This window comes from Heterocephalus glaber, unplaced genomic scaffold (assembly GCF_053883595.1).
Source record: "Heterocephalus glaber isolate CG9 unplaced genomic scaffold, H.glaber_assembly_v1.0 deba00001760, whole genome shotgun sequence".
Classification (NCBI taxonomy): Eukaryota; Metazoa; Chordata; class Mammalia; order Rodentia; family Bathyergidae; genus Heterocephalus; species Heterocephalus glaber.
In genome coordinates this window covers 7,415,735-7,550,771 of record NW_028258457.1, presented here as the reverse complement: position 1 = coordinate 7,550,771, position 135,037 = coordinate 7,415,735, and the positions used below count along the sequence as shown (strand labels likewise).

Sequence of the window (135,037 nt, the reverse complement as noted above, 5' to 3'; positions counted from 1 at the left end):
ATTTTTTCTTTCCTTTTTCTTTTTTTTGCCTAATTCCCAGCCTATTCGTCATTTCTATTCCCTCATATTCATGGGCTATTGAAAGAGTTGACAACAGTCTAAACAAGTTGGATACAATGATTGTAACTTTGGATGGCGACATAGCAGATAATTGTTCTTTCCCCATGGGGCAGCGCTAGGGAAAGATCTTTGTATTCTGAATAGGCTGAACAGATGTTGACAGAGACAGACAAATCACTCCAAGTGATTGAGCAGATCACAAGGAGAAATCCACTTCATAAAGACATCTCTACTATAGTGGAAGAGCTTTCTATCTCAGTGAATCTGCAACTTCCAACCCTAAAACCACAATAAATGTGAGAAAACAAGGCAACAAGATGGCTCCAAAATCCATAACTCCTTAGAGGCAGAAATCACAGGTCCTAAAAGTAGATGAATTTCCAGAAAAAAAATTCACCAAATAGTGAAAAATTTTCAAGAGATCAAAGAAGATAGAAATAAGAACTGAATAAATTAATTGCTGAGATGATCAACAAATTTATAGAAAATGTAACTAAGCAGTTGAATGAATCCATTGCTAAGATGATCAATGAGCTTAAAATATAAATAAACAGGTCAATGGATTAATGAAAACAATGCAAGCTCAAAAGACCATTTTAGTACAGAAATAGAGGTTATGGAAAAGAATCAATCAGAAATTGTGGAAATGAAAAATTGAGTTGAAAGTTTTGGCAATAGGCAAGGTCAGTCAGAAGACAGAATATCAGGACTTGAGAACAATGTTGACAAAATGGAATATTTACTAGTAATACTGAAAATAAACAAGAAAAAACAAAAAAGGTCAAAGAGCTCCCAGACTATAAAACAACAAACTTAAATACCATAGGTCTTGAGGAAGGAATAGAGTCAGAGATCATTGGTATAAAAAATTGACTCAGAGACCCTACCGAGGTCCCCAGTCATGTGGAAGACACCAAATCACCCCGCTGCAGACAGGCAGCCACCTGATTCCACACTACAAAGACGCAGAGGACACCAGACCACCAGACCAAGGTACTGAGTCCCACTGTTCCCGGCCCAGAGGGAGGGGCTTCTGAGCTGTTGTCCCACTGTTCCTGGTTCAGAGGAAGGGGCTTCCCGGTCACCATCCCTCCCGCTGCTCCCAGCCCAGAGGAAAGGGCTTTTGGGCCACCTTCTGTCCTGCTGCTCCTGGCCCAGAGGAAGGGGCTTCCGGGCCACAATCCCTCCCACCGCTCCCGGCCCAGAGGGAGGGGCTTCTGAGCCACCATCCCACTGCTCCTGGTCCAGAGGAAGGGGTTTCCTGGCCACCATCCCTCCGGCTGCTCCCAGCCCACAGGAAAGGGCTTTTGGGTCACCATCCCTACTGCTGCTCCCAGCCCCTGTCCCACCTCACCCAGCTCAGAGGAGGTAATCTGTGCAGGCGCTAACAGCCCCCTGCCCCAGTCAAAATGAGAAAACACGTAAATAAGTCTCAAAACCAGACTTCCAGATCACCTACAGCAACCCCAAAGGGAAATGAGATGGAACACTCTGATACTCAACCACCTGGACCCACTGAACTGGCAACAAAAGGGGATCTGGAAAAAATGAAATCAGAAATAATTTCTCAGATAACAGGAGAAATTGTGCCCCTAGTGCAAGACATGATTAATAAATCTAGAGAGGAGCTGAGGAACATGATGGAATCTCAACATAAGAAACAAATGGAATCCATAAAACAGATGCAAATAGATTTCTAGGACATGAAAAACTCCATTGCAAGTCTACACAGCAGAAGGAGCCAATGTGAGGACAGAATTTCAGATATAGAAGATAAGATTGCAATTAGTGACCAGGAAAAGAAAAATTGCTTCAAAATTATAAGGGAACATGAGAAATCAATCCAGCAGCTGCTAGATGATGCAAAAAAGAATAACATAAGACTGATTGGGCTCAATGAAGAAACAGGAGAGAGTGTAGATGACATAAAAAATCTCTTCACAGAAATAATGGCAGAAAACTTCCCAAGCAGAGGAAAAGAGCTTGACATACAGATAAGTGAGGCATATAGGACTCCAAATAGCCTTGATCAAAACAAATCTACATATAGGCATATAATTGTTAAGATTCCAGAATCTCAACAGAAGAACGAAGTTCTCCAAGCAGTCAGAGAAAAGAAACAAATCACATACAAAGGAAAGCCCATCAGAATCACAGCAGACTTCTCAACACAAACCATCAAGGCAAGAAGATCTTGGAGTGACATATTCCAAGCCCTAAAAGAAAACAGCCTCCAACCCAGATTGATGTACCCTGCAAAACTATCTTTCAAAATGGATGGAGAAATAAGATACTTTCATGACAAAGAGCACCTTAGGAACTTCGTGAATACCAAACCAGCACTCCAAAGAATTTTACACAATATCCTAGGAACAGACATTGAGGATCACAACCCCAGGAAGCAGAGCAGAATGAACCCATCTGACATGACAAGAAATTAAATGTAAAGGGGGAGAACCCAACAAAAAGAAAGTCATGGCAATGACAAGTCAATACGTTTCAGTTATAGCCATCAATGTTAATGGTCTCAATTCACCAATCAAAAGAAATAGACTGGCAGAATGGGTCAAGAAGCAAAATCCAACAATATGCTGCATACAAGAAACATACTTAATTCAAAAGGAAACTCATAGACTGAAAGTTAAAGGGTGGAAAACTATATACTCTACATAGAAGACCCCAAGAACTCCACCAAAAGTCTTCTAGACTTAATAACCAAATTCAGTCAAGTAGCTGGTTACAAGGTCAACACACAAAAATCAATAGCTTTCCTCTACACGAATGACAGACTCACTGAGAGAGAAATAGGGCAAATAATTCCTTTCACAATAGCATCCAAAAAACTGAAGTACCTAGGAATCATCCTAATGAAAGAAATCAAAGACCTCTTCTCTGAAAACTATGGCACTCTGAAAAGAGAGATTGAAGATGATATCAGAAAATGGACAGACATCCCCTGCTCCTGGGTAGGAAGGATTAATAGAGTGAAAATGGCCATACTTCCAAAACTGCTATATAGATTTAATGCAATTCCAATTGAGATCCCAGCAGCATACTTCATAGACCTCGAGAAAACAATCCAAAAATTCATTTGGAGCAAGAAGAGACCCAGAATAGCAAAAGCAATTCTAGATAACAGAGACATGGCGGGGGGTATCACAATCCCCAACCTGCAACTCTACTACAAAGCTACTGTGATAAAAACAGCATGGTACTGGCAAAGAAACAGACTTGAGGACCAGTGGAACAGGTTAGAAGATGCAGAAACAACACCAGACACACTCAGCCATCTCATCTTTGACAAAGGAGCCAAACACCCTCACTGGAAGAAAGATAGCCTCTTTAATAAATGGTGTTGGAATAATTGGGCTTCAACTTGCCAAAGATTAAAACTAGACCTATATCTCTCACCATGCACTAAACTAAAATCTAAATGGATTAAAGATTTAAATATTAAAATAGAAACTCTGAACGAGTTGGAACAGAGGTTAGGTAGAACCCTTGAAGACATCGGTGTAGGAAAAGATTTTATGAACAAAACCTCAGTTGCCCGTGAACTAGCACAAACAATCAACAAATGGGATCTCTTCTTATTAAAAAGCTTCTGCACAGCAAGAGAAACCACCAGCAGTGTGAAGAGACAACCCACAATGTGGGAAAAAAATCTTCACCTGCTCTTCCTCAGACAAAGGTCTACTATCTCGAATCTATAAAGAACTTAAAAAGATCAGACCTCCCAAATTTAAAGACTCAATCCAAAAATGGGCATCTGAAATGAACAGACGTTTCTCAGACAAAGAAGTAGAAATAGCAAATAAATACATGAAAAAATGTTCAACATCACTGGTCATTCGAGAGATGCAAATGAAAACAACACTGAGATTCCACTTCACTCCAGAAGGAATGGCTGCTATCATGAAATCAACCAATAACAAATGCTGGCGGGGCTGTGGGGAAAGAGGAACCCTGCTCCACTGCTGGTGGGAGTGTAGACTAGTGCAAGCACTGTGGAAATCAGTATGGAGATACCTCAAAGAACTAGGACTGGAAGTCCCATTTGACCCCACTATTCCACTGCTGGGGATCTTCCCCAAAGAATTAAAAGAATCATACCACAGTGATATATGTGCACCCATGTTCATAGCAGCACAGTTTGTAATAGCTAAAGCTTGGAAACAGCCCAAGTGCCCATCAACTGGAGACTGGAAAAAGAAAATGTGGTTTTTTTAATAAAATGGAGTACTACTCAGCCATCAAAAATGAGAAATTAGAGACATTTATAGCTAAGTGGATGCACATTGAAGCAATACCCTTAAGTGAAATAAATAGGACACACGTGTAAATACCGAATAGTTTCTCTGGTGTGAGAAATTGAAAGTGTAAATAAGGACTAAAAGGTATAATAGATAATGTGAAACAGGAAGAAAAGGGGCAAAGGGGAGGGGGAAGTAGGAGGGGAAGGGGAAAGAAAAGGGAATGGAATTAATATGAGAAAATGAAAAAATGGAAACAAAGTCTTTGTAAATAGGGAGGGATGGAGGGGTTGAAGGGAGGGTAGGGGAAAGGGGGACAAATAAGAACCAAGAGAGTATGTAAAGGTGCATATCTCCAATGATGAATGTCATTGTATTGTACACCTAAAGTGTACCAATAAAAGGATTTTTAAAAAAGTTTTTCTACGTTGTAGCTCTGTTGGTGGTTTCTCTTGCAGTGCAGAAGATTTTTATTTTATTTTTTTTTCACATTCCAATAAATTTATTCGGTAAAAACAATAAATTTTTTTGTTTTTGATTTTTTTTACAATAAACTTTTCAACTACAAACCTTGAATATGTGAAAGATGTTCCGAGGACAAGCATAACAGGATTGATATAACCCAAAGTGACTAAGTGTGTTCTCACAATATAAACTGGCATAAAAATAAATAAAATTCTCTGTTGTCACAAAAGCAACAAAAATGTACACACAGTAATGTTTTGTGGATGAATATTAACTATTCTAATTCTAGTTCCAAAAAGAAAACAGGTCATTGAAAAACTCTATATTTAATGCTCAATTCTTTGTCTGGTTTCCCATAGGGTTGTTGCTGATTTCAGCTTTAAAATGTAAAGTATTTACCTTGAGTGGTTAGCTCAAAATGTACTGGCACTGGGAAAAAATAAATCCTTGCCTTTATTTTGGAGTAACACAAAAAGATTCACTAACTTCACATATAGAAACTCAAATTGTGTACCTAACAACATGAGTTTTGAGAAGTATAAGCTGTCAACTAGCTATTTCTAATACAGTAAAGATATTGTACAGTATGGTTAAACTTCACACGTGGCCTCAAAACCTAAGGATGATTTAAATTTCATCTACAATATACCAACATTATGCATCTAGGAATTAATTCTTGGATTCTGTCAAAAACGAAATCCCATCCTTAAGCATTAAAATGCTTAAGCCACTTAAAATGCTAATTAATATTAAACACAAACTATTAAATACTAAGTGTTTGGTGATGGTGGGGTAAAGGCAGGAAAATGATGAACATAACTGCCTTGATAAAAGGATCCTAGACATGTGAGATAATGCAAAAATTTTGATAATCCTTAGTGGTTAAGGGCAACATCATGCAACCCAGTAACATAAAATTAAATCAATAACCTTAAAAAAGATTAAAATGTCTTTTTTTCCTAACAAAACAGAGAGGAATGTGAGTGTATGTACAAACTGGGGTTCTGCCAGTGACAACAAAGACTATGTGTTGGTTCATATCAAATCCAAGAATATTGGACAACCAAACATTTAAACTTCTTGTGGTTTCTTGAAATATGCAGCATTCATTGTGGTAGCTAGGTCCTTCGCTGGTTTTCTGCAGGTCTGAAGCTGTGTTTCTTGTGTCATTGCCAGGATCTCCACCTTCAGAGCTGCTTTTGTTTTCCTCTTCTCTGCAGTCTTTATCATCTTCATCACCTGGAGATTTCCGGGATTGTTTAGAGGATTTCTTTGAAGTATATGACTTTTTCAGTTTTGAGCTTCCTTTTTCATTCTTTCTTTTGCCTTTTCCATCTTCTTCTACCCTGTCACCTTCTTCCTCACTGCTTGCATCTGTAGTATTTCCACCTTCTCCCTCAGTTTCTGAAGAGCTCTGCTGTTGAATTGCCTGGTAACTAGTAAACTTTACTCCTTGGTTATTTTCTATTTCCCACAATCCTTCATTAAATCTGTTGTGCCAAGCGAGCCGATAAATCACCAAACACTGGGACCAACGACAAAGTTAAACTGGAAGGAGTCTATTCACGCGCGTGGACTCCATTCCCTAAGCGAAGTGAAGCCCTGAGTCCAGGAACAGCACAGTTTATATAGGGTGTTATAGCAGCATAGCTTTTACAGGTGTTATTTTGAGAAGAGAAGTTGAAGTGTAAGTTAATTCACAACTCAGCTATCTTGCTATCTTGTCAGATTAGGGCAATTTACGGTAAAGGGAGGCACCAGGCACTATCTCTTTCCAAGAAGCGATGAAGCAAGTTTACAGAAGCAGAACAAGCCGTTACAAAAACATCTATTTTGTAAGGGGAGGGACATGAGGGGAGTTTATCTACAGGCCAAGATGGCATTTCTTGGGTTTATCCTGGTCTCACAAAATCCTTTCCGTTTGTTTGACTTTACAAACTTGTCTTTGTAGTCCTTATATGGAAAAAGATCTATGGGACCCAGAAATGCAGTTTCATGGGTGCCAAAAAAGAAGATAGGATACTTGTTTGCTGGAGGCGTCACAGCTCCCTCTGGGAGCTCATCCGTCCGCGCCGGCCAGTGTGGGTAGCCCTTCACCTTGACGAAGACCAAGTCGCCCGCCTTGTACTCGCGGGGTCGCGGACGCGCCATCCCGGCCGCTCCCCCGCCGGGTCACCCTCGGTCGTCGCCACGAAGCCCGTGGGTGGCCGTCCCCCACCGCGGGGCCTCGGCGGCTGCTCGGACTAGCGAAGTCTGCAAAAGCTTTTTAATAAGATGAGATCCCAGTTGTTGGTTCTTTGTGCCGGTTCCTGTGCTACTGAAGATTTGTTCATAAAGTCTTTTCTTATGCCAATGTCTTCGAGAGCTCTACCTAACTACATTTGAATTCTTTTCTCATCCTCTTCTCCTCCCTTCCCGTCCCCCTCCCTCTAGCTCTTGATCCCCTTCCCTTTTGGAAAAGATCTGTCTCTCCGTTTCCTATTAGAACAGAAATAATGCCAATATTTACTGGTTCCTTTCCATTTTATGCTTTGCATCTGCATGGATGTTTTAAAATGCCTCTGTATTAGCCACCTTTCCATTGCTAGGACAGAACACCTGACATACCCAACTTAAAGGTGTATTTTAGCTTATGGATTCAGAGGGCTTAGCCCTTGGACTGTTGGCTCCAGACAGTAAAATTATGGCCAAAGGGTACAACAGAGGAAAGCTGTTCACCTGGTGGCATCCAGACAGCAGACAGCAAGGGGAGAATCCAAGAGGAAGGAGCCAGGGACCATATATACCCTTCAAAGGATGCTCCGAGTGACTGACTTCCTCTAACTTGGTCCACCTTCTAGCATCCCATTCAAGAATGAAATCAATGAATCCATTATTGTGATTAGCACCCCCAGATCCTGTCCCCTCTGTAGGCCCCACTTCTCAGTATTGCTGGTTTGGGGATCGTACTTTCAATACATGAGTCTTTGGGAGACAATTTATGTTTAAACCATACAGCAGCTGCCATATTTTTTCCTTTGTTCTTACACGTGTCATACTTTGGCGAAGGTTGGCAAAACTTTGAGTGTTTACATAATCTTGAATGACAAAATATTTTAGTATGAGCAACTAGAAGCAGAAGAGAAAAACTAACCTTGTAGTTGCAGTTTAAGTGATATCTCAAGGCTGTTTACAAGAAATGCTTTAAGCATGGCAACTAGACAAAAATAAAAGATCAAAAACTGTTGTCTTCCTTACAAAGCCTCCAGCGTGTTCACAAAGACATCTGGCCTAAATTAAAGGCCCTGTTCGAGTCCGGACCACCTCCCAAGCCCCATCGCTATCAACCAGGAGACTGGGTCTTTGTCCGGAGACATCGACAGAAGGACCTTGAGCCTCGTTGGAAAGGACCCTATGTTACTGTCCTGACCACGCCCACCGCTCTCAAGGTCGACGGGATTGCCTCATGGGTACACTACACTCACGTCCGCCCGGGAGATCCACACACCGTTCTAGAAGATTACATCCCCTCATGGCAGGTGTCCAAAAACCGCGACAATCCTCTCAAGCTCAGACTGCGTCGTCGACAGTCATAATTATAAAAAGACTTTGTGCTGCCCTCGGTAAAGAGTGTTGTTTTTATATCGATCATTCAGGGGTAATCAAAGAATCCATGGCAAAGGTCAGAGAGGGCCTTGCCAAACGAAAATGAGAGCGAGAACAGACTCAAGGTTGGTTTGAATCCTGGTTTAATTCCTCCCCATGGCTGACTACTCTGATCTCTTCTCTACTGGGCCCCTTGCTTAACCCTTGGAGAACGTGTTAGCTCTGTACAATTAATGGTGCTTAGGTCCCAGTACCAACCAAGTCTCAGAAAAGATTTGACCCCTCGAGACCCATGATTGGGCCTCGATGGTGACATAAGAAGGGAGGGAATGTGAGACCTAAGTGACTCCATTCTAAAATTTGGTGGCATAAATTTCAGTTCTAAGAAAAACCACAAGATGTATTTTGACCACCTGCATGTGATAGTGTTCAGCTGTCCCCTAGCAACAGCTAATCAGCAGTTAGCAACCGTTTGCAGCTTGGGTGCGCAAGGCACAATCAATCAGGTTTAATTGCCAATCTAGAACCTTGCTGTAACCACTATAAAAACCCCTGCTGATTTGGAGTCGAGGCTCTCAATCTTGACCCACTGCGGCGGTGACGGTTGGGAGTCCCTGCTCGAGCTTGAATAAACGACCCTCGTGTGTTTACATCAGAATCGGCTCCTTGGTGGTCTTTGGGGACCTCGAAATCTGGGCACAACAGCTTGATGTGGAGGTTCTGGGTTCAATCCTCAGTACAGGAAAAAAAAAAAAAGTAAAAACCTAGGAGAGGGCCGAGAATTTAGCTCAGTGGCGCCACCTCTGCCTCAAAAGTGCAAGGTCCCGAGTTCGATCCTCGTACCTGGAAAAAAAAAAACCTTGGAGAAGCAAATGTAAATATTCTTGAAAGACACAGGTAGAAGGAACAGATGGAAAGACAGCGGTTGTTCTTTTTTCTTTTTTTTGGTACTGGGGATCGAACTCGGGTCCTTGCGTTTGTGCGGCAGGTGGTGGAACCACTGAGCTAAATCCCCAGCCAGGTTATTCCTGATTGACATTTCAACATCAAATTGTCATTTCTTTCTAAATTTATAAATTTAATGAAATCTCAGTTTAAAAAATACAGCTGATTTTTTAAAATATAAAATTGAACTATGCATATTGAAGTGATACTCTTAAGTGAGATAAATAGGACACATGTGTGTAAATACCGAATAGTTTCTCTAGTGTGAGAAACTGAAAGTGTAAATAAGGATGAAAATGATTAAAATGAATAATTGATAATTTGAAATAAGAAAAGGTCCAAGGGTTTGGGGATGGTGGAAGGGAAAGGGGAAAGGGAAGAAGGAAAAGAAAAAATTATGAGAAAAAAAAATGGAATCAAACTCTGTGCAAATAGGGAAGGGTGGAGGGGGTGAAGGGTGCACAGGTAATGGGAGAAAAAATAAAAACTAAGATACATCATGTTCTGGTACAAACACCCAATGATAAATGTAAATGTACTGTATACCTAAAATGTACCAATAAATATATATATTAAAAAAATAAAATAAAATAAAATTGAACTAATTGCTGGGCATGATGGCACAGGCCTGTGGTCCCAGCACTTGGGAGGATGAGGCAGGAGGATTGCCGTGGGATGGAGGCCAGCCTGGTCTGTGTGGTGAGTCTGAGGCCAGCCTGAACTACATGAGACCCTGCCTCAGAAAACCAAAAATTTAATTTTAGAGTATGAGAAAAGAAATTAAATGACTTTTCTTATACCATTATTACAATGGCATTTAATTTATAGTTAATGGCATTAAAATACAGTCTTGTAGTAACTAAAATTTTTTTTTTCTTTGGTCTTTTGAGACAGAGTCTTGCTATGTGGTTCAGGGTGGCCTCGAGCTCACTGTGTGGCCCAGGCTGGCCTCAGACTCGTGGCAGCCCTCCTGCCTCAGCCTCCTGAGTGCTGGGATTGCATGCGTGGGCCATCACACCCAGCTAAAATTTCTAATTTGTTATTTTAAAAAAACTAATGAAAATTTACTTGGAAAAATAAGCAAAAATATCAAAGCATTAAAAGACCTTTGAGGTGAATCTAAGCTTAGCAGATATCAGAATACACTCAAAAGCCTCTAATTGTAAAAAGAAATTGACATGACTGAACAAAGCAGTAAAATACAGCCATGCGCCTCATAGCAAAGTGAGGCTTTTTGTTTAGATTTGCTTTGGTTCTTTGCTTGTGTAGAGCTGGGAATTGAACCCAGAGCCTCACACATGCTGGGCATCCACTCTACCACTGAGCTACACCCCAGTCCTGTGGCAGTGTTTTAATTGGGTGGACCACATAAACAGACCCAGATTATAATGGTGCTGAAAAATTCATGCTGTCTACTGACAGCTGTAGCCATCAGTGTGGCAGCACAACATATTGCATATCTAGCACTTGACAATAAATAAATGACTGTGATTCTCTTATATGTTTACTTTTTACCTGGGGATGTAGCTCAGTAGTAGAGGGCTTGCCCAGCATATGTGAGGCCCTGAGTTCAATCCCCAGTACAATATGTTTACTTTTTGTCATTGTTTTAGTGTGTACCCTGGCAGCTTACTGTGAAGCAGTATGCTATGTTGCTGCAGAGTCTTGTGTTCACTGTGTCTCTTGATCATATTATATCCTTGTGTTCTTGATTTAGTCTCATGCTGTTTTGCTCATCATGGCCCCTACCATCCACTGCTAATAAGAGGGAATGACCTGGAAATTAAAGCTGATTAAAGACTACAAAGGGGGAAAAAAACCCCACAAGAATTATAATATAACCTAGTATATTTTTCCTATAGAGCTATTACAAGTAAAGAAAGAGGAAGTGGGACAGAGAAAGAAAAAAACCAGGGACTCTTTGTATGCCTTGGAACCTGGCAGGTCAGTAAAAATATTGGCCATCAGTATAGCTGAATATTTCTTGACTTAGAATCAGGTATAGTTATCAGCTTTCTTCATGTACTTTCATCTAGCTTCTCATGGATCTAAGGACTTACAAGAGTCAAACAGAACTGTTTTTGAGCCTATCTCTAGAAGAAAGTAAAGGGAGAATAAGGGGAATGGGAAAAAAATTAGAACCAAGATAGATGACATAAAGGTATAAATTTCCACGGATAAATGTCATCATATCGTATACCGAAAATGTACCAATAAACTTAATGAATAAAAAAATAAGATTTAGGAAGAAGGGAAAAATGTACCAATAAAATTAACTTTAAAAAAATAGAACGACTAAAAAAATGGCTGGTGTATTAGGTGATAAGGCTATTATTATCATTTGACTGTGTAAAGACTCTGGGCTTTATAGATCAAGTTCACCTGCTTTTTGGGAGCTATCATATTACTTTATCCTGTGGAATTTCCTTTGAAGTCTTTGACCTGTCTAAGAAACAGTGCCTTGAAGACAGTACCATTTGCATAATAATGGCAGCCAAATTTAAGCATTTCGTGCATTTGAGTAAAACACTGAATAAATTTGATCAGCAACAATTCCATCTGAAGCTAACAAATGCCAAAAATTGTGACTAGGTACAAACTTTTAACTAGAAACTCTGTTATTGATTCTGCTTCCATGATGCAAATACAAATATTTAATTATCTACAGACTTGAAGAGCAAGCAGTTGGGATAGAAATTTGGGTGATTGTGTGACGTAGTTCCAAAAATCATATCCAGAAGTAAATAACCACTAGAGTTAAATTGATGTCTGTGTGACCACATATACAGGTTTACACAAACACAGATACATACAGGATTGTGTCTATAGAGAGCACCTCACACTTATTTATACTTAAATATTTATGTACACCTTAGACAACTTTTCATTCCTATCATCAGATTATCAGATTTTTTTTTTCCTCTTTGAAAACCCTGTTTCACTAACTAGAAGATCTGGGTTTTAACAGTAGTGCAGTTACAAAGCCCTAAAGAGAAATCTAAAGGAATGTGTAATTTCTATTTTTCTGTGCTCCACCTACAAGTTTAGGTAGGGAACACAAAAAAGAACAGAGACTCAGAATCCAAAAGGAGACTGTGGTCATTCTCTTTCCTTTGTATTCTATGTGCTAATTGTGTTCTTTCTGTGCTAGGATAATTTGGAAACTCAGATTTAGGAGTAAAATTATTATGTCTGCATCGTGGGTTGCCTCTCACATTTCACTGTCTTTTTACTTTCATGGTTATTTAAAAGACATTTGTAGAATTTGACAAAGCATTGATAACTCTCAATAAGAATAATATGCACATTCAAATGAAGCCTGGCTTCCCAATAAGTCTGAATCCAGACTGAGCCCTGCCTGAGTATTTTCTGGATTTGCTGCAGAACACTGCCATCAAGTGTGGAGATGTTAGAGGCAGTTTCCACAGTAGATGTGGTAGCACAAAGTCTCCAGAGATTTGACCCTACATATGTTTGGGGTTTTTTTCTTTTCAATTTTGTGACAAAATTCAGCAGAGACCAAATACCTTTTGGGATTTTTGTAGAGAATTTTCTATCGTTCAAACCTTTCTAAACTGTTTAACGAAAGAAAAAAAATGGCAGGGAAAACTTGTAGACGATGAGTCTATTCTTTTTTCAGGCTTTAAAACAAGGAGTGAATAGGCCTGGATAGCTACCTCCTGCCTTCCATGAGTGCCCCAAATTATTCTGCTGAATTTTGTATTATGAACTAGCAGTTTACTTTGAATTAATATAAAAATTAATGAACAAGCAAAAGAACAAAACCTTTAGTTGTTGCTTTCAAACAAGTACTCTGCCTATGTAAATAAGTCCTTAGTGTCTTCCAAAATGTGCTGAGTATATTGCCTGGCACAGAGTAAACACTTGAAAACTATATATTGACTGAATGTAGAATTGAGTAGTAAAAACCAAGCTGTCATTCAAAAATGCAACAAAGTATTCCTCTAGCACAGTACTTTTCCAACCATACATGTGTTAGTATCCTTATGAAATAAAACTTGGGTTCTAAACAATCAAAAGATAAAGAAAAACTATTGTTTCTTACTGCACTGTTTTTGTCTACAGCCATACCACTTTCAACACGGCCGAGCTCATCCTATTTCACTGATGTTTTAAAACTTCCATTCGTTTCATCTGCTATGTTCTACAGCCTAATTTTATGGGTAAATATGTTCAGAATTCTACTCATTTTCCTACGCCTAACTGAAACTTCTTGTTTTAAACAACTTCCTATTAGTATATATTATTTCTACAGACTAATTGGTTTCACTTTGTCGTATTTAAACATGCCTATAATATACTTTGTGATTCCCCCCATTGACCTCCTTTTCTTTTCCTCAGTCTCCTTTCTCTTTTCCCTAATAGTTTTCCTTCTAATGTCATATAAACCCAAATTTTTCGATACTGAACCTGAATTAATCCTTCTCATCTCTCATTATCCCCACCATTGAGTCTCAATCACATATGAAATCAATACTTATCTTGATAAAGGACAATAACTATATATCCTGGAGTTTAAAATCTACTTGAGACTGGGTTTATATTTCATATTTCAATTGATGAAAACTAAAACCTCTCCCACCGATGATACTGAAGAAATGATAGCTGTCTGTGGTCCTAGACATGTGCAGCCCTATACAATTTTTCCAGTATGCTTGACCTTCGTTTCATTTGTCCAAAATTTTCAGATTCTATCATTTTTTGGCAAGATGTCCCAGATACCCACAGTTCTCATGGTCATATGCAAAGAAGGTGACTAGATTTGGCCTAAGATCTTCTGAACCAGGATGGGTCATTTTATTCATTATGTTATGGTCATGTATTCATTTGTTCCTACATAATACATCATTTTCTAAAAGCCTTTGAGATACCCATAGGTATGGCATACATTAACAATATGCACCGCACTTAGTTAAATGGCATAGGGATCACAGTTTATCAAGAAAAAAACTAGTGGGAAGCAAATAATTGGAAAATGAGAGCAACTAGAGTATGTGTCACATGATATAACAACATTTTAAAATAAAATCATATAATGAGCACAGAGAAGACAATTGGCATGAGGCAAATTGAGGCATTGGTTACTATATCACAAAATCAATCTGAACTACTGATTATATGTATTCTAAAAATTAGAAGTTTATAAAGTTTAATTGAATTTCCATCTGGCATTTCAAGTATTTTATGAAAGGAACAAAAAGTTTTTCCACTCTCTCTAACACATACTGGTATTATATCTGTTTAAATAATAGTAGCATAGACCCATGATAGGCTCTATGGCAAGTGCTTTACATATTACTCCTCACCACTGTATGATTATTTGCATGCAAAAAGTTAATTCCGATAGTTTAAGCCACTTGCCCAAGTATATGTTAGATGACTTAGTAGCTAAGATTTGAACATAGGTGTGTCTCTTTCTACTCTATATGCTTTTCAAATTCTTTGTAACAATATAAACAATCATTAAAGTAATTCAGTATAAGATGAATTGCTTGTTTTAATGTAAGGGTGACAATTACTAAAAACATTACTGATGAATAATTTAAGCACAATATCTGTTAACGGTTTCCCCTTCTCATTTTCTGCCACTGGTGTGAAATGCATAAATAAGTACACACACCACTGTAGAATTCCAAATCTTAAATGTTCTTTGAGCTATGGCTCAAATATTTCTTCCTATAAATTATTTTTATTAATTTCATATTACTTTGTCTCTTATGACAGTTTATATTTCATCAGTGCTTAAACTATTAATTTATATTTTATTTTTCATATGTAATATACAGTATTTCTTAGTTCATAGGTATCAGTCTACTTTTGTTGTAAGTTTCTTGAATAAAGAAACAAAGCATCATTGAAATTTCCATCCAGTGGTCATTTCTAAATAGAGTCCATCACTGGCTCATAGAGTTGCTGTTAGAAGAATTTCCTTTGTTGACCAATATTTCAAGTCAAGATGATTGACAATGTTTCATGGGTGAAAGAAATGATTATAAAGCTTTAAGTTTGCCTGTATCCCAACTATGAAACTACAATTAGGTAAATATTAGCATTCTAATAGATTAAATAGGAGTTTGCCATGTAAGAATTACTATATGAGAAAAATGTGTTTCTATGTGATTTGGGAGAAAAGAAACAATCAAAGGCAGGAGTATCTAACCAATCAATTTTGATCCCAGCTTCATTGATATAACTTAGCAAGCAATATCTTGCAACAGTAACCTAGTGGTTCTACGACCTAAAGGATTTGGAATGTACTTTCTTTTTTTTCTCATAGCCAAGGTGAAATGTGGAATTTATTTCTTAATCATTTGTCTCATTTCTTCAGGTATAGAATAAAAAGATACTATACATGTCTAACCCATTTCATAGATGATGATGAATAAATAGGATATGAATAACTCTTAAAGCCACACTTTTTTTTTTGCTTAAATTCTTTTATTGGTGCATTTTAGGTATACAATACATTTACATTTATCTTTGGGTACCTGTACCTGTACATGATGTATCTTGGTTCTTATTTTTTCCCCATTCCCTGTGCTCCCTTCACCCACTCCACCCTTCTCTATTTACAAAGGCTTTGTTTCCCTTTTCTCCTTTTCTCATAATTTTTCCTTCCCCTTCTTTCCCTTACCCCTCCCCTCCCACTTCCCCTACCTCTTTGGACCTTTTCTTCCTATTTGAAATTATCAATTATTCATTTTAATCATTTAAATCCTTATTTATACTTTCAGTTTCTCACACTAGAGAAACTATTCAGTATTTACTCCTGTGTCCTATTTATTTCACTGAAGAGTATGGCCTCAATATGCACCCATTTAGCTATAAATGTCTCTACTTTCTTGTTCTTTATGGCTGAGTAGTACTCCATTTTGTAAAAACAAAACAAAACAAAACAAAAATCTTCTTTATCCAGTTTCCAGTTGATGGGCACTTGGGCTGTTTCCAAGCTTTAACTAATACAAACTGTGCCGCTATAAACATGGGTGCACATATATCTCTGTGGTATGATTCTTTTAATTCTTTTGGGAAGATCCCCAGCAGGGGAATAGCTGGGTCAAATGGGACCTCTAGCCCTAGTTCTTTGAGGTATCACCATACTGATTTCCACAGGAATTGCACCAGTCTGCACTCCCACCAACAATGGAGAAGGGTTCCTTTCTCTCCACACCCCCACCAGCATTTGTTACTGGTTGATTTCTTCATAGTAACCATGCTTTCTGGGGTGAGGTGGAATCTCAGTGTTGTTTTCATCTGGATCTCTCCAATGACCAGTGATGTTGAACATTTTTTCATATGCTTATTTGCTGCTTTTACTTCATTGTCTGAGAAATGTCTGTTCATTTCAGATGCCCATTTTTGAATTGGGTCTTTAAATTTGGGGGGGGTCTGATTTTTTTCAGTTCTTTATATATTCTAGATAGTAATCCTTCATCTCAGGTACAGCTGCTAAAAATTTTTTCCCACATTGTAGGTTGTCTCCTACCTCTGTTGCTGGTTTCTCTTGCAGTGCAGAAGCTTTTTAATAAGATGAGATCCCAGTTGTTGATTCTTTGTGCTAGTTCCCGTGCTACTGAGGTTCTGTTCATAAAGTCTTTTCCTATGCCAAAGTCTTCAAGAGTTCTACCTAACTTATCTTCCAGCAAGTTTAGTGTTTCTGTCTTAATATTTAGATCTTTAATCCACTTTGATCATAGCTTAGTGCATGGTGATAGGTATGGGTCTAGTTTTAATCTCTGACAGGTTGAAATCCAGTTTTTCCAACACCATTTATTAAATAGGCTCTCTTTCCTCCAATGAGGGTGGTTGGCTCCTTTGTCAAAGATGAGGTGGCTGAGTATGTCTGGAGTTATTTCTGCATCTTCTACTCTATTCCACTGATCCTCAGGTCTGTTTCTTTGCAAGTACCATGCTGTTTTTATCACAGTAGCTTTGTAGTATAGTTTCAAGTTGGGGATTGTGATACCCCCAGCCATATCTGTGTTGCCTAGAATTGCTTTTGCTATTCTAGGTCTCTTCTGGTTCCAAATGGATTTTTGGATTGTTTTCTCTAGTTCTGTGAAGTATATTTTTGGAATTTCAATCAGCATTGCATTAAATCTGTATAGTAATTTTGGAAGTATGGCCATCTTCACTATATTGGTTCTTCCTACCCAGGAACAAGGGATATCTTTCCATTTTCTTATATCCTCTTCAATCTCCTTTTTCAGAGTGCTGTCGTTTTCAGTGTAGAGGTCTTTTGCTTCCTTCGTTAGATCGATTCCTAGATATTTCATTTTTTTAGACGCTATTGTAAAAGGAATTATTTCCCAAATTTCTCTCTCAATGACTCTGCTATTTGCGTATAAGAAGGCTATTGTTTTCTGAATGTTGACCTTGAATCCAGCTACTCTACTATATCGGTCAATTAGGTCTAGAAGACTTTTGACCAAGTTTTTTGGGTCTTCTATGTGAAATATTTTATCATCAGCAAATAATGACAGTTTAACTTCTTCCTTTCCTGTCTTTATTCCTTTTGTTTCTTTCTCTTGTCTAATGGCTGTGGCTAATGTTTCCAGAACAAAATTGAACAGGAGTGGTGATAGAGGGCTTCCTTGTCTTGTTCCTGATTTTAGCGTGAAAGTTTTCAGTTTTTGACCATTTAGTATGATGTTGGCTGTTGGGTTTTTTTTTTTTTTTACATTTTGGCATTTATTAGCAAAAATGGTTCAGAAAAAGGAGTGGGTCAAAATTACAGAATAAGAGCTAAAAGTTATTTTTAGCTGTACTGTTTCTGGGGGACTTTAACCAGTCCTAAAACAGAACTTCTATGTATGTGTGTACACAGATTGAATTAAGGTGGGGGGAGAAATTAAACCAAAAATCTTAAAACTAGGAAATGATGGCCAGTGGGGAGAAAAGCCCCTAAACTGCTCAAGCATCACTGGCTGAAGTAGTCTTCCAGGCCCTCCATGTCCGCTTCCAGGGAGGAGTTTAAAGAGGACAGAGCAGAAGATGCATCCTTGGATTTCTGGACACTTGGTTTGGCTTGAGGAGTTTCTGGTTGGATGGATTCCTTCTTGATGTCTTTTCCACCATTTAGGATCCACTGGCTCTCATCAAAGAACTGACTGGGATGATTCAAGGAAAAGCCACAATCATCTACATTATGGATCATCTCGAAGTACTTCTGACAGGCTACCTGGTAATGTGTCCCCTTTATTAAATCCAGAATCTGGCTTATCCTTTGGGAAGAAATCTTGTATGACTGCAGCTTCTGCTTCAGCAGCTCCGGATCACTGTGATGGAATGGGCACCCGTGATAATCCCCTTGGCCTGGTGGATTGGTTAGAATAATTTTCATGCAACTGTAAGGTGTATAGTCTGTCCTCTTGCCTTCCTTTCTGAAGCTATGGCGGATATTGTAAGAGTAACCTCTATCAAACTTGTCCGGATCCATCTCTCCTCTGACAAATTCTCGCTTCCAGAACTCCAGAGCCTGCTCCAGGGTTAGGCCGATGCCCTTCAGGAAGAGCCCATACTGCATGCGGCCTCCATGTCGGAGGTGGTGGTTTTCCCGCAAGGCCTTGTGCAGCTGGCGCATGCAGGGTGGAAAGGACGTGGTCGAAAGCGAATCAATCTGATCTAAAGAAATCTTCCCTGTGTTTCCCTGTGTACTGTAATCCTAGCCAGCGTAGGAATGACTAAGGTGGCTGAGCAGAGGCTGAAGTCGCTTGTCTGACTGCATAGCAGGCAAAGATCGGGCAGTCAACGCCAAAGCCTTGGACAATTTTGCTCTAAATTCATTCAGAATACTTGCTACAATGTCCTTAAGTGGCACATAAGCAAAACCATCTTCTAAATAGACTCTCCTTCCTCGGAACAAATCCAGAGCATCACCAAACGGGCTCTTATACACTGATTCCAATTCCAACTGAGCCCCAGTTAGACTTACTGATGAGGTAATAATCTCCTGTTCTCGATGATTCTTCTCTTCATCACTTATAGCCTCAAACTGCAAATGGCTATCCTTCAAGAAATTTTGAATTTTATCCTTTGGTAAAATAGTGAATCGAAATTGGAGGAGATCCGTTTCTTGTTGAATGAACCAGCGTCTAAGATCCTCAGACTGACAATAAGCAAGGCGCAAAATAAAATGAGAAATATGATCCTTTCTTCGTGGTTCATATTCATCTTCTAAGTTTTCTCTGAAGGAAAACTTGAGCTTTCGAATTTCAGTCTCCAATTTACTCTGATATTGCTCAGTTCCTTTCACATAGCTCACACCAAGATTTTCGACTGTTTTTAGCAATTTAAGTCTATCAATAGCCAAGTTCTCAAACTCTATTAGAGATATGTTTTCAGAAGGTGGCTCCAGGTAAAACTGAAGACTATGTGGGTAACAAGCATTCTTCTGGTCTCCTGCCAACCTCAGCTTCCTCCGCTTTCCTCCAGAAAACTTGCATCTTGGTCACCTGCGAACACCCCAACGCGCGAAAACACAACTGACAGCTTCTTTTCTCAGGTGGCGGGGGCTGTTGGTTTTTTATAGATAGCCTTAATCAGGTTGAGATAAAGACCTTCTATTCCAATTTTCTGTAGTGTTTTTATCATGAATGGGTTTTGGAGTTTGTCAAATGCCTTTTCTGCATCTATAGATGATCATATGGTTTTTGTCCTTGACTCTGTTAATATAGTGTATTACATTTATTGATTTATGGATGTTGAACCATCCTTGCATCCCTGGGATAAATCCGACTTGGTCAGGGTGTATGATCTTCTTGATGACCATCTGTATTCTGTTTGCCAGTATCTTGTTGAGGATTTTTGCATCTATGTTCATTAGGGAGATTGGTCTGTAGTTCTCTTTTTGGGTTGGGACTTTCCCTGATTTTGGAATCAAAGTAACACTTGCCTCCAGGAATGAATTTGGAAACCTTGTTTCCCTTTCAATTTCCTTGATGAGTTTAAAGAGCAATGGGGATAGTTCTTTAAATGTCTTGTAGAATTCAGCAGTGAAGCCATCAGGACCTGGGCTTTTCTTTGTTGGTAAATTTTTTATTACACTTTCAATTTCACTCATTGTTATTGGGGTGTTTAGAATTTCTATATCTTCATTTAACTTTGGCAATTCATATGTATCTAGGAATCTGTCCATTTCTTCTGTATTTTCCGTTTTATTAGAGTACAGGTTCTCCAAGTAGGTATTGATGATCTTCTGGATTTCTGCTGGGTCTGTTGTGGCTTCACCTTTTTTATTCTTAATTGCATGGATTTGAGTCTTTTCTTTCCTTTTTTTGATAAGGTTGGCTAAAGGTTTATCAATTTTATTTATTCTTTTGAAAAACCAACTCTGATTCATTAATTTTTTGTATCATTCTCTTAGTCTCCATTGCATTGATTTCTGCTCAGATCTTTATAATTTCCTTTCTTGTACGAGCTTTGGGTTTGTTATCCTCTTCTTTTTCTAGGAGCTTAAGGCTCTGCATTAGGTTATTTAACTGAGTTCTCTCTGTTGTCCTACTATAGGCATTCACTGCTATGAATTTCCCGCGTAGAACTGCTTTCATTGTGTCCCATAGATTCCTGTATGTTGTACTGGCATTATCATTTACTTGTAGAAACTGTCTAATTTCTTCTTTAATTTCCTCTGTCACCCATTGGTTGTTCAGGAGGGTGTTATTCAATTTCCATGTGTTTGTGGGAGCTTTGCGGTTTCTTATGTTATTGACTTCCAATTTTATTGCACTATGGTCTGATAATATACAGGGGATAACTTCAGTTCTTTTACATTTACTTAGACATGTCCTATGAGCTAGCATGTGATCTATTTTGGAGAATGACCCATGTGCAGCTGAAAAGAATGTGTATTCTGATTTTGTGGAGTGGAACAGTCTGTAAACATCTATTAAGTCCATTTGTTCATTAGCTTGATTCATTTCTAGAATTTCATTGTTTTTTTTTTCTAGATGATCTGTTTATTTGTGATAGAGGGGTGTTGAGGTCCCCCACTACAATTGTATTAGTGCTTATTTGGTTTTTCATGCCCATTAATATTTCTTTTGTATAGTTGGGGGCATTTGTATTTGGTACATAGATATTTAGGATTGTCATCTCTTCCTCCTGGATTGTTCCCTTCACAAGGATGTAGTGACTATCTTTGTCTCTCTGAATAAGTTTTGGTTTGAAATCTACTTTGTCTGCAAATAAGATTGCTACACCTGCTTTTTTCTGGATTCCTGTGACATGGAGAACTGTTTTCCATCCTTTTACTTTCAGTCTATGAATTTCCTTTTGAGTTAGGTGTGTGTCTTGTATACAGCATATTGCTGGATTTTGCTTCTTAATCCATTCTGTCAGTCTATTTCTTTTGATTGGTGAATTGAGACCATTAACATTGATGTTTATAATTGATAGATATTGACTCATCCTTGTCATGATGTTTTACTGTTGTTGTCTTTTATTTCTTATTTTTCCCCCTTTCCCTTTAGTGTCTTACTTTGCCTGTTGGTTTCCCTCTGTTGGAGCTCATGGAGTTGTGACCTTCATTGTCTTTTTCTAGGATATTGCTTAAAATTGTTTGGAGTGCTGTTTTGGTGTTCATGAAATTTCTCAGGTGTTCTTTGTAGTGGAAGTATCTAATTTCCCCATAGATTTTGAAAGATAATTTTGCAGGCTACAACAGTCTAGGTTGGAAGTTATTTTCTTTTAGGGCTTAAAATACTTCACTCCAGGCTCTCCTTGATTTGAGGGATTGTGTTGAGAAATCTGCTGTGATTCTGATGGGCTTTCCTTTGTAGGTGATTTGTTTCTTTTCTCTGCCTGCCTGTAGAATTTTGTTCTTCTGTTGGGTTTCTGGGATCTTGACTATTGTATGTCTAGGTGTACATTTTTTTTGATCATGGCTAGTTGGAATTCTATATGCCTCACTTATCTGTATGTCCAATTCTCTACCTCTGTCTGGGAAGTTTTCTACTATTACTTATGTGAACAGTTTTTTATGTCAATTGTACTTTCTCCTGTTTTTTTGTGGACTCCTATCAGTCTTATGTTATTCTTCTTTGCATCATCTAGCAGCTGCTGGATTGATTTCTCATGGTCCCTTACTATCTTTAAAAAGTCTCTGTTTTCATGGTCCTTAACTGCAATCCTGTCTTCTATATCTGATATTCTGTCTTCAGATTCCCTTAATCTGCTCTGCATGCTTTCAGTGGAGTTTTTAATCTCCTGAATACCTGTTTGAATCTGTTTCATGGATTCCATTTCTTTCTTATGTTGGGCGATCATGGTTTCCATTTCTTTCTTATGCTGGGAATTCCTGGCTTCCAGCATGTTTCTGAGCTCATCTATTTTTTTATCAGTTTCTGTTCTAGAGCCTCTAATCACGTCTTTCACTCTGCTCACCATCTCTGTAGTTATCTGGGAGATTATTTCTGCTTTGAATTTTTCTAGAGCCTCATTCATCTGTTTTGTTACTTCCTATGCTACCAGTTCAGGGTGTCCAGGTGGTTGACTATCAGACTTTTCCACCTCTTTTCCCTCAGAATTTGCCTTTGGTGGGGGTGGAAGTCTGAGTTTTTGCCTTCCTTAAATGTCTTCTCATTTTTGTTTTTGGTACTGTCCTTGGTTTAATTCCTGGGTTGATATTTCAAAATTGCTTAATGTAGGTATCTTTGTTGCTTGTGTTTAAAACCCTTGTGGAATGATTGCTTTTCAGAGGTGTCTTCCAGATATAGCTGGTGTTTAGGTTTTGAGACTCTAATGACTCTGAGGCTATTTCATTTTCATTATACCAGGAAGGAAAACTGATTAGATCAATCACAACATCTTAGCCCAAATGATACAATCAGCAATACCATAGCACCAAGCACAGCTTAGAAAATGACAATTTGTGGTAGTTATTAATCTATCACATTTAACTGTGTGAATTAAATCAAAACTGAGGACCAACCCAACATATGGTTATAGTGAATAAACTCTTCAGTATAGCAACTTTACCCTTTGGGATGGGGAGTTAGAAGGCTTTTGGGAGGGAGGGACAGGTAGAACGATCAGGAAAGATTAGTGGTGAGGCCAGAAGACACAGGAAGATCACACAAACTCTAAGAAATTGTTAAAAGCAAGAGGAAAAGGCAGAATGAAAGAACACAGATGTGAACAGAACCACCTGACAGCAATAGGGAGGCTAGATACTGTATTTACTTTCCTTTAAAACTAATGATAATCAAGAGAAGGAAAAAGAGAAGAAAAGAAAAATAAAGGAGAAATCCAAATTCAGTCCAGAAAGGAACAAATAGGGAGATGAAGAGCAATGTGGGACAATGAGATGAGAGAGAGAGAGAGAGAGAGAGAGAGAGAGAGAGAGAGAGAGAGGATAAAAGAAAGAAAAAAAGAAATGTGAAAATTTGAAAAGAGTACAAAAAAGTAAAAATTAAGAATTTAAAAAAAAGAATTAAAAATAAGAATCAAGATGCATCATGTAAAGGTAAAAGTTCCCAATGAGAAATGTAAATGTGTTGTATACCTAAAATGTACCAATAAAAGAATTTAAGTAATTAGAAAAAAAAGAATTAAAAATAAGAGAACACATTTTTTTTTCTTTTTTGCAAATAACCAAAAATAAAAATGATGGTCCTCCTTCAGGGTATGTCTCTGCTGTCACAGTAGGCAATGTAGGCAGCTGTGTGCATATACAAGTCAGTGAGTCTCAGCAAGCCAGTAGCAGACCCGTGAGCTTCACGCAGATTTCTAGCTGCTAGTCCCAAGTTGAGCTCCCTGTTCTCCTGCAGGGTTGAACTCTGCAAAGTTCTACTGCAGGTTCCAGTTGCCCTTCCCCTGAAGATAGTGCAGGTTCCAATGGGAGGTGATGATTCCTCCAACTTACCAAGCACGGTGATCTGGTGTGCCTTTATTGCAGAGATTCTCTTCACTTTTCTGCTGAGCTTCAGTTTTCACTGAGGCACATGAGAGGCCCTCTTTCTGTTGCTAACTTCTGCTCTATCTTATGGTGCACAGGACAAGGGCCTTTATAATCCCCTGTGCCTCTATAGTATGGAACCACGTAGCAGAAGAGCCAGGAGGCCGGGGGGGGGGGGGCGGGTGGTGGTGACGCGGACGACGGGGGTGGAGGGGAGCGGGACTGGGCCTTGCAGGCACCTGCAAGGCTAGGCGGAGCACGAGACGGGGCAGGGGCTCCAAGCCGCACCTGGGACCTCACCGTGCCATGGGTGGAGCCCAGAATGGAGCCGGGGGCTTCACGCTGCCTGGCTCCTCAGCTTGCGCTGGTTGGTCGCGCCGAGTGGATAGCGGGACAGGGCAGGGGGTCCAAGCTGCGCCTCAAAGTTTATTGTTTAAATACACACTTTTTTTAAAAAGAGAGAAGAGCTTTTCTGCTTCTGTCCAGCATCGCGTGCGTGCGCTTGCCTCCGAGCCCAACCATGTCTTCTCACAAGACTTTCAGAATCACTCGATTCCTAGCCAAGAAACAAAAGCAGAATCATCCCATTCCTCAATGGATTCGGATGAAGACTGGTAATAAAATCAGGTACAACTCCAAGAGGAGACACTGGAGGAGGACCAACCTGGGACTGTAAAGAATTGAACATGAGATGCAGCATATTTCTCTCCCCGGAGTCACAAAATGATACATTCTTTATCATGGTCGAGATTACATTACCATATCAAGCTTAAATACGGTTGAATGTGCTTAATCAGGAATCTTGTTCTGCGATCACACTGAGTTAACAATAAATGCTTTGAAACCTTTAAAAAAAGAGAGAGAAGTCCAAATAAATAACCTACCAATGTATTTCAAAGTCTTAGAAAAACAAGACCAATCTAAATCCAATTGTAGTAAGACAAAGGAAATTATAAAGATCAGATGGAAATTAATGAAACAGACAAAGAAATAATAGAAAGAATCAGTGAAACAAAGAACTGGTTCCTTAAAAGAACAACAACAAAAAAATAGACAAGCCCTCATTCAAACTTATCAATAGAACGCAACGAATGACCCACATTACTTAGAAATGAAAAAGACAAAGTCTTAACAGTGCCAAAATTTAGAAGAGTGTTAATAACTACTTCAACAATGTCTACCTCAATATTAACTTGGAAAATCTATAGGAAGTATGTAGATTCCTAGATACATATGAATTACCAAACTGAACCAAGAACATTTTTTTTTTTAAAAGTCTGAACAGGTCAATAACAGGCAATGAAATTAAGGCAGTAAGAAAAAAACAAAAACTCCCAACTACTTCCAAAATGATGGAAGCCCAGTGGATTCACTGCTGAATTCCACAAGAACTTCACGGAAGATCTACTATTAATACTCCTCAAATCCTCTAATGAAACTTAGAGGGACAAAGTCCTGTCTATGGCCATACTACCCTGAACTCACCCTATCTTATCTGATCTTGGAAGAAGTCCTGTCAAACTCCATCCTGGAAGCTAGAATTACCTTGATTCTAAACTGAGACAGGGACTTAAATAAAAAGAGCAAAATACAGGCCTATCTCTTCAATGACCATAGAAGCAAGGACAAAAGTTACATGACCATTTCAAAAGATGCAAAAAAATCTTGTGATGAAATTCAATATCCTTCATGATTAAAAACAAAAACCTGAAGAAAATATTTAGAAGGACCTTATCTCAATCTGATGAAAGCAAATTATGACAAATTTACTGCCAATATAATAAAAGATGGGGTAACCTTTCAGTTTTTCCTCTAAAGTCAAGAACAGCACTAGAATATCCATTATCACCACTCATGCTCAATACAGTACTACTCAAAGCTTTCACGAGAGTACTTAGGCAATAGAAAGAAATAAAATTAATACATATAGGAAAGGAAGAAGACTATTTATAATTATCCACAAACGACACACTGCTCTACATAGAAGACCCAAAAAATTCCACCAAAAAACTCCTAAATCTAATAAGCAAATTTAGTAATGTAGTATGCTACAAAATCAACAGACATGGGCCGGGGATTTATCTCAGTGGTTCCGGTGCCTGCCGCGCAAGTGCAAGGTCCTGAGTTAGAGCCCTGGTACCAAAAACAAAAACACAAAATCAACAGACAAAAATCAATTATGTTCCTGTATACCAATAATGAATCCACCAAAAGAAATTAGGAAAACAATACCATTCACAACAGCTTCTAAAAATTAAGTACTTAGGAATTAACCTAGCAAAGGAAGGGAAAGGATACTATAACAAAGTCATAGTACTGTGAAAAAGGAGATTGAAGAGAACATCAGAAATTGCAAAGCTATGCCCTACTCCTGGGTAAGCAGAACCCATATTGTCTAAATGGCCATATTACAAGAACGAATAGTATCAATATTTAATCCAATCCCATCTCTCCATCTCTCAAATGACCAGTGATGCTGAACATTTTTTTCATATATTTATTGCTGTTTCTAATTCTTTATCTGAGAAGGGTCTTTTTATTTCAGATGCCCATTTTTTGCAATGGGTCTTTAAATTTGAATGGTGTGCCAGGGATTTAGCTCAGTGGTTTTTCTGCCTGCTGTGCAAGTGCAAGGACCCAAGTTCGATCCCCGATACAAAAAAAATAAAAACTAAATTTGAAGGGTCTGATTTTTTTTGAGTTCTTTACATATTCTAGATAATATTCCTTTATCTGAATAGCTGGTAAAAAAAATTTTCCCACTCTGTGTGTTGTCTCTTTACTCTGTTGGTTTCTTTCTTTTTTTTTTTTTTTTACTCCGTTGGTTTCTCTTGCTGTTCAAAAGCTTTTTAATAAGATAAGGTCCCAGTTGTTGATTCTTTTTAGTGTTTCCCCTGTGGTCTCAGTTTTGTTCATGAAGTCTTTGCCTATTCCTTTGTCCTCATGCATTCTACCTATTTTCTCTTCCAGCAGATTTAGTGTTTCTGTTTTAATACTTAGATCTTTGATCCATTTTGATTTTAGGTTAGTGCATGGTAAAAGATATGGGTCTAGTTTCAATCTTTGGCATGTGGAAAGCCAGTTTTTCCAGCACCGTTTATTAAAGAGGCTACCTTTCTTCCAGCGAAGGTGTTTGGCTCCTTTGTCAAAGATAAGGTGGCTGAATGTGTTTGGAGTTGTTTCTGCATCTTCTAGTCTGCTTCATTGATCCTCAGGTCTGTTCTTTTGCCAGTACCATGCTGTTTTTATCATAGTAGCTTTGTAGTATAATTTTGAATCAGGGATCGTGATACCCCATGCCTTGCCTTTGTTGCTCCTAATTGTCTTTGCTATTCTAAGTCTCTTCTGGTTCCAAATGAATTTTGTGATTGTTATTTCTAATTCTGTGAAATACTCTGTTGGAATTTTCATTGGAAATGTATTGAATCTCTATAACAATTTTGGAAGCATGACCATTTTCACTATATTGGTTCTTCCTATCCAAGAAGAAGGGATATTTTTCCATTTTCTGATATCCTCTTCAATCTCCTTTTACGGAGTACCATAGTTTTTAATGTAGAGGTCTTTTACTTCCTTTGTTAGATTGAATCCTAGGTATTTCTCTCTGAGTCTGTTATTTGTGTACATGAAGGGAATTTATTTTTGAGTGTTGACTTTATATGCAGCTCTGCCACTGAATTTGGTTTTCAAATCTAAAAGTCTTTTGGTGGAGTTCTTGGGGTCTTCTATGTAGAGTATCATGTCATCGCAAATAATGATAATTTAACTTCTTTCTTTCCTATCCTTATTCCTTTTATTTCTTTCTCTTTCTAATTGATCTGGCTAATATTTCCACAACTATATTGAACAAGAGTGGTGATCATGGACATCCTTGTCTTCCATCTCACTCTAGAAAAAATGGCTGCTATCAAGAAACCAACAAATAACAAATGTTGGAGGGGCTGTGGGGGAAAAGGAACCCTTCTCTCCTGCTTGTGAGAGTATAGATTGGTGCAACCACTGTGGAAATCTGTGTGAAGAGTTCTCAAAAAACTAAAACTAGAGGTTCCATTTGACCCAGCCACACCTCTTCTTGGTATCTTCCCAAAAGACTTAAAAGCATCATACCACAGGAATATATGCACACTCATATTTATAGCAGCACAGTTTGCAATAGCTAAATCATGGAAACAGCCCAAATGCCCATCAAATGATGAGTAGATAAAAAAGATGCATTTTTTATACAACTCTGTCATAAAGAAGGATGAGCTTCAGGTATATATAGCTAAATAGATGGACCTTGAGACCATACTCTTAAATGAAATAAATTGGACACACATGTTTAAATATCACATTGTTTCTCTGGTGTGAGAAACTGAATGTGGAAATAAGGACTGCGATGTACAATGGATGTTGGGAAATGGAAAGAAGGTATTCAATGGGAAGGGGAACAAGGGAGGGGGAAGGGAGAAAGGAGGGAAGGAATAAGAAAAAAGTGAACACAGAAGAAACAATGCAAACAAAGCTTTTATACATAAGGAGGGGAGGGGCTTGAGAGGGGAATGGGATAAAATAAAATAAAATTTATTAAAATAATAATAAACTAGCCGGGGATTTAGCTCAGTGGTTCCGGTGCCTGCCTTGCAAGTGCAAGGTCCCAAGTTCAATCCCAGTACCCCAAAAAATAAAAATAAATAAATAAAATAATAATAAACTAGTTGATGAAATGCAAAAAATATTTAATGTGATCCCAATTAAAATACTAAAAGTATCCCTCACAGAACTAGGAAAAATATTCCTAAAATTTATATAGAACAAAAAGAGACCTAGAATAGCAAAAGCAATCTTGGGCAACAAGAGCAAAGCAGAAAGGATTACAGTCCTGGATTTCAAGTTATATCACAAAGCTAGAGTGAAAAAAACAGCATGATACTGGCAAAAAAATTAGACACATGTGGATCAGAATGGAACATGCAGAAACAATCCCAGGCACATTCAGTCATCTGATCATTGAAAGAGGAAAAAACATATGCTGGAGAAAAGATAGGCTTTTTTGTTTTTGGTTTTTTGGGGGGTTTTTTGGTACCTGGGATCAAACTCGGGTCCTTATGAGATAAGCTTTTTAAACAAATGATGCTGGGAAAACTGGATACCTACATGCAGACAATTGAATCTAGACCCATATCTCTCACCATGTACTAAAATGAAAGTAAAATGGATCGAAGGCATGGATATCAAAACAGAAACAATCTCCTGGAAGATAAAACAGCTAAAACTTTTCAAGACATGGGCATAGGTAAAGATTTTTTGAACTGAACCCCAATTACACAAGAAATAACATCAGAATCAAGAAATGGGATTACTATATATCAAATTGAATCTTCTGCACATTAATGGAAACAATCAATAGATCGAAAAGACAACCTCCAGAATGGGTTAAAATTATTTGCCAGCTGCTCTTCAGACAGAAAACTAATATCTAGAATATACAAAGAACTAAAAAAGAAAAATTAGACCGCCTCAAATAAAAGACCTTTTCAAAAACTTGGTATTTGAAATACATAAACAATTGTCAGAAGTAGTAAATAAATACATGAAGGCCGGGGATTTAGCTCAGTGATTTCGCTGCCTGCTATGCAAGGAAAGACCCGAGTTCAATCCGCGGTACCAAAAAAATAAATAAACACATAAATAAATAAATACATGAAAAGTGTTCACCATCATTGGCCATGAGTGAAATGAAATCAAAACACTGAAATACTATCTTACTCCAGAATGGCTATCATCAAGAAATCAAATAACAAATACTGGCCAGGATGCAATGAGAAAGGAACTCTTACACCTTGTTGGTGGGGATGTAAATTAGTACAGTGTGGAGATTCTTCAGAAAACTAAAGCCAGAAATTCCATCTGGCCTAGCTATTCCCCTTCTAGATATCTTCCTGAAAGTATTAAGGATATCATATGACAGGTATACATGCATACTCATGTTTATAGCAGCATAAATCATAATAGCTAAATTTTGGAAGCTGTCTACATGTTCATCAACAGATGAATGGATAAAGAAAGTGTGGCATATGTAAACAATGGAATACTTACCCAGCCACAAAGGATAAATTCAAGTCATTTGTAGGAAAATGACTGTAACTGAAGACAAGTTTAAAGTGATGTAAATAAGATATACAAATACAAATATCACATGGCTTTTCTTATATGAGAAAACCAAAGTATAAATAATGCAAAGAACAAAATATAAGATAAATAATTTTAAATGGAAAGATAGCTCTGAAATGAGAAGGGAAACTAGAGATGAAGAGAGGAAAGAGGGAAAGGAGGAGAAAAGAAAGTAAAAAGAATTAAGACACATTATGTAAGACAGTCATGGTGGTGCACACCTGTAATCCGAGTTTGGGAGGCTGGGGAGGTGAAAAGTTAGCTGGAGGATAAGATCAGTTTCAGATCTGTTCATTTGAGATTTGAGCCATCAGATGAGAGGAGTCTGGAGCTCCAGAGGCAGCCAGGAGGAGAAGACAAACTGGACGGCGGAGGTAAGGAGGCCACCTGAACCTGAGCAGAAGAGCAGTCCAGGGAAAGGGGTCAGGCAAGGCCACACCGAGGCGAGCTTCGCATACAGGTATTTAAAGCCAAGAAGCTGCACAAGGTGACCAAGGTATGGACCCAGAGGAGCAAAGGCCGAGCCCGGGGAAGGGGCTGAAGTGGAGACACCGGAAATAACACATCTAACTGGGGTGTGGTGGCTCAGGACCCACACTTCCTCCTGCATAATGGGCTTCATTCTGAGGCCTGAATGATGCTGAAAACAACAGAAATACCAGGAAGGTAGTGGTTGTACTATATTGTTCAGCAAATAGTGAGTGACAAGAGCACTTGGGAGGCTGAGGCAGGAGGACCACAAGTTTGAGGCCAACCTGGGCAACTTAACAAGACACTGTTTCCACATTTTTTAAAATTGTTTTTTAAGGGTGTGGATGTGGCTCAAGGTTAGAGCACTTGCTTAGCATGTGGCAAGCTCTCGTTCAGTTCTTAGCAAAACTTAGTTCCCTGAAAACCTGCACCAGTGTCTAAGGGCCATTTATCAGATTATCTGTTTATCCACAGTCTGTCTGACTGTCTGTCTCTGTCTCTCTCTCTCTCTCTCTGTATCTCTCAGTAATGGGAATGGAACCAGGGCCTTTGCACTGAGCTACATTCTCAGCCTTTTCTTTACTTTTTACTTTGAGACAAGGTCTCACTAAGTTGCCCAGACTGGGCAGAAACTTGAGATCTTCCTGCTTCAGCCTCCCAGAGTGCAGGGATTATTGGATGTGCCACCATTCCTGGCATGTTTTAATTTTCCATCCCCACCAGAGCAGTAGGCCTGTTTGCGTCCAACCCAGAAAAGCTAACCGTGACCAGAGCTTCTCCCTGATTTCGGACAGAGACCCTAAAACCAGCAGGTCAGGTTGATTTGTGCCAGAAAGCAAAGATATTCATCTATTCTTGCAATCATTCTGAATTTATTGGCCCAAGAAAGTCTGGAGCAATGCAATAAAACATACATTGAGCATTTCTGGATCACCTACAATATTCCGGGCATTATTCTACATGTACTTTTTTTTTTTCTTTTTCTCAGATTTCATGAAATTTTACCCAATTTCATTTTATTGGTGGTTCAGGGCTGTGGTGAGAGCTTGGCTAGCATGAGTGAGGCCCTGGGTTCCATCCTCAGCACTGAAAATAAAATTCTTCCTGTGAGTCCTAATCAGAAGGGTTTCGCCAACATGTCCCAAAGACCACCTCAACAGCCAGTGATATTTCCGGGCCCAGGAGAAAATTAATTAGTTAATGGCATTGTTTTGGGTGGTGGTTCCATGCAGAAGATGACAGTTAAGGCTAAGTGTGGTGGTGCACGCCTGTGATCCCAGCACTTGGGAGGCTGATGCAGGAGGATCACAGCGAGTTCAAGACCAGCCGAGGCTAATAGTGAGTTCAAGGCCAGCCTGAACTACATAGTGAGACCCTGTCTCACAAATTCAAAAAAGAATAGTAATTTTGTAAAGGGTCAGGGCATGGCTCAGCATGAGCCCAGTCAGAGAGCGGGTAGAGAGGAGGAAGGAGCTGCCCGCTGCGTGGAGGCGCGGCGCAGGGTCGGGTAGGGGCACGCTTTGGGGTGTTCTGCAGAGGCTGCGTGGAGGGAGCGATGGAGGAGCGGGAGAGGCGGCTGGGGTGCATCCGGGCGGAGCCCAGGGCGTCAGGGAGGGTGGAGAGACAGGCAGAGCAGGAGAGGGGCTGGGACGGGGAGGGCGGGGCGTGGGGCGGGGCCTAGCCCTTGTCCCCGGGTGGGGCGGGAGCTGGGGTGGCTCTGGGGGAACCAGCCAGGTGGGGCCACCCACCTGACCCACAGCAAAACTGGGGCATCCCTGTCCACCCAGCTTCTCATCCTGGCTGGGAACAGTGACAATAAAAGTTCGTTCCCAGACTGCTGGGCAGAGGTCCCACCTGCAAGCGTGCGCCTGCATCTGCCTCCGGGGCCTCCTTCAGACTGTCAACTTCACGTCCTGTGCGTCCAGTCCCGGGTCCCATGAGGCTAGGAGTCTGTGTCTCTGCTTCATCTCTGTCAGACTAGGATCCCCTAAGGGCATGGACGGTCCACTAGATGACTAACTACCCTTATCTAGTGCACCCAGCATCAACTCTGAGGCCAGCACTTAGGCAGCGGCTGCTTGATGAACTCCTACCTATACACCAAAACCCAGATCAAGCAGACCTTCATCTAGGAGGGCTTCTTGGACCTCCATTGTCCCTGATCCATTACATCAATAACTAATCCACATCAATAGCTAATAATAAGTAAGCACTTACTACATTCCTGCACTCTGCACATCTCTAGGTGATACATTCTCATTATCCTGTTTTACAGACTCCTCCAAAGCCCTCTGCTCTTATCTTTCCTCCCTTATCATCTCCTCCTCCCTTGGTTCAACACATTTTTGATGCAAACCTACTGTGCGCCAGGCACTGACCTAGGCCCTTTGGACAAAATAGGCAGGAAGTCTTAGAAGGTGAAATTTGAACTGAGAGATAAAAAAGCATCTGCTTTTTTTTTTTTTTTTTTTGAAGGGAAGGGGTTTATTGGCTTACAATTTGTAGGTTTTGGTCCATAATCAGCTGGCTTTAAGGCAGGGATGGCAAACAGGCATTGCGGCATGGCCACACACAAGGTGTGCAAAAGGCAGTGGCGGGGCAACAAAAGAGAGGTTAAGCATCTCTCTGCCCTTTTTATCTCATCCAGGCTACTCAGGGTGGGGCCCATTCACAGCCTTAATCCTATCGCCCTTGAGTCTTGCATTGCACCATGAATCAATCCCAGCATGACACACTCTAGATCAAGCCCATGACCACATGGGGCTTTGGGGGACACCTAGATGCCAACCATAACAAAGTCCCAAAGATGCACCCCAAGTCCCCTGTTGCTACACCTCCCACACTCTGCTGAATTGCAGGTCACACCATGCCACCCTGGGTCGTGGGACAAGGACCCAAGTTATCAACCACTGGCTCCTCCGACTACTTCAGGCTCCTCTTCCTCACAATCTCAAAGAGAAAAGGACAGCACTCAGGTGTCTATAGTGGCGACCAGCATCTTTAGCAATGACCTCTCACAAGCTCCAGATCCACAGATTCAACTAACAACAATACATGTTTGCCAGAAGCTTAAAGAGTTCAGTGTGTTCAGCCAGATGCGGTGGTGCAGGCCTGTGACCTTCACTCTGGAGTCTCCTATGTCCAGACACCAAGATCCTAGAATGCTTCCGTCAGATAGTTTGTAGAGGTTTCAGTCCATAATCTGCTGGCTCCAAGGCAGGGATAGAAACAGGCATCACAGAGGAAAAACATGGCACACACAAAGCAGCAAAGGCAACAAGAAAGCAAGCATCTGCTTTTATGTCTAGAGGAAAAGAAAGGTCCCAAAGTCCCAAACCGTATCCGGAATCTTTCTACTTCCTCTCCTTTGCCCTTTCTCTTCCCTCTGCTGGAGAACTCCTACTCATCCTTCGAAGTTCAGAACTAAACCAGGCTTGGTGGCTCAACATCTGTAATCCCAGCACTTGGGAGGCTGAGGCAGGAGAATTGCCTCAAGTTCAAGGTCAACCTTGGCTATATAATAAATTCAAGGCCTGCCTGGACTACACAGTAAGACCCTGACTCAAAAAAACAAAAAATAAAACAAAACAAAAGTTCAGAACTAACACCCCACTTTCTATGAGAGTTTTGAAGACTCATCCTCAGGGAGAGTTCACAGTACCCACCTCTGAGCTCCCCAGCCTGGGAGGCACCCCTCAATCCCACAGCTTAGCAAAAATGGGTGGGAAGGGTTCTGGTGATGTCAGCCCCATCAAGTTGGTAGCTCTCCTAGCCCAGAGCCCCCAGTTCCAAGATGAGCTGTGGGCTCATTGGAACTGATTTTTAAAATAAAGAATAAAGAAAATGGACTTCACTGATATTCAGGGATATTTGCTCCACTCCAAAATAACAGAATACACATACTTCTCATCAGCATATGGAACTTTCCCCAAATAGACCATGTACTAGCCCATAAAGCAAGCTTAAGCAAATGTAAAAGAATTGAAATTATACCATGTATTTATCAGATACGAAACTAGAAATCAACTGCAAAAGAAAACACAGAAATGAGGCAAATGCATCAAACTAAACCATATTCCCTTAAATAAAAAATGGATTAGAGAAAAAAATCAAGGGAGAATTTAGATAGTTTCCAGAACTGAACAATAATGCCAGTACAACATACCAGAACTTATGGGACACAATGAAACCAGTCCTAAGAGAGGAGTTTATAGCCGTGAATGCCCACATCATGAAAACAGAGCAAGCCCAAATAAATAATCTAACAATGTACCCCAAGGTCCTAGAAAAACAAGAACAATCCAAAAATCAAAGCTGGGACAAGGAAGCAAATTATAAAGATTAGAACAGAAATCAATGAAATTGAGACAAAAAAAAAAAAAGAATGAATGAATCAAGGAGTTTGTTCTTTTCGGGTTTGGGGGTTTTTTTTGTTTGTTTGTTTGTTTGTTTGTTTGTTTTTTGGTACCAGGGATTGAACTCGTGTCCTTCTGCTTGTGAGGCAGACTACAGCACCACTGAGCTAAACCCCCAGCCCAGGAGTTTGTTCTTTGAAAAAATAAATAAAATACACAAACAGCCAATCTAACCCCCCCCCAAGAAAAGGAGAGAAAAAACCAAATCAATGCAATTAGAAACAAAAAAGGTGAAATCACAACGGGCACTGCTGAAATAGAAAAGATTAACAACTACTGCAAAAACTTGTATACTGATAAATTGACAAATCCAAAAGGATAGATTTCTAGATACATATGAATTACCAAAGAGGCTGAGGATTTAGGTCAGTGGTTCTGCTACCTGCCTCACAAGCACAAAGTCCTCAGTTTGATCCCCAGTACCAAAAAAAAAAAAAAAAAAAAAGTGAAGAAATACTTCCAAAGTCATTCCTAGAAGCTGCCATTACCCTGAATTCAAAACCAGACAAGGATCTGACTAAAAGAGAACTATAGACTAATCTCTTTAATGAATACAGATACAAAACAGAAGCAAGGACAAAAATCACAGGATCATCTCAATAGATGCAGAAAAGGCCTTTGACAAAATCCAAAACTGACTCACGGTAGAAACAGTGAAGAAGATAGGTATAGAAGAACCATATCTCAACCTGATAAAAGCCCGACAAACCTACTGCCAAAATCATATTTAATGAGGAAAAATTGAAAGAAAGCTTCCCCTCTAAAATCAGGAGCAAGACATGGATGTCCTCTATTACTACTCCTCTTCAACACAGCACTCGAAACATTAGCCAGAGCAATTAGGGAGGAGAAATAAAAAGGATACATATAGGAAAGGAAGAAGTCAAATTATCGTTCTTTGCAGATGACATGAGCCTCTACATAGAGGACCCAAAAAAATCCACCAAAAGATTTTAGAATTAATAACCAAATTTAGTAATGTAACAGGACACAAAATCCAACACAGAAAAATCAATAGCATTTCTGTACATCAAAAATGAACCCATTGAAAAAAAATCAGGTGAATAAACCATTCACAATAGCACCAAGAAAAATTAAATACTTAGGAATTAATCTAACTAAGAAAGTGAAAGACCTCTACAACAAAAACTACAGTATTCTAAAAAAGGAAATCAAAGAAGACATTATAAAATGGAAAGATGCCCCCTGTTCCTGTATTGGCAGAACCAATATAGTCAAAATGACCATATTTCTAAAATTGATATACCTATTTGACCCAGTCCCAATCAAAATACTAGCAGCATTCTTCACAGAACTGGAGAAAAATCCTAAAATTTGTATGGAACCAGAAGAAACCCAGATGAGCAAAAGCAATCCTGGATAACAAGAGCAAAGTGGAAGGCATCACAATCCTGGACTTGAGGTTACATTACAAGCTACAGCATGGCACTGACACAAAACACAGACATGTGGATCAATGGAACAGAACAGATGGTGCAGAAACAACCCCAAGTGCATTTAACTCTTTGATCTTTGACAAAGGGGCCAAATACATACACTGGAGGAGAGACAGCCCCTTTAATAAATGGTGCTGGGAAAACTGACTAGCCACATGCAGAATCTAGATCCATATCTCTTCCCATGTACTAAACTAAAATTAAAATGGATCAAAGAACTAAATGTTAAAACAGAAACACTTAACCTGCTGGAAGACAAAACAGGTAAAATGAAGTTATAGGTGTAAGGCAAACGCTCTTTGAACTGGACTGTCCCCGGTTACAAGGGAAAGAGTATCATGAATCAACAAATGGGATCATATCAAATTAAAAAGCTTTCTCACAGCAAAAGAAACAACCAACAGAGTGAAAAGAAAACCTACAAAATGGGGAAAAAAAAATTTTTTTCCAGCTATTTCTCAGAGAACTGCTATCTAGATATATAAAGAACTAAAAAAAAAAAATTAGACCCTCCAAAATAAATGATCCCATCAAAAATGGGCAAGTGAAATGAACAGACACTTTACAGAAGTACAAATGGCCAATAAATACGTGAAGAAATAGGTCAGGGATGTAGCTCAGTGGCACCCCTCATGCAAGGTCCTGAGTTCTATCCCTGGGGTGTGTTTGTGGGGGGATCTGCTCAACATCTCTGACCAGTAGAGAAATGCAAATTTTAAAAACACTGAGATTCTATCTTACCCTAAAAAGAATGGGTATCATCAGGAAATCAATAATAACAAATGCTAGAAGACTGGGGCAGGGGGCAGGTTCTACCTCGTTAGTAGGAATGTGAACTAGCACCATCACTGTGGAAATCAGTATGGAGATTCCTCAAAAACTAGATTCCATTTGACCCAGCTATTCCCCTTCAAGACATCACATTACAGGGCCGGGGATTTAGCTCAGTGGTTCCGCCGCCTGCTTCACAAGCGCAAGGTCCCAAGTTTGATCCCTCGTACCAAAAATACAAAACAAAAGCAAACAAACATATCACATTACAGTGACACATACTCATGTTTATAGCAGCACAATTCATACACTAAATCCTGGAAGCAGCCTATGTGTTCATCAACAGACGAATGGATAAAGAAAGTGTAGTATAGGGCCAGGGATTTAGCTCAGTGGTTTCACCGTATGGTGCGCAAGCGGAAGAACCCGAGTTCGATGCCTGGTACCAAAAAAAAAAAAAAAGAAAGAAAGAAAAAAAGAAAGTGTAGTATTTACACACAATGGAGTACTGCTCGGCCATAAGGAAGGATAAACTTGAGTCATTTGACCGAAAATGGATGCACTTGAGAATATAATGTTGAATGAAAAAAATATCAGGCACACAAGTTTAAATATCACATGGTTTCTCTTATGTGAGAAACCCAAAATATAAATAATGAGCAAAATAAAAGACAGGTAATAGGTGGTAGAGAGATCTTTCTCAAATGGGAAGGGGATGGAGAGTGGAGGCAGGAGGAGAGAGGAGAGAGACAGGATGAAAAATGGAATCTGGACGAGTTATGCACAGGCACCAACTCCACACAAGGAATGTAAACACGATGTACTGCAAACACACCCTAATAAAACTTTTCTAAATACAAAATGAAATATATACCATCTGACCCTTAAGAAAAAAGAATAAAGGACAAAAAACTACGGAAGGGACTCCAACTGGCCGGTTTAAAGCTGCCCAGGTCCTCCTGGGCACCTCTGCCTCCCCCGCCTCCTTCTCTTCCTCCTCCCTTGACCCCACCCCTAGACTTGCTCAGGGGCCTAACCTTAGCCGTCCCCCCACCCACCCACGCGCGGGCGGCCTAGTGAGCATGCGCCTTGGGCGCAAGGCGTGCCGGGAATCGTAGTTCTGCCGCCCGACGGAAGCCGAAAAGGACACGCGCCGGCATGTGGCCCCGAATGTTAGTAGGGGAGGTCTGGGAGGCGGCAGGCAAGTGCTCGGTGCTGGGGCCTCGCCTCGCCGCTCGCGTCGCGCCGCAGCGGACACTCAGGAGCGGCCTGACCCTGCGGCGGAGCCTGCACGCGACGGCGGTCCGGGCCCTCCCGCTCATTCCCATCGTGGTAGAGCAGACGGTACTGCGGCCCGGTGGGGATGCGGCCTGAGATCGGGAGGACAGCGGGTCCCTCGACCTCTCACCTCCGTCCCTATGCTCTAGGGTCGCGGCGAACGCGCCTATGACATCTATTCGCGGCTGCTGCGGGAGCGCATCGTGTGCGTCATGGGCCCGGTGAGCGCCGGGGCATGAGGGGGACCCTTCCTCCCCTCCTGATCCGCGACGACCTCCCTGACACCTAGGACCCCTCTCATTCCTAGGCTCCAGTCCTTGTCCCCACCCATTCTGACCTGAAAATATCCTGTGCTCCGAACTCCTTGGGTCCCCACTATGACCCTTAGTGCCCTCGGCCCTGTGTCCTGAATTCTCCCTGAACCCCTATTTTTTTTTTTTTTTTTTTTGGTCTGTGCTGGAGATTGAACCCAGGGCTTTCGCACTGAGTTCCATCCCCAGCCCTTTTTATTTATTTTTCAGACAGGGTCTTGCTAAGTCACTAAATTGTCTGGTCTGGGCACAAACTTTCCATCCTCCCTCCTCAGCCTCCCAGAGTACTAAGTCTGCACCTCTGAACCTGACTTTCCTGACCCTTCTTATTTGGGATCTGGCTTCCCTTCCTGGTTTCCTGATCCATCCCCAGCAACCCCTGAAAACCCCTCTCTTAAATCTCTCTCACCCTCAATCCGGGGACCCTGCCATCTCCCCACCTGCAGATTGATGACACCGTTGCCAGCCTGGTCATCGCACAACTGCTGTTCCTGCAGTCTGAGAGCAACAAGAAACCCATCCACATGTACATCAACAGCCCTGGTGAGCCGGGCTTTCCCTGGGTGGCCCACATTGGGGCCCTGAGACTCAGGACTGACATCCCTGGTTCAGGGTACATCCCCCCCCACCCCGCCAGGAACCCTCTAAGTATCTCAAAACCACCAAAATGAGCCTATAGCTTCCTTTTGTTTTTGTTGCAGGGTTTTGTTTTATTTTGTTTTATGAGACAGGGTCTCGGTGTGTAGTCCAGGCTGGCCTTGAACTCATAGTGATCATCCTGCCTCAGCCTCCTGAATGGTGGGATTATAGGAATGTGCCTAGATTTATTTATTTTTCGTTATGGGGGTTGAACTCAGGACCTTGTGCTTGCAAGGCAGGCTCAGTGCCACTGAGCTAAATCCCCAGCCCCTACTTTTATTTTTTGAGACAGGTTCTCCTTCTATAGCCCAGGCTGGCCTCAAAACTCAAAGTGGTCCTCCTGCCTCAACCTCCTAGTGCTGGGATGACAGACTTGCACTACCACACCTGGCATATAGCTTGCTTTTAAGTGAAACGTCTCAAACCAGCAGCTAAATTTATGCCATGCAATGTGGCCCCTTTGATCCATTTCGCCAGGTTGACCTGGTCAATATTTCAAAATTGGTAGATAGCTGGGCATGGTGGCATATGCCTGTAATCCCAGCACTCAGGAGGCTGAGGCAGGAGGATCATGACTTAGAGGCCAGCCTGGATTACATAGCGAGTTCTAGTCCAGCCTGGGTTGTGTAGTGAGACCCTCTCTCAGTAAGCCAGGCAAGATGGTGCAGGCCTGTAATCAATCCTAGCACTCTGAGAGGCTGAGGCAGGAGGATCACAAGTTTGAGCCCAGCCTGGCCAACTTAGTGAAAAATATGAAAAGGGCTAAGGTTGTAGGTCAGGACGAGGGGCCTGGGTTCCATACTTACTACTGCAAAAATAAATAAGTAAGTGGGTAGATTGTGCCCACCCTGGAAAAAGAGTCTAGATAATTTTGATTGATCCCTTCCTGTGCCAAGTGTTTTCTGAAATGTGCTTGTCCTTGCCGTTCTGTAATTTAAGAGCCTCAGAGAGGCTGAGTCAGTTGCCCAAGCTCACGCTGCTAATGAACTGCCTAGCCAGGCTGCCTGTGGCACCTTCCCTCTTAGCCCCTGCTCTCTTCTGGTCTCTAGTTCCTTTTGGAAAATTGGTAGATCTGGTCCCCCTGGCCCCACATGAATATGTGACAGTGGTCACCTGGCTGTGGCGCAGGGGCTGACCTTGTTGCCCCTAGCTGTCGAGTCACCTGTCATCCCTCTGCCCCTGGAGGTGGAGGCAGTTCTGCCTGTGCCCTGCTGTAAAGGGCCGCCCCCGCCAGTCTCTCCCCAGTGCCAGGGACAGGATGGGGAAAGGGTGGGGAGGGCCGGCCCTGCCCTCACTTCTCTCCTGCCGCAGGTGGTGTGGTGACTGCCGGCCTGGCCATCTATGACACAATGCAGTACATCCTGAACCCCATCTGCACGTGGTGTGTGGGTCAGGCCGCCAGCATGGGGTCCTTGCTTCTCGCCGCCGGCAGCCCTGGCATGCGCCACTCACTCCCCAACTCCCGAATCATGATTCACCAGCCCTCTGGGGGCGCCCGGGTGAGTGCCAGGCCCCCAGGCTGTAGGACAGGGTCTAGACAGTGACAAGGAAAGGTCATGATGGGTGGAAACCAGGGGTGGACATCGATGTTTTCTAACGAGGGCTTCAGCTGGGCAGGTTGAGCGTATTGAGCACTCTGAGAGCAAGACAGCGTCCTGAAACAAGTCCAGGAAAATGATCAGAAAAAGAAGGAAGCCGAAGAAAAAGGTCCCTGGGTTCCACCCAGAGAAGCGCAATTTGTGAGGACCAGCAGAAGACCCAGAATCGCTAGAACTCAGTCCCAGAATTCATGGCACAAGTAGGGATGTCACAGCCAGGGTGTTCCTGGACTTGCGTTCAATCCCTAGTGCCGCTTAAAAATGAAAAAAGCATGCGCTCAAATTGTGAGGATGGTTTTCTTGATTGAACAGATATGTGGTGTCCTCACCCCAGAGAAAGAAATACTTTCAGCAGATTGTGTTGTACCCTTTGTGCCCAAAAGTATAGTTTTAGAGCCAGGTATGGTGGTCTATGCCTGTAACCCCAGCACTCTGGGAGGCTGAGGCACGAGGATTTCGAGTTGAACCCCAGCTTGGAAAGTTTAGCAAGAAAACTGGGTATGGGGGTGCACACCTGTAATCCCAGCATTCAGGAGGCTGAGGCAGGAGGATCACCTGGGCTACATAGCAAGTTCAAGGACAGCCTGAACTGACTAGCAAGACCCTGTCTCAGAAAAAAGGCGGCGGGGGGGGGGGGGCGCTGGGGGCTGGGGTTGTAGCTCAAGTTCAATCCCTGGGTTCAATCCCCAGTACTGCAGAAAATATAAAATAAAAGCTTTGATTTCATAGGTGTGGTTCAGTAGTAAAGTGCTTGCCCAGCATGCATGAGGCCCTGGGTTCAATCACTGGCACTACAAAAGAAAAAGAGACCTTGTTACTCCAGAGGGGGAGCCAGAGGGAGCTGGAGGACCCTGGGTAGGAACCCTTATCATGGTTCCAAGGGAAGGGATGGAGGAGGCCAGGGGCTGGGGGGAGCACATTTGCGATTGGTTGGTTTGAGTTATTTCAGTGGGCCTGGGAGTGCAGGGTTTGTCCACAGCTGGTACCTGGGAAAAGATGGATCTTGGTGGTCCTGTGCGGGAGCCTGGGACTAGGGGGCCTTGCATATGAAAACTACTCACAGGCCAGCTATTGGCCAGCCCTAGACTACTCACAGGCCAGTTATTGGCCAGCCCTAGACTACTCACAGGCCAGTTATTGGCCAGCCCTAGTTTGGGGCTGGGCCCTCCTGGTCAGCCCAGTCCTAGATGCAAAAAAAAAAAAAAATACATTGCCAGGCATGGTGGTGCATACCTATAATCTCAGTACTGGGGAGGCTGAGGCAGGAGGATCACTGTGAGTCTGAGGCCAGCCTGGGGTACATAATGAGACCCTGTCTCAAGAAACAAGAAAGAAAAAAAAAAAAAGAAACAAAGCAAAAAAGTACAGTTAATAATGAAAAAGGATAAGAAGAGTAGGCTGGGGGTGCCACTTAGTGGTAGAGCACTTCCTTAGGGTTCATGAGGCCATGGGTTCCATCCACAACACCAAAACAGAAAACAAAAGATTAGGAGAAAATGGAGACCATACGGTCAGGGAGCTTTCCTGGTAGTGGCTAAGATTAAGCAGGATGTGGGGGGCCCAAAAGCCCCACCACATCCCACCAGGGCTGCCTCCATCCGGGCCTTCACCTCTGTCTCCCCTTGGGCCGCCCTCAGGGCCAAGCCACAGACATCGCCATCCAGGCAGAGGAGATCATGAAGCTGAAAAAGCAGCTGTACAACATCTACGCCAAGCACACCAAGCAGAGCCTGCAGGTGATCGGTGAGTTCCCCCTCCGTCTGCTGTGACACCCCGGGGGCCGCTGTCCTCAGCCAGGGCTTCCTGCCTCGGCCTGCGGACAGTGTCCTCAGTGGTGGGCAGCCCTGGTCCCTGCCAGCTCCACGGCAGGAGTCTCTTCCATTTGTGATACCCAAAAATGTCTCCGAGAGCCGGGGTGCAGCTCAGTGGTGAGTGCCTGCCACGAATGCGCAAGACCCACAGCACAAAACAAAACAAAACAGTCTGTGCTTGGCAAAGTCTAATGTCACCTGGGGGCCAGAATCACTTCCAGTTAGAGCCTTTGTTCTCAGCCCTCTGAAAGCATCAACTTGGGGGGCCGGGGATGTAGCTCAGGGGGAGAGTGTGTGCCATGGGTTGAGTCCCCCACACCAGGAAAACCCCCAACTATCTGGGCTTAGCGCCCACCTGTCATCCCAGCACTCTGGGAGGCTGAGGCAGGAGGACCACAAGCTCGAGTCCCACCTGGGCGATGTAGTGAGACTCTTTATCTCAAAATAAAATATAAAAAGGTCTGGGGATGTGTCTCGGTGCAAAGGCCCTGGGCCTGATCCCCGTATGGCACAGCTGATCTGTGTGTGCTGCAGGGACAGTGGCACCTTGGGGCACAGGGCGGAGGGGTGAGGATTAGTGACAGAAGCAGGCCTGAGGAGGGGACTTGACTTTTTTTTCTTTTTTGGTACTGGGGATCAAACTTGGGACCTCACACTTGGGCAGCAGGCAGCAAAACCACTGAGCTAAATCCCCAGCCCAGGACTTTTTTGTTTGGTTGTTTGGTTTGTTTTTGAGACAAGGTCTTGCTATGTAGTTCAAGTTCTCTTTGAACTCACTGTGTAGCCCAGACTGGCCTCAAACTCACAGAGATCCTCCTGCCTCAGCCTCCTTAGTGCTGGGATTACAGGCATGGCAGTGATGTTCCACTTGCCACTGTGGTTGTTGGTCACATGGTTCTGTTCAGTCTGAAATTCATCACCACGTATTGATGATGGGTACCCTTTCGTGGATCTGTATCATACGTCATAAAAATGTTAAAAATTTTGAGCTAGGCACAGTAGTGCACTCCTGTAATCCCAAAACTGGGAAGCTGAGGCAGGAGAATCACAAATTCAAGGCCAGTCTGGGCAACTTAGCAAGAGTCAATCTCAAAATAAAAAAGGCTGGAGGTGTAACTCATTGGGAAAGTACTAACTTAGTAAGTGAGGCCCTGGGTTCCATCCCCAGCACTGCTTTAAAAACAAAAAGATTTTTTTTGGGGGGGGGGGTTATTGATGGGGAAACTGAGGCACAGAGAAGGTATGACCAGGGTCACACGAGGAAGAATCGGCAGGAGGAGGACCTGTCTCCACTCGGACTGCAGAAACAAAGTATCATGGGCAGGTGGCTTGGACAACAGCTGATCTCTCACACTTCTGGAGACGGGAAGCAGTGCTGGGCCTGGCGGGCGGCTCCTGCTGAGGCATCTGCCTGGCTTGCTGGTGGCCGCCTTTTGCTTCATCACTTAGTCTTGGGCCACAGGGAGTCTTCCCCTTCTGCTAAGGCCACTAAAACCATCATGGCTTAGACTTCATCTGATCCTCATGACCTGAGGCTTCACCTCCAAGTACCACACCACTTGGGACCTGGGACTTGGGGGGCTCCCAAGCCTGGCCCATTCTCTGCTTTTTTTTTTTTTGGACAGGATCTCCCTATATAGTTCGGGCTGGCTGTGAACTCACTATGTAGTCCAGGCTGGCCACAAACTCTCAATGATACTCCTGCCTCAGCCTCCTAAATGCTGGGATCTCAGTTGTGCACCACCACACCTGGCTTCTGGTCTCTGCTCTTACCCACGTGTTCCTCCTCCGCCTCCCCACCAGAGTCAGCCATGGAGAGGGACCGCTACATGAGCCCCATGGAGGCCCAGGAGTTTGGCATCCTGGACAAGGTCCTGGTCCACCCGCCCCAGGATGGCGAGGATGAGCCGGAGCTGGTACAGAAGGAACCCACGGTGGCACCAGCAGACCCTCCTGCCCCGACCAGTACCTGAGAGCCAGACACCTCTCCGGGCACAGGCGCCATGCTGCTGATCCTGCAGGGGCCCTCAAGGAACTGTGGATGTGGGGTGCCCTGACGGGCGGGCAGCCTGGCTGAGACACTGATTTAAATTAAATCTTTGCAGTGTTGTGCACCCGAGGGGCCTTCGCTCACTGCTCCGTGACAGCAAGGACAGGTTCAGGTCCCCAGACCCAGACCACCCCTTCCTTCAGCCAACTCCAGAGCACAGCTGTGTCCTGGGCAGCAACACAGCATGAAAAAACCACACAGCTGTCTTCAAGGTTGCATGTTCCTTTGGGAACGGATAGTGCAAGCATCCGGGAAGGAGGCAGGCAGATGTATATGTTACAGGGTAGATAAGGTGGTCACAGGGGGCCTCGTTGACCAGGTGACTAGGGTAAGGACCTCGGGAGTCAGGGGGGCAGCCACCTTGGTACACGGGGAAAGAGCAGTCCGGTCAAGGAGCACAGCCAGTGCAAAGGGCCTGCGGCAGCCCTGTAGCCAGCATGGGAGGGCTAGTGGCTGGGTGAGGGTAGGAGGGCTGGGATAAAGGGGGAGGTGAGCTATGCAGAGTTTTGAGAAGAGGGACCCTAATCACAGTTTAGGGTGAGATGTGAGAACATGGTCTGTAGAACCAAGCTGGTATGCAGCTATAATCCCAGCACTCTGGGAGGCTGAGGCAGGAGGCTCACAAGTTCGAGTCCCACTTGGGGAACTTAGCAGGGCCCTGTCTTGAAATAAAAAATAAAAAGGGCTGGGGATGGAGCTCAGTGCAAAGTCCCTGGAATCCATCCCCAGTGCTGCAAACATACCAAGCTGTTGCCCCGACACAACTAGAAAGGTGGAGAGCTATTAACTGCAATGCGGAGCTGAAGGGGAACAGGAGCTTGGGGACGGGGTCTGAAGCAATTTGGAAGCATCATGCTTGGTGTATTCCTAGCCACAGTCAAAATGAACATGCCAGCACCGTCAGCCTGGGGATGCATCCGCAGTCAGACATCTGACTGTAGGGTGTTGCACCGAGGCTGCCTCTGGTGGCCTTAAATCACAGCACGTTTCGCCCTGGGCCCCAAAGCCAGGCTGCAGTGGGTCCAGAAGGCATGAGAAGGAAATGAATAGCAGCAACAAAAGCTTTTCAGGGATCCCAGCACTCAGGAGGCTGAGGCAGGAGGACTGCCAAATTCGAGGTTAGCCTGGGGAAGTTATCGAGACCCTGTCTCAACAGTGGAGCAGGGAAAGGCGATGGGGGGGGGGGGGGCACAGCGGTGCAGCGCTTGCCTAGCACGTGCGAGGCCCTGGGCTCAATCCTCATGCTAAAAAATAAGTAAATAAATCTTTACAAAACAATAAAACCCAGTACTGTACTTACTGAGAAGGGGAAATGGACAATGCCTCACGTTGACTTTTCTTTCTCCCCCCCCCCTTCGGTCTTTTGAGATGGGGGTCTCATCATGTAGTTCAGGCTGGCCTCAAACTCAGCGATCGTCCTACCTCAGCCTCCCGAGTGGTGAGATGACAGGCGTGCGCTGCCACCATCTGGCCTGCCTCAGCATTGACCTTGGACTGCAACTCAACTCTTTAAACTTTGCCCCACCCCGTAATCGTGACCTCGATCCGGGTACCTTGACCATTAAGTTCACCCTGACTGTGCGCTTCATCTCTAACCCCGGCCAATTCCATAACCTTGGCGTTAGTCCAAATCCTCCTATGACCTCTGACCTGGGATCCTTTCCTCGCCCCTGGACCGAGTCTTCACACAGCACCTGCTGAACTGGATCTTTTCCCAAACTGCTAGAAGAGTCGGGGCTAGGGTCAGGCTGCGGATGGACTTGCAGCACAGCCAATAATCTGAGCTAGTGTGGTTGCTGGTGCCCAATAGACCGGGAGCGGTGGCGGCCTCAGGGGGAGCCAATAGCTCGAGAGAGTGAGCCGAGCAGCAACCAGTAGCCTTGAGCGATAGGTGGGACTCTAGGTGAAGCCAATCGCTGGAGGGACCTGGCGAGGCTACAGCCAATGGCTGCAGGGTGGGGGCGTGGCCCTAACCCAGGCCTCTTCCACGACCCGGCTCCAGGGCTATGGCCGGGAGTGGGCAGCTGGCTTTGCGGACGCTGTCAGGGTCAGGCTGGGTGCGGGGCTCCAGCTCTGCGTTGCTGAACCGCCTGAAGGATGTGGCCGTGGTGCATCCCGGCTTCCTGAGCAAGGACGAGGAGGAGACGCTGAGCCGCGAGCTGGAACCCCAGCTGCGGCGTCGCCGCTACGAATACGATCACTGGGATGCGGTGAGGCCTTGGGGACAGGGGCGCGTCGGGGGCGAGGCCTGGGGCTGAGGGGCATGCTGGGCGGGGAATGGGGCGGGGCCATGTTAGGGGCGGTACCTAGAAACGATGTGTGGGCGGGGCTGTGATGGGGCAGAGTTTAAAGTTTGTGCAGAGAAGGGATGCGAACAGAGATAATGAGGTCTGGGCCATGACTGGGGCAGGATCGGGAGTCTAGGAGTGTTTTGGGACTGAGTTTAGGAGCAGAAACGGGTATGGAAAGAGATGGAGGAGAGTCAGAGGCTCTCGGCCGACCGGGATCAGGGTGGGATCAGTTAAGGGCAGAGACTGAGGCATTTGAGTATTGGGGTGGGGCCAGCATGGCGGGGGGGGGGGGGCTGGAATTGGAGCCTGAGGTCAGACCTCGTGGGGGCTGGGGTAGGGGTCGCAGTCTGAGCCTGAGATGTAGCCAGGGTCAGAGTCTTGGCAGGGCCCAGGTGAGAGGCGGGGTTGTGAGTTGAGGGCAGGGACGAACACGCTGGGACAACCCTGCGCCTCTGCCTTCAGTTTCTCTCTTTTCCCTGGGAACTCCCTGGCTTGACCCAGCCTTCTCTGTGCAGGCCATCCACGGCTTTCGGGAGACGGAGAAGTCCCGCTGGTCAGAGGCCGGCCACACCATCCTGCAGCGCGTGCAGGCGGCCGCCTTCCGCCCTGGCCAAACTCTGCTGTCCCCAATCCACGTACTGGACCTGGAGCCTCGGGGCTACATCAAGCCCCACGTGGACAGTGTCAAGGTGGGCAGAGGCCGTTGCCCCAGAGCTCCTAGCCAGGGCTGGGCAGGGCAGGCCAGAGCCTAACCCCCACTGAGGCCCCTCTTCCAGTTCTGCGGAGCCACCATCGCCGGCCTGTCCCTACTGTCACCAAGTGTCATGCGGTTGGTGCACACCCAGGAGCCAGGGCAGTGGCTGGAACTCTTACTGGAGCCTGGCTCCCTCTATATCCTAAGGTACAGTGGAGCCTGGGGTGCTGCTACCCCAGGGATATGCGAGACCCCCACCGGCACTTGGGGGCCCCCTCCCATTTGGCCCTCACAGCAGACACCAACACCCAGGGAAGGCATGGGGGACAGCAGAGGCCTGGGACCCTAGTCTGCCTGGAGCAGCATTGCCCACAGCCCTCCCCCTCACAGCTTCCCTTTTCGCTTGCAGGGACTCAGCCCGCTATGATTTCTCCCATGAGATCCTCCGAGGCGAAGAATCCTTTTTTGGGGAGCGTCAGGTTCCCCGGGGCCGACGCATCTCTGTGATCTGCCGCTCTGTCCCTGAGGGGATGGGGCCAGGACAGCTGTCCCCAGCCTGCTGACCCCCAGGCCCCTTCCCCAGCTTCTCCCAGAGACCAGATTGGTGAATAAAGTTGACCAGACAAGCCAGCTGTCCAGCCTGCGAGAGGGGCGCCCAGGGTGGCACCTGCCCACAGGAAGCGCAAGTGGCAGCAGTCACAAGGCCAGGAAAGCAGTGCTTTATTGTGCTCATTAATGGTGCCCCGGCCCACCTCCCCATCTCGGCCTCTTGCACCCGGGTCTCCCATAAATAGCCAGCTGAGCCCCCACAGCCTGTAGCTGTTTGGCGCATGTGGCTACAGGCCATTGGGCTAGGCACCCTCAGCCACCACAGCCACAGGCAGCAGCCGAGAGCTGGGGCAGCCGCTGCCAGCGGTGACGGTCATCCAGGAAGGCCACGTCGGCGTAGCGGGTGGGCCGGCAGCAGGGTCCACCGTGGGCTTGGCCCTGGCCCCGCAACCGGGCCAGTGTCAGGCCGTGCTGGGTGCGGGCACCTCGGGGGCAGCTGCCGGCGCAGTAGCGGAAAGTGACTTTCTCATCTGAAGCGTAGCCCAGGCCCAGCTCTGCCACGGGCAGGGTCAGGCTCCACAGCTGGCATGGGCTGCCAGGGGCTCTGCGCAGGCGGGCACGAGGGTGGCGGGTGCCTGGGGAGAAAAAGGATGCTAACAAAGGCAGGGTCCCGGCAGGAAGGAGTTGGGAGGTTGAAGGCTTCCCGGGGGTCCTTACCCAGTGGTGGCCTCCAGTTCCCCCTGCCCTCTGCTATGTGCTCAGGCAAGAACTCTCCCTCCACCAACGGAGCACCTCGGGCATCAGGGCCCCAGCCGAGGCCCAGCTGCAGCGACAGGAGCAGCAGTGAAGCCAACAGGACTCTCCCTGTGGCCATGGTGACAGGCAGGTCCTGAGGCTGGGGAGCCCCGGCCCTGAATTTATACCCTGCCTGGGGCGGGGGGAGAGGTGCCCATGTCCCAGTCTGGTTTGTCCCAGGTTCTCAGGTCCAAGCATGGGCTCCTTCTGCCCCACACCCCGTCCTTTAGGAGTTAAGGGCTCGTCCCACCACTCCCTGTCCAGACATTCCACAGACCCGTTTCCAACACCCCCTGATTTACGAGTCATCTGGCAGCCAGGGCCAAGCCTGGGGTGGATGACAGGTGTCCCCACCCTACCTGCTGTCTGGAGGGGTCCCAACCCATGAAGGGAAGAGCAGGGACCCAGGAGCCCCCATGGGTGCTGCATGGGGCCAACACGGGCTGGGAAGGGGGGCTTGGCAGGTGGCAAGGCGGCAGGACCCTGCTGTCGTGGCCGCGCCAGGGATTAAGCCATCATGCCTGTCTCCCGCCCTGGCTGAGCCAGCATCAAAACAGGAAGAGGGAGAGGCTGGGGGACAGCCAGGCGCAGGGACACGGGGGCAGAGACTCTGTGGAAGGCCAAGCCGGGACCCCATGGCTGCGGCTTCATCCAGGGGTCAAAGAGCATCACAGCCTGAGGGGAGGCCGAGTGTGAGATGGAGCCCACGGCAGGTCATGGTGAGGCGCGACTGTGGCCTGGTATGACCTGGGGGACACAGGGTTTAGTGCTGTCCCTGCACCGAGAAGCTGACCACAGCTTTTCTTTCAGTACCGGGGATGGAACCCAGAGCCCTGCGCATTCGTGCCAAGCGCTCGCCACTGAGCGCCATCCCCACCCCATTATCGTGAGACGAGGTCTTCCTAAGTTACTCAAACCACCGGCTTCGAACTTGCAGGCTTCCCTCGGCTTCCCAAGTAGCTGGGGTTAAATATCGGGTTTGTGTGTGTGTGTGTTTTGCTTTTTGAGACAGTCTCCTTATGTAGTTCAAACGTGTGACAATCCTGCTGCCTCAGCTTCCTGGTACTGGAATGAAAGGCATGTGCCACCATGGCTGGCAGAAGTTGGTTTTTGTTTTTGCAGTGCTGGGGTGAAACATGGCAGGCAAACACACTCTTAACACTAAGCAACCCCCCCCACCAACTCTTTTTTATTTTGAGACAGCATCTTGCTAAATAAATTGCCCAGAGTGGTTTCAAACTCAACATCCTCCTGTCTTGGCCTCCTGAGTTGCTGGGATCAGAGGTGTGTGCCCCTGCACTGGGCCCAAGAGCTTTTGAGGCTGAGGAATACAAAGAGCTTGTTTGCTGTATGTGTCAGCAGGTATCTGATTCCACACACACAGACAAGGTACTTGTGGAGACCTGCAGGTTTGCCAACATGCTGCAGCTAGGCTGTGTGACCGCTGGCAGGAGTGTAAACACAAACACTTGAGAAACCGAAACTGAAATCACATGTTCTGATCTATCCCAAGAAACCTTGCAAGAAAGACAAGCAGCTGGGGATTTAGCTCAGTGGTTCCGGCACCTGCCTTGCAAGCGCAAGGTCCCGAGTTCAATCCCGGGTACCAAAAAAAGCAAGCCAGCCAGAGTACTGGGGTGGTCACTGCCTTTCTGTCCTGGAAGCCAGTGCACTCGGTCCCCAGGGGTCACTCCGGTGGCAGTTGTTCTCCTAGTACTCACTCAGATTACTCTGAAAACAAGTCACTTGTCTGAAGTCATCCAGAATTAAGTAGTAGCCCTGGGCTTTGAACTCAGGTCTCCCCAAGCACGAGAACCCTGCTCCTAACTCTTGGCTACGCTGCCTGTCTTCCTGGTGCAGAGCCCTAGACGGAGGTCTACGTGGCAGGGACAGCAGGGGCGAAGCCACCAGGGCCAGGAGTGAGAGCTGCTTTCCAGCTCCCCAAAGAGGCCAGGGACATTCCTAGGAATTAGCCTGACATCTCAGGCATCCCCACTCAGCCCGGCCTGCAGCACCCACCCGTTGCCAGCTGTGGTAGGAGAAGCAGGGCGGAAGCCCCACGTCCTGCCTTCAGCCCCATGCCTGGGGCCCGGGTTTGTTCTTGGCCAAGTTACTGCCCAGGATCTCGAAATGCCCTTTCTAAAGAATGCCTGGTGACGCTGATAAACAAATCCTCAGCTTGGCAAAGAGGTGACTGGAGCCCCAGAAACATCTCTGGGAGACAGAAAATGGAGCCCAGATGCCAACGCCAGCACCCAGGGTGTGGGCTCTGGTGGCCACGTGGGGACAGAGCCCCTGAGCTGAGAACCAGGCAGCCCTGGGTGGTGGCAGAGCCAAAGGGTTACCAGCCAGAGGTCTCTTGTGCAGAGCAGGCAGCCAGGCGACCCGAGGACCCACCCCGTTACAAAAGCCAGGAAGTCACCTCCGGGGCGGGGAGGCAGGAGGTATGGCAGGGTGCTGGAAAACTTGAGTCTGACAGACTGTAAGATAAGCATGCTTAAAATAAAAATGCAAAAATGTGCAAGGGTGCCAGGTATGATGGCGAATGCCTGTGATCCCAGCACTCTGGGAGGCTGAGGCAGCAAGATGGCAAGTTCAAAGCCAGCCTGGGCTACATAGTGGGTTCACAGCTGGCCTGAATTACATAGGGAGGCTCTGTCTCAAAAAAACCCATAAATCACAGAATACTAGCCAAATAATCAGTGTGAAACAGACACAAAGTAACTGGGCAAATGAGAACGGAGTCACTGAAACTGAGTTCCTAAAGAGTTAGGCAGTAGATAACCCCGGGCACAGGGACCTCTGGGCTGTGTGTTACCCGAGGGGGACTCCACCCCCCTGACAGGGCAGGAGGGCCTCCCAAGCGCCTAGCCTGAGCCGGGAACAAGGGAGAAGTGGGCTGCTCAGAATTGAGCCCCGGGACTGAGGGCACAGTGACCAGGAACACAGAGCCAGGCGGAGTGGGGCACACAGCTATTTACTGGGGGCCAGGGCCTCACTCCTTGAGAGAGAAGTGCATCTTGTCATTGATCATCTTGCGCTCGGGGTTGAGGCGCTTCAGGATCTGGGCCAGCACGTTCACCGTCTGCTCGCTGCTCAGCCCCGTCTTCTTGGTCTGGAACTTCTTCAGCAGGTCCTTGGTGGTCATGGGCTTCCGCGTCAGGTAGCGCCGCACGGCATCCTCGGTCACCTGCACATCGCTGAGGGGCACGGGGTGGGGGTCACTGAGACGCCCCTGGGTGCTGACTCCCCACACCCTGCGTCCTGTGGACTTACCCGCTGCTGGGCGTGCACTTTCCAGACGGCGGCTGTGGGGTGGACTTCCCGGACAGGCTCTGCGGCCCAGTGTCCAGCCGCAACCGCTTGGCAGCAGGTGTCTCACTTGTCCGCTTCCCTGTGGGGTAGGCTTGGGGCTGAGTCCTGTCTTTTTCTTTTGTACTGCAGATTGAACGCTGGGCCTTTGCACTCATCTATGTCCCAAGCTCTTTTCTTTTATTTTTTTAATGAATCAGGATCTCGCAAAGTTGCCCGGGCTAGGCTCAAACTGGGGATCCTCCTGCCTCAGCCTCCCAGAACACAGGATTGAAAGGTGTGCGCCACTGTGCCCAGCTCAGGGGCGGCAGGTGGGACCTTTGGGCAGGCAGGGCCAGGACCAAGGGTAAAAAGGGCTCAGGAGGACAGAGGAAGCATGGACTCACCTTGCTCCAGTTTGGTGGCAGCAGCCCGCAGGGTGGAAGAAGTGCTGCCACCCTCTGCGCTGGGCGAGCCGGGGCGGCTGTTTCCCCTTGAGCTGCCTCCTGAGGGCTTCCGCTCCCGCTTGGGGGGTGTCTTCTTCTTCTGCGGAGCCGAGGTTGGTTGGGATGAGTGTGGAGCCTGACCCCAGTGCTCCGCCCTCCCCGCTGCGCCCTGGGTGGCTGAGCCTCACCGCCATGAAGAGGGCCGAGGAGGCTTCGCTGTCGATGTCACTCTCCTCAGAGCTGTCAGACTCGTCGCTGCTGTCTGCAGGGACCAAGGCCCGGAGTCAGGATGGGGGGGGTGGGCGGGGGGGGTGGCTGGGGCACCTGTGCCCACCCTCACCTCTACCACGGACAGGATGGACCCACCTTTCCGGCGCTTCTTCTCCTGCGGGGTGGCCACCTTCTTCTCTTCCTCCTCCTCCTTGTCCTCCTCGGTGGCGGCCGGCTTCTCCTCCTCGCTCTCCTCACTGCTCTCGCTCTGCTCGTCCACACCTGGGACAGGGCACAGCCTGAGCAAGAGGGGGCGTGCCCGTGGCTCCCGGCCCCGCCCACCACTGGGCCACACCCACGAGTCCCCACCCACTCGCATCCCCGCCTACCCTTGGGCCCCTCCTCCTGCTGCTGCACTTTGGGCTTGCTGCTCTCTGGCTCGTCCTGGGAGCTGCTGCGGGCAGAGAGTGCGGGAGTGAGAATCAGGTCCAGGCCGGGCCGGGGTCTCACACCCGCCTTCCGCTGGCCTCACCTGGAGCCGTCAGACATGTAGTCGACTTCCTGGCCCTCAAAGTCCCCGTCGTCGCTGTCCTCAAAGGCCTCATCGTCTGAGCCCTTCTTCTTCTTCTTCTTCTTCCTGCCTGCCTTGGTCAGCGGCGCCTTCTTCTTGGTCTTGGGGGCTCTGCTGCCTGGAGAGGGGAGGGAGGACAGGCAGAGGTCCGGCTGCGGCTTCAGCGTGGCTTTCCTGTTTCAGGGTGGCCTGATATCAGGAGACCTCAATGACAGCCCCCGGGGCAGCCCAAACCCCAAGCTTTCGCATGGCGCACACATCAGGAAACCTCCCCTCCGTCAGCCAGGGCAGCTCAGGACAGGCATCACAGCGCAGGTCCGCCCGAGCACTCAGTGGCCAACCCTGAGGTGTCCTTCCCCGTGGGGACCTTAATAAGGGCTCGGGCCTGGCTTTCCACCTGGTCCCACATCTCCTGGGTGCCTCTCACTTCCGGGGCAACCAGAACACAGAGCCTGTGTCTGGCACTAACCACTCAGCGCCCCCAGTGGCGGGAAGGCCTACCATCTTCGCCGCTGCCCTCACTGTCGTCTGAGGACATCTCCAGGTCGTCCTCCAGGTCGTGGATGCGCAGCCCGCTGGCCTTCTCACGGCTGCGTTTCTCCTTTTCCTCCTCATCCTCGTCCTGGCCCTGGTCCTTGAGCCGCCGTTGCTGCATGATGCTGAAGTGGTTCAGGACCTTGTTCCTCCTGCAGGGTGATGGGGTCGGGTGAGAAGGCAGCCTTGCACCTCTGCCCAGGGGCAGAGGGGAACCACATGACATGCGGGACCTTCTCAGGGGACTCAGCCTGGCCACAAAGCACCCTGAACCTGGGAGAAAGCTCCCTCATGGGCTGGGCGTGGTGCGCAGGCCCACAATCTCAGCACTCAGGAGGCTGAGCTAGGAGGTTGGCAAGTTTCAAGGCCAGCCTAGGCTACACCACAAGACCCTGCCTAAAAGAACAAAAAAACCAAAAAACCCAAAAAACCTGGCACTGCATTTAATGTGAAACTTTAAGACTACATCTGACCACATACACAAAATTCATGAATGTTATGGAAAGGAATGAAATTTGTTTGGTTTTTTTTTTTTGGGGGGGGGTACCGGGGATCGAACTCAGGACCTTGCAGTTGCAAGGCAGGCACAACGCCACTGAGCTAAATCCCCAGCCCCAAGATCTAAAGCACTAAGTCACCCAGGCTGGACTGAACTTGTGATCCTCCTGCCTCAGCCTCCTGAGTAGCTGGGATGACAAACAAAATGCAGTTTTGCAGGCTGGCCTAGAGCCCAGTGCACCCTCCCACATCATGGACGGAGCCCAGGGGGCTTCAGCCCTCAGGAGGCCACGTCCTCTGCTGGGCATGGAGGGCCGTGAGCCCAGCCCCTCTTCTCTGGCCCTTGCTCACGTCCCTGGCCCCGTAATCGCATCCACCCTGTCCCATGCCCAGGGTGCCTCCGGAAGCCTCCCAGGACCCTGCACACTCCCGAGCGGCACAGACCCTCCAGGGCAGCCTTGCTGCAGGGCCAGCTCCCCCTGCAGGAGCCAGCTGGGCCACCTTGCTGGCCGTCTCCAGTGTGGGGCTCACTCGCCCTCCCAGGCTGTTGCCCTGGCCTGAGAGCATCACTCATGAGCACCCAGCTCCCGCCCCAGCCTGGCCTGCACCTCTGGCGGTGCCCTCTTCCTGCCCTGCCCGAGAGGCTCACCTCTCCCATTCCTCTTCGGCCTCCTCAGCGGTGAGCGTGCGGTGCCGGGCCAGTGGCGTGAAGTTGTACCAGTTGTGCACGGGGAAGGCCTCGAAGGCCCCGTCAGGGCACTGGGTAAAGATGTAGTAGGACGTGTTCTCCGTCACGCCTCCCTTCTTGATGCCCTTGAACCTATAGGGAGTGGAGGTCCAGTCATGGTGGTGCCGGGTCCAGTCTGTACCCCTCATCTGCCTCCTTCCTCCTCAGAACCCGCCTGGGTTCTCCAAGGGAGGCCAGGATAGGACCCAGCTATGTGACCCTCAGAGCTGAGCAAGTCCCTGTACCACGATCACCTCAGGCTCCTCTGCCCACAGGCTGCTGCTGGGAAGCAGCCCTGGAGCCAGGCCGGCAGGGACAGGACAGCCCGACCCTCAGTGGGCCCTCAACCCAGGCCACCATCTCTCTGAGCCCAAACAACTGCCAGCCTCCAGATGGCCTGCACCCCGCCCTGCTGCTGCCCTAAATCCAAGTACTCTTGCCTTTTTTGTTTTCCCAGTCCTGGGGATTGAATCCAGGGCCTTCCCATTGAGCTACGTCTCCAGCCATTTTTATTTATTTATTTATTGGTACCGGGGATCAAACTCTGGACCTCGTGCTTGCAAAGCAGGCGGTGGAACCACTGAGCTAAATCCCCAGCCCATTTTTATTTTTTGAGACAGGGGCTAAGTTCCCCAGGTGGGACTCGAACTTCAGATCCTCCTGCCTCAGCTGCCCACCGTGCTGGGACTACAGGTGTGCGCCACCACACCACTCCCGTTTGCAATCTTGCTCAAGTGCCTCTCCTGGCCTATAACTTCAACTCCCCTGGGCCTGGCTGTATCCTGGCACCTCCCTTCTCCAGCGACCGTCGGCAGTCTGCCTGGAATCTCACCACCCTGACCTCACTGGTTCGGCTCTGCCGGAAGGCTGCCCCCTCCCACAGGGTGATGCAAGAGGCCCCGCCCCCCAGCACAGGGCCGGATGCTGCTTGGTGGCTCAGCTTCACCAGTGGGATGAGGTGCGCGGCAGGCGCCCCCACAGTGCTGCCCCTCCCGCATACTGGAGCTGTCCCTGTGTCACTGCCATCCCCCTTTTCAGTGCTGCCTGCTCTGAATAGCTGGATCGGTACCTGCCCCGGTCTTGTTCATCGTTGAGGACCAGAGACCTTGAAGTCAAGTGGGGAGAGGGGGCTGTACAATCCAGAACTCTGGGACAAGCCAGAACGTACAGCACTCCGCAGGCCCCAGAGAAGGCTCCGATTCTCCCCAAAGCCTACAGTGTTCCGAAAGGGGCAGTGACGGGGTCCAAATTCCATGTTTAAGAAGCTCCTCCCAACTCCCACATCCCTGCACTCTGAGAGGCTGGCCAGGGAGATGGCAAGACCCAGCCCAGCCTGGGCAACTTACTGACATAGCAAGACCCTGTCTCAAAATAATGATGATAATAATAATAATATTTAAAAATCAAAAACTTAAAATGGGCTGGGTATGTAGCTCAGTGGGAAGGCCCTGGGCTAACTCCCCAGTACTCAAGGCAGAAGGACCGCTGAGAGTTCCACGCCAGCCTGGGCTAGCTAGTGACTTCAAGGTCAGCCTGAACCACAGAGTGAGACTCTGCCTCAAAACACCAAAACACAAAAAAACAAAAACAAAACAAAACAAAAAGGGCAGGGTGTAGTGGCGCAAACCTGTCATCCTACCACTCAGGAGGCTGAGGCAGGAAGATCACCTTGAGTTCGAGGCCAGCGTGGGCTACATAGTGAGTTCAAAGCCATCCTGAACCACACAGAGAAACCCTGCCTAAAAACAACAACAACAACAACAAAAAAACCCCGAACAAAAACAAATCAAAACACCAAAAATAAATAAATAAAAATAAAAACCCTGAAATGAGGGAGGCAGGGGTTGTGGCACATGCCTGTCATCCTAGCACTGAGAGGCTGAGGCAGGAGGATCACAATTAACTTGAGTTACCTTACCAACTTAGACCTGGTCCCACAATATAAAGGGCTGGGGATGTGTCTCTATGCAAAGGCCCTGAGTTCAATACTCAGTACCACAATAAATAAATAAAATGAGGAAGTGCTGGCACCCCAACTGTCCAGTTGGGGAACTGAGGTTTTCAGAGAGCATACCCCACGTGTACGAGGGCCAGCAGACAGGGGCTGGCCCCTGTGGTCCCTAGGGCAGCACCTTTCCCCATCACCACTTACTTCCTGCCTGATTTTCCATTGACGCGGAGCAGCCAGGGCTGGTCCTCAGGCCGGAACTCCTTGAGGATGATGCCGTACTTCTTGCGGCGGGCCTCCTCCCGGAGCTTCCGGTTGAACTCGCTGCCTGCTCCAGACTCGGGCATCTCCTCCTCCTGGTAAATCTTCTTGTTGCTCAAATCCCGCTCTAGCCGGGCCTGGGGGAGCAGGAGGAGAAACTGTGAGGGCCCCACCTTTGGCTGGAGTACAAACTCCCATGAGGAATACTCTTCATCTCCCTATGCTGCACCCCAGATGCTCGAACTACTAACTTCCTGGGGTCTGGGCAAAGGGGTGTAGGATGGTAGCCCTTGGTGATTCTGGTACAGTGACTTTGGGACTTAAACAACTAACAATAAAACAGAACTCTGTAATCCCACCACTTGGGAGGCTGAGGCAGGAGGATTGCCAAAAGTTCAAGGCCAGCCAAAGCTAGTGAGTCAAAGGCCAGCATGAACTGCATGATGAGACCCTGTCTCAAAAAACAAACAAAAAATAGAAAAGCACAGCTTTTCTGTGGCATATCTGAGTTTCCAATGTCATTTGCTCTTGGGCTTTGGAGCCATTACTCGGTAAAATAATGGTCCCTTGGACACAAACACTGGGACGCCAGAGCAGCTGACCTGCTAATAAAGGCAGTGAGTGGATGCAGTGTGGACGTGCTGGACAAAGGGACAGTTCTCGTTCCACATGAGATACAGTAGACAGCAAGATTTCATCAGGCCACTCGGCAGAGCAGGCAATCTAAAACTCGGGCATTGTTTCAATCTAGCATTTCCCATGTGATGTTTTCGGAGTGTAGCTGACTGCAGGCAGCCGAAGCCATAGAAAGGAAAACCGCAGGGCCGGGGATTTAACTCAGTGGTGTCACCGCCTGCCTTGTAAGCCCAAGGTCCAGAATTCGATCCCCAATACCAAAAAAAAAAAAAGAAAGGAAAACTGCAGACAGGGGAGAGATGGCCTACAAATGGCATCGTCCATGCTTCCCTCACCCTCTACCTTTGGCCCAACAACAAAGCCTGAAGGCTTTCACTCAACCTCCGCTCTCTCTGAGCCCAGCCTCCTCTTTCCAGGCCCATCATCATCATCACATCATCACTGCACTCCCCCATCCTGGGCTCCTTCATCTTCCCTCAAACCCGCGGTGCATCTCCGCAGCACCGTGGCCACCACTCGGCGACTTCCCAGTTGAAAGCCTTTCATCAGCCTACACAGTTGCTTCCAGAGCCTGGAACAGTAGCAGCTCAGACCACCAAGGAGACAGAGCTCCCAGCTCAGGCCACGGCCCTGCCCCAGCAAATCTAGGCCCAGAATGTCCCTCAGTGAGCATAATTTTAAATTGTTCTTTTTGTGTGTGTGTGTAACTTGGAACTGAACCCAGAGCCTTTGCACTGAGCTCCATCCCCAGTGCTTTTTCATTTTTTATTTTGAGACAGGGACTTAATAAGGTGCTAAACTGCTCAGGCTGGGCTGGAATTCGTGATCTCCTGCCTCAGCCTCCTGAATACTGGCATGACAGGTGTGCACCAGTATGACCTGCTTAAATGTTCTCTTTTAAGATGAAAACTGCCTCTGGAGCCTAACAAACCACAGCCACCAGGTCGGCCAGGGCCTTAATTGTCCTTTATGTCCATTTGGGGAAAGTGGAGGAAGCTTAACCTTAGTTACTTTTTTTTTTTTTTTGGGTATGGGGATCGAACTCTGGACCTTGTGCTTGCATAGCAGGTGCCGGAACCACTGAGCTAAATCCCCGGCCCAACCTTAGTTACTATTACAGCTAAGCAACTATTACAACCACCAAGTCCAGAGTCAGGTTCTCTCCACCTCTGCCCCCCAGACTCCAAAACCAGAGACTTACCTGATTCCATGTAGCAAAGTTCACTTTATCGGCTGCATTGAAAGCCATTATATTGTATTTTTTGGTTGTGTTCCTGGAGTAAGAAGAGGTAGTGATGAGTTGATCAGCTAGTCATTCAACAAACCCATTTTGGTTCAGTCCTTTGTGCTGGGCAATGGCAGGGACTCAGAAAAAACCCTAAGGGTTCCCAGATTGTCAGGGAAGCTACATCCATCTATTTCCAACCAGAAGATTTGGGAGAACTCCCGATGTGGGGATCATTGAGAACTGGTCGTGGGGAAGAGGCAAGGCAGGCAGGCAGTGCTTCCTGGAAAAGGGAAATACTCCAACTGGTTTTGTTTTTTTGTTTTGGTTTGGTTTTTGAGACAGAGTCTCACTCTGTAATTCAGGCTGGACTTGAACTCACTATGTGGGGCCCGGGAGGTAGCTCAGCAGCACAAAGCCTGCTTGGCAAGAGGCCCTCAGTTCGATTCCCGGTACAAAAAAAAAAGAACAGAACCACCATGTAGCCCAGGCTGGGTTTGAGCTCAAATTAGGTTTTGCAGGACCAGTAAGAATCCAGTTGGCTGGGCATGGTGGGGCATGCCCATCATCCCGGCACTCTGGGAGGCTGAGGGAGGAAGATCACAAGTTTGAGCCTAGCCTGAGCAGCTCAGTGACTTGGCAAGACCTTGTCTCAAATTTTTTTTAAAAGGGCAGGGTCTGCTGCCTACCTCGATCCCCGGTACCAAAAAAGAAAAAGGGCAGGGGGTGGGCTGAGGATGTAGCTCAGTGTGAAGGCCCTGGGTTCAAGGTTCAATCCCCAGTACCAAAAATAGGTAACTAAATTTTCTCTAAATCCACCTAGCGGAATCACAGTTGGAGATGGGCAGAGGTACAGTCCTGGCAGAAGGAAGCGACGCGCAAAGGGCTGGCCAGTCTGAAAGGGGACACAGTTGCAGACGGTAACTGATAGCCTGTAACAGTTGCTTTGGGGGGCAGTAAGTGGGCCGCCCGCTCAACCAGCGTGCTGAACCGCGCCGCGTACTGATTCACTCGTCCCCTGACTCGGATGGTGAAGCCCCGGCGGAGCTGGGAACCCCCGAAAGTTGTGCAGGCTTTCATTCCTTCTGGGGAAGTGAGGGTGGGAGGTGGGGCCGGGGACTTACTTGGGAACTCGAACGACATACTCGGTAACATTCTGGCTGCCGGGGCCCTGCGAAGAGAGAAGATGGGAAGGTGCGTGAGGAGGGGCCGCCGGGAAGCCGCGCGACCCTCGATTCGGGCCCGCCTCATTCATACTCACTAGGGTCGCCATTGACAATCCTCAGGGACTCGAGTCCACTCCGACAGTGATTCTTTTCGTCTGCTCCGAGATCTGCGTCCTCAGTGCAGGGAAGCCGCTCTCTAGGCTTTGGGTCTCCGGCCCTGACCCCAAACACCTTCCGCCGCCGGGCCTGGGAAAAACCACCCGGAAGTGGCACCGGGCTGGCTCCCTCTGCGACTGCGCCGCTCCCTAACTCGGAAGTGAAACTCCTCCGTTGACCGCGTCGCGATGGCAACCTCCTTTGTGGCTGTGTTTCACTCAGGGCTATCACTTAGGAGCTGGATTTGGTGGTGTACACCTTTAATCTCAGCACTGAGGGAAGCTGAGGCAGGAGGATCGCAAATTCAAATTGCGCCTGGGCAGTTAAGCGAGACTGTCTCAAAACAAAAACCAGCCCTAGGCTTGACCCCCAGTGCCACACACACACAAAAAAAAACAACCCAAAAAACAAGACTGTCATCCAAGGGTCCCTGCCTTTTCTCAGACCCAGGCTAATCTGAGATAAATAACCCAAGGGCCTTTAATCCTAGCTTCTCCGAAGACTGAAGCAGCTGGGCGTGGTGGTGCACACCTATAATCCCAGCACTAGGGAGGCTGAGGCAGGAGGATCACTGCAAGTTTGAGGCCAGCCTTGGTTCCATAGTGAGTTCAAGGTCAGCTGAACTGCACAGCGAAACCCTGTCTCAAAAAACAAAAAGAGAGAAAGAAAGAAAGAAAGATTTCTTAAAAGGCCCGGAGGTGTAGTTTAGCGCAAGTCCTGTCGGTGGTTGGTGCGCTTTTAGCGCGGATAATGTAATCAGGACGCGTGGGAACGCCTTCCTCCGTGACGTACACCCAGGGACTACCGAGTACCCGGGTTAGGGAGACTAAGGGATCCTCGCGGAGGGCAGTGCGCTGTACGCATGCGCCAATCCGCTTGGAAGTGAGTGCTAGGAGTTTTCGTTGTCATAGCAACCGAGGCCTACTTTGTAGGGTCGTGTTTCCCCCAGGGCTCCACTGGGGCCTGTTTAACGTTGATTTCCAGTCCCCTGCCACTGGAGTCAGATCCCCATCGCCTGCACAGCCTTTGTGACATTGAACTGAGCCAGAAGGGGTTAGGGCCTGGCTGGGGATGGGGCGCTACTGCCCCAAAGGCTCCTGGTCGGATGGGGCTATGCAAGTCCAAGCTGCCCCAGATGGACAGACCACTGAGGCCCTGGGAAAAGGATAATATGGCAGGGGTGGCTGCCTTACTGAGGGGGAAGGAAGGAGACAGTGGAGGGCATTAGGGAGATGCAGGTGTACCCTCTATCCAGATGTGGCACCCACATCATAGCAGTGAGAACTGCACATACTCCTGGCTAATTCATTCATTCATCTTTTTCAGACATAGCTGAAAGACTTCTTGGTTCTGGCCCCTCAAAGTTAAACCAGCTGGGTGTGCTCTTGGTGATTACAGTGTAGCAGAGGGAAAAGACTAAGGAAATGGAATCTAACACCCTGAGGGCTCAGGAAAAAGGGGAGGTTTCAACTGGGCCCTGACAGATGCACAGGAGTTGGCTAAAGAAAGAGGGAGGAAAGCAGGACACAAAAACTGGGCTATAAACTACTGGCAGCTTTGGACATTGGTGTAGACCCTCTCCACTACTCGATGTCAGGAACTGTGATGGCTGGTGGGAACATAGGATGAGTGAGGGAGAAATAGTTCTTGCCCTCATGGAGAACAGAGTCTCCCAGGGGACAGAAAAACAAACAGGGAAGATCATGACTGATGGTGGCCACTGTTGGGGAGGGAAAGGACGTCTGAGGCAGGAGTAGTCAGGGTAGGAGGCTCTTTGGTCAGAGATGGAGAAGTCTGATGGCCTGAGCTGTGGCCAGGAGAAACTGAGGCAGCCCAGGGTTTCTCTGGTGGAGGGAATAGCAAGGGAAGAATGAAATTGGAAGTTCAAGGAACAGAAAGGAACCTATTATATAGGGCAGGGTGGTAGGAGTCCCTGTGCCTCTCTGAGCCTCAGTTTCCTCCACTGTAAACTGGGATGATAGAGTCATTAGGTTCTTCAAGGAGACATGTCTCAGTCATAGCATCTCATGGCAGCATTATGGCACAGTGTCCCTGGCCCTACCACTGGGCACGACACGTACCCCGAGAGGCCACCATAGTGCCAAAAGAGCTAAGAGCCAGTTATGGTGGCTCATACCTGTAATCTCAGAACTCAGGAGGCTGAGGCAGGAGGATCACTGCAAGTCCAAGGCCAGTCTGGCTTACATAACAAGAGCCTGTCTCAAAAAACCAAACAAACAAAAAAAGAGGCCCTGTATTCCGGAGACCTATGCACAGTGTGCCCCAGGGACACACAATCCGATCAGTGCCAGCCAGTGCCCCACAGTGCTCACTGATGCCCCTGCTCTTCCCGGTCCACAGACAGCCTCAAGTCCTCCCTGATCATCTTCATGGTGGGTGGCCCGGGCTGCGGCAAAGGGACACAGTAAAGGAATATGGCTGCCAAGTACAGCCTCTGCCAGCTGCTGCAGCAGGAGGCCCAAAAAAGCACCCGGCAGGGACGGCAGATCTGAGACGTTATGTTGCAGGGGCTCCTGGTGCCCACGGTGAGACCTCCCAGGCACCAGGAGAGGTCGGGGACGGGTGGGTATTCGGACAAACTTCTCAGCTTGGCTACTGCCCTGAGCCTTCCTGTCCTTAACTGCAAGATACCACACCAAAAGGCCATGATGGGGCCAGGGATTTAGCTCAGTGGCACCGCACCTGCCTCACCATGTCCTGAGTTCCATCCCCTGTACCCAAAACCAAAACAAAACAAAACAAAAAAAGGCTGTGATGAGGGCAGGGGTGTGGCTCAGCAACACCAAGCCTGCCTGGCAAGTGCAAGGTCCTGAGTTTGATTCCTGGTACCCCCCCCCAAAAAAGGCCATGATGAGCCAGTGTGGCGGCACAATTTTTTAATTTTAAAACAGGGTCTCCATAAATCACTAAACTGTCCAGGGTGGGCTGGGACTTGGAATCTTCCTGCCTCAGCCTTCCAGAGTGCTAGGATTACAGGTGTGTACCACCACGCCTTGCTACACCATGTTATCCGAGGGACTTGAGCATGTTTGTGTGTGGGTGTCCACAGGGGTCCTGGAATCATACCGCTTTGGATGCTAAGAAAGGACAACTTTACTTTCCTCTGAGATCCTGCAAGCCTTCTGAAGCTGTTTGCCACCTGCAAAAGGAACATCACACCCCATATGATGTGCCTTTCGTAAGGTCATGGTGACTGGAGGATTAAATGATACCCAGCAAGTCTGGCCCCTGTGGACACCCACCCAGTACAAGGTCCAATTCTCAGAGCCATTTCCCTCATTCCCCAGAGCAGACTCAGAATTCAGGGTGGGCTCAGTAGGCTGAGGCAAGAGGGTTGCCTGAGCCCAGGAATTCAAGGCTAGTCTAGGGGACAGGGTAGGATTTTTCATCTTTATTTTTTATCTCTCTTTTCCACTCTCTCTCTCTCTCTCTCTCTCTCTCTCTCTCTCTCTCTCTCTCTCTCTCTCTCTCTTTTGGCGGTGTGGTGGTACTAGGGATTGAATCCAGGGCCTTCCTTCTGAGCTACAGGCTCAGCCATTTTTAAAACAGGGTCTTGCTAAGTAAGTTGCCCAGGCTTGAGCTCAAATTTATGATCCTCCTGCCTCAGCCTTTTCAGAGTACTGGGATTATAGGCATGCACCATCATGGCCAGCGTTAGTGAGATCTTGTCTCAAAAAAAAGGTTGCAATTTAGGGCCGGGATGTAGCTTCATGGCAGAGTATTTGCCTAGCTTGTGCAGGGTCCTGAAGTTCAATCCCCATTGCTGCAAAGAAAAGAAAGAAAAAGAAATCCTGGGCACTGGGCGGGACAGTATCACCTGTCCCCACCTGAGGTCCAGGCTGGAGAACTTGGTCTGCCCAGGGTGAGGGGAGAAAGAACCCCTGGTGCTGACGCCACCCCTCCACCCCTAGGGCCTCATCCTAGACATGGTCAGCGAAAAGATGCTCTCCCACACAAGCAGCCACGGCTTCCTTATTGATGGCTTCCCTCGGGAGCTGACACAGGCCAAGGAGTTTGAGCACATAGTGAGTGACCCCAGGCGAGCGTGTGTGCATGTGCACGTGTGTGCACGCATGTGAGCTCACACTCCCCTCCTCCCCTCCTGGACTGGAGGCTGAAGCTCAAGGGAGAGGAAATGACAACAGGGAAACAGGGTTTGCTATTCCTAGAACAGCGAGCAAAGGTAGTCACAGTGGCCCCTGCTGGAATCCCAGCTACTCAAGAGGCTGAGGCAGGAGAATCACACAGGTTCCAGCCCAGCCTGGACAACTTAGCCACTTAGTGAGACTCTCTCTCAAAATAAATAAATAATAAATTAATTAATGAATTAAAATAAAATTAAATATGGCCAGGGATGTAGCTCACTGTGAAGGTCCTGGGTTCAATGGCCAGTACTGCAAAAAAATAAATAAATAAATGAATTGGTTGACTGCCTGGGTTTCAGTGCTGCCCCACCACCTGCACTGTGTCATGCTGGGTAAAGCCCCTGGTGCTCCGTGAAACCTCAAGATGTCAGTGTAAGGGGGCGTGGAATGCTCCAGAGGATGCATCCATCTGTGCATCAGGAGGACCGGGCCAGGCTCCCGGAAGCCCTGGAAGCCTCATGCTGCTGTTGCCATGGGGACTGAGGACGTGCAGGCCCTGTGTTGCCAAGTTCCTGCTTTTCCAGAGAATCTGGGAATTGGGAGGTGGCAGCTCCCCCCATTTTTTCCCTTTTCTTTCAGCTCTGAGGATGGAACCCAGGGCTTTCACACTGAGCTGCATCCCTAGCCCCCCCCCCTTTTATTTTGAGACAGGGTCTAACCAAGTGGTTCAACTGCCTGAGTGGGCTTGAACATGTGGTCCTCCTGCCTCAGCCTCCCAGAGTACTGGGGTGTGCTCCACCCAGTGTTGGTCTCGGATTCTTTTTTTTGGTACGGGGGATCGAACTCAGGTCCTTGAGCTTGCTCAGCAAGCGGTGAAACCACTGAGCTAAATCCTTGGCCCCTGGTCTCAGATTCTTAAAAGAAAATGTGAAGTTGGGCAATACCTTGTCTCAAAAAATTAAAAAGAGCTGGGGGATTCCATCCCTAGTACTAAGAAAAAAGAAAGGGAAATACTGTGTTGTCCGGAAGGAACATGGTGGACCCCATGGGACCCAGGTCGGGGTTGTAGCTACTGTCCTGAGACTCTGCAGCCGCTTGAGGAATCCATTCGGCTCCTACTGTCACAGGCTACTGCCCTTCGCCTGGGCTGGGGGGTCAGGAGTGAGTCAGCCAGGGCTTTGCCCTCCCAGGAAAAGGCCCATTGCAGCTCTTGAAGTTCATCTTGAGGAGCTCATGGGTCTGAGTTGTGGAGGAGGCACACAAAGGGCAGCCCTACTCCACCCTGCCTGTAGGGACAGCTAAGTCCCAGTGCCTTTTTTTTTTTTTTTTTGGTACCAGGGATCAAACTCGGATCCTTGCGCTTGCAAGGCAGGCGGCAAAACCACTGAGCTAAATCCCCGGCCCCCCAGTGACCTTTGATTCCATCAAAGCCCCTGGACTTCTTTGAAGGGATTGTTTTTTCCTTTGGTTTTGTTTGGGTTTTTGGAGACAGGGTCTCTCTATGGAGCCCAAGCTGGCCTTTAACTCCCTATGGAGCCCAGGCTGGCCTTGAACTCTTACTGATCCTCCTGCCTCAATCTCGAGAGTGCTGACACTACTGGCCTTTGAAGGGATTTTAATCAGAATCCAGTGAGTCCCAGAAGAGCCTAGGGGTCTCCAGCCTGGGACCACTTCTCTGATCCTGGCTTAGGGGTTCCACACGGACCCAGAATGGTGCCCAGGACCCTGGGCTGCCTGTCCTTGGTCCACACAGGAAGTTCTTACAGAGTCCAAGAGACAAATGAAAAGGGCCCAGAGAGATTGCCTCTGCCTTGCCCAGCTTCCCCCCCCCTTCACAGAAGGCTCAACTTGCCCTCTCCCTGAGTCAGGGGGCCACCGCCCCGACTACACAAACCATCCTCCTGCTTCAGCCTCCTCTGTGCCTGGGGGCTGTGGGCATCTAAAGAGCAAGGGCTGTGCTCTTCTTGTGAGGGCTGGAGCCCCAGCCCCAAGGCCAGGGTCTTTTCTCAACAGCTGTCCCTGGACGGAAGGGTCAATGAGCAGATGAATGGAGCTTGGTTCAAGGGCTCCCCACACCCATACAAAATCAGTTCCTCAAATCCTTTCTGTGAAAGGCCATGGTATTGGCTCAGAACCTGTGCACATTCTCATATACTACTTTAAATTTTTATACGAAAATACTTTTTTATTGTATTGGGGATTAAACTTAGAGCCTTCACAATGAGCCACACCTTTGGCCCCTTTAAAAATATTTTATTTTAGGGGCCGGGGATTGAGCTCAGTGGTTTCACCGCTTGCTATGCAAGTGCAAGGACCCAAGTTTGATCCCCAGTACCACCAAAAAAAAAAAAAAGAAATAAAAATATTTTATTTTGAGACAGGGTCTCACTGAGTCGCTGAGTGGCCCAGGTTGGGCATGAACTTGCAACCTTCCTGTCTCAGCCTCCCAGAGTCCCTAGATAAAAAGGTGTGCACCACTGTGCCTGCTCCATGCTGTTGCTGTTGCTGTGACTCTAGTATAAATTTCAACCAGGTATTAGCAGCCACCAGCCTTGCTCTTTTTGCTTAGGTTGTGCTTCGGCTCTTCTGGGTCTGCTCCCATTTGAAGATTAGGGCTGCCTGTTCTAGGGTTCTAGATTAGCACTCTAGTTCTTCAAACTGAACATCGTAGGAATTCTGAAGCACCGAACTGGAAAACCACTTTCAGTAAGATGGCCATTTTAACAGAATTAACTCTGCTGACCCATGAACAACAACTTCTTCTTCTTCTTCCTCTCCTTCTCTTTCTTCTATAGCACAACATTAACGGGTGCATTTTAGGCATACCTAATGCTGACACTCATCGTAGGTTATTTGCACCTGCACATGGTACGTCCCACCTCTTTTTCCCATTACCCCCCCCAAACAACCTCCTCTCTCCTATGTACAAAAGCTTTGCTTCCAGTTTTCCTTCTATTTTCTCTTTTCTTTCTTGCACTTCCTTGCTGCCTCCCTCCTCCCTTGCTCCCCTTTCCATGTGGGTCTTTCTGTCTTCTAGCGTCTTCTTCAGTTTCCTTTTTCAGGCTCGGTATGGTGGCGCACACCTGTGATCGCTGACTCTGGGAGGCCGAGGCCGGAGGACCACAGGTTCAAGCCCAGCCTGGACAAATCAGTGACTTAGTGAGAACTGTCTCACAATTAAAACAAACAAACACCTCCGAAAGGGGGCGGGGCTAGGGATGTAGCTCAATGTGGAGGCCTGGGTCCAATCCCTAGTACTAGGAAAGGAGGGCGGATTTAGCTCAGTGGTGCCACCGCCTGCCTCGCAAGCGCAATGTCCCGAATTCATCCCACTACCCCCACCCCCACCCCCACCCCACCCCCGTACCAAAAAAAAGAGTGAAGTATGGACCTAGTACTAGGAAAAAAAAAAAAGGAGGCCATATTTGGAGACAGGGTGTTTAAAGAGGAGACTAGCTGGGCATGGTAACACCTGCCAGTAATCCCAGCATTAGAGAGGCCGAGGCAGGAGAATCGCCATGAATTTAAAGGCAGCTTGGTGGGCTACATAGTGAGTTCAAGGCCAGCCTGAACTACATAGTGAGACCCTGTCTCAGAAAACCAAAAAAAAAAAAAAAAAAAATGAAAAAGAAAAAAAAAGGAAGGAAGGAAGGAAGGCCGCAACGGTGAACACTTGCCTAGTATTGGCAAAGTCCTGGGTTCCTTCCCAGCAAAGAAAAAGGAAAAAAAAAATAAAGATTGGACAGAAACACACAGAGGGACAACCATGGGAGGACACAGGCAGAAGCCAGCATCTGCAAGTTAAGAGAGGGACTGGGAGGAATCAGCTCTACCAACGCCTTGGCCTTGGATTCCCCCCTCTGGAACCAGGGAACATCTTTTTTTTTTTTTTTTTTTGTGGTAAGGGGGATTGAACTTGGGTCTTTGCGCTTGCGCAGCAGGCGGCGAAACCACTGAGCTAAATCCCCGGCCCTGCCAGGGAACATCTAGTTCAAGTCACCAGACCTGTGCTGCTTAGCTACTTTTCAGACCTTGCGAACCCAGGCAGGTCAGACTGCTGCTGTTACAAAATGACCCTCAGACCTCCGGTCTAAGAGTAGCATCTGTTACTGGCCTGCATTATTTTATTATTATTCTATTTTATTTTTTAAATTTAATTTTCATGTTTTGCATTGCTAGGGATTGAACCCAGGGCCTTTGCTCTGAGCTACGTCTCCAGCCTCCCCCTCCCTTTTTTTTAGACAAGTTTTGCTGTGTAGCCGAGGTGGGCCTTGAACTTTCAGTGATTCTCCTGCCTCAGCCTCCCAAGTGCTGAGGTTGCAGGCATGTGCCACCACACTTGCCTATTTCTTTTTTCTTTTTTTTGGTACCAGGTATCGAACTTGGGACCTTGCGCTTGTGTGGCAGGCACCAGAAGCACTGAGCTAAATCCCCGGCCCTATTGTTATTAAATGTTACAAAATTATAAGTTTTCTCTTTTGGTCAGTTTGCCCACATTTATCCCTTGGAATTCTTCCCTGAGGAATGTTTCCTTTACCAAACAGAGTTATTTGGTTATATTGCAATAAAGCTCCTGGGAGGGGAGAATAAATCCTGACCTCTTTCCCCACGATGGCCAATTTTCAGTCTAAGCAGTTGGTGCCCTAGTTACCCCCAGTGGTGACAGTGACATTTTGTTATCTTGTTGCTCTGTGCTGGTCTCTCATCACTGTGAACTCCTAGCCTTTCCTATACTGCTAGCCCTTTGTACCTGTGGGTCCCTTATGCATGGATTCAAGCAACCATAGATTAAAATATCCATTAAAAATTACATTTGACAGGGCTGGGGATTTAGCTTAGTGGCGCCGCCACCTGCCTCACAAGCACAAGGTCCTGAGTTTGATCCCCAGTCCCAAAAAAACCCCCAAAAAACCAAAAAATTACATTTGACAGCTGGGCGTGGTGGTGCATGCCTGTGATCCCAGCATTCAGGAGGCTGAGGCAGGAGGATCACTGTGAGTTTGAGGCCAGCCTGGGCTCACAGTGAATTAGAGGCCAGCTTGAACTACATAGTGAGAATCTGTCTCAGAAAACAGAAAATAAAAACATAAAAAGGAGTGCATCTGAGCAGGGTGTAGTGGTCCATGACTGTAATCCCAGCTCTTCAGGAGGCTGAGGCAGGAGGATCTCAAGTTTGAGACCAGTCTAGGCTAAGTAAATAAGATGGGGGGGGGCATCTCAGTGGTTAGTGCTTGCCTAGCATGCAGGAGAACCTGAGTTTCATCCCCAGCACTACAAAAGAATGTAATTCAAAAATAAGTATAAAATGAGAAAGTGGGGTGCACACATGCTGATTTATTCTGCAGAAGAGAACAAGCCCTCTTTTTTTTTGGTACCAGGGATCAAACTTGGGTCCTTGTGCTTGCGAGGCAGGTGGCAGAACCACTGAGCTAAATCCCCGGCCCAGAACAAGCCCCTTTTGAGATAAGGTCTCACTAAGGTTCCCAGGCAGGACTTGAACTTGGATCCTCCTGCCTCAGCCTCCCGAGGGATTATGGCATGCACCACCATGCCTAACTTCAGTATAGTTTTATTGGGCATTCTTTGTTCTCGAGTTCCAGTATGTTTTCCAAAGTTTAAAGGTCATTTTCATATCATCTGTGTGAACTACTTCCTGAAACTTAAAAAAATATCTGTTGTTGGGTTTTTCCTTTTGATTTTTAGGAGCTCTTTATATATTAGGAATATTAGCTCTTTGTGCTATGGGTTGTAAATATTTGTTTCTAGCTTATCCATCATCTTTTTTGTTGTTGTTGTTGTTACTGGGGATTGAACTCGGGTCCTTGAGCTTGCGAGGCAGGCAGCGGAACCACTGAGCTAAATCCCCAGCCCCTATCCATCATTTTTTAACTTTGCTTAGTGTATCTTTGCCAGACAAGTTATTTTTGTGTGTGTGTGTGTGTGTGTGTGTGTGTGTGTGTGTGTGTGTGTGTGTGTTAGGGGTGGGGGCGGTCTTGCTGTGTTGCCCTGGTTGGTAACAGGCCAGTGCCTGGGCTCAAATGATCCTCCTCTGCCTCAGCCACCCAAACGCTGTGACAATGGGCATGCACCACTGCACCTGGCTAAGCCAAGCTAATTTTCAAATGTTTGTCCCATTCATCAGCTGTTTCCATGATTTCTTCTGTATTTTGAGATGGTTTCTTTCCACTTGCATGTTATATGGTGATTCATCCGTGGTTTCTTCTGGTTCTCATGTGGGGTTTTTCTTCCATTTATACCTCAGATCTTTCTGAGACTCATGCTAGTTTGGGGAATGAAGGAAGGAGCAAATTTTATCTTTTTCCAGTTGTCCCAATGCATCTTTATTTTTAAAATCTCTCCCTTCACCTACGGGCTCCACCCATACGCTCCCACTGCTCTTTCTGGGCTCTCTTCCTGGGCTGACCTGTGCCGCTGTTTAGTTAAGGCCTTAGGACAGGACATGAGACAGTCACTGTCTGTAGGCTTTGTCCCTCACCGCCTGTGGCTTTTCTCTTCCCAGTGTCTCCTGGCCACTCCTGCTGGTTTCTTCTTGTGATGAATGTTAGAGTCAGTGTTTGTTTTTTTTTTTTTTTGTAGTTCAGGATGGTCTTGAACTTACTATGTAGTCCAGGCTGGCCTCAAACTGGCAGTGATCCTCCTGCCTCAGCCTCCCAAGTGCTGGGATTACAGGGGTGTGTCACCACACCTGGCACCAGTCTTTAGTTTCTGTGGGTTCTTGATATGTGGATTCAACCAACCTCAGATCAGAAATACTTTGGGGAAAAATTGTATGTGTAGTGAACATACATAAGGGGCTGGGGGTTTAGCTCAGTGGTTCCACTGCCTGTCCTCTGAACATACATAAACTTTTCTTGTTATCTCCTGAATAATACAGCATGACAACTATTTCATAGCATTTACAATGCAGGAGGTATTAGAAGTCATGTAGAGATAACAGAGTCCACAGGAGCCAGGTGTGGTTGCATGCACTTGTGATTCCAGCACTCTGGAGCCTGAGGCAGGAAGATTGCAAGTTCAACTCTAGCTTGGGCAATTTAGTGAGACTCTGTCTCAATAAAAAGGGCTGGAGATGTAGCTCAGTGAGAAGGTCCTGCCATCCCCAGTGCCTGTGAGAGGTTTCATATAGGTTTTATGCAAATCCTGCACCTCTTTATTTATAAGTGACTCAAGGGTCCTTGGATGTCAGCACTGGTGGGTAGGGGAATTGGTTATGGAACCAATCTCCTGGTGATACAGAGGAAGGACAGACCATACAGTGGTTGTGGAGAATCAGGAGACACTCCATGTGCCTATCTGAAGTCATCACCAAGTGCATAAAAGTCATGGGCAAGTCATCAATTTTACCATGTATATAAAAAAGGAAAAGAGCTGGGTAAGGTGGCACATGCCTGGCATCCCAGCTGCTCAGAAGGCTGTGGCAGGAGGATTGCAAGTCTGAGCTCAGCCTCAGCAACTTGGCAAGACCTTGTCTCAAAACAAAAATGGGGAGTGGGCAGGGGAGGTGTGGCTCAATGGTAGAGCACATTTGGGTTCTATTCCCAGTGCTGCAATAAATTGTTTAAAAAGGGAAAGAATAGCTGAGCATGGTGGTGCACGCCTGTAATCGCACTTGTGAGGCTGAGGCAGGAGGATTGCCATGAGTGTGAGGGCAGCCTGAGCTACATAGCAAGACCGTCTCAAAAAACCAAAAAGAAAGAAAGCAAGCAAGGAGAGAAAGAAGGGGGTGGGAGAGAACCATATTTGCTTGTGCCATGTCTAAAATAGCTACAGAGGGGAGGGTGTCATTGGTCAGGTGGGAACCTCAAGAAAATCTTCTGCGCTTCCCTTTGTGCACATTTGTTTCTTGTTGTCTGAGACAAGGTCTTGCTATGTACCCCACGCTGGCCTTGAACTGGCAGTGATCCTCCTGCCTCAGCCTCCCAAGTGCTGGGATTACAGGTGTGTGCCACCACCACCATGCCTGACCTGGGTGCACATTTGGCCTACGAGTAAGATCTCTGGGAATGTACCATTTGATTCCTCCAAAAAATTAATGCATGAACTAGAAAATTAAAACTTGAACTAAGCCAGGCGTGGTGGCACACACCTGTCATCCCAGTAATCTGGGAGGCTGAGGCAGGAGGATCACAAATTTGAGGTCATCTTGTGCAACTTAGCAAGATCCTGTCTCAAAAGCAACAAAACAAAACAAAAAAAGTTGGGGATGTATTTCAGTGTGGTCTTGGGTTCAATCTCCAGCCTGGGGTTGAGGGGCTAGAAAATTGGAGCCCAGGGAGGCCTGGCCAGTTTTCACCCGATCCCTGGTGTGTGGAGGGAGCCGGGTGCAGGCCCTGCTTCACCTGGTCCCCGTCCATCCGTGCCTAGGTGGGCCGCGCCCCCAACATGATCCTCACATTGGACTGCTCCATGGCGACCATGGTGCGCGCTGCAGCGGGCCCCCATGCAGTGCAGGGAGAACGACTGCGAGCCGGCCCTGCGCCGGCGTCTGGAGACCCACTGCACCTGCTGTGCGCTGGTCCTGACCTTCTACCAGCAGCGGAACCAGCTGCAAAGCGTACGTGGCGCGCGGTGTCCTCACGGGGCCACACTGGCTGCGCGCACTTGAGGCTGGCGAGGGCTGAGTGTGCTGGCAGCCTGGCGGACAACGCGAGTCTAAGGGCACCCCGCTCGCCCAGGCCCTGCCTGAGCGGCGCCCTCTCTGCCCGAGCGGCGCCCTCTCTGCCCTCGGCCTGGCCCAGGTGACCGCGGGCCCGGGACCAGGCCATTGCTCCCCGCCCTCCCCTGCTGCTCCCGGGCGCCCCAGGCACTGGGCCCTCGGCCCTGTCGCGTCCCCAGCTTGTCCAGCAGTGGGCTCATGCCTGGCCCGGGTGGCTGCTCCCCCTTTTCTAGGTCTTGGCAGAAGAGGCTCCAGAGAACATTTTTGCCAAGTGCTGCTCTGTCATCGAAAGTCTGCAGTGAGCAGGGAGGGCTAGGGGACCCGCCTCGCGCCCCCAACCCATGAGGCTGGGATGCGGTGCCTTTGAGGTGAAGCCTCTGCCGTGTGGGGGGCTGATAGGGAACACCCAGCCACAGCACAGTGCCCCTTCCCACCCTCCTGGCCTCCCCCCAGGCAGGTGCCTGGCACGGGGTGGCAGGGCCCAACAGCCCCACCTAGAGGCGGCAGCGGTGGCGGCTCCTGGGGGCCGGGACCTCGCAGCCCAGAGGACCGCGGGATTTTCCACGGGGCGAGGCAGCCCGCCCCACCCCCACCTCCCATTAGGTCGCCTCCCCGAGGGCGGGCGGTCACAGCCGGCTCTGCCCTGGCAGCTGCATCCATGGGAACACCTGTCCCCGGGGCCCACGAGCGCCCTGTGCCCCACCTTCCCAGCAGCACGGGGGGAGATAGGGCTGGGGAGATAAGGCTGCCGGGCTCCACGCGTCCCCTTCCACACCTAAGGGTCCGGCGGACCAGGCCCCGCGCCCCGCGCCTCCACAAATACAACTGCAGCGGGCATGCAGGTTTTTTTTTTTTTAAAACAAAAAGCACTTTATTTAACCAAAAAGAAAGGGGGAGGGGAGGGAGAGTTTAAGAAAGCACAATGCACCTGCAGAAAACTATTTTATATTTTTCTTAAAAAAAAAACCAAAAACACAAAGCAAGTAATTTCCAATCACCATTACCAGGCTTTTTTTTCTTTTTTAAACAACATCTATAAAGAACAAACATCTGCTTCAAAACTACAGGGAAGGGAGGGCAGACAGACAGCACCCGGCAGACAAGGGGAGGTTTTGTTATCATTTATTTGTGAAGTTAAAAACGAGCGATAAAAAGTAAAAACTGCCATACAAGTTTTGTTTTTGTTCTCATTGTTTTCAGTTTCAATCTCGTCTTGAACAGATGAAAAGACAAAAGATCAGACCAGTCCTGGGAAGGGGGGGGTGGGCGCGGGGCTGAGCTAGGGAGAAGAGCAGAGGAGAGAGGTGGGGAGGGTCCTGTGACACGGACACCTGGTCCAAGGAATGTTCCAACTCTAACCAGAAGAAGAAAAAAGGAGAGAAAAAGAAAAAAATACCCCAGAAAATAGCAAGAGTGACTTCTTTTTTCCTTTTTAAAGTTTATTTTAAAAACAAGAAGAGGGCTATGGGCAGTAGGGACAAATGGATTGTTTTGCCCACAGGGGCAGTGTCAGGAAGGCTGGGCTGGGGGATAGAGATTTATATATATCTATCATTTTATAGCTTTTATTCTGCTCTTCGTGTTCTCTAAGTTTTAGGGGGTTTTGGCAGAGATTGAATTCTCGCTCTCTTCTAAGGCTGGCTCAACGTGAAGTTCCCGACTGAAAGGAGAGGGCGCGAGACACACAGGCCTAAGCGCGAGGCCCGGCCATCCCTCTCTCACCGCACTGAGGAAACAGTAAACAAAGGAAAGAGCCCCAACAGAACAAATGGGAAACAAGAAAGAATTTTCACAGGTGAAGAAGTTCACATTCATTCGATTCACTGAGCCTGCGGAGAGGGAAGAGACAGGAATTGGTCACCAGGAGAGGGGACTGGGCGAGGCGGGACACCGGGCAGGTGGGGTGGAGGGCGGCGCCCGGCCCCAGGCCTTCGGCTCGGGGGACTATGCGGCCACCTAGTTCACGACTGTCCACTCCTTGCTGGAGGAGGAAGGGGCTCAGCAGAGAGGAGAGAGAAACAGAGGCCACAGAGGAGGCAGAAGCACAGGGGAGGCCAGTGAGAGGGTGCCCTCTGTCTGGGGCACGGGGAGGAAGGCAGGCGGCTCCCGGCGCGTCACAACAACATTCAGAGACCACGGTGTCCCCACAACACCCCTGTGAGGTAGGTTGGAAGGTGGCAATGATCGTCACGCCCACTTCACAGACAAGACCTGGACACAGAGGCAGCGCGCGAGGAGAGCGGCGAGGGGGCGGCGGCGGGAGGGGTCCGGGTGTCCCCTCAGGGCTCCCAGGCCCCTCAGCCCCGCCAGACCGGGCCCCTGCAACGAGTCACTTGGACACCGGATAAGATCGTGGCTTCAAAAAAATAAAAGGAAAAGAACAAAAACCGAAAAGAGTGATGCAGAGGGGGAAATGGACATTTACTTCCCAAGAGGCCAGAGTTTGAGTGGGTCAGCAGCCAGGACGGCGACCGCACAGGCGCTGCTGGCCTGTCCCACCCCCAGGACTACCCACCAGTCCACAAGTTCCACCTCTGGGTGTTGCGCTCCCCAGCATCACGACAGCGTTACACAGGAACAAGCGGCAGGCGGAGGGAGGCCTCTTCCGGTCACCTCCGCCCCGCGTGCGCTTCCGGCGGCGGCAGGCTGGGCGCTCCCGGAGACCTTGGCCACGCGGCCTCCGCTGCAGGCATCAAGGGCACACCCCGCAGGGGAAGGGATTGCCGGCGCTACCCACTAAGGCAGGATGGACGGTGGCCGGGGGTTGGAAGGAGAAAGGAGGAGGAGGAGGGTGGCAATTCCCACTTGCCTGCTGCTGTCCCTGCTGGGTGGGAGGCGGCTGGGGGCCCCCGGGACCGGGAGTCTGTCCGTAGTAAGCGGCCTGCTGTCTGTAATACTCAGCCCAGGCGGCGCTGTAGTCCGGCTGGGAGCCTGGGGGTGCTCCCGGACCCCCTCCAGTGGCCACTTGGGCTGTGGGCGGGCAGAGCGTGAGAGCCCTGGGGAGAGCTGGCCCTGCCCGCCCCGCCGGGGTCGCCCGCTCACCTTGCTTCTTGTAGTACTCCTCCCAGGCCTTCGTGTAGTCCTGCTGAGGGGGCGCGCCGGGCTGCTGGGGCTGCTGGCCTGGCGGGGCAGGGGTGGGGGTCAGAGGCCGCCTGCCTTCTGTCCCACCAGCCTTCTGGCCTGCGCGCCCTAGGACTCACCGATCTTCTTGTAGTACTCCTCCCAGGCCTTGGTGTAGTCGGACTGCCCGGTGGGCGGTGGCTGTGGCGGCTCCCCTTGGGTGGGCGGGGCTGCGGGGGCCGGAGCAGGTCCCGGCACGGGGCCTGGGGGCTGCTGGTAGTAGTGGGAGTAGTAGGCAGCCCAGGCGGCATTAGGGTCTGCGGCTGCAGCGGCGGCTTTACCTATAGGAAAGTGGGCGTCTGGGAGAAGGGGCCCACAAGGCGCCAGCCCTGCCCCCAACCCCCAAGCCGCAGGTCACTTACTTGGGTCATGAGGAGCAGGTGGTTGCCACTGGGGATAGGTATTGCCCCAGCCCTGAGGCGGGTACTGGTGAGGAGGGGGTCCAGCGGCACTGCGGACAGGAGAGGACAAGTGGGTGGGGTGTGGTGGCTCTGGCCGGGGTGAAGGATGGTTGCGGGTAGCGGGGGCCAGAAGCCTAGATCCCCAGGATCACCAGGAGCTGGGCAGACTGCTGGCTCAAGGACAAGAAGTTAGGTGCAGAGTAACACCTCAGTGAGAAGAGGTTACATGTGCTGAACCGTGATCCAAGCCAAGTAAGGAACTTCCTGGAATCCCGCTGCTGCAGTGCTTCCAGCTCGCAGAGATGGACTACTGAGCCGGAAATGCAAAGGTCCTGTGCCCTTTCTAGCCAGCATAGTGACCCCCGGCCCCAAATCCCAGGAAGCAAGAGGAATACTCACTGGGGGGGAGCCCCTGGAGGCCCCTGATTGAAAGGCCCAGGGTTGAAGGGCCCCATGGGACCCGCAGGGCCTGGTCCCCCTGGGCCTGGTCCGACAGGGCACAGGGGACCCTGGAGGTAAGGAAAAGAGGAGGAGGTTAAGTGGGGGAAGGCAGTGGGGTGGGCCCAGGCTTGCACGTAGCCGCCAAGAGCCCACCTCGATCTTCTCCTCGATGAGCTGCTTGGCGTGGTCAATCTGCTGGGGCGAGCCCCGGATGATGAACAGTTTGAAGTTGGGGTCCCCGTTGGGCGGCAGCTGCCGGGAAATCTCTACAAAGGCGCCTGTCTGCTGGTTTATGGCTTTCACATTCTCACCCCCTGTGGAAAAAGGTGGCCAGTGAAGGGCAGGCAGGAGTAGGGCGGGACAGAGGCTGCTTCCTGGGGTGGACTCACCTCGGCCGATGACCAGCCCGCACTTGTGGGTGGGGATGGAGAAGGTCATCTCCCCGCCAGGGGGGCCCCAGCTGCCTTGGCCCCGGCCCCGGCCCCGGCCTCCTGGGGGCATGCCGGGACCTCCTGGAGGGCCTGGGGGACCACTCTGGCAAACAGGGTGGAAGGACCAGTCAGGACCTCAGCCCGGCCCCAGCCTCCACCAGCCTCCTCCCAGCCCTCGGCAGCCCACTCGGGCGCCAGCCTCCTACCCTGAGGCTCTGGAGGAGGTCGTTGATAATCCGGGCTGCATGCTCACACCTGTCTGGGGGGCCCATGATGTGAGCAATCTTCTCCGGTCCTGTCCCATCATCTGAGGCAGCACCAAGAGAGCAGAGAGACTGATTCAAAGAAAGGCAAAACTCCAAACCCTGTGACTTCTGTGACACTGGGCTATGCCAGCGCCTGCCAGGTCCAGAGCAAGGTGCTGCTCTGGGACACTGCTCCCTGTGGGGCTGGGAGGAGCGGGCCCAGTGAGGGTGGCAGCTGAGCTTCTCCCGCCTTGGCATCCCCAGAGCTAACTGAGCAATTGCACAGCACAGATTTCTCAGACATGTAGGCATGTGTGTCCCCCTGCCCACAGACATGCCACTCAGAGGCCGTCATAAGGGCTGGCCAGGGCCCAGGCTGCCCCGTGGCACTGGGCCGTTCAGTGGGGACAAGGAAGCATTCCCTGTGGACCTGGAAAGACCACACAGGGCCAGCACGCATGGCTGCCCCGGAGGCCTCAGCACCTCAGCTCCGCTTCCCAGGGAGGCACTGACAGGTGTGGGTCGGCCCGAGCTATGACCGAGCCTGCTGAGCCGAGCCTGCCCACATGGCTGACCTTGCTTGAACTGAATCCGCACCCCGGCATCATTCTGGATCTTCTTGATCATTTCACCGCTCCGGCCAATGACCACCCCGACAGAATGCCTGGGCACCGGGACCTGGGGAGGGCAGGGTGCAAAGGGTTCAGCTGGTTCCACTGCCCACCTCCTGGCCCTTCCCCTCCACCCCGGTGGACCAGGACTCACATCAATGCCCCCGCCAATCCGAGATCCGTACTCATTCCGGTCCCCAAAGCCACCCTGGTCACGTTCACGGAGGATGTCCATCACCATCTCGCAGGCTTGCTGTAAACACATAGGCGTGGTTGGCATGGGCCCGCCCAGAGTGCCCACCCTGCTAGCCTGCCAGGAGCCCAACAGCACCCCAAAGTGCTCTATCTGTCACCCTAATGGGCAGCCCCCTCATCAGATAAGGAAATGGACACGGTAGGGAGGCAGCTCCCCACAAATGGTGCTTGGAAAGCCCTTCCCACTTTGTGGCTATCCTCAGGGCCACCCAGAGCCCAGCTCCTGGGCGCCCACCTGCACTTTGTAAGGGTCCCCGATGATCCGCAGAGGCTTGTCCACATTCGTGTTCTGGGATCCGTCCTGAATTAGGATCATCTTCACCCCGGCGCGTTCCTTGACAATCAAGGGTAACCGTCAGTGCCGGGCTCTCACGGGGCTCTTTGGTGCTGGGGGTGGGTGGGTTGTAGTTGTATAGACACAAGGAGCTCAGCCACGTCCTCGGTGTTCCCCTCACCTGCAGCTGTTTAATCGTCTCCCCGCCTTTGCCAATGACCAGGCCAGCCTTGCCCGCAGGGATCATAATCTCCTCCTGCACAGTGCCATTCTGACCCCCATTGGCACTGTCATGGAACTGGCCTGGGGGTCCCCCACGACCCCGAGACACAATGTCATCCAGCATCATCTTTGCTTTCCTGGGAAGAGGAAGAACAGTACTGGTCTGGTGCCACCCAGCACAGAGGGGAGGTTTCACCCCAGATGCCAGGGAGAAGGGCCAGGCACTGGGGCTCGGGGGTTCCCCAGACCCAGGAATTCCTGGGAAGCAACCTGTCAACCTGCCTCCCTGGAGGGGCAGGAGTGGGGGACAGGTATGGGGAGTGGGAAGGAGAGGACGCTGTTCGGTCCTCTCCTCACAGCACAGCACAGCGAGGTCCTTTGGGAACTTACTGGACAGACTCTGGGGCTCCGGTCAGGGACACGCTGCGCTCAGGCAGCCCACCGCTGTCTAGAGAGGAGAGCAGAGGAGACAGGGTCAGTGCCCTCCCAGCCCTGGGACTTAGGCCTCCGAGCATCACCATTCCCCAGTCTGACAAGTCAATCTAACTCCCCGCAAATCCCTGGAAGCCTGCTAGATGCAAAACCTCAGTCAAGAAGCTTTGAGTTCAGCTGGGTATTGTGCCAAATGCGTGCAATCTCAGCACTTGGGAGGCTGAGGCAGGAGGATCACTGCGAGCTCGAGGCCAGCCTCGGGTGCATAGTGAACTCAAGGCCAGACTGAGCTACACAGCAAGACTCTGCCTCAAAAAAACCCAAAAGGCTTCGAGTCCATAATGGGGAAAAAAAGATGAGGTGGGGTGCGGGGGAAGCAGGATCTAGGTCTGAAGCCCACACCACCCCTACTCTACTGAGACTCCCATGAGCCCCAACAGCCAATGCATCACATATGTCTGAGAGAATCTGAGAGGGTGCAACACAGGTGCTTCGCAGCTTAGGAATTCAAGGTTCTGAGGACTGGGACTCAAACCCAGCCGTGACCTCAAGCAGCTTAATCAATCTCATACCCAACCCCGACTGTCCTTTTGGATATTTCATTTCAGTGACAACTTAGAAGGCAGCTCAGAGGGTGCTGCCTGGAAGGAGGCACCCTGAGTTTGGTTCTACACTTTCCACCTCGGTGCATCCCCCACGAAAAAAATCAAACAAAAACCACTCATAGCTACACCTCATGGCGGTAGTTTCAATTCTGCACTGAGCCTGGTATATAGCACCCGATAAAAGAGCCAATCTGACTTCTACAGAATCCCAGAAAAAGTTAAGCACTTAAAGAAAAGTGCAAAGAGCCTGAGCCTGCCCCAGCCCCCACCTTGACCCGAAGCTGGCTCTCTCATGCATACCTGGAGAGATCTGTACTTTACAACCTGAGTCCTGTTGGATTTTGTTAATTTGTTCACCACCTCTACCAATGACTAGATGGAGAAAAAAGGAGAAAAACAGATTAGCTGACGGAGCCCAGAACTCAGCAGACTGGGGTCGGGGTTTCAGGGCAGCTCCTCTGAGGAATAGGGGAAGCCCACAAGTCATTTCCAGACAGACATGAGAGGCCCTGCCCTCTGATCATAAGAGAGAACACAGAAGTCCCTCAGCCAGGGCTTCCAGGACACTGCCCCTCACCACGGAAACCCACACTCACTCAGGCCAACCATGCCGTCCGGGACCCTGTATTCTTCTGTCACTGAAGTCCTGTAGAGACACCAAAAGTCAATCTCCAGTGGGAAGACAGAAGCCTGAAAGGGTCTTTTGGAGAAAATGCCCTGCCGGTGCTGGAAGCCACAGCCCTGCCACTTCAGGCTGCAAACCCTGCTTCCCACAAGCTGGGAACCAAGTCTCCACAGGCCTAAGCAGACTCAGATGAGACAGTGGCCACACGGCTTCTCAAGGACTCAGTGGCCCCATCTGTGCCAAAAGGCTTGGTCTGAGGCAGCAGCCTGGGTCATCCCTCGGCCTCAGTGTGAGAGCAAGAGCTAGGAGCTCTTACAGCAAGCTGACAATCATTTTATGTCTCAGTAAGGAGTTGGTTAGGTATCCTGTTCATTTCATTTTTGCAGTAAATCCCATTCACTGTATTTTATAAAACTACCAGCCTGTCGAAAAAAAGAAAAGCTGTGGCCCTTTCCAAACAACCCATGTCAGGTTCACCCACATCTACCTGAGGTGGCCAGGGGCTCTGCAACATTCAGTGGCGTAAGCATTTGCAGAAACCAGAATCTGTGTGTTTGAGCGTCCCCGGCCCTTCCTGCCACCACCACAAGCCTGTCCCTGACCCTACACCGGGCAGGAACAGAGCAGAGCGGGGATGTGGCCCTATGTCCCCCTTCTGCTGGCACGGCAAAAGCCCGGAACAGTGTGCCCCAGACAGTGCAGCGGGAAGAGACAGAGAACGCAGGGTGTGTTCCGCGCCACAACTCACCGTGGTGGAGGGTGGATGGGTCCAAGCTGAGAACCAATCGCTGTGGAGAGAAATCGCCAAGGGAAGTTCAGCTGGGCTCCTCTTTGGAACACACGTGCCTGTCCCAGTGTACCCCTGCCCACACGGCAACTGGCACTTATCACAGCAGTTCTGCACTGGCTCCTACACCTGATGGGTGCTGTAGTCCCTCCTCACAAAAGCATTACTGACAGGGCCGTCACACACAGGGGGTTCTGGGATCCCTAAACCCGTGGGTCCTGGAACGTGAACACTGCGAGCTTCTACGAGGGAGCGGTGCTGTCTGCTCAGTGCTCCCTGCTCCTGACTGCCCACACCCTCCAGCCCCTGAAGTCGCCTGTGCCCACGTCACCCAGCAGACTTACAGTCTCCCTGGGAAGCCAGTTTCTTGCTCTCTGGCTGATCTGTGGAAGAAAGGATGTCAGCTGATGCACCCACCCACCTGACACTGGTGTCCCCTGTTCGGGCAGACAACTCCCTTCCCTGCTGAGAGCCCAGACAGAGTAGGAGAGGCCTACTAGTAGAGAGATCTAGTGAGGGAGGGGGAGGCCTCCTCAACCATGCCACTGGGACCTTTCTAACAAGTGGACAATGATGGTGGCACTGAGTTCTTACAGTTTAGGACCAGGCTTGCTTGGGGGCCAGGGGCTTGAAGACAGAGGCAGAACCAGTCACTGGCTGTCTCTCAGGTAATGCTGCACATCCTAGGTTGGCCCAACTCTATGCAGGCTTTGAGGCTCCCCAGCCTCCCACCCGGGAGGAATGATCTCAGGAACTTACAACTTGGCCCCAGTCACAATCAACCTGCCCTCCTCTAGGTCACCTGACACCTCAGAGTGGCAGACAAAAAGAATGAACAAAGCTGGGATCACCGGGGTTTTAGGAGACGCGCAGCGGCCCCATTCTGAACACCAATCTAACAAATAAGTGCTGCTCCTGCCCCAGCCCTGCCTCCCAGATGAAAAGCAGCCACTAGGAGTTACCTCCATCTTCCAACTGTCTCTTTTGGCCCCCAAAACCAAAATCAGGAGTGCTGTTATTCACGGTTGTGGCAGCATCGCCTCCAATTTTGGCTGCGATCTGGAAGTAGGAAGCACAGAAAAATTACCACCCAAACCCAGCACCTCACACCAGCTGGCTGGGAGGGGCCACTCCCTCACTTGGAGAAGCGCCTGCAGGTGTGAAGTCAGCCTGGAAGGAGATTTCAGAAGGCCTCTAAGTTCTCTAGGAACTCTCAAATCTCCCTTTTCCCTTCCTCGGTGGGATCTGAGCCTTAACGGTGGCAGCCAGGCTGTAATCCACACTGATTCTTTTCTCAGGCATCAAGGAAACAGCAGCTCTAATTTGAGGGAGGGTCCTGGGGTCACTCCCCCACCACCACCAAGAGCAGGACCTCATGCAAGCAGAGAGCTGGATTGTGTGACTCCAGCCCAGTTCTAGGTGTCAACTACAAGTACAACTTTCCTTCATCTCCTTCACCTTCAAAAGTCTTCACAAAAGTGTATGGAACAAATCCCAGGGTATATTTTGCTTCAAGGCACCTGAAATTTTCATGTGACCAAAACAAAAGGACCCCTGCCCCCTTAAGACAAGATCTAGCTCTGTAGTTCAGGCTGACCTCGAACTCAAAGTGATCTTCCTGCCTCAGCCTCCCTAGCGCTGGGATTACAGGTTTACATGCATGGGCCGCCTGGCTGGCTCAAAGATCCTTTTGGAACACGTCACATTTTAGATAAACGAAGAGTAACTTTCAAATAAACTTCAATCCAGTAAACAAATGTTAAGACCACAGCCTGTGGTTTGGAAACCCAAACCCTTAGTTAGGACCTATCTTTCCAATACTCTCAAAAATTACATTTTTAAAAATGCTTACCTTGAGCCAAAGCTCTTGGGATGCTCATATAGGACTGTATGTCACCCCAACCAACAGTACCAACTTCCCCAGTTAAAGCTGTCTCAGAATCAAGACGTTTTGAGGGGCAACCAAATCAAAGGCACCTTATAACTAACCCCACACCGGAGGTGAGGTAGCCAGAGACCACACCTGGGGAAACCGCTGGCGACTAACGGATCCTCCCACCTTGGGAGGAGCCAGTCCTCGGCCCGAAGGCTTTGGGACAGCCTCACAGCCTTCAAGATCGGCCAAGCCCACGGCCCGGCCCGTAGGCTTCCTGAAAGGGCGGGGAGATCTTCCCATTCTAAGGGCCCCCACCCGTCCAGGCAGGGGGCAGGCTGTGAATGAAGCTAGGGAACCCAGCATCTGACACTTCCTGTTGCCATCAGGCCTAAAAACACGACGGTGGGACCCTCTCCATATTTCCAAAGCCATCCAAGTCCCAATCCTCAGGCCCATCTTCCCCATTTTGTCCAAATGATCAGCCACTTTGGCCGCGAAAGGGTCCCCCTCAACACTTTCCAAACAAGATACACGACTGCCCTCCCCAAGTCCCTTCCTTCTAGCACGAGAGGATTAGTGGGATTTGGGTCAAACACGACCCTTCGCCCTAACGTGGAAAGGGCAGGGGCGCAAACCAAGACCCTTCGCTCAGAAAGGAGCGCCCTTTTCTTCCCGGGACCGGGAGCATGCAGGCCCTCGCAGTATAAAGGGAGATTCAAGGTAGGTGCCAGAGCTCCGTGCCCCCTCTACGTTCAGGGGCTGCTCCTGGTGACCCTCAATATGCCCCTACCTCCTGTAAGGGGGTCACCCGCGGAGAAACCTACGGGAGGGCCAGGACCCCGCCTGGCGCCCACGTGACCCGGTGGCGGCCTCAGGCCCCCTCCCCCGGCGACCCCCGCGCGCGTGCACGTGACCCCCACCTCCTCCCCCGCTGGCGCGCGCGCCCCTCCGGCCCGCGGCCTCCTCACCTGGCGGGCCCGCTGCACAGCGTCGGCAAAGGCGTCCTTGCGGGTGCCCGGGCCTCCTCCGCCGGGCGGCTGCGAGGGGCCCCCGGCAGACCCTCCACCCGGGCCGCCGCCACCCGGGCCGCCGCCACCCCGGTCCCCTGCGCCCGGCGGGCCCGGCGGAGGGCCTCCCCCGGCGCCCCCGGCTCCCCCACCCCCGCCGGCGGGGGGCGGCGGCCCGGGAGGGGGTCCTCCTGTGCTGTAGTCCGACATGGCGCGGCGGGGCCGGGCCTGGCGCGGAGGCTGAAGCTGAGGAGGAGGAGGAGGAGGAGGAGGCGGCGGCGGCGGCGGCTCAACGCGGGAACAAGGCCTTGCTCCACACGGCCGCGGAGCACTCTGGGAACCGAGCGGCAGGGAAGACGACGGGGGGAGAGGGTCGCCCCCTCCCGCCGGTGGCTTGATGGACGGTATAGTTTGACCAATGGGGGACGGCCGTCGCTCCCCGCACACCAATCATGGGCCCTAGAAGCGGGCGGCCAATCGGAGTGCCCTGAGGGGTAGTGGGAGGAAGGCGCCGAGTGACTGACTATTCTTGGAGGCAATGGGGTGCGGGCTCCCGGCGCTGGACGGGCAAATCGTGGCAGTCCGGGAAGGCAGGACGCCCAATGGGGTGTGAGCTCTAAATTCCTGGGGCGGCCTCGGAATCGTATTGATGGCGCTGAAGAGTCACATGGGCTGGAAGGCGGGGCTTAGCAAAAGACCTCTTTGGACTGGTAGGGCGGGCGCTCGTTGGGCAGTTAAGCCAATAAACATACAAGAGAGGCAGTGATTGTAGTGATTGTCAGGCAATTTAATCCAATCACTAATGAGTATAGAGTGACGAGCTTGGATTTGCTCTTGATTGCTTTTCTTGTTAACCAAAATCCTGGTCTAGCCTTCACTTCTTATCCAATAGCTGAGCGACAGGGGCGGGTATTAGGTGACTGACACGGCTCTGGACAAGTGGCGATGAAGGAAATAAAATTGCCCAGTTTTGGTGGGAGCCAGTGGAAGGGCAGCGGCGTTGGGGCGGAGTCGGTCATCAAACAGCGAGAGCGGATTAGCCGGAGTCGGAGTGAATGGCAGCCTACGTGGGCGGTGGTGATCGGGTCACAGAGCTCAGGCCTGCAGTCTGGGTTAGGGCCTGAGAGGGCTGGCTAGGTAGGCTCGGCACGTGGCTTGCTTGAAGCCTTGTAGATCGGATGCTACCGGGGTCGAGGTGGCCAGAGAGCTGGGGGGGACCCAGCGGGGATCTTGAGCCCCTACTCTTCTGGGAATCACGGGACCAACTCCTCTCCCCAGGTTTATTGCCTACCTACTGCCTTCACTTAAGGGATCTGAACCCGTGGCTCCTGTCGTGGAACCACGGATCCCAGGTTCTCAGCTCCTAGAATCACGCATCCCATACACGTCCAGCAGAAACTATCTGTATATATGGTTGTCTCCACATTCACCATTAGTCCTAGAGCCAGGATGAGCCAAGCAGAAGGCAGGCTGGAGACCAAACTCAGGTCTCAGGCTGAAGTCTGGGCAGGGAACCCCAGATATCTTCTGAGGCAAGCCTCTAGCTGGTGTTTGAAACCAAAAACTGCTTGAGTGGGCTCTTTGGGGCTCTAGTGGGCCCTCTGGGGCCCAGGGACACCGAAGATTCCGGTCCTATTTCTTCTTAGGACGTGTCATCTTAGCTCATGGCCTACACGCCCAGCATTTTCTTCATGGCTTCATACACCACACAGCTGATGCCACCCGCTGGCAACACCTTCAGTAACCTGGGAATAATGCCTCGATAAAGCCCCTGCCAGCCCTGTTCAGCCAGGATCTGCCAAAAGACTCCACTCATGGTGGACTTGGAGCCCTCCACGATGTCTCTGGAGGCAGAGACAAGCTGAGAACTCGTCTGTTTGGGAAAGCCTAGGAGGTCATTTGGGGGGTGTCTTGGAGGTTAGTGTGAATGTCTGGGTCGACTGTTGTGGGAATTTTGGAGTTATGTGGGAGATAGATGCTTAGCTTTAGTGATTCTTTTGCTTGTTTTTGTTTTTTGAGATAGGGTCTGCTTTATAGTTCTAACTGGCCTTGATCTCACAGTGTAGCACACAGGGTGGCTTTGAATTTGTGATCTTCCTGCCTCAGCTTCCCGAGTGCTGGGATTATAGGCGTGCACCACCACGCCAAGTTTAATGACTTTTGTTGTGTGTGTGATTTTTTATAAAGGATTAATTTGAGGCCGGGAATTTAGCTTAGTGGTTCAGTGAACACAAGCGCAAGGTCCTGAGTTCCATGCCTGGTACCAAAAAAATAAATAAATAATTAAATTTCTAATTTGAGACTTAGGATCAGATTGAAGGGTGAATATAATAAATCTTGGTGGAGCTTAGCATGGTGCTGCATACCTATAATCCCAACACTCCCTGAAGCTAAGGCAGGCGGAATCACAAGTTCAAGTCCAGTCTGGGCAATTTAGCAAGACCCTGTGCCCCCCCCCAAAAAAGAAACTGGGCGTGGTCGTGCACACCTGTAATCCCAGCAGTCCTGAGGCTGAGGCAGGATGATTGCCTTAGTTTGAGGCCAGCCTGGGCTGCATAGTGAGTTCAAGCCCAGGATTAACTACATAGGGAGACCCTGTCTCACAAAATTTAAAAACCCCAAAATCTAAAGGGGCTGGGGATGTAGCTCACTGTAAATGCCCTGGGTTCAATCCCCACTGCAAAAAAAAAAAAGTCTTGGTGAGTTCAGGGGTCAGCAGAGGTGTCCAGGATCAGCTCTGGAGGTCTAGGAGTCAGCTAAAGAGGACGCTGGGAGTTGTGGTGCACACCTGTGATCCCAGCAACTTGGGAGGCTGAGGCAGAAGAGCTAATATGGAGACCTTGTCTCGAAAAAACCAAGACCAAAACAAGAAGATGAGGAAATTCAAAGCTGGAGAAGGCACGCAGGGCATGTGTGGTGGCCACTAGGGCCAGGCTGACCTTGTGCCTGCATCCGGGTGGACACCAAAGTCAGTGGATAACTGGCCATCTATCCACAGGTTGTGGACAGTGTCACGGAGGACAGACTGACCAGGCTGCTGGGGTCCTCCATATCCCTGACTGACTTCAGCCATAAACACTGTAGCATCTGCAAAAGAAGGGACAAGAATATCATTCATAAGAGCCAACATGTGTAGTCAACCTCTATAGATATCCATCAATAAATGAATGAAAGTGTGGTCTCTGTACATAGAGGAATACTTGGGCCAGGGATTTAGCCCAGTGGTTCTGCCGCCTGCCTCCTGCCTTGCAAGTGCAAGGTCCCGAGTTCGATCCCCGGTACCAAAAAAACAAACAAACAAAAAACATAGAGGAATGCTATACAGGTATTAAAAAGAATGAAGTCTAAGCTCAAGGTCCTGAGTTTGATCTCCGGTACCAAAAACCCCCCCAAAAACCAAAAAAAATGGAAGTCTTGTCATCTGCAGCCACCTGGGGAGAACTAGGGAAATTAAGTAAGCCAGACACAGAAAGACGAATACCAAAATGTCCTCCCTCATATGCAGAATCTGAAAAAGTTGATCTCATCCAGAGGCAGGAGAATTACTGTGAATCGGTCTGGCTGGACTACATAGACCCTGTATCAAAAAACAAATCGAGGGCCGGGGATTTAGCTCAGTGGTTCTGCCGCTTTCCTCACAAGCACAAGGTCCTGAGCTTGATCCCCGTACCAAAAAAATCGAGAGAAAGGGAGGAGCAGAAGAAGCTGACTATGGGTGCCAGCTGAGGCCAGCGCTGCCCTCATCTCTGTGGGGCACGTACCTCATAGACCGCTAGGTCAGCGCAGGCATAGGGAATGATGCTGAGCATGTTGGGCAGGTAGCCTCGGTAAAGGGCTCGGGCACCCTCCCACCTCATGATCTCTTCTTCAATGCAGCAGCCCCAGGTACTGGCCTTTCTGGCTCAGGGTCAGCCTGGTCTTGAGCACCTGGTGGGGGGCAGTTAATTTGATTCAGGACCTCAGCAGTGCCACCGTTGGCTCCTGTCCTCCTGACGAGGGCACTGAGGCTGTCAGTCTCGCTCCCTACTCTTCGTCTGCTCCCTGGATTTGGGGTTCTGGTTCCAGAGCTCACGTGTCACCAAGTCACGGGACTAAAGGAGTGGATATGGACGGAGTATGGTCTGTTAGCTTTTCTTGTTTTTTGAGGCAGGGCCCTGCTGTGTAGGCCAGGTTGCCTCCAACTCCTAATGATCCTGCCGAACTGCAGGAATGCATGCACCACAGGGCCAGATTTACCAGTCTGTAGAAACCGGAAGCCGGAGTTTTGGGGAGTGCTTTTGACACAGGATCTCACTATGTAGTCCAGGCTGACCTTGAACTCACCCTGTAGTCTGGGTTGGCCTCAAACTTGAAGTGATCCTCCTGCCTCAGCCTCCAGAGTACTGGGATTATATCCATGTACCACCATGCCTGGCCAGAAGCCAGAATTTTTACAAAATACTACCATATTGAAATATTTGAGGCAGGCATATTTGAGGCCAGTCAGGATTACATAGTGAGTTCAAGGCCAGCCTGGTGTAAGACCCTGTCTCAAAAAACAAAAAAAATGAGACTGGGGATGGAGCTCAGTGGCACTGTGCCTGCCTGGCAAACTCAAGGTCCTGAGTTTGATCCCTGATACAGAAAAAAAAAAAGAAAAAGGCAAAGGCAAAAACAAAACCTAAATAAATCAATAAAATAAAGTAAAATAGGGGTGTGGATTATCATGGATTCAGTCCCCAGCACAAAAAAGAAAACAAACAGCTGGGGATTTAGCTCAGTGGTCCCACTGCCTGCCCTGAAAAGCACAAGGTCCTGAGTTTGATCCCCGGTACAAAAAAAAAAAAAAAGCATGTGAAAAGAAAACAAAAAACCATGGGCAAAATTCTGAGGTGGTCTCTACCATGGTTTGGATGTAGTTTGAGGATTCTACAGGGCTTCCAAGTGTGGAATTTTTTTTTTTTTGGTACCAAGAATCAAACTTAGGATCTTATGCGTGGCACATAGGCACGGTACCACTGGGCTAAATCCCGGCCCCAAATGTGGAAACTGAATCCCTTTGTGAGGTACAAGGAGCATAGAAGCTTAATATGATACTAGTCAAGAGAGAAGAGGGGCTGGGGATTTAGATCAGTGGTTCTGCCGCCTGCCTCACAAACGCAAGGACCCGACTTCAATCCCCGGTACACACACAAAAAAGGCGGCTTCGGGAGGTGACTAGGAATAGAGCTTGGGATCCTGGTGGCCATATAAGAAGGACAGCGTCTAGCACATATGCCCTCTGTCTCTCACAGTGTGATGTCCTCTGCCAGCCTGGGGCTCTCCCAGCAGAAGGCTGTCACCTGAACCGTTGAACCTCCCGTGCTGGGCACTAGATAACACTCTTCCTTGTAAGATCATCCAGCCTCAGCTATTTCGTGATAGTCCGAGCTTCCTCCAGCCATACATAGACCCACAGGGTGCCTCCTGCCTGCCCACTGACCTGTGAGAACCAGAGGACAGCATCCCCTGATTGGGCCAGGGACTGTGCCAGTCCAAGGTCAGAGTTATTTTGCAGAGCTAATTAAAGCACTTATCAGTTGCTTTAAGGGAATCAAAAAAAGAAGGTGTCCAGAGTAGGCCAATCACACAAGAAATCAGGGATTCAAAGCTCTGTTGGGTGTTTTTATTTATGTGGTACTCAGGATTGAACCCAGGGCCATGAGCCACACTCCCACCCCTTCCTGTTGATTTTCTTTTTTAGACATGGTCTTGTTTTATAGTCCAGCCTGGTCTTGAACGTTTTGTTTTTTTTTTTGGTACCGGGGATTGAACTCGGGTCCTTGCGCTTGCAAGGCAGGCTGCGGAACCACTGAGCTAAATCCCCGGCCCTTGTCTTGAACTTTTGATCCTCCTGCCTCAGCCTCCTGAGTGCTTGGATTACAGGAATGTGGCACCATGCCCAGCTTCTGCTTGGTCTTGGAGGAGTCAATTTGCTGGGTATGGTAGCATGCAGCTATAATCCCAACACTCAGGAAGCTGAGGCAGGAAGATCACAAATTCAAGCCCAGCCTGGACAACTTAGCCATTTGGCAAGACTTGTCTCAAAAAAAAAACAAAACCAGAAAAGAAAGTGGGGTGCTGGGATGTAGCTCAGTGCAGAGGCCCTGGGTTCAGTCCAGAGAGAGAGAGAGAGAGAGAGAATGAGAATATAGCAGGAAAAGAAAGCCCCCAAATCGACTGGAACATACAGAGGAACTCAGTAAATTCCGGGGCGGGGGGTGCATCTTGGGTCACTGTGGGAAGGCTGGGCTGGTCCAGGACACAGTGCTGAAATGACTGCCTGGCGCTGTGAAGTCAAAGCTGGACGCTTATCTCCTAATAGGAAAGGGGGGTGAGGAGGAGGAGGAGGAGATGGAGGAGGAGTAAAAGGAAGGGGAGGAGGAGGAGAAGAAACTAAGGAAAGGAGGAGGAGAAAGGAACAGGAGGCTGGGTGGGAGGGTGGGAGGAAGCCGCAGGGCCAGCAGCTGCCAGCAGTGGCGCGCTCACCTCCGTGGGGTCGATGAGAGTCTGAGAGATGGTCATGGCCAGGGAGCCAGCCAGCAGCCGCTCCTGGAAGGCTGGGGACCCATGTTCTTCACAGAAGTAACCCTTGCCCTGGAGGGAGAGAGTGGTGAGGAAGGAGCCGCCCCTGCCTGCCCTGACCCCAAAGTGTGTGTGGGGGGGGGTCGTCTGGGCTGGCCGGGGCAAAGCAGACTCTCCCCACCTGCTCAAAGACCGAGAACTTGCTGGCGTACTCCGGGGCGATCTTGAGCACGTTGATGCCATTGCCCCGCCACAGGGAGAGGATGCCCCCCTCCTGGACCATGCTCCTGAGCCCTCCGAGCAGGTTCATAAGGTTGTTCTTGGAGGAGTAGACCTGGGAGGAGGCCCCATGAGGACCCTTCAGCAAGCCTGCACCTTCACCCCAGCCTGAACCCAACGCTGACCCAATGTATTGAAGATTAAACCCAAGGCCTTTGCACCCTGGACTACCTTCTTGGCTTTTGGAGACGTTGTCTTGTTAACATTGCATTTTTTGTGTGTGTGCCGGGGATGGAACTTGGGACCTTGGGCTTTTGAGGCAGGCAGCAGAACCACTCAGCTAAATCCCCGGCCCTTGTTAAATGGCCCAGCTTGGACTCAAAACTTTGGATCTTCCTGCCTCAGCCTCCCAGAGTGCTGGAATTACAGCTGTGTGGCACTTCTGCAGCTTCCTCATTTAGTCTTCAAACCCACCCAAAGACCTGCACACACCCCACCACAAAGTGTCCCGAATTCCCTGGTCTCCAAAAGCTCAGCTCCGGCTCAGGGTTGGGCCCTGTCCTCGTTGTGGTCCTAGCAGCCCTGTCCCCAACTCCATACTCCCTACACTGGCCACAGCTCCAATCCCAACGTCTCCTCATGGGAGCCCCACTCCACCCTTCTTCCTGAATTCCATCCATCCCCAGGCCCCCACCCTGTGGTCCGGATATCCCGCACTACCCTGTGCACACACCTGCATGTACACCTTGGCGTCCAGAGGCGCCGTTCCCGTGCAGGACACGGCCCCGGCTACGGCGCCCGACAGCAGAAACTTCCACAGGGGCCCGTTGTTCTGTATCTCCAGGACCTCCACAGGGACCATCAGCTGCTCTCCCGTGTCCAGCACCTGCAGGGAAGACCCAGCCCGTGCCTGTCCTTGGCCACCCTGGGCCTTTTGTCCTAGCTGCGTGGCGGGAATCCCTCCCCTGCGGCCCAGGCCGGAAGCCCTGGGACCGCTGTGTTCCCCAGACTAACCTGCTGGCATGGGAGATGGTCAGAATGGCCCTCACCCACGCCACGAAACACGAACTGGGTGTGTGTACATCCGGGGGCGTGAGGACAGAGGCGGCAGGGGTGCGGGTGGGGGTGAGGGTGGAGGTGGGGCAAGAGGCGCAGAGGGGCTTTGAGGGGCCAGGCCTTGACCCTGTGAATCAGGGTCTGGAGCCTGGAGCCAGAGTCATTGGAGTCTTCAGTACCAACAGCCATGGCAGCTGGAGGTTGGGTCGCCCGAAGCGGGACGAAGCACCTGCCAAGTGGGCGTGGCTGCCCGGAGCAGCTTGGGCCCAGCGGTCAAGTCATAGAGACCCTTGTGACCTCCGTGGGTGTGGTGGGCAGAGTGATGGCCCACGCTGCCCCCACCCTGAGGATATGTTGCAGCTGATGGACTGAATTGTGTCCTGCTGGAGTTCTCATGTTAAAGCCCTCTCAGCGGTACAGAATGTGGAGGCTGGGCGTTTGGGAGAACATGTTGCTAGGGTCCACGTGATGGGCTTAGTGACCTTAGTTTTTATTTTTTTGAGACAGGGTCTTGCTGTGTAGTTCAGGCTGGTCTTGGACTCACTATGTTGCCCAGGCTGGGCATCAACTTGTGGTGATCCTCCTGCCTCAGCCCCCTGAGTGCTGGGATTATGCTATTCACCACCACATCCGGCCCATGTGAACTTATAGTATGATTAAGATCTAGATGTCCCCCCAAAGCCTTATGTGTTCAGAGGTGGGGCTTTTGGAAGTGATTGGGTGTTAGGGGTGCTGTACTCATCAGTGGATTCATTCGTTGATTAGTTCCGGGCTGTGTTGTTAGGATGCAGGCCTGGGCTGGAGAGGTAGCTCCTGGAAGGAAGAGGTGGGACCTGGAGGGTTAGGTCTCCCTCCTCTCTCTGCCTCTTGGTCACCACGGGATGGGGGCTCTCCTCTCCCCAGCCCCTCCCACCGTACCATTTCCACCTTGGAGCTGGCCAGCCAAGGCCTGAACTACATAGCAAGACCCTGCCTCAAAAAAGTCTTGCTGCACTCTAAGTTACACTAATGAAGATTAAACCCAGAGCTCAAACTTCATTATGTAGTACCAGAAATCAGAAGACCTCTCTGGAAATCACATAGACCTCTTCTCCTAAAGTTGTGGGTGTTGGGTATTGTGTCTCAGAGATGGAAAAGTAGCTAAGACACAGAGTGCCAGGCATGGTGGTGTACACCTGTGCTTCTAGCACTTTGAGAAGCTGAGGCAGAAGGATCTCAAGTTTGAGCCTTGCCTGGACAATTTAGGGATTTAAAGAAACCCTGTCTCAAAGTAGAAATAATGAGTGAGGCATGGTGGTGCACACCTGTTATCCTAGCACTCAGGAGGCTGAGGCAGGAAGATCACCCCGAGTTTGAGGCCAGCCTGAACTACATAGCAAGACCCTGTCTCAAAAAACCCAAAACAACAAAAAGTAAAAATAATAAAGAGGACTGGGGATGTAGCTCAGTGTGAAGGCCCTGGGTTGAATCCCCACCACTGGGAAGGAGAAAGAGGAGGAGAAAGCAGAGCTTTCTCCCTCTGTCTTCACTGTGAGGACACAGCAAGATGGTAGCTGTTTGCAAGCCAAGAGAAGCCTTCACCAGAACTGGACGTATCTGTAGCCTTGATCTCAGCCTTCCAGCCACCCGAAGCACTATGAGGAATAAATGCCCTTTGCTAAAGCCACTTGATCTATGATTATTATTAGTATTATTTTTTGTGGTACTGGGGATGGAGCCCAAGGCCTTCACACTGAGCTCCATGCCCAGCCCTTTTTATTTTTTATCTTGAAACAGAGTCTCCCCAAGTTGCCCAGGGTGGACTCAAACTTGTGATCCTCCTGCCTCAGCCTCCCAGACTGCTGGAATGACAGGCTTGCACCAACATGCCCAGGTCTTGCTGTGTCACCTTCAAGTTCTTTGGGGTTCCCCCTCTCTGAGCTTTAGTCTCCCTTCCTGAAATCGGAAGGCATGGACTCTTCTGCATGCTTAGGAAACAGGATCCGAGAGCATCTTAGTGGAGGACGCCTCCATCCTCTGAGTCCTTTAGGTCAACAGACTCGACTTCAGCAGCCAGGCGTGACAGTATCTGGGGCAACCACCTTCACTGGGCTCCATGGGACTAGCGCAGTCTCCATGGCTCTGTTCCTCCAATCCTTCCCTCTCTATCTGCAAAGGTCAGTCCCCCAGCCGCCAGAGGGCGCTATGATCATGGAGTCAGGTCTCTCCTTCCTCGGCCCTCAGCCCTCCATGGCTCCCACCTCCCTGGGGCCAAAGCCCAAGTCCTCCCCGCAGCCCACAGGGCCCTGCACGCCCGCCTGTCCCTTCCCTACCTCCCCTCCTCCCTCTTTGTCCCTTGCTCCCTTTGCTTCAGCAACAGAGCCTCCTTGCTCTGTCCTGCACCAGGGCCTTTGCACATGCCATGCCCTTTGCCTGGAATGCTTTTTCTTTTCTTTTTTTTTGGTACCAGGGATCGAACTCAGGTCCTTGCGCTTGTGCAGCAGGCGGCAAAACCACTGAGCTAAATCCCCGGCTAGAATGCTTTTTCTTAGACACCACCATAGCTCTCTCCTTCACGACCTTTAAATCTTTACTCAAATAGTCACCTTTTTCATGTGGCCTTCCAGGACCGCCCTATCTAACCTATTTAAACTCTAAACTCAGCCTTGCAATGTTTGTTACTCTCTTCCCTCTTTTGCCTTTATTCATAGCACCTTTGATTTCTACACTACTACATGCTCATTTATTCTTGGTTTCTCCCCACTGGAAACATAGGGACTGTGAGAACAGTGATTTTTGTCCATTTCATCCACTTCTGCAACCCATATCTAGACCTGAGTCTGGCACATACTATGTGCTGTTTCATGAGGTCAGAGGGTTCAGTTTGGGGAGAGGAGAGAGTCCTGGAGGTGGGCAGAGGTGATGGACGAACACCTGTGAATGTGCTGAATGTCTCTGCCCTTCAATATATTTTGGGTTTTGTTGTTTTTGGAGACAGTGTTTTGCTAAGTAGTTCAGGCTGGCCTGGAACTCTTAGTGTTCCTCCTGCCTCAGCCTCCCAAGTGCTGGAATTACAGGCATGCACCACCACACCTGGCTCTGCCCTTAAATATAGCAGCAAATTTTATGTCATGTATATTTTAGCACAATAAAAAATGTTAAAAAATTTATTTCCTGGCCAGGGATTTAGCTCAGTGGTTTCACCACCTGCTGTGCAAGCACAAGGACCCGAGTTCGATCCCTGGTACCAAAAAAAAAAAAAAACATTTCCATGCTAGGTGTGGTGGCATACACCTGTAATCCCAGCACTTGGGAACCTGAGGCAGGAGAATCTTCAAAGGTTCAAGGCCAGTCTGGGATGCACAGTATGTTCAAGGACACCCTGAACTACACAGTAAGACCCTATCTCAAAGAAAACAAACAAAAATCTCAAAGAAAACAAACAAAATTTCCGTGATGATTGCAATTATTACATACTGCCAACATGTACTAATAACAATAAAATTCAAAAGAAAAACATTCTTGGGCCTGGAATTTAGCTCAGTGGTTCCACCACCTGCGTGGAAAGCTCAAGGTCCTGAGTTCAATCCCCGGTACCAAAAAGAAAAAAAAGAAAAAGAAAAGCATTCTTATTTTGGTACCAGGGATTGAATTTGAGACCTTGGGCTTGCGAGGCAGGCATGGCACCAATGAGCTAAAATGCCAGGCCCAAGACAAACATTCTTGAAGCCACCCAGTTTGTGTATGCCTGTAGTCCCAGCACTTTGGGAAGCTGAGGCGGCAGAGTGACAAGCTTAAGCCCAACCTAGGTAATTTAGCAATTTAGTGAGAGCCTGTCTCAGAATGAAAAATAAAAAAGGGCTGGGGACGTAGTTCAGTGTGAAGGCCCTGGATTCAATACCCAGTGCAAGAAACAAAAACAAAACAAAGCCACCCAGTTTGTAGTAATATGCTGTGGCAGTTCTAGGACTAATAGGCATGTGGAATTAGGAAAAAATGCATTAAAATTAGAAGAGGTCATGCTGGGTGTGGTGGTGCATGCCGGTGGGATCCCACCACTTGGAAGCCTGAGGCAGGAGGATCACTGTGCATCCAGGCTGGCCTGGGCTACATAGTGAGTTCAAAGGCAGCCTGAGCCTGTCTCAGAAAACCAAAACAAGAGCTGGGGATTTAACTCAGTGGTGCCACCACCTGCCTCGAAAGTGCAAGGTCCTGAGTTCGATCCCCGGCACAAAACACAAAAACCCTCAAAAACAAACAAAAAAAGAGGTCATGAATATGGACTTCCCTTCTGCTCTGCCTTATAGATGGATCCAGGAACTGAATTCTCCAAGGAAGTCCTATCCTGTCTCTTGGGGTCTGCCCTCTGTGAGATGGGAAGCAGCCTCTGTCCCTTCTCTGTGGGTGGATACGGCCCCATATGGATCCACTTCTTTTCAGAAAAAAAAAAAAACACAGTGAAAGAGCTTAGAAAATTTATTCCTTTTTTCCTTTGAAACACACAGGTGGGGCAGGGAGTGAAGTGGAGGCAGAGGGAGGAGGAAGCTGTGGGGGTCCTCCTGCCCCTAACACCCCAGTCCTTATTTCAGGCCCCTTCATGGGGTCCCCTGAGGGCCCGGAGAGCGGGCCCAGCTCTCCTAGCTCAGAGCGTGACTCTAAAGTGCAGAAGGCATGGGGCGGAGGGCCGGGGGCTTTGCTCCTCTCTCTGGTAGAAAAATAGACCTGGGGTAAGTTTGAGGGTTCGACTTTTTTGTTCATTTGCTTCTGCATCCTCAGATGCTTGGGCTTAGATGTGCGGATCTGCTCCTGGCTTATTCATTTTTGTTTCTTTTTTTAAATTTTTTTGGTACCGGGGATCAAACTCGGGAGCTTGTGCTTGCGAGGCAGGCAGCAGAACCACTGAGCTAAGTCCCTGGCTCTTCTCATTCATTTTCGAAGCCCAGGAGGGGCTGGCAGTGTCGGGGTGGGGAGGAGCCCGGAATGCACCACCATTTCAGGCTGCCTGTTTGCCAGCCCCTAAAAGGAGAGGCCGGCCCCTCGGAGGGTCTTGGGCTCTGGGGGTCATTAGGGTGCAAGGTGGGCAGGGCAGATGCGGAGCTAAAGAGGAGGTGGGTGGAGGGAGCAGTTTCCCTGCAGGGTGGGTGCATAGAGGGGGTGTGGGAGGGGAGTCCGACATCCCTGCGGTCCTGGGAGCCGCATCCCACCCTGGCTGCATGGCCTTGATTGCCTGGGGTTACCGGGGGTTACCGAGCCAGGGGATGGGGCTTGGGCCTCCCCAGGGCTGCCTTGATCATGTGACCTTACCAGGGGAGCAGGCATGGGTCTAGAATGGGGTCCAGGATGCAGGGGCTGAGGGCCTGGGGTTCAGTGCCCAGGAGGGTTAGCAAGTGCCTCCCGTGGATAAGGTCTCAGTAACTAAATCTAGAATCTGGAAACCAGCAGCTTCAACTGCCTGGATTCCCCCAGCTGTGCTGTTGGGCTCCCACACCTGTGGTTTTGGGAGCCAGAATCCAGTGGGTTGGGGACTGGGAATTTGGGAGCCAGTGGTCAGTTGGGGGTGAGGGTGTGGGGCTTGAAATGTAGGGATCCGGCAGTCAAAGCAGAAGGACCTAGGGACCAGGGCTGTGCTAAAGGAATTCAAGGATCCAGTGGCCTGGTGAAGGGATCTGGGATTTGGAGGTGGGGCCCCAGGATCAAGGCGTTCCATTGTCAGGATCCTGTGGCTGAGGTTTCTCCACACCCAGAATCTAGTGACCGAGCTTGGAGATGCTGGGCTTGAGGTGTGGCAGTCTTGACTGGCCAGTGGGGTTGGGATGGAGGACCCAATGCTGTGCAAGGGTCTGGATCTGGTGCCTGCGGAATCTGGGGTCTGGGTGATGAGGTACAGAGGATGTGTGCTCCAGTGGGTGGGGATCCAGTGATTAAGACGTGGGCATCCAGGATCCAGGGGTGGGACAGGGAAGTACGGGATCCACCTTTGGGATGTGGGAATGCAGGATCTAGGGATTTGGGGGACAGAGGTTCAGGGCTGGGGTGTGGATCATTTTGGATCTTGTGGTTCTTGTATCAGACTTGAGTTGCTGAAGTGTGGATCCAATACACCTGGGGGATCTGGGATCTGGACTTGGGGTATTGGGATCCATGATTGGGACTTCAGTGTCCAGTGGCTGAGGACAGCAGTGTGGGGGTGCCAACGATGGGGGTGAGGGATCAGGGTGGGGAGGGGCTCCGGGTCCCTCACCTGGACGTGACCCCCAGGGCTTGCTTCATGTTCTCATAGACCACATAGGAGAGGCTCACAGCCGGAATGACCTTCATGAAGTTGGGGGCGATGCCCCTGTAGAGGCCCCACACTCCCTCGTGGGACAGGATGTGTCGCAGCAGACCCGTCATGGAGAGCTGAGGGGCGCCCTCGATGGAGGCTGTGGGGGTGCCGGGCCAGGTGAGGCTAGAGAGTCCCCCCCCCACCCCACCCCAGCTCTGCACCAGGAGGGAGGAGGGCCAGACTGACAGTGCGATGGGCAGGAAGCCAAGGGCCCAAATTTGAGGCTGAACAGAAACAGAATGGGTGTGTGTGCCCATGCGTGGGGTGGGGGGCAGAAACCACCTCTTCCTGGAACTCAACCTACCTTCCCTTCCTGCCCAACCCTAGGCATTCCAAAGCCGGCCCTTTCAGGGAACCCCCCATGGCACCCCAGTGTAAGCCAGGTTCCCCATTGCCCCTTTACCCCTAAATCGATACTTCATTGGAGAATGCTTTCTTTTGAGCATTTCTCTCAGAGATCATCCTGCCTCAGCCCCCCCCCCCCCTCAGCACCAAGAGCTGGAATTACGGGTGTGCAACACCATGCCCAGCTTTGTATTTGTCTGCCTCTTTAGCCTGTGTCCAGGGACCACGTCTCTCATCCACTGATGACTCCCAGTGAAAATCAAACACAAATGCCAAAATACCCAAGGAAATGGATCCATGAGGGGGGAAAGAACCCATAAAAGGAAAATACAGAGAAAAACAATAGCCCAGCAGGGCCCTGACTCTCCCTAACCTGCTCCTAGCCTCCTGCACCCCACAACCCTGCCTTGCAAACTGGAACTCAAATTACCCTCCTGGAAAAGACACAGCAGGGCCAAGAGAGCCTCGGGCTAAGATTCCCAGCATGCTTTTCCAGACTCTTCCCCTCAGCTCCCTTAGGGGAAAGGATGCCTCTGGAGATACCAAGCATGGGTAAACTGAGCCCAGAGGAACTTACCAAGGCCTCCCAAATCCAGGAGGATCCCAGCCCAGAACTCTACCTCTAAGGAGCTACCTCTAAGAAGAGGTGGGCCCCAAGCAGGGAGACTTTCCCGCCTCATCCTCCCAGCCAGCTCTCACCTTGGGCTTGCATCCGGGTCCGGACCAGAGCCAGGGGATAGCTGGCGATCTGGCCGCAGGTGCTGGAGATGGTGCCACAGGCCAGGAGCACGAGGATCCCCGGGTTGGCCGACTCGTGGCTGCATTGCTGGAGCCAGCGGTTCTTGAGGGTCTGGAGGGAGGGGAGGGTGGCAGTGGCAGAGGCTGGGTCAGGGACCTTGCAGCCAGCTCTGTGTCTGGGACTCGGGGACTGAGGAGCAGCAAGCGAGCACCTGCTCTGGCTGGGCCAGCATTTCCCTCCATCCCTCCTGGACCCTGGTTTCCTCCATTGGGAGGGGAATGAGGCCCCTGTAACTGCCCAGCCTGGTCCCTGGGACCCGTGTGCAGGTCCTGGCTGGGGCTTCCGGGGAAGGATCATTGGAGGGCGTCCACTGTCATCATGTTTCTTTGGCGGGGGCGCACTGGGGATGGAGCCCAGGGCCTTTGCACTGAGCGACATCCTCAGCTCTTTGTGATTTTACTTTTTAGTGTTTTGCTTGTCTTGAAACAGAGTCTTGCTATGTAGCCCAGGCTGGCCTCGAACTCTAGGCCATTTTCCTGCCTCAGCCTCCCAAGGGCTGGGACGACAGGCCTGCAGCACCATGCCCTGCTACAGTGGTCTTTATGAAGCCTCATAAAGGGAGGGGGGTGGAGCTCAGTGGCAGAGTGCAGGCTTAGCACACACAGAGCCCTGGGTTCCATCCCCAGCATCTAATAAATAAGATATGAAGAGGGCAGTGAGAGATGGAGGGGAGAGAGGATTCTGTGCAGCTGGCTCTGAAGATGGAGGGAGGCCCACAAGCCAAGGGATGTTGGTGCCTCAGAAGCCAGAAAGGTAAAGAAACGGGGTTTCCCCTGAGCTCCCTGAAAGGAAGGCACCATCTGGATCTCAGGGAGTGTCCTATCCTGGACGTGGGCCTTCCCCAGCACAAGATGATACAGTTGTGTCATCCTAAGCCATTGTTGGTGACAGTTTGTGACAACAGCCACGGGAAGCAGACACAGTCCCCAGGTCCTTCCCTGGGGCAGACAGCAGGGTGCAGCCTCTGCTGCCTGAGGGCGTCCTCTGCTCCAGGGCTGGGATGCTGGGACTGCCCTGCCTGGGAGCCATGTGCTGGTGATCAGCATTCCAGAAGCAACCTCAAAAAGGATGGTGTTAAACCAGGCATCATAGCACAGGCCTATAATCCCAGCACTCAGGAGGCTGAGGCAGGAGGAGTATCAGTGAGTTCAAGGCCAGCATGGGCTACACAGTCAGATCCTGTCTCAAAACTAACAAACAAAACCTTGTCTCAAAAACCAAGACCAAAGCAAACATGGTCCACCAGCACCCTGCTCCCTTGCCCCTTCCCCAAGCTGCTTCTGATCCTGGGGTGCAGGGCTCTCCTTGCCTACTTCCTTGGTAACACAGGAGTTTGTCTGGTTTTATTTTGGGACAGTGTCTCCTAAATTGCCTAGGTGACCTCAAACATGAGTAGACTGGATGACAGGCCTGTGCCACCACACTCAGCCAGTTAGGAGTTTTGAATTGTGTGTCCCCAAAAGTGTGCTGGTGTCTTAACCCCCAGGACCTGGATGTGTGAGGAGGGCTTTATGGTAAAGATGAGTAACTGAGTGGTGTCTATTTATTTGCTTTAGGGCTGAGATGGAATCTGGGGCCTTGTGCATGCTGTGTGTTCTGGCACTGAGCTACACCCCCAGCCCTTTTTTCACTTTGAGACAGGATCTTGCTAAGTTGCCCAGGCTGGGCTCAAATTTGTGATCCTCTTGCCTCAGCCTGTCAGGATCTGGGGTGACAGGCATGAGCCGCCACACCTGGTCCTGCTGTCGTTCTGATAGGAGCAGACACAGAGACAGACGTGCAGGTACAGGAGAAAGGCAGGTGACAACAGAGGCAGAGATTGAAGTGTCTATAGCCAAGCTACGCTGCCAGCTTGGTGGCATGCACCTGTCATCCCAGCCTCTCAGGAGGCTGAGGCAGGAGGATTGCTGGAGCCCAGGAGTTTGAGGCCAATTTTGAGGCCCTTGTCTCCAAAACAGTCATCAGTCAAGGACTAACTGTGATTGTTGACAAGCAACAGAAACCAGGAAGTGTCGGGGAGGATCCTGACAGGTTTCAGAATGCTCTCTGCTGATAATGTGAGTTTGGACTTTGACCTGGGATTGGGGGACAGCACATTTGCGTTGTTTAACTACATGGTCTATAACACTTTGTTTCGCAGCCATTGCCAGCTGCTTCTCTTCTCTTTTTTCTTTCTTTTGGGTCTCACTATGTATTTCATTTTGGCTTAGAACTTGTTTTGTAGCCCAGGGTGGCCTTGAATTTCCAGCAATCCTCCTGCCTCAGCCACTTGAGTCCTAGGATTAGTTTGTTTGTTTGTTTGTTTGTTTGGTACTTGGGATAGAACTCCTGGCCTCTGCATGCATGGAGTGATACCGACAGCTTTTTTTTTGTCCCTGAGATAGGGCCTTGCTAAATGGCTAAGTTGCCTAGATTGGGCTCAAACTTGCGATCCTCTTGCCACAGCCTCCTATTTTGTCTGACTCCCTCTCAATAAACCACTTGCCCTTGCATTCCTGTGTTAGGCCTGCTGGGTTTTGTTTTTTTTTGGTACCAGGGATCGAACTCGGGTCCTTGTGCTTGCGCAGCAGGCGGTGAAACCACTGAGCTAAATCCCTGGCCCTGCTCTTTTGTTTTAATGATTTATTTCTAAAGCTGTTTAGATTTTTTTTTTTGTACCAGGGATCGAACTCAGGACCTTGCACTTGAGAGGCAGGCAGCAGAACTGCTGAGCTAAATCCCCAGCCCTATCTGTTTAATTTTTTTTTTTTTGGTACTGGGAATCGAATTCAGGACCTTGCACTTGCCAGGCAGGCAGCGGAACCACTGAGCTACATCCCCAGGCCTATCTGTTTAGTTCTTAAAGTGAGATAAAACTTAGATTTGTGGAGCCATTTGTTCATTTTTTTTTTTTTTTTTTGGTACCCAGAGTCAAACTCAGATTCTCACGTTTACCAGGCAGGCGCTGCATGGCTGAGCTACATCCTTGCCCCCCTCCCCATTTGTTCACATTTTATAAAAGGGAGCAAAGGTTTCTTTCTTTAGGAAGGAAGAGGGGTACGTGGATCTTACACAAGCTTCTAGTCAGGCTGCAGTTGGAAGATCTCGAAAGATAGACGCTATTACTAAGCCCTTTTAACAGGAGATACTGAGGCCCGGGGGAAGTTATTTGCCTGGAGCTACAAAATAAAGGTAGTAATTGAGTTTTAGAGCCACAGCTGAGTCCTGAACTGTGTGCTTAAAATTTTTTATTTGTTTTTGTATTTTGAGACATGGTCTTGTTATGTAGTCCTCTATGAACTCATTATGAACACACTATGTAGTCCAGGCTGGCTTTGAACTCACTACGTGTCCCAGGCTGACCTCAAACATGTGGCAATCCTCCTGTCTCAGCCTCCTGGTGCTGGTATTGCGTACTCCACCATGGCCTGAAAGTGGGCTTGAAGTCTTTAGGGTAGCTAATCCCTTCCAAAGCCTCCTTTTGCCAGTGCTTTTCTGTCCGTTTCTACCCCTTCCTTTCTTTTGTGGTGCTAGGGATGGATCCCAGGGCTTCATGCATGCTAGGCAAGCCAAGCCTTTGGTGAGGACAAGACCTTTAGCCTGCCCAAGGGTTCCATTTCCTGTATCAATTCGATTCTAATCCATTCATAATGTCTGCCAGGAACTGGGGCTGTGTTGAGAGGGAGTCAGTACTGGGATCAATAGTAATGTCTGGCCCAGATGCAGACTAGGAAAAATTGAGGCAAGTGTTTATTGCTTTTGCAATTAAAAACAAAAGTAGTTATTGTGGGGCCTAGGATTTAGCTAGGTGGTTTTGCCACCTGCTGCGCAAGTGCAAGGACCTGAGATCGATTCCTGGTACCAAAAAAAAAGTTATTGTGTTTACTTGGGTTTTTTTCTGTTAAGATAGTGTCTTAGGGTATTGCTATGATGTCCAGGCTGGCCTTCAACTTCTAGGTGCAAACAATCCTCTTGTCTCCGCCTTCTGAGTAGCTGAGAGTACAGTGCTACTGCACCTAGCACCTTTGCAATTTTAGTAGCCTTCTTTTGGGTCTAGAGTAGCTTTAGCCAAATAGATGTTGAATTAAGAACTATTCTGGGGTGGAGGGTGTAGCTTAGTGGTAGAGCACTTGTCTAGCATCTGTGAGGTCTTGGTTTTGGTCCCTAGTCAAAAAACAAAAGCAAACAAAAAACCAAAAACAAATCAAGCATTGTGGTGCACGCCTGTAACCCCAGCACTTGAGAGGCAGAGGCTGGAGGATCACTATGAGGTAAAGACCAGCGTGAGCTACTTAGTGAGTTCAAGGCCAGTCTGCACTACAGGGTGAGACTCTGTTTCAAAACAAACAGAAATTTTGCTCTTATTTCTGCCCATGACCCTCAAGGGCTTCCCACTGCACTTAAGATAAACCCAGCTCCTCATCATGGAGCACTTAGTCACCCTCTGTCCCCATCTCCTGGGCTAACCTTTTCCCTCTAGCTGCTCAAGCCTTCCACTCTTTCCTGACAGTGTGCTTCACTCCTGCCTCCAGTGTCGCCAGCTCCTGGTGCTCCTCCACCCACCTCCTGACACCGCTACTTCTAATGACAAATCCTGCCTGATGAGCTTCTGAGAATTAAGTAGGAGAGGAGCTGCTACCATCTTATCTGGCCTTGTTTCCTGCCATGAATGAACCTGCAGCAATCAGCCTGATGCCCAGCCTGCATGGGTGCTTATAAATACCTCCTAAGTGAATGAATGAAGAAATGAAGGGAGACATGAACAGTGGCACCATCTCAGCTGGCTGTCTAGATCCTGCATACTGGGGAGGATGGCTATAGATAGCAGGTACTGAGAAGCTTACAACAGGAAGAGTGAAAAAACTGATGCAATCCAGAGCCAGGTGTGATAGTACACGCCTGTAATCCTAGCTATCTGAGAGGCTGAGGCAGGTGGATCACAAGTTCAAGCCTACCTTGGGCAATTTTGTGAGATGCTGTTTCAAAATAAAAAAATAAAGGGTTGGGGGGACCGGGGATTTAGCTCAGTGGTTCCGCCACCTGCCTCACAAATACAAGGACCTGAGGTCGATACCTGGTACCAAAAAAAAAAAAAAAAAAAAAAGGATTGGGGATGTAGGTCAGTGAGAAGACCCTGGGTTGAATATCCAGTACAAAAGGGGGGGGGCAGGGTCCAATATAAAATTAAAATATAGGGTCCTTTGTTCAAAAATTGGTAAGATGACCGGGAGGACCTAGTGAGGCTGCTTGGAGAGGTGACAGCAGTAGCTGAGCCCCTGGAAGAGCAAGCAGAAGCTCCCCGCAAGGCCGAGAGATGCTCCACATGATCTATGGTTTTTATGGAGACAGCAGGTGCTCGAATGGGCCCAAAGAGTTCCAAGGCTGCGTCTGGTACACGCTTTGGGGAAGAACGGCATCTCTGAGGCTCATCTGCTTGCTGTCATGGCTCCCCAACTCCCAGTGACCAAAGAAAGCCGGCTGCCAATCAAAGCTTCTCGAAGCAGGAAGTGGGGGAGTCTGACACCTGCGGGGGTTCCCAGGACTCTGAGGCCCAAGGGGCTGCTCACCCCACAGTTGCCCTCTCTGGCTACAGGAGGTCCATTGAGCCAGCCCTGGGAAAAAAGGGGTGACCCCCAGAGGACATGGGGAGGGCAGGGTGGCCTGCTCACCGACCTCGTAGACAGCCAGGTCGATGCCTGCGTAGGGAATGATGCCTAGCACGTTGGGCAAGTAGCCGCGGTAGAAGGCACGAGGCCCCTCTTGTTCCAGGATCCGCCATGCACAGTCCAGCAGCCCACTGTACTGGCCGGTCCGCCGCAGGGTCAGCCGCGTCTTCAGCACCTAGAAGAAGCCAGTGACCCCTGGAGAGGTTGTTCAGCCTGAACATCATATCCAGGAGTGAAGAGACCTAGAAATAGCTACTCCTAGAAGCAGATACCCTGAGAAGAACTGAATTAAGCAAAAAATTATAATTGGGTCCCAGCATTCTGGGAGGCCGAGGCAGGAAGATCACAAGTTCCAGGCCAGCCTGGGCAATTTATCAAACAAACAAGACCCTGTCTCAAAATTAAAGATAAAAAGAGCTGGGAATGTAGCTCAGTGCAAAGGCCCTGGATTCAGTCCCCAGTACTGCAAAGCAAAACCATTTATGTACTTGACAATCTTCTGCTATCCCCAAATCTATTAGAAACAGTTATACCTACCAGAGTAGCATGTGGCAGCCCCCCAAAATCTTGTTCCCCTCTTCCTTAATAATAGCAAGATAATTTTCAGTAAGCACAGAGCCATTAGAAATATAACCTACCTTTCTCAGTCTGTCTAGGAATATGGCCATGTTACTAACTCCTAGCTAATGAAACAGAAGGAAAAAGAGGCATGCGTGACTTTCAGAAAAAGACAAGGGGGTTAGGGTATTCCCTCTTTTATGGCTTCTTTTTGGTTGAAATGTGGGATGTGATGGGCCGTGCACAAGCAGCCACATCAGACCATGAAGTGGAGGCTACACGCCAAGATGGTGAGGCAGCAAAATAGACAACAGGAACCTGGTCTCTAACACTCTGAGTCCACGACCCCCGGCCTGACTTGCTCAACTCAAGACTTTCTTTCCATCTCAAGGCTTTCTTCCTTTCTTATTTATTTTTGGATAATGGGCAAGGACTGGGGGCGGATTGAACTCAGGACCTTGCATTTGCAAGGCAGGTGGGGGCACCACTGAGCTAAATCCCTGGCCCTCAAGACTTCATTTATATTGTGTTCTGTCATTTTCAGAATCCTAACGATATACCTCACAACCTGAAACCTAAAATGATTTTTTTGTGAAATGAGCATCTAGAAATGATAACCTCGGGCAACAACATTCTATCTGTAGAAGAAACATACCCAGAAACGGCTGGTTGCTGTGACTACCACCCAACGAGTTCTAACCAAGGTTATGGTTCCCAAAAGTTACTGCTCAAACTGCAACAGCCAGCTCAAATCGTAATTCTCAGACAGGCTAGATGGGGAAGGGCATTACTTCCATGGGCTGCGAATCAGGGAGAGACCAAGCTGTCTCCCCTTTGTGTGGTGGGCAGTAAGGAATGAATAGTTATGGCTGCCTCCCCCCACACACCTCCTCCTCACCTCCATGGGGTAAATGATGGTTTGGGCTGTGGCACCGGCCAAGGAGCCAGCCACAAAGCGTTCCTGCACGTGCAGCGTGTCCTGCTGTCCCCGGATGGCCCGCTTGATCTGAGGGTGGAGACGGGGTGGGGTGGGGGGGCTTGAGGTGGAGGCTCCATGCACCCTGTTTACTGGCTGTTCCACAACTGGCCCGCCACGGGCATCGTGGGGGAGAGCAGCCCCGTGCACACCCCACAGCCAACCCCGAAGTCCCTGTGCAAGGCCATGTCCCATACCCTCACCTGCTCATAGGCCATGAACTTGATGGCCGACTCGGGGGCGATCTTGAGCACATTGATGCCATTGCCCCGCCACAGGGAGAGAATGCCCCCCTCCTGGACCATGCTCCGCAGGCCCCCCAAGATGTTGAGCCGGTTGGTCTTTGAGGCATGGACCTGAGTGGGGTGACCAGGTAGCCTTGGAATTCCATCCTAGGTCCCAGACCCGGGTGACAGCCTGGACCCTGGAAGGCCCCTTACCTGCATGAAGACCTTGAGGCGGTCCAGAGGCGCAGTGCCTGTGCGGGACACGGCCCCTGCCACTGCACCGGCCACCAGCTGCTTCCACCACATGCCTGTCAGCTTCTCCTGCTTCGAGAACTCGTCTGGCACTGTCAGGCACTCACCAATGTCCAGGACCTGAGGACAGGCAGGGCCTGGAGGTGTCATGCCATGTGGGGTTCTAAATGGGGAGTCTTCTCCATGGATCCCAGGACACCCCAGAGTCCACCAATGAATCTTACTTGGAGAAGCCAGAAGACCCTTCTGAGATCCCATGAATGCCACCAAAACATCCAACCCAGTGGTCTCCATGTAAGATTTTAGATCCCTCCACCAAATCCCAAAGAGTCACCAGGTCCCACCAAAGGTTCCATCAGGTCCCATCTAAAACCACCAAAGGACCCATCAAATCCTACCAAAGGATCCACTGAATCTTATCAATGGATCCTATCCAAGCATCTGCCATCTAATGATCCCCCTTGAGCTTATCAGATCCCACTCAAGGGTCTCCCATAGAAGGATTCCAGAAGATCCCTCCAGAGCCATACCAGCTCTTACCAGAAACCTCCCATGTGAGGACCCCAGCAGATCCCTCCTGGGGCCTCTCAAGATCTCCCAGAGATCTCTTCCTTCCCATTGTAGAACTCCTAATCAAGGTCCCCTTAGATGTTCTGGGATGGAAGTCTCTGGATCTCCAAAGAGAATCTCATTAGATCCCACAGAGGAATCCTCTTTAGACACCATCTCATCTTTGGTGATTCTCAGGTAGGAAGTGAGCATTGAGAGAAACCCCCCCCACCTCCGGTAGATCCCTTGTACCCTAAAAAGCCAGTGGCTTCCTAACTTTTCTATCCAGGAGCAGATCCCTTACGCATGGGAAGAGAACATGGCAAAAGGGGGGTTGTGTGGGCTGAGGGGGCTGGACTCCCATCTGGTGAGCTCTTTCTTCCCTGGACCCTCTATCCCCACAAGCTGCCCCCCACCCCGAGGTCCCCTAGGAAGACTGACATAATCCACCCAGACAGTGGAGATATCCCAGATGTGTCCCCAGGCTCCTGAACCCCATGTGCAGGGAGAGAGAAACCACTCCATTCCTCAGCAGCTCCCCATCCTGGTGGTCAAGGCCCAGCCTTCCCAGCCCCAGGGAGAGGGCGTTGCTGCCAGGGCTCTCACTGCTCACCGTGGAATGCTTCCAGAAATACAGCACATCCTCCACGTTCTCCAGCGAGTGCAGCAGGAAGTGGTCGCGCCATTCCTGCCAATCGATTGTCATCGTGCCATCACGGTCCATGCTGGGGGCAGGGTGGGGACAAGCTCAGTGCCTGGGGCTGGGTGAGGCGCTGTAGGGTCTGCAGGTTTGGGGTGTACTGAGAGGGAGCGCTCCACATTTCTAGTACTGCTCTCATCACATTCCCTGGGTCCTCCTGTTGGGATTCCTCATACCCAGTCTATCAGAGGAGCCTATTCCCCTCATCGTACAGTGCAGGGAAACTGAGGCTCAAAGAGGTCACAACTGGCTCAAGATCTGTTCCACTCCAAAACCCAACTTCTCAGCTCTTTCTTCCTTGAACTGGCTCTGTTGCTCAGAAGATGGTGATGACTGAGGAGTCCCGGGGGCCTGAGTTACGTGGAATTCTACACCTTCAGCCACTTACCTGTGCAGAATCTTCTCCACCTGCTCCAGCGAGATGGAAATACCCAGAGCTCGGAAACTCTGCTGGATCTCAGAGACATCGATATGACCTGGAAAGTGGGTCGGAGGTGGGGAAGGGTGTGTGGGGACTCCGGGGGACTCCACTACCAAGGATCAGTGCCACTTGGAATGAAGATGATCTAGTGAGACCAGGAGATCCAGAAGCCCAGGGCAAGGTTGTAGGAGATGCAGTGAGGTCCCAGCTGCACTGGGATCAGAGAGGTGGAACTAGGTAATACTGAGGAGTCCTCTATTCTATGAATGAGGGAATAAATGAATGAATGAACCCAGGGGGCAATCATGGGGTCCTTATGCCACAAGGTATTATTATTATTTAGAACCCAGAAGCTCCTAGTGGGGGATATTTGTGTCCTATAGGGAACTCAGAGGCATTATGGAAGAATCTTTGTTGCCCACCAAAATCTAAGGGGAATATTAGAGGTCCTGCTTCAAAGGGAAAAGGAAGTGGGTTGGGCTGGCTGGGACTCGAACCACCTAGATGGGGGTGATGAGAACTCCGAAAATAGCCCGTGAGTCATCAGGAGAAGCAGCCCTCCCCCCTTCTTGCTGCTGGCTGCCAGTTCTAACCCCATCAGCCCTCACTGGTCCCCGCTGCAGCCTGGCTTACCGTCCTGGTTTCGGTCAAGGCTGTGGAACATTAGCAGCAAACGCTGTTCCCGCTCCTGCAGGTAGCGCGAGAATTCCTCCAGGTTGAGGCCCTCACTTGCATTAGCCACTCCCTCCTCAGAGGAGAGGTCCTGGCAGAGGGCAAGGGGACAGAGTGGGCTCCAGGAGGCTGTGCCCCCATCTGGAAGGGGCACAATATGAGCCTTACGCCTCAGGAACCCAGAGTCCCCAGCAATTCCAGGAAGGGGGCAGGGGACATCATGCCGCTCTCAGTCAGCTCCTTCTCAGCAAGATGCTCAAGGCCACCATGGCTGTGTGAGGTGCGTGGCTGCTGTCCAGTTTTCCTGGCGAGCAAACTGAGGCTCTGCCAAGGTCATGTAACTAGTTCAAGGTCACAGAGCTGGCAAAGTGGTTACCTTGAAAGCTGATTCTCCCAGCTGTCCCTTACAAAAGCCTGTCCCCAAGGAGCCAGCTTTAGAGCCAGCTCTGGGCAGTGAGGGGACAGGAGGCCATTGGCCTCCACATTCCCCATCTGGAAAGTGGGAGTGGAGATTGAAGTTCTCAAGGATGTTGGGAGCAGATTCAGGGACACCTGGGGGGCTATGGGCAGGAAGGACCTGCAAGGTGGGGTGGGAGAAGGAAGAGCAATCGATAGTGCTCAGGTGGCCTCAAACCAGATTGGAGTCTCAGCCTGGGGTGGCCCTGGGCAGGGAGCCAGGCAGGGCTTGTAAGCAGAGACGCTGGGCAGTGGGTGCCCTGGAGGCTGGGAGGGTGTGTCCTCTGGGGGCGGGGGCAGGACATGTGTCGAGGTGCAGAGTCCAAGGGAGAGTGTGACCCGGCAGCAGGCAGGGAAGCGCTTGCTGTCTCCTGGCAGACATGGTCCACCACCAGGGTGCCAGTGTGGCCAGCCAGCCTGCAGGCCCGGCTCCTCGGCCACCTGCTTTTCGATCCCATTAGGCCAGACCCGGGTGGACAGGGGGAAGGGAACGGAGACAGAGGTTCTGGATTCCAGCCACAGGTAGTCCCCTGCGGTTCTGCCGCTCCTCCAGGGGACCCAGGAGCGGGTACACCAGGAAGGGGGTCCCCGGCAAGGGTACCTGTTGGGCGCCGCGATCTGGGTCGCCCCCACTCAACCTGGCCAGTCCCTGGCGCAACTCGTGCACGTCCACACGGCCATCCTTGTTACGGTCCAGCTCCTCGAAAAGGCGACCCCAGCGCTGTCGCCGCTCCGCGTCGCCTTGGCCCCCCCGCATGGTGCCAGACTCGGGAGGGGTGGGGGGGAGGGGAGGCCCGGCCACGGCGGCCTCAGCGGGGGCTTTGGGGCTCCCCCTCCCCCCCCGTGGCCCGGCAGGGCCAGCTCCGCTGCCAAAGGAGCCGGAGCCTCTGCACTGCAATGCCGGGCTCAGGCACTGGCTGAAGGGGGATGAGCGCTGGCCGTCCCCGCCCGCGCCAGAATTTGAGCCTCCTCCGGAGGGGGAAGGGGGCAAGGGCGGAGCTGGGGGCGTGGGGAGGGATGTTGTAGGATGCTCGGGGATTGCACGGCCGAGGAGCACCAGGGAAATAGGATAGCAAGCTCAGTGAATTCGTTCTGGTTTCAGACGTCCACCGCTGCCTGCCTCAGTTTACCCCCTTCGCCTGTCTTTAAGGGGAGGAGGGAAGGAGACATCAGGAATTGGGTTTCATAATCCCTTTTCCACTTGACCTCCTCCTACTAATCCTCTTCAGGAACGAAAATTCTCGCTTTTCCCAGACGAACGGAAGAACCCTGAGCCGACTAAACCCTTCATCTGCCCGTCCGCGCGCGGTCAGACTCTCCACTCGGTGACAGAAACTCAAGATCGAGAGCCAGTGCTCTGGCGTCTGTCCCTTTGGCCCTCCCGCGCGCCTCCTTTCTGTCTCACCCGGGGTAGGAAACGTAAGATCAACTCGCTGCGCTGCTGCAGAGTCGATTTCCTATTGGCCAGAGCCTGAGCTGAGCCCGCCCGTCCCTCTGCGGCCCCCCCCGTGGGCGGGGTCTTCCTGGTGACTCTGGGTGGCCTCAAATCCCCCGCCTCAGCGCCAGCCAGATGGTTTTAAAGGGGCAGCGGCCGGATTCAAACCCCGGGGAGACTGCTCTTAGCCTGGGGGCTATCAAGGTTCAGCGCGTGGCTGAGAAAGGGAGACGGTGGAGGCGGCCCTCAGCCCATCGCTCTAGCTGCACCTGCCAAAGTCCCTCCCGGTACTTTCCGGAGCAGTTTCTGGACTCGCCACTGGGGGAGGGGCGCCCACTTCACAGCAATAATAATAATAATAGCTAACAAAGCTTCGTGCGCTGCACGCGCCAGGCCTTTTACTCACCTCCCACACTGTCCTCGCCTGACCCTATAAGGCAGGGGGTACTAGCGTCCTCACTTTACCGATGAGGAGACCTTCAATTTCCCAGTCCTCACTCCCAGTAAAGCAGCGATTTTGGGGGGTTTGGTTTTGTTTTTTGAGACAGGGTCTCGCTATGTAGTTCAGGCTGGCCTTGAGCTTACTATATACCCCAGGCTGGCCTCGAACTCACGGCGATCCTCCAGCCTCAGTCTCCTCAGTGCTGGGATGACAGGCGTGCGCCACTATGCCTGCTTTAAAGCAGAATTTAAACACATCTTGGATCCTCACCCATCCATCACTTTATACCTTGGAAGGGACTAATCACTCTTTGCTTCTCACTTTTCACTCAAGGGTCCTCGGGACAGGATCGTGTTCCTTTCACCCTTTATTCAGATGCAGCCGTCAGTGCTCATTTGGTTCCAGCCCAGCCTTTGTCCAGACAGGTGTTTGTGAACAGGTGGGTCCCAAGGAAACCTCTGACATCCTACAGCTGTTTTATTCGCAGATGTTCTCGGGTGCCCTACAACATGGGGGATATAGATGTTTTCCCATGGGGATGCTCCCAGTACGTGTTCTCTCCCTGGTACATCCCTGACGGGTGGCCCTTAATAGGTGGGACCATCTGTCCTGCTGACTGTCCCACAGCTGTGCCTCAGTGTAGAATGCCTCCTGCAGATGCACCTCGGGCTTCCCTTCATTGGAGCTGAATTCTATGCTGGGCATGGAGGCCAGCCTGGGCTCCATAGTTAGTTCAAGACCAGCCTGAACTACATAGTGAGACTCCGTTTCATTAAAAAAAAAAAAGAGCTCAACTCTAGACATGTGCTCTTTATCGACAGCCATTTCTTTGATCTTACAGGGATGTTTTCAAGCTGATGTCCTATACCCAGGAAAGTGTTATACAGGTACTGCATAGGTGTGTTCCAGTCAAGTGTACATCCACATGGGCATGTTTCTATACAACAGGGCCCCATACAGGTATATTTAAATGCAAGTGTAGCCAGGTTTGGTGGCGCACACCTGTCATCCCAGCACTTGGGAAGCTGAGGCAGGAGGATTGCTGTGAGTTCGAGGCCAGCCTGTATTACAGAGCAAGGCCCTGTCTCAAATATATAATATAATAAGTGCAGGGTGTATCTCAGACATTTCCTACACATTCCCACACAAGAATTCTTCATTTAAGTAGTGTACATTTCACAGGTGAGCCATGCAGTTTCGTTTCCAAAATTGAGATGGTCCAACACCAGCCTCCGGTTGTTGTAAATCAGATATTTCCCACACCTTGTGATTTCATTCTGCTCTGCCCTCTATGGAGGTGACTCAACGTAGGTGTCTCCGTAAGGGTTCTTACTTGCGAACACCTGTAGGTATCTTCTACACAGGTGTTTATTTCAGTAGGCGCTGCTAGGCTTCATTCACCGGCGTCTACATGCCCTGTGTATCTACACGCCTGTGTGACCCCACAGATGTGCCCTACAGATGTGCAGTACACGTGTGAAGTCCTTGCACCTGCGCGCGTCCTCCCTCTCGCCGCCCCTCCCCATATGCAATTGGCTTCCCGTTACAGGTGCGCCAGCGGCGCGGCCCCGCCCCTATGGCCCCGCCCACCACCAGCTCAGGTGCACAAGCCGGAAGTGCGTTCCCCTCCCAGGTAAGTGACTAAACTTTCCGGGTCACGTGAGCGGGCGGGGCCAGTGGGGTCGGAGGGAGCGTCAGACCGACGGACCCCGACGGACCCGGGGCTCGAGCGAGGGTCCGGGACAGGGAACCGGTGAGCGGTCAAAGGCGACTGGGCCAGGTAAGGCGGGAGGACGCGCAGTCCGGCCTGTCCTCGCCCCCGTTCTCCCTTCCCTTTTCCCGGCGCTGGAACGCGCTCAGGAGTTAATCTTTAATCTCTGACCCTGGGCGGCGGGGGCGGGGCTGGCTCCGGGTGTCCCGGAGCACGTCGCCTGTCCCGCCAGCTCTCGCCCAGGTCCGGCCCCCGACGCCGCGCTCCGGCCTCTGTCCTCTTCCCGTCCCCAGGTGCCGGGTCGCAGGTGGCCCCGGCCCAAGATGCAGTAGAAGCGGCGCGCCCTGGAAGCTCGGTCCCTGGCGTCACCAACCCAACTTCCAGCCCATGGCGACCCCAGGCCTGGGGCTGCTCTGGGTACTTGGCCTGGCGCTGCTGCCCACCCGCTGGGGCCGAGCCTGGGGGGAAAGTAGGTACCGGCCCGGAGCCCTGAGGGAAGGGCTCTAGATTCCCCGGCTCAGAGGTGTTGGGCATCTGGGGCACCCGGAGGATTCAGACCTGGGGAATTGGCGAGGTGGCTGGGGAGGGCCGGCGCTTTTAGGGTTCCTGGCTCCCTCCTGGACCATGCAGGTTGTAGAACTCCCCGGTTCTGGTGGGGAGGTGGACACTGTGGGCTGGGGGAGGGGAGGCCTGTGTCCCTGAGTCCCTGTAGTTGAGAGTTTGGGGCAGAAAGGGACGGAAAAGGAGGGCTGCCTGGGTCTTGAACTCAGGTCCACATAGCTGGTTTTAGGTGTGGACCCAGCCGGCCTCTCAGCCCTGTTGCCTAGGGGAACCTGGGGGGAGGTGTGAGTCAGATACTCCTGGGAAAGGCAGGACCCGCCCAGGTCCTTAGGGCCCAGGGCCAGAGTGGCAGCAGTGTGGGGCGGTGGCTTCCGGTCACCATCTATCCTAACAGCCCCCAACTCGCACAAACAACTGTGGGCTGATTACTCCCTGCTGGGCTCTGCTAGCCTGAAGTGGCCAGAGCAGCAGGGGTGGGGGTGGGGCCGGCCACCTGTGGCCACCTGCGATCTTGGCTGGGCCCCTCTTGGGGGGGGGTGGAGTTGGGCCGAGACGGGAGGGCTGGATGAGGATTGAGTTATCCTCTCTATCCAGACTCAACATCAACACCGGCCTCTTTGACGCAGGAGCCCAATGACTTCAGCTCCAATGGGGGCCTGGTGAGTTGGGAGTATATGCGGGAAGCCAGCATCCCGGTGCTATTCTGGGATCCCATAAGTAGCAGGTAGAGGTGAGCAAGACAGGGTGGCATTAGAGAACCCCAGGTCAGACAGACCAGAATGCCAGTGGGACAACAGGGGACCTAAAGTCCCAGAATAAGGACACTAAGAGCCCCCAGAGGAGGGGAGACGAGAATACAAGCTGTGATTGAAAATATAGTTATGTGTTTAAGTAAAAAAAAAAAAATCATTACAGTAAAAGACACACAGCCATGAATTCCCCACAAAATACTGCTCTTCACTTTGAACACACCCATCTCATTGTTCTTGCCATTTTCTGAAGCAGGTTTGGAAGTCCTCTCTTCTGAGAGTCCTTAGCTATGCCCTTGTGGCCAACTCTGTGTTCTGAATTGACTTAAATATTTCCCTTCTGTGCTCATTTTGACTTTGGAGAAGACCTAGAAGTTGCATGGTGCTAGATCTGGTGAATAAGGCAGATGAGGACATCAGCATGATTTTAATGAGCCTGCCTTTCTGATGCATGGCAATCAGCAGCAGCAGTCACTATTTTTTTTTTTTTTTTTTTTTTTTTTTTGGTACTGGGATCAAAGTTGGGACCTTGCACTTACAAGGCAGGTGCCAGAATCACTGAGCTAAATCCCTGGCCCCTTTCACTGTATTTTTTATCACACCTTGTGTAGACCCTCATGAAAGAGCACTTTCAGAACCGCTTCAGGAAGTGGCAAGAACAATGGGACAGGTGTGTTCCAAAGGAGAGAGAATGTTTTGAAGGGGATTCATGCCAATGTGTCTCATGGTATCTTTACATTTTTACAATTTAAACATTCACTATATTTTTGGATCACCCTTTGTACCTGGTGGGTGCCCCCTATGCCAGTGCTGTAGAGCCTAGAGGTGGCAGGTGTGGTAGGGCAGGAGTCACAGATGTGCCAGGTGTGTGTGTGGGAGCCTTGGAGTCCCAGAAAAATAGATGAGGATCCAGAAACTCCCCACTGGGGGTGGGGAGGGCAGATCCCCAGAAGTGACGCGCGCGTGCGTGCGTGTGTGTGTGCGTGTGTGTGTGTGTGTGTGTGTGTGTGGTGGGGCCCAGATGCAGGGCAGACGGGGGCTGATGGGACCCTTAGACCCAGATGGTGACGCCTGACTTCCTGCCCCACCCACAGTCTCAGGAGGGCCTTACTGCTATCATTGTGGTCTTCTCCATCCTTGGGGCTCTGGTCGTGGTGTCGGGGCTGGTGTTCATGGTACAGAAACTTCGGGAGAAGCGGCAGACGGAGGGCACCTACCGGCCCAGCAATGAGGAGCAGGTGGGTGCCCGTGCGCCACCACCCCCTAACCTCAAGTTGCCCCCGGAGGAGCGGCTCATCTGAACGCTGGGGCCAGCTACAGCCACCGCCACTGTGAAGGACTGCCCAGCGCACCCTGGCCCCCAGCAGCTGCCACCGAGACAGCAGCTTCTGATGGTGCAGGAGGACTTGGGGGGACTCGGGGGCACCGGGCTGGCGGGCTCTGCAGCATGCTGCCTCTGTTTGATTCTGCATGCAGCCGGGCACACTGCGGGTGGGGACCTGCTTCCCTGCTTATTGCACCCCACCACCTTCATGCTGCTGTGCACTATCCCACCGCCACTACAGGCCCAACATCCCCCTGTCCTTTCTTTCAGTTCTCCCACGCAGCCGAGGCCCGGGCCCCCCAGGACTCCAAGGAGACGGTTCGGGGCTGCCTGCCCATCTAGGTCCCCTTTCCTTCCTCCATCTCCCTTCCTTGCCGTGTGACCTTGGGGAAGGCAGCGCCCTCTCTGGGCAATCAGATTCATCCAGTGCTTAAGGCTAGAAGGGAAGAAGGTGCTTAAAGACTTTGTCCCTGGAGGCAAGGGAGGGTGGGGCTGTTCACTTTTTACATATTTATATAACATGGTAGTGAGATATAATAAAGTTTTTTTTTTTGAGCTGGTGGGAGTGTTAGCCTAGATGGATGAGATGGAAGCAGAGATGAATTGTAAGGTTGCAAGAATCCTAGGAAAGTGGGTGGGACCCTGGAGGGACAGGCTTTTAGATTCATGGAGGAGCATCTGCTGGTGAAGAAGGTGGTAGATGGGCTACGTGTCTGAGCAGAGAGGGCCCCGGAGAAACTCACCAGGAAAAACCAGCTTTGGGGTCTGTGTGGCTTTATTTAGGGACTGGCGTCTCTTCTGGACCTCCAATCTCTAACTCTCAAAGCGCTTCTTTAGATCAGCCACTCGGGGCTGCCTTCCATCCTGGGGCTCTTGCCAGCTGTCGATGGGCAGAGCAGGGGAATCCGGGGCTCCCTGTTCCTCGGCCAGCTGGAGGTGAGCATGTTGTAGCAGGACCTCGGGGAGCTGGGTTCTGGGGTTCTCTGGACAACTGGGGTCCGGGGAGGAATCAAGCAACTGGGATGTCCAGGTAGTGTCAGAGGTGGGTTTTTCAGAGAGCCTGGAGCCCAGGATGTCCCGGGCTCTGGGACCCTTGGCTGCCTTGTACAGAGGGACGACAGGAAGGTGTAAGGGGTCAGGGAGAGGAGGGGACTTGGAGTCCCCTTTGGTTCTCAGGTCTGCAGAGGCTGTTGAGAACTGGGACAGAGACAGGATTCTTTGGTTGGCCTTGGGGGACAGCTGGGAATTGGGGTTTTGGGGAGAGAGAGTGGCATCCAAAGGCTGGGTGTTCTGCAGGGTTGACGAGTCCACAGGCAGGGAGTGCGGCTGGCACTCTGGTGCTGTCTCATCATCTGGTTGCCAGCTGGTTCTTCCAGGTCTGTCGGGCTGGGTGGGGCAGGGGTGGGTGGAGGGAAAGGCAAGTTGCTGGCATTTAGATGAGGAAGTAGCTGGCAGTTTGGATGAGGAAGTCGGAAAAGACTTGGCCCTGGGGGGCTCTCACCAGGCTGAAGCAGGTGTCCAGGTCACCTTGGTGACAACAGTCTAAGCTCTGGCTGGGCCGAAGGCTGCTTGCACTCTTGGTTTCTATGCTCAGACTGTCCAGAATCTCGCTCAGCAAGTCCAGTTCCTCTCCGGACCCCAAAAAGCTGCTGTCCAGGGCTTCTTCTGCCCACAGGCCCTGGGGACCCTCGGGGCTCAAAGGGGGTGACCTGAGTAGATGCACCAGATGTTTCTTTGCCTGAGGCCCCTGTGCTCCCAGCCCTGGTTGGGCTGCTCTGGAGTTTGGGGACCCTCTATTAGTCCTGGCTGTCCACTTCCAACACCAGCCCCCCAGGCCCCAGCCTTACCTCTCCCCAGGGGGCTCAGGAGTCCTCTCTTCCAGCCTGCGCCTTCTGCTGGGGCGCAGGGGCCGGTTCTGCAAAAGAGGTGCAGAGGGGAAGGGTGGGGACCTCGGGAGCTGCAGAGTGGGGGTGCTGTGTACGTGGGGAGGAGGACTTCTTACCTGTCCAAAGTGCTGGGTGATGGGCAGGCGCTGCTGCAGGTGTTCTGAGCGGCTGGTGAGGGATGGGGCCCTTAGGGAGCCCACCCTGTACAGGCCAGAGTCCCCGTCCTAGGAAGAGGATGCGGGAGCTGTGGGCCACACCCCACTGCCCTTGGGGACATTGGCCATTGAAGGAGACTTACCTTGTATACCAGCAAACTCTGCATACCCTTCAAGCCGCTCTTGGCCTGTGAAAGAGCCACAGGAGTATTAGACTGAGGGTGACTGGACACTGGGCATTTGCGATCAGCCCTCTGTCCCCGAGGGCGGACACCGTACTTGGCCACCTGCCCATCCCTGTGTGTACCCAGCACATTCACTCCTCCCTCCCAGCTGCCACCTAAGAAGTTGCAAACTTTTGCCCCTCTGACTAATCTGAAAGTCTTCTGGAAGCAATGACCTCTGTGGAGGACGGAGAATAGCACAGTGACCTTGCAGGCTTGTGTCACCTGTCCCAAAGTCAAGTGAAGAGTAATGGACAACACAAGTTGGTCCCAGGAAACTTCTGGGCTTGGGAGAAAAACCACAAGCACAGAAGCTGGGATGCAGTATCCGAGAAGGACCAAAGATACTCGCCAGTGACTCTTGGTTGTCGACGTGAAATGGATACAAAAAATGATTCTGACAAAAGTGAATACAGTAAATGGAAAATAAAAGTGGGAAGAATTTTTAATGGTTTAATTGCTGGGTCAGTTCTGATGAAAATGTGTGCATTTATTGGGGTCAAAATGTCCCATTCCCCTGAAGGGTAGAAATGTCCTGTGTCCCCTTCCCCTTGTCACCACCGCTGGGAACGTCCCCTGTCCAGCTCAGCCTCACCGAGCGATACATGTTCTTGACAGCTGGTTGGGCTTTGGCTTTGACGGAATGCAGGAGGGCACCACCACCTTTCTGGGGAAGAAAGACCAAAGGACAGAGGCTGGGGTCACCAGGGCTGGACCCCAGGCCCAGACCCTCACTCCAGGCTGTGCGTTGCTGGAAAAGGCCCTCTCCTCTGAGTCTCAATTTCCTCACCTGGGTAAATGAACATAATCGTGACTCTGCCTGGGGCCTATCATGGAATCAAACTAATCTACCAAAACTAAAACCCAGAACAAGGGATGGATTGGTGTCATTACCTTTAGGTTGTCAGCCCAGAGCTGATAAGAGCGAAGGGTGCCTGGGGTGGGCAAAGAGCATGGTGGTCACCAAAGCAGGTAGGAGCTGGGGTGCCCATGGGCTGGGGGCCCTGGCCAGGCCCAGCCTCACCTGAGGAGGCCCCGCAGCAGCTGATCTCCTGCTCAAATTCATCAGAGAAGCCCTCCCCTTTGTTGAGCTTCTCCAGCCGAGCTTCTATGAACTGGAGTAGGGGAGAGGGTCAGACACTTCTCACCCCAAGGATCCCAGAATGTGGACCCCATCCTTGGTACCAGAAACCTAATTCTTCCAGCCCCCAAATCAGCACCATCCCCAGGGATCTGACTCCACCCCTCCAGAAGACTCTGCCCCTCTCAGCAAGCTAGGAATGCTGCACCCTATCTTTACGAACCCTAGGACCAAGCCCTGCCCTGAAGGATTCTGGAGTCCAGCCCCACTCCACCCATTCCTAGGACCCAGGAGGAGCTGCTTTCCAGCCCAGAAGGAGTGAACTCTTTGGAATCCTGCACTGCCCCCACCTCAACTCAGGAGGATCCCTGCTTGGGGACCCTCACCCTCACCTTCAAGACCATAAATAGGTTTTGGCCCTCAGGAGCCCAGGAGTCCAGAGGCTCGAAGTTTTTGGAACCAAGAATTTAGTGCTGCCTCTATCACTTGGGGACCCTGCAGTAGGGGGATCCCACCAGAAAGGCTCCATTCCCCCCATACAACCCCAGAAGTATGTTGTACCCTTGTCTAAGGGACAGGGAGTCTGCCCCTGTCCTACCCCGGAACCACTCTTGCCCCCAGGGACCTAACTGTCCACTACCACCCCGCCCATCCAGCTCTGCCCCCAGGAACCCAGGGATGCACCCCGTCCCCTTGAGCATCTGCGAACCTGTTTGAACAACTGCAGGTGCACAGCCCGCCGGTGGAAGGCCTGCAGGGGCGCCCCAGGCTTCTGGGCCAGGAAGGCTTCCTCACTGAAGGTCACCGGCTGGCCCTGGAAGAAGGGCCTGCATCATCCTGGGCCCCCTATGGCTCTCCCGCCCTCAGTTACCTCCCTCATCCTACCTACCCTCGGAGCCAACATACATTGGGTATTTGTTGTGTGCCTGTCCTCATGCAGGGCCTGGAGGGCTGCCGGGAGGATTTGAACTTTTACCTTATGGGAGCTGGGAGCCCTGGGAGGGCAGAGCAGGGATGTGACGGGTAACAGCTGCCCCCTGCATGGTCCATAGACTATGGGTACAAGGGCAAGAGCCTGCTTGGTAGGGGTAGGTGGGGGAGTGGGCACATATAGGTTGTGTCCTAAAAAGAGAGCTGACAAGAATGCTAGATGTGCATATAATACTCCAGTTGTTTGTTTGTTTTTGAGATAGGGTATTTCAAGCTGGCTTTGAACTCACTGTGTAGCCCAGGCTGGCCTCCAATTTGTGGCGTTTCTCCTGCCACAGCCTCCCAAGTGCTGGGATGACAGTTCTTATGGAGCAGTTGTGAAAAATGTGGAAGGGGTAGGGGCGCTCAGAAGTGAGCAGATGAAGGCCCTGGTTTCAGTACGTTTCTCCAAGCCTTAGTTTTCTCTTCTGTAAAATGGGGCTGTAAAAGTATTCATCTCAGAATATCCTGAGCATTGACTAGAAATAGTAAAACCTAGCATCAGTGGTGTGCTCGGTATATGCTACAAACTATTCCAAGTGCCTGCGGTACAGTGCCTTTTGGGTGGGTACTAGTGGGATCCCATTTTACAGGCAAGCAAAGAGAGGAGGAAGGTAAGCCCTCCATAGACGCTAGGTATCTTCCACGTTGCGACTTCTTCCGGAAGCCACGAGAACGATTTCTCCCCTGCATCGTCCCCGCTGCTCACCGGGCTGCAGATCAGGGCGTCTCGGTACCCCCCGAAGAGCAGGGCCTGGGCCTTGAGGAAGAGACGGGACACCCCTTCCCCGGGGATCAGCGCTATCTTCCTCAGCCGCAGCCTCAGCAAGGACACCTGCAGGAGAGAAGGGAGAGACGCAGTGGGCAAGTGTGGGGCCGCGCTTACCGGAGCGCAAGCCTTCAGGGGGTGGCCCTCACCACGTCCGGGGGCAGCGCGCGCACGTCGTCGAAGGGCGTCTCCAAGGTATTAGAGTCCACGTTCAGCACCACGACGTCCTCCAGGGCTTTGTCCCGCACCCTCTGCGGGGGAGGCGGGGGGGCGGCACTCAGAGCCCAGGGATGGGAGGGCATCTGGGGACACAGGGGCGGGGCTCCCGCTCACCTCCGCAAGGCTCGCGTGCACTCCGATGAGGTAGGGCATGGGCGCGCTGTGGACAGAGGGTTGGGGTCTTGCCAGCCGCCCCAGGCCCCAGGCCTTTTCCCTACCTGGGGCTGGCCCTCCTCAGACCCCCACTCCTCACCAGCAGTAGTCCAGCAGGTGCGGGGGCAGCGTGGGGATCAGCACGTGCTCCCAGTGCATGGGGTACAGGAGGGCGCAGGACGCGTGGACGCAGGAGGTCAGCTGGGGACCGATGGGGGGTCGTGGAGTCAAGGACCCTGCCTGACCTGGCAGCTCAGACCTCCCCAGTCTCCTGTCCTCTGTCCTCCACGAGTACCGGGGTAACAGGCGTCACCTCAGACCACTTTAGCAATCAAGTGCACAGGGCTAATTACAGTCTGCCTTCGGTATGTTGGGGTGACGTAGGGTTCTGCATGCCTGGATTCAACTAACCTCAGTTCAAAAATATTCAGAAAAATTTTATATCTATAAGCCGGGCATGCTGGTGCATACTTGTCATCCCAGCACTCTGGGAAGCTGAGGCAGGAGGACAGCAAGTTCTAGCTCAGCCTGCACAACTTGGCAATTTAGCAAGACTTTGTCTCAAAAAATACAAAAGGGCTGGGGGTGGAGCTCAGTGCAAAGGTCATGGGTTCAATCCCCAGAATCCCCTCCAACTACATCTGTATTGAACATGTACAGACATTTTTTCGTCACTATTCCTAAAAGATGCAATATTACATAGCATTTACATTGTATGAGTATATTAAATCATTTAGAGATGGTATTTTCCCTCTTTGCAGTGCTGAGGATAGAGCTAAGATTCAGCCCGGGCCGGTCACATTCCTACGGGTGACGCCACGATTCCATCTCACTGATCCCAGCCCTAGAAATGAGAGTCTAGGGCCGGGGATTTAGCCCAGTGGTTCCGTCGACTGCCTCGCAAGCGCAAGGACCCGAGTTCGATTCCCGGTACCAAAAAGAAAAAAGAAATGAGAGGCTATAAGTCAACCTACAGGCCACGCCCACGGGGGCGGAGTCATTTAAGCCCCACCCACACTTGCCCCGGAGGGGCGGGGCTAGAATGTAGCTCGCGCGCTGGCGCACTCTTCAGGGGGCGGGGGCAGGCCTGCTCTGATCCAGGTGGGGGCGCCTGGACGCTGCGCTCCCAAAGGGGAGGAGCTGCGAAGGCCCCCTTTTCCCCTAGAGCCAGGACTCTGCCCTCAGCTCTCCGTGGGAGTCAGCCCCCATTGTCGCGTCCTGCCCAGGGGCGGAGCAAGCTTTGGCCCCTCCCCTGGCCGGCCCTTTCTCACCGTGCTGAGCTTGCTGGCTGTGAGCAGGACCCGTCTCTCCGCCAGCAGCGCGGCGAACAGGCCCACGATATTCTCATCCGTCACCGCCACCACCAGCTCAGTGAGGTTTCTCTGCGCGAAGAGGGGCGCGCCTGGGAGTGGGCGGGCCGCGATCTTGCATCCCCCCTCTGGGTTAAGGGACTCGCCCCCGCACCTCGACTCTAGTTCCCTCCCGAGACCCCACTCACATTCTCAGGAATGGACGGCAGGCAGCCGGAGGCGGGAGCCACAAAGCAGGAAAGCTGTGGGGACATTGGCCAGGGGACGCGATCACTCCGGGGCTTGGCCCCCCTGGCGCCCGACCCCCGAGGGTCCCCAACCCTGCTCACCAGCCTGCTCTTCCCGGGCGCAGGGGGCGGGGCTCCGTGACCGCTGCAGATGGCCAAGCCGCTGCCCTGCGGGACAGGGACAGCTGAGTGGTCGTCAGGGCTGGGAGCAGCCTCCCATCCACTGCCTGGGGGTTGGGGGGCTACTCACCAGCTCCAGCGCCCCTGTGGCCTGGGGTCCGGGCGGGGCCTGCTGCAGCAGATTTAGGAGAAGTTCCTCGGCCTCTGAGACCTGGGTGGGGAGCGGAGGGCAGGGCCTGAGTGAGAAGCTGAGTATGAGATTCCCTGGGCGCCAGGGAAGAGCTGGGGGATTCAGGTCTGGGTGGAAATTCTGCGGGCCGATGGGGCAGCTGGTCTCACTTGGTCCTGGGCTAGCAGGTCCCCCACGGTGTTCAGCAGCTTGTAGAATACCTCAAACCATGGCAGGTGGCTGTGGAGAAAGGAGTCAGGTTCCAGAGGCCCCTGGAGATCTGGGTCAGGCCTGCCGCCCCATCCCATGACCACCCGGTCCCAGACCCCCCCCCCCCCCCAGGCCACACCTGAGGATGCAGAGGCAACTCCGGGCGCCAGCGCGCAGGCGGCAGAAACCAAATCTGCGGTTGCCTGCCAGGTCCGTAAGGGCGAAGGTGAAGTGCTGTACAGCAGGGCTGGGGGGCTCCCTGCAGGTGGCAAAGGCTCTGGGGAGACCTGGCGGCCCAACTGCCCAGCCCCCAACTCCCTCCAAGGACACTTCTGGTGCTGCGCCCACCAGGCTGGGGCCTGGCTGCACAGGGGCCTAGTTTTTCTGACCATTTAGTAGTTCATTCCGTTGTGCATGGTTTCTGGGTGAAGGGGTCCATGAGTTCCTGTGTCCCTGAGTCCCTGGGAACCTGAGTCCCTAATTCTCTGGGTCCCTGGTGTCCAGGTCTCTGGATATATGGTCCCAACTCGAGTTTCTGGGTGTTTAATCCATAGGGTTTCTCCATGTCTTCCATACCTTTCCACATCAAAGGGGAAGCAGAACTTGGGCACCATCTGCAGGGCTTCCTGGAGGTGGGGAGAAGGATAGACTGTCACTCAGGTCAGGCCCCCAGCCCAGGGCTCTGGACCCAAAGCATGGAGTGCCCTCCTGCCCACCAGGGTCTAGCCCTGGCCCTGTTCCTGAAGGAGTAAGGGGTCCCCAGAATACCTACCTGGTCCCTGAAGTCCGGGGGGAATTGCCGCAGGATGAGGGGATCTGTAGGGGAGAGAAGCTTCTAAATTCAGGGCATCAAGCTCAGTGCCATCCCAGCCCACCCCCTAGTGCCCCCACTTACCCTCCTGTAGGGAGGTGGGGCAGGTTGCTTCAAAGAACCAGTCAAACACGGCGGCAGGACCCCATCTGTGGGACAGAAGAGGGCTTCCGTGGTCTAGGACTTGCTTCTGTGTATGTGGCGTTGTATCTGCCACTCAGCACAAGTGTGTGCTTGTGCATGTGTGTGTGCATGGCCCCAAGGGGTTGTGGTGGTGAGTGTGTGGTTTTGCAAGGCTGTATGTGCAGCAGTGTTGCTTGTGCATAGCAACACAGTGCAACCGTGTGTGTCTGAGTGGCTGAGTGGCTGACTTGTGTGAGCATGCAGTTGTGTGTGTGTGTGTGTGTGATTGTATGATTGTCTGGTGCCTGCCTGAAAGGATGACTGTCCCGTGGATCTGGGGGGTGGGGCTGTGTGTGTGACAGTAGGTGTGCAGGTAAATCACATCACATCCGCCTGCTCTTGAATGGCTGTGAGTGTGGCTGGGTAAGTGTGAGGATGCTGTGGCTTGCCTGTATCTCTGGGTGCTATTTCAGTTGCACACCCTCTGCGCCCATGGCTGGCCCTACATTCCCCCAGGAGAAAGGGGGCCAGAACGCCCTGCTACTCACCGTCAGCCCCACAGCCTCTGCCTTCCTCCCTGCCTCCCACATCTCACAGAGGATGCTGAGACCCGGGGTCAGGGAAACCCCAAGAGGCACATGCTCAGGGCGGGACAGACACTCCCAGAGTTACAGACGGAATCCCTGAGCTGGAGCAGGAGAGAGACAGAGAGAGGAGAGAGGAGAGAGGGAGAGACAGAGAGAGTCTGGGCTGAACAGGCCCCAGAGCAGAGACCATGAGGAGGCCGGCTGAGGTCCTGCCCTGAACCCTGCCACCTGCCCCGTGGGCCTCGGCACCTCCCAGGCCCGCTCCTCCAACCCCCGCTTCCCTTGTCCCCAGCCCAGGCCGGGGAATCTTGGTGATGAGGCTGAGGGAGGGGGTAGCTCTTACTCAGCTCTTGTTCCCATGGTCCCTGCAGGGCTGGCCCAGCTGGCCCTCTCCCCAGGGTCCTGGGGGCCTGTGCTTGCTGGGACTGGGCCCCGGCCAGCACAGCTTCCTGTGTGGCTGACAGAGGAAGTTTGACGAGAGTGACGTCCCCGTCCCCGGACGGAGGCCCCTGCCCCCACCCACAGTGAGAAACCCAGGCAACTTTGCTTCCTGGCCTTGCCTGGGACGGGTGGGCCAGACTAGGAGGGCTCCAGGGCCAGACCCTCTGTTCCTTCCTGCCACACGGGGCCACGTCTGGTCCCCACAGCCACACTTCGGCCTGCTCCTCCCTTCTCTTTCTCAGCAGCAGGCAGGGATTCAGTGGGCCTCAAATGCTTCCCCTTCCTTTCACTCTGCTTGTCTCTTGGTCCTTGTGCAGTGGGCTGAGCTACCAGAGGGAGCTGTCCTGGGGAAAGGACACATGGGAGCCCGGGAGAAGGTCAGAACTCAGGCACAAGGAGGAAGCCACAGGGCACGCCTGTCATCCCAGCACTCTGGGAGGCTGAGGCAGGAGGATCACAAGTTTGAGCCCAGCCCAGGCAACTTGGCAAGAACTTGTCTCAAAATAAAATGAAAAAAGAAAGAAAAATAGGGCAGGGATTTAGCTCAGTGGTTCTGCCTCCTGCCTCACAAGCGCAGGGTCCCAAGTTCGATCCCTGGTACCAAAAAAACAGAAAAAAAGGGCTGGGGATGCAGCTCAATGCAAAGGCCCTGGGTTCGATTTCTAGCACTGCTGCAGACACAATGTGCATGCTCGTGAACCACACACACACACAGACACACACACTCAGGCTCAGGAAGTCACCAACATAATCCAGAACAGGGCCCATCTCAGCCTCCAGCGAGAAGGCCTGGCTTGCTGCACCAGGAGGGGAATGAACTACAGAAACAGGCCAGGGAAACAATTCCTTTATTTATGGAGGGTGAGGCAGGGGAGAGGATGGTGGGCTCATGGTGGGCACCCCTCTTCCCCAGGGCTTTGGGCCTTTGATCTCCCCTAGGTCAGCCAAAGTAGAGGCACTGAGGGGGCGGGACTGAGGTCAGGAAAGAAGCAGAGGGCAGGGGGACTAGGGGGAGCTGGGGCTCATGAGGTCAAAGCCGAGACAAGGTGAGAGGTGCAGGGAGCTCCGAGACAGGTGTCAGAAGTCATCCAGGGCTTGCAGGTCTAAAGGTGTAACGGAGTTTTGGGGTGATCAAAAGTGAAGGGGTCTGGGGCCGGGGATTTAGCTCTGTGGTTCTGGCGCCTGCCTCGAAAGCACAAGGACCCGAGTTCAATCCCCAGTACCCGCCCCCCCCAAAGAAAACAAACAAAAAAACAAAAGTGAAGGGGTCAGGGGTGGGTCAAAGAGGGCTTATAAGGTTAAAGGTGGGGCCTGTAGAGCCATGAAGCAGGGCTCACGGGGATGCCAAAGTTGGAAGAGCTCCAGGAGGGCAGAGATAAAGTGGGGTTCAGGGGTCACGAGTGGGTCAGGAATGCAGTGATCTAAGGTACGGGTGGTGTTAGGGTGAAGTGATGCTCTTGGGGTGCTAGGGTCAGAGCAGCATCAGGCGGGAAGGGGACATCATAGGGCTCTGGGCGCAGGGAAGCATCTAGGGGTCAAAGCCGAGCCGAGGGTGGGGGCCAGACAAGAAGGCGTGTGAGTTCCTAGGCCACCTCCTCCTCCTCCGCCTCCTCCTCGAATTCGCCCTCCTCGGCCGTGGCATCCTGGTACTGCTGGTACTCGGACACCAGGTCGTTCATGTTGCTCTCGGCCTCGGTGAACTCCATCTCGTCCATGCCCTCGCCCGTGTACCAGTGCAGGAAGGCCTTGCGCCGGAACATGGCCGTGAACTGCTCCGAGATGCGCTTGAACAGCTCCTGGATGGCTGTGCTGTTGCCGATGAAGGTCGCAGCCATCTTCAGGCCGCGGGGCGGGATGTCGCACACGGCCGTCTTCACGTTGTTGGGGATCCACTCCACGAAGTAGCTGCTGTTCTTGCTCTGCACACTCAGCATCTGCTCGTCCACCTCCTTCATGGACATGCGGCCCCGGAACACGGCGGCCACGGTCAGGTAGCGGCCATGGCGCGGGTCGCAGGCGGCCATCATGTTCTTGGCGTCGAACATCTGCTGGGTGAGCTCGGGCACTGTCAGGGCGCGGTACTGCTGGCTGCCCCGGCTGGTGAGGGGCGCGAAGCCCGGCATGAAGAAGTGCAGGCGCGGGAAGGGCACCATGTTCACGGCCAACTTGCGCAGGTCTGCGTTCAGCTGGCCTGGGAAGCGCAGGCAGGTGGTGACGCCGCTCATGGTGGCCGACACCAGGTGGTTGAGGTCCCCGTAGGTGGGGGTGGTCAGCTTGAGGGTGCGGAAGCAGATGTCATACAGCGCCTCGTTGTCGATGCAGTAGGTCTCATCCGTGTTCTCCACCAGCTGGTGCACGGACAGGGTGGCGTTGTAGGGCTCCACCACGGTGTCCGACACCTTGGGTGAGGGCACCACGCTGAAGGTGTTCATGATGCGGTCGGGGAACTCCTCGCGGATCTTGCTGATGAGCAGGGTGCCCATGCCCGAGCCCGTGCCGCCCCCCAGCGAATGCGTGAGCTGGAAGCCCTGCAGACAGTCGCAGCTCTCGGCCTCCTTCCGCACCACGTCCAGGACAGCATCCACCAGCTCTGCGCCCTCTGTGTAGTGGCCCTTTGCCCAGTTGTTGCCAGCTCCCGACTGGCCTGCAGAGGGAAAAGGGGGACCACGTGGGCATTTATGGGGAGCCCCCACCCTGCACATGTCTGCTCAACCTGCAGGGCCTCTGATGGGGTGTGGTGGTTCACACCTGTCATCCTAGCACTCAGGAGGCTGAGGCAGGAGGATTGCTTGAGTTTGAGGCCAGCCTGGGCTACATAGCAATACCTTGTCTCAAAAAACTGAAAAACAGTAGCAAAAATGATGACACAAGGTGCTGGGTGTGGGGGCGCATGTCTGTCATCCTAGCAGTTGGGGAGGCTGAGGTAGGAGGATGGCAAGTTCAAGCCCAGCCTGGGCAATTTATGACTTAGACCCTGACTCAGAATAAAACACAAAAAAGGGGCTGGGGATGTAGCTCAGGATAAAGGCCCTAGGTTCAATCCCAGGTACCACACACACAAAAAAAGATACAAGGATTAATTACCTAATAATAACTACTACTGTATTATTTACTAATGTAATTTAATTTTGGGGAGAGCAATGGGAGCACCTGCTGCCACTGAACTGCATCCCAGCTCCCCTTTTTTCTGTGGTGCTGAGGATTGAACTCAGGGCCTTTTCACTAAGCTCCATCCCCAGCCCTTCTCAAGTTTTTCATTTTGAGACAGGATCTGGCTAAGTCACTAAATTGCCCAGGCTGGGCTTGAACTTGTGATCCCCCTGCCTCAGCTTCCCAGAGTGCTGGGATTATAGGCCTGCATCACCATGCCAAGGTCTGGCACATATTAACATATGCCACCACTGAACTGCATGCCAGGTCCAAATTTATTTTTAAATTGATTAATTTTTGCAGGGTTGGGGATGGAACCCAGAGCCTTGTAAACATTCAGGCAAGTGTTTTACAACTGAGCTACATGCCCAACTCCCAAATTTGTTTTTTAACTGAAAGAAAAAAAGCCATAAAAATTGTACATATTATCTGGACATGGTGGCCCATGCCTGTAATCCTAGCACCCAGGAGACTGAGGCAGGATGATCACTTTGAGTGGAAGGCTAGCCTGAGGGAAATAGTAAATTCAGGGCCATCCTGGAATAGTCAGACCCTGTCTCAAAAAAAAAAAATTATATATATATATATAATGGGGTACCATATATGTTCTGACACATGTATGCATTGTGCAATATTTATACCGAGTTAAACATATCTATCTTTTCATGCATCGGCAAAAAGATTAAAAATCCTTTCTTCGGGCTGGGATTTAGCTCAGTGGTTCTGCTGCCTGCCTCGCAAGCGCAAGGTCCAAGTTCGATCCTCTGTACCAAAAAACAAACAAACAAAATCCTTTCTTCTAGCTGTTTGAAATGTACAGCATATTATTGTTGTCTATAATTACCTTATGTGCAATAGGATGCTCACTACTACTAATTATTATTATTATTATTTGTGGTGAGATGGAACTCCCCCGTGCTGGACAAGTGCTCTGCCATGGAGCTACATTCCCAGCCCTCCTATTATTACTGTTTTCCTTGCCTCCACCCATGTCCCACCTTTGCCCATCGGGCAGAAAAATCCTAGGAAAACTTAAATCAAATCACATACTCTTTAGCACAAAATCACCACCAAATTCCTTTCTTGACTAATAGCCCAAGTCCTCCCTTCAGCCAGAGGGCGCCCGTGAGCACGGCGTCAGGTCCTCCCCCTCTGCCCTTGGCCCTCCACGGCTGCCACCTCCCCGGGGCCAAAGCCCAGGTCCTCCCTGCAGCCAACAGGGACCTGCACGGCCCCTGGTCCCCTCCCCGGGGTCCCCTCCCCACCTACCTCTCTGCCCCTAGCTCCCTCTGTTCCAGCCAAACAGGCCTCGATGTTCTAATCTGTAGGGCTCAGTCTTGCTTCAGGGCCTTTGCATGTGGACCATGCAGCTGCCTAGAATTGGTTTTCCTCAAATCTCTGCATAGCTTTTTCTTAGTTGCCTTCAGGTCTTTGCTCAAAGTCGCCTCTTCAGAAAAGTCATCTGACAGTCCCCACCCCTGACCTGTGATGGCCCCTCCTTGCATTCCCATGCCCTTACCTTGTTTTATTTTTCTTGGCAATACTTGCCACTACTCAGTCTCTCTCTTTTTCTTTCTTCAATACTGGGGATGAAACCCAAGGCCTCCACACTGAGCTCAATCCCAAGCCCTTTTCATTTTTTATTTTGAGACAGGGTCTTGCTAAGTCACTAAGTTGCTCAGGCTGGGCTCAAACTTGCGATCCTCCTGCCTCAGCCTCCCGGAATGCTGGGATGACAGCAGTGCACCACCACATCCAGCTCTGAGTCCACACTTTCACCACACCCCTCCCTCTCCCTCCTTCTCCCAGAGGCTGCAGAATCTGTTGGCCTCATTGGGGGGCACCCATGGTCACTCTATGATGCCTCACACCCTCTGGCCAGTCTCACTGGTATTTCTTCACAGCCATGCCCACGTGGGTACAGCACCATCTTTCAGATCTTTGAGCAGATCAGAGGGGGAGTCACTTGTTTGGGGTCACTCAGTGTATCTGGTTAGTCCCTTGGCTTCAGACTCTAAACTGCCATGTGTGCTTGGACAAGGGGTGCAGAGTGCTGATGGGGGGAGCCTGGGGTGGGGGACCGCAGCCAGCCTGAGGCAGAAGAGGCCCTCGGAAGCACAGTCAACAGAGTAAGACCACCCCCCTGCATTGAAATGCTGAAAATGTGCCCTAATAGCAGCAACAATGAATGCTTATTTACTTTTTCCTGGGAGCTAGCGACCATCCTTAACTCTTTTTGTTTGTTTATTTGAGACAGGGTCTCATCATGTAGCTCAGGCTGGCCTTGAATTCACCATGTAGCCCAGGCCAACTTTGAACTCGCAGTGATCGTCCTGCCTCAGCCTCCTGAGTGCTGAGATTACAGGTGTGCACCACCACACCTGGCAGGGCTCACTACTGATGGAATTCATGAAGTGGCAGAGCTGGCATTTGCACTATTCCAGTCTGGTGAATTAAGATGCCACCTCCTGCAGTGGTTCACAACTGTAATCCTAGCACCCTGGGAGGCTGAGGCAGGAGGATGGCAAATTTGAGTTAGCCTGGGCTATACAGTGAAGTGAGCTCAAGGGCAGACTGCACTACACAGTGAGAGTCTGTCTCAAGAAACAAAACACAACACAACACAAAGCAAAAGATGCCGTGTCTGAAAGCCTTTCCTGACTTCTCTGCTGTCTCCAACACTGTTCCCGGAGTGGCCTGCATGTCCCCAGCACACACTGACTCTGTGGTTTTATGTGGAACATTTTCTTTCCTTCCTTCCCTCTTTTCTTTCTTGCTTGCTTTTTTTCTAGTCCTGGGCGTTGAGCCCAGGGTCTTCACACTGAGCTCCACCCCAGCCCTTTTTTATTTTGAGACAGGGTCTCACTAAGTTGCCCAGGCTGGGCTGGAGCTTGCAACCCTCCTGCCTCAGCCTCCCGGAGTGCTGGGCTGACAGGCGTGCATCACCACTCCTGGTTTAGGCAGACCATCTTCAAGAGGCACCTGCAGTGAAAGGAATAAGGAGGCTCCCCTTCCGCTGCTGCAGGAGACTCACCAAACACAAAGTTGTCAGGCCGGAAGATCTGGCCGAAGGGGCCTGAGCGGACGGAGTCCATGGTGCCGGGCTCCAGGTCCACCAGGACCGCGCGGGGGACGTAATTCCCTCCTGCCGGGAAGCAGATGGAGGGCAGGTGGCATGAGCGCAGGCAGCCAGGCGCAGGCCCCGCCCGGGAGCAGCCAGTCTCCCCCGGCCACCCCACAGCAGAAGGCGCCCCGGCCCTAGCCCTACCCACCGGTGGCCTCGTTGTAGTAGACATTGATCCTCTCCAGTTGCAGGTCGCTGTCCCCGTGGTACGTGCCAGTGGGGTCGATGCCATGTTCGTCGCTGATCACCTCCCAAAACTACAGGCGTGGGGAGGCGGGACGGTTGAGAGGGTGCCGGTGGCCAGGCCTCCCACCTCCCACCTCCCAGGCTCTATCTCGCTCCCCCAGCAAGGTGACGCGCGGAGTGGGGGGCAAGGATGCGATTACCCGAAGGCAGAGGCGGAGGCGGGGTGAAGCAGTCAACAACCCGTGCGGCCCGCCAGTGCCAGTGCCGGGCTGCGGCCCGGGGGAGGGGCGCCGTCCTTTGTGAGCGCCCGGGCACAGCGGGCCAGCTGTGCCCCCAGCTGTGGCCGGCGGACGAGGCCGGCCCCTGCCCCCGTGCGTCCTCGGCCTCTTTGTTCCCAGCCTGGCCCCGGCCCGGCGCCCCTCCCCCGCCGTCCGGGCGCTGGCCTCCTGGGCACCGCGCCCCGCTCAAGCACCTTGGCCCCGATCTGGTTGCCGCACTGGCCGGCCTGCAGGTGCACGATCTCCCGCATGGCTGCTGGGGACGCGGCGAGGCTGACGCTGTCGCGGACGCTAGGAGCTGGGGCGACAGAGTGGCCACAGGACAGGGCGGGCGGGCGGCGAGCTCCGTCCTGGCGCCCCGCGAGCGCTTCTATACGGCAGGCGGGGCGCGCGTCACCACCCGGCCCCTGTCCGCTCCGCCCCCGGCCCCGCCCCGGGACGCAGCTGGGTGTGTGGGGGCAGGGACCTCCCTCCCTCCGGACCCTCCCCGAACTCGGGGTCCCCTGCGTCGCCCTCGGCACCGGCTCCCCCTGCCCAGCCTGGTTTCGCAGGAACCGGGGCCACCGTGTAAACAAGCAGCCGCGAAATCCTGGCGCCCCCCATCCCTGTTCCCATCCCGCCCCCGGCCCAGCCTCAGTTTCTCTGCTCGCAGCCTCCCTTCCTATTCCACGTAGACCTCTTGTGCTAGTACCCGCGCTTGGCCAGGTGCTCCTCGTGGGGCCGGGCTGAGGCTCCAGGTGACGCTGCGCCGGGGGCGGGGAGGCTCGAGGAGGGCTCAGCTGGAAGCTGCAGCTTCGAAGCGCGCTTTTCCTTCGGTGCTGGCCAGGGTTGCTCGCAGAAGCTGGCGGAGGGTGTAGGGGTCTGTGAGCGCCCCCGGAACACCTCTGCTGGGCTTTGGGTCCCTTGTGGGTGGGGACACCAAAGACAGATTGACAGCTGGATTACAATGGGGGGTGGTGGAGGGGTCTTCCCAGGTCCAGGCTTCGTATTACAATTCCTCCCTCCCTCCCTTCCGCTCTTCCTCTCTCCTTTCTTTCAACAGGTCTCAATATGTAGTCCAGGCTGGCCTCACATTGACAGTGATCCTCCTGCTTCAGCCTCCCGAATGCTGGGATTACAGACATGGACCACCGTTCCTGGCCTCCAGTATTACAATTTCATTTCTTTCTCTCTCTTTTTTTTGGTACTGGAAATCGAACTCAGGACCTGTGATTGCAAGGCAGGCTGGGTGCCACTGAGCTACATCCTGGCCCTCTTAATTTGCTAAGCGGCCTCAAGCTTGCCACTCTCCTGCCTCAGCCTCCCAAGTACCTGGGATAACAGTGTGCATGCCGTACCCAGCACTCTCCACATCTCTTATTAGCTCTATGACCCCACGCAGGCCACTTCGGTCTGCATTTTCTCCTCTGCAAGGTGGTGTGGCCAATGCCTGCACTCCAGGGCTGCTGGAGGGACCAGGATGATGGTGGGAGAGCAAGGTGCCCTAGCGTGGAGCTGGCAGAACCAACAGCACATTGTATCTGTACAGCTTATACTTGTTATCAGGAGCCTGCAGGACTTCCGGAGCTGCCTGGAAGCGAAGGTCAGATCTCTTCTCTGAGGGCCACTT

At 50.7% G+C, this 135,037-nt stretch overlaps 12 protein-coding genes and 3 pseudogenes across 20 annotated transcripts; 5 read left to right on the top strand and 10 right to left on the bottom strand.

Moving 5' to 3' along the window:
• The window catches only part of LOC147821207 (hepatoma-derived growth factor-related protein 3 pseudogene), a 10,059-nt pseudogene extending 3,130 nt beyond the window's left edge, over positions 1 to 6,929 (bottom strand).
• An 8,756-nt stretch (positions 6,930 to 15,685) lies between these two features.
• Positions 15,686 to 18,912, bottom strand: LOC101710308 (DNA primase large subunit). Its single transcript, XM_087201410.1, has one exon. The coding sequence runs from the start codon at positions 18,910 to 18,912 to the stop codon at positions 18,250 to 18,252; it is 663 nt and encodes a 220-aa protein (XP_087057536.1). The 3' UTR covers positions 15,686 to 18,249.
• An 81-nt stretch (positions 18,913 to 18,993) lies between these two features.
• On the bottom strand, positions 18,994 to 24,533 carry LOC147821206 (DNA primase large subunit pseudogene; annotated as a pseudogene).
• A 207-nt stretch (positions 24,534 to 24,740) lies between these two features.
• Positions 24,741 to 24,940, top strand: LOC101720171 (large ribosomal subunit protein eL39 pseudogene; annotated as a pseudogene).
• A 13,673-nt stretch (positions 24,941 to 38,613) lies between these two features.
• Positions 38,614 to 45,243, top strand: Clpp (caseinolytic mitochondrial matrix peptidase proteolytic subunit). The gene is made up of 6 exons (XM_004865615.3): positions 38,614 to 38,836; positions 38,920 to 38,991; positions 39,528 to 39,624; positions 41,032 to 41,219; positions 42,956 to 43,061; positions 44,933 to 45,243. Exons 1-6 carry the CDS (start codon positions 38,651 to 38,653, stop codon positions 45,100 to 45,102), a joined length of 819 nt encoding a protein of 272 aa, XP_004865672.1. The 5' UTR covers positions 38,614 to 38,650; the 3' UTR covers positions 45,103 to 45,243.
• A 1,899-nt stretch (positions 45,244 to 47,142) lies between these two features.
• On the top strand, positions 47,143 to 50,752 carry Alkbh7 (alkB homolog 7, RNA demethylase). 2 transcript variants are annotated; one of them, XR_015447524.1, is made up of 5 exons: positions 47,143 to 47,389; positions 47,986 to 48,159; positions 48,247 to 48,371; positions 48,574 to 50,227; positions 50,319 to 50,752. XR_015447524.1 is itself a non-coding variant. In XM_004865617.2 (4 exons), exons 1-4 carry the CDS (start codon positions 47,186 to 47,188, stop codon positions 48,725 to 48,727), a joined length of 657 nt encoding a protein of 218 aa, XP_004865674.1. In that variant the 5' UTR covers positions 47,143 to 47,185; the 3' UTR covers positions 48,728 to 50,752. The 2 variants fall into 2 exon arrangements, 1 of the variants encoding a protein (XP_004865674.1); XM_004865617.2 differs by having other exon boundaries at positions 48,574 to 50,752.
• On the bottom strand, positions 49,026 to 49,587 carry Pspn (persephin). The gene is made up of 2 exons (XM_021244892.2): positions 49,431 to 49,587; positions 49,026 to 49,348 (listed from the first exon to the last, which is right to left on the bottom strand). The coding sequence occupies exons 1-2, from the start codon at positions 49,585 to 49,587 to the stop codon at positions 49,026 to 49,028; spliced, it is 480 nt and encodes a 159-aa protein (XP_021100551.1).
• A 1,714-nt stretch (positions 50,753 to 52,466) lies between the features above and the next one.
• On the bottom strand, positions 52,467 to 61,370 carry Gtf2f1 (general transcription factor IIF subunit 1). 2 transcript variants are annotated; one of them, XM_013065980.3, is made up of 13 exons: positions 61,117 to 61,370; positions 60,980 to 61,026; positions 59,832 to 59,904; positions 57,938 to 58,131; positions 55,708 to 55,878; positions 54,528 to 54,712; positions 53,988 to 54,144; positions 53,845 to 53,909; positions 53,612 to 53,737; positions 53,434 to 53,507; positions 53,207 to 53,345; positions 52,785 to 52,902; positions 52,467 to 52,708 (listed from the first exon to the last, which is right to left on the bottom strand). In XM_013065980.3, the coding sequence occupies exons 1-13, from the start codon at positions 61,126 to 61,128 to the stop codon at positions 52,504 to 52,506; spliced, it is 1,566 nt and encodes a 521-aa protein (XP_012921434.1). In that variant the 5' UTR covers positions 61,129 to 61,370; the 3' UTR covers positions 52,467 to 52,503. The 2 variants fall into 2 exon arrangements, with proteins under 2 accessions (XP_012921434.1, XP_087057655.1); XM_087201529.1 differs by having other exon boundaries at positions 53,845 to 53,906.
• A 912-nt stretch (positions 61,371 to 62,282) lies between these two features.
• Positions 62,283 to 74,262, top strand: LOC110345909 (adenylate kinase isoenzyme 1). Its single transcript, XM_087201531.1, is given in 6 exon segments — positions 62,283 to 62,341; positions 63,537 to 63,723; positions 65,110 to 65,223; positions 73,669 to 73,727; positions 73,729 to 73,858; positions 74,194 to 74,262. Coding segments are annotated over 6 exon segments (618 nt in total).
• Positions 74,263 to 75,066: 804 nt separating this feature from the next.
• Positions 75,067 to 85,645, bottom strand: Khsrp (KH-type splicing regulatory protein). The gene is made up of 19 exons (XM_004865619.4): positions 85,254 to 85,645; positions 83,372 to 83,468; positions 82,754 to 82,792; positions 82,371 to 82,410; positions 81,594 to 81,643; positions 81,298 to 81,369; positions 80,351 to 80,408; positions 79,920 to 80,097; positions 79,700 to 79,798; positions 79,364 to 79,462; positions 79,174 to 79,276; positions 78,560 to 78,660; positions 78,312 to 78,456; positions 78,076 to 78,236; positions 77,881 to 77,990; positions 77,443 to 77,531; positions 77,161 to 77,361; positions 77,003 to 77,080; positions 75,067 to 76,930 (listed from the first exon to the last, which is right to left on the bottom strand). The coding sequence occupies exons 1-19, from the start codon at positions 85,500 to 85,502 to the stop codon at positions 76,653 to 76,655; spliced, it is 2,247 nt and encodes a 748-aa protein (XP_004865676.1). The 5' UTR covers positions 85,503 to 85,645; the 3' UTR covers positions 75,067 to 76,652.
• Positions 85,646 to 86,787: 1,142 nt separating this feature from the next.
• On the bottom strand, positions 86,788 to 92,940 carry Slc25a41 (solute carrier family 25 member 41). The gene is given in 7 exon segments (XM_021245134.2): positions 86,788 to 87,134; positions 88,232 to 88,379; positions 89,054 to 89,165; positions 89,167 to 89,219; positions 91,800 to 91,907; positions 92,017 to 92,169; positions 92,788 to 92,940. Coding segments are annotated over 7 exon segments (876 nt in total). The 5' UTR covers positions 92,917 to 92,940; the 3' UTR covers positions 86,788 to 86,961.
• Positions 92,941 to 97,547: 4,607 nt separating this feature from the next.
• Slc25a23 (solute carrier family 25 member 23) lies at positions 97,548 to 111,944 on the bottom strand. Of its 3 annotated transcripts, none has more exons than XM_004865626.4 (11): positions 111,616 to 111,944; positions 110,520 to 110,649; positions 109,854 to 109,941; positions 109,379 to 109,490; positions 108,178 to 108,336; positions 107,941 to 108,093; positions 107,660 to 107,767; positions 106,211 to 106,378; positions 100,459 to 100,609; positions 99,331 to 99,511; positions 97,548 to 99,088 (listed from the first exon to the last, which is right to left on the bottom strand). In XM_004865626.4, exons 1-11 carry the CDS (start codon positions 111,769 to 111,771, stop codon positions 98,470 to 98,472), a joined length of 2,025 nt encoding a protein of 674 aa, XP_004865683.1. In that variant the 5' UTR covers positions 111,772 to 111,944; the 3' UTR covers positions 97,548 to 98,469. The 3 variants fall into 3 exon arrangements, with proteins under 3 accessions (XP_004865683.1, XP_021100792.2, XP_021100791.1); XM_021245133.2 differs by having other exon boundaries at positions 98,987 to 99,088; positions 106,207 to 106,378; positions 111,616 to 111,908; XM_021245132.2 differs by lacking the exon at positions 97,548 to 99,088 and having other exon boundaries at positions 99,143 to 99,511; positions 111,616 to 111,908.
• On the top strand, positions 111,219 to 117,791 carry Crb3 (crumbs cell polarity complex component 3). 5 transcript variants are annotated; one of them, XR_015447523.1, is made up of 9 exons: positions 111,219 to 111,536; positions 112,244 to 112,433; positions 113,225 to 113,330; positions 113,733 to 113,789; positions 114,441 to 114,524; positions 114,896 to 115,071; positions 115,758 to 115,822; positions 117,007 to 117,306; positions 117,507 to 117,679. XR_015447523.1 is itself a non-coding variant. In XM_004865622.4 (9 exons), exons 1-9 carry the CDS (start codon positions 111,318 to 111,320, stop codon positions 117,576 to 117,578), a joined length of 1,104 nt encoding a protein of 367 aa, XP_004865679.3. In that variant the 5' UTR covers positions 111,223 to 111,317; the 3' UTR covers positions 117,579 to 117,791. The 5 variants fall into 5 exon arrangements, 4 of the variants coding, with proteins under 4 accessions (XP_004865679.3, XP_004865678.3, XP_087057656.1 ...); XM_004865622.4 differs by having other exon boundaries at positions 111,223 to 111,536; positions 112,244 to 112,424; positions 117,007 to 117,150; positions 117,507 to 117,791; XM_004865621.4 differs by having other exon boundaries at positions 111,223 to 111,536; positions 117,007 to 117,150; positions 117,507 to 117,791.
• A 207-nt stretch (positions 117,792 to 117,998) lies between these two features.
• On the bottom strand, positions 117,999 to 126,703 carry Dennd1c (DENN domain containing 1C). The gene is made up of 23 exons (XM_087201532.1): positions 126,593 to 126,703; positions 125,624 to 125,688; positions 125,501 to 125,544; positions 125,305 to 125,354; positions 124,868 to 124,987; positions 124,689 to 124,758; positions 124,480 to 124,560; positions 124,332 to 124,397; positions 124,191 to 124,244; positions 123,964 to 124,074; positions 122,793 to 122,893; positions 122,654 to 122,699; positions 122,470 to 122,571; positions 122,261 to 122,386; positions 121,292 to 121,396; positions 120,526 to 120,616; positions 120,396 to 120,436; positions 120,097 to 120,168; positions 119,421 to 119,465; positions 119,239 to 119,346; positions 119,084 to 119,151; positions 118,717 to 118,945; positions 117,999 to 118,622 (listed from the first exon to the last, which is right to left on the bottom strand). Exons 1-23 carry the CDS (start codon positions 126,607 to 126,609, stop codon positions 118,050 to 118,052), a joined length of 2,385 nt encoding a protein of 794 aa, XP_087057658.1. The 5' UTR covers positions 126,610 to 126,703; the 3' UTR covers positions 117,999 to 118,049.
• Positions 126,704 to 127,521: 818 nt separating this feature from the next.
• On the bottom strand, positions 127,522 to 133,798 carry Tubb4a (tubulin beta 4A class IVa). The gene is made up of 4 exons (XM_004865628.4): positions 133,623 to 133,798; positions 133,113 to 133,221; positions 132,875 to 132,985; positions 127,522 to 129,334 (listed from the first exon to the last, which is right to left on the bottom strand). The coding sequence occupies exons 1-4, from the start codon at positions 133,677 to 133,679 to the stop codon at positions 128,274 to 128,276; spliced, it is 1,338 nt and encodes a 445-aa protein (XP_004865685.1). The 5' UTR covers positions 133,680 to 133,798; the 3' UTR covers positions 127,522 to 128,273.
• Positions 133,799 to 135,037: the final 1,239 nt, after the last annotated feature.

Excerpts from the sequence above, each read along its gene's own strand:
- LOC101710308 (XM_087201410.1), bottom strand. The coding sequence starts at position 18,912 with ATGCGCCAGCTGCACAAGGCCTTGCGGGAAAACCACCACCTCCGACAT.
- Clpp (XM_004865615.3), top strand. The coding sequence starts at position 38,651 with ATGTGGCCCCGAATGTTAGTAGGGGAGGTCTGGGAGGCGGCAGGCAAG. Across the intron at positions 38,992-39,527 it reads TCGTGTGCGTCATGGGCCCG|ATTGATGACACCGTTGCCAG; the intron begins GTGAGCGCCGGG and ends CCCCACCTGCAG. Across the intron at positions 41,220-42,955 it reads AGCCCTCTGGGGGCGCCCGG|GGCCAAGCCACAGACATCGC; the intron begins GTGAGTGCCAGG and ends GGCCGCCCTCAG.
- Alkbh7 (XM_004865617.2), top strand. The coding sequence starts at position 47,186 with ATGGCCGGGAGTGGGCAGCTGGCTTTGCGGACGCTGTCAGGGTCAGGC. Across the intron at positions 47,390-47,985 it reads AATACGATCACTGGGATGCG|GCCATCCACGGCTTTCGGGA; the intron begins GTGAGGCCTTGG and ends TTCTCTGTGCAG. Across the intron at positions 48,372-48,573 it reads GGCTCCCTCTATATCCTAAG|GGACTCAGCCCGCTATGATT; the intron begins GTACAGTGGAGC and ends TTTCGCTTGCAG.
- Pspn (XM_021244892.2), bottom strand. The coding sequence starts at position 49,587 with ATGGCCACAGGGAGAGTCCTGTTGGCTTCACTGCTGCTCCTGTCGCTG. Across the intron at positions 49,349-49,430 it reads GAACTGGAGGCCACCACTGG|GCACCCGCCACCCTCGTGCC; the intron begins GTAAGGACCCCC and ends TTTTCTCCCCAG.
- Gtf2f1 (XM_013065980.3), bottom strand. Across the intron at positions 59,905-60,979 it reads TATGTCGTTCGAGTTCCCAA|GAACACAACCAAAAAATACA; the intron begins GTAAGTCCCCGG and ends TTCTTACTCCAG. Across the intron at positions 54,713-55,707 it reads GCCGAAGAGGAATGGGAGAG|GAGGAACAAGGTCCTGAACC; the intron begins GTGAGCCTCTCG and ends ATCACCCTGCAG.
- Khsrp (XM_004865619.4), bottom strand. The coding sequence starts at position 85,502 with ATGTCGGACTACAGCACAGGAGGACCCCCTCCCGGGCCGCCGCCCCCC. Across the intron at positions 79,799-79,919 it reads AGACGATTAAACAGCTGCAG|GAACGCGCCGGGGTGAAGAT; the intron begins GTGAGGGGAACA and ends TTGATTGTCAAG. Across the intron at positions 77,991-78,075 it reads TCATCGAGGAGAAGATCGAG|GGTCCCCTGTGCCCTGTCGG; the intron begins GTGGGCTCTTGG and ends CCTTACCTCCAG.
- Crb3 (XM_004865621.4), top strand. The coding sequence starts at position 111,318 with ATGTGTCGAGGTGCAGAGTCCAAGGGAGAGTGTGACCCGGCAGCAGGC. Across the intron at positions 115,072-115,757 it reads GGGCCGAGCCTGGGGGGAAA|ACTCAACATCAACACCGGCC; the intron begins GTAGGTACCGGC and ends CTCTCTATCCAG. Across the intron at positions 115,823-117,006 it reads TCAGCTCCAATGGGGGCCTG|TCTCAGGAGGGCCTTACTGC; the intron begins GTGAGTTGGGAG and ends CCCCACCCACAG.
- Slc25a23 (XM_004865626.4), bottom strand. The coding sequence starts at position 111,771 with ATGCGGGGGGGCCAAGGCGACGCGGAGCGGCGACAGCGCTGGGGTCGC. Across the intron at positions 108,337-109,378 it reads ATTTCTGGAAGCATTCCACG|GTCCTGGACATTGGTGAGTG; the intron begins GTGAGCAGTGAG and ends GCCTGTCCTCAG. Across the intron at positions 99,089-99,330 it reads GCCCTGGGGGTCACGTCCAG|ATCCTGCATTCCCACATCCC; the intron begins GTGAGGGACCCG and ends CCAAATCCCTAG.
- Dennd1c (XM_087201532.1), bottom strand. Across the intron at positions 125,545-125,623 it reads CCCCACCTCCCTACAGGAGG|ATCCCCTCATCCTGCGGCAA; the intron begins GTAAGTGGGGGC and ends TCTCCCCTACAG. Across the intron at positions 119,152-119,238 it reads TCACCCAGCACTTTGGACAG|AACCGGCCCCTGCGCCCCAG; the intron begins GTAAGAAGTCCT and ends CCTCTTTTGCAG.
- Tubb4a (XM_004865628.4), bottom strand. The coding sequence starts at position 133,679 with ATGCGGGAGATCGTGCACCTGCAGGCCGGCCAGTGCGGCAACCAGATC. Across the intron at positions 133,222-133,622 it reads GCAACCAGATCGGGGCCAAG|TTTTGGGAGGTGATCAGCGA; the intron begins GTGCTTGAGCGG and ends CCACGCCTGTAG. Across the intron at positions 129,335-132,874 it reads GCCTGACAACTTTGTGTTTG|GCCAGTCGGGAGCTGGCAAC; the intron begins GTGAGTCTCCTG and ends TTCCCTCTGCAG.